Here is a 144,179-nt window from a genome sequence, read left to right as displayed (position 1 = left end):
CCCTGGCATTAAATGTCCCCAGGATTTCTGTGCAAAAAGTGATCCAATTAATTCTCATAATTTTTTTTTTCCCCTGTAACTTGCCAAAAGCGTGTTAAGCAAGGGTCTAATATTCAAAGCATATTCTGTATTGACGTGTATATCCGTCAATACTGCCAGGGAGGTTCATTTGTTAAACAATTTGGCTAATGACGTAGTAGGGGAGTTTTGAAAGAGTAGTACAAATAAAGCGTATCTGAAGTGACATGATGAGATAAACATATGTACATATAGTACTAGCCGTACTAATGCTAGGTACACAATACAATTTTCTGGCAGATTTACCTGCCAGATCGATTTTTTTTCAACATGTCCGATCTGAATTGCGACTGTTTTTCTGATCAATTTCCATGAAAGTGAACAGAAATTGATTGATTGGAAAATCGATCGGAATTCAGATTGGACATGTTTGAAAAAAATCGATCTGGCAGGTAAATCTGCCAGAAAATTGTATCGTGTGCTTAGCCTAAGACGTTATTTTAAATCTTCCTGTTTTCCAGTACAGCAAGTTAAAGTGGACCTGAACTCTTGCACAGGACACACGGAAAACAGAAATGCACCCTGTATGTATTTAAGTTTAGCCTGTGTAACTCCCCCTCATTTGTGTCTAATCACTAGTTGTAATTTGATCTTTCACCTGTGTCACATGACTGCCTATGGCAGATAAGCTCCTTTGAAAGTACAGGCTGTAAATAATATGTCTGCTTCCATGAATCCGGAAGTAGAAACTGCAGATTTTAGGATTTGTATCAGCTGTAACAAAGAAATGTTTTTTATGTAAAGGTTATTATGCTCTTGTGTATCTTTTAGAGCAGAGAGGAGTTCTGAGTTCAGGTTCAAAAAAAAAAAAACTTGAATTGTTATCTATGCAAAAGAGCTTGTCCAACAGCTTGTGGCATTCAGTCTGTAAACTAAAAGCCTGTTATCTGTAAGCGAGACCATAAGATAATAAGGTTTTGCTGCGGGAAAGTTCAAAGGGTCATTACTTCTGCTTCTTTTTCAGTTTAAAAGACAGAGTGTGGATTCTAAACAGTAGTTGTGACAGTCTGATGCAATCTTAAAAATAAAGCTATACAACTGAAAATATAAATTTGAGACTCATTTCTAATGTTTTTGTATCATTCCTACTACACATACAATTATTTCATAAGTGTATTTTCACTTTAAAGCGGAACTATAAACACTGTAAAAAATAAGACTTTCACTTACCTGGGGCTTCTTCCTGCCCCCTCCATTGCGCCCTGGCCATGCGTATCCTAGTATGCGTTCCTGTAGCCAGGAGCGCTCCTGAGTTATCTAACTTTAGATACCTCGGGACAGGACTGCTGCAGCCAGCTATACTTGGGCTGCCTCGCTAAGCCTAATACAGAGCGGTGCAGGGGCACTTGATATTTACCTGATCCAGACGCAGGGTCAGCTCTCCACCACGGAGTGGCGCTGTAACGCTGACATCATTCTCCAGATCCTGTTCAAATAATATAACGTGATTGGGTCTCCATGGAGGATTGGCTTTCTTCTTCCACCACCGGATCCCGATCACATCAGGATGATTTCAGCATCACAATGCTGCACGGTGGTGGAAGAGGAGAACCAACCCTGTGTCTGGATCAGCTAAATATCATGCGCTCCCTGCGACGATCTGCATTAGGCCGAGGAGGCAAAGAAATAAGTGGCATCCCAGTGTGCAATCAAATGAAATAAGCAAAATTACCAAAGTGGTAAAATTCACTGTACTGGGCAGGAATCCACTCTTTACACACCTCTTGGCTCTAAGGGTTGTGGTGCAGATGTGTAAGCCAGACACTTTTGTAAGAAAGGGAAGTCTGCAACACACCTGAAATGCAAAAGATCTTCGTAAAAATTCTCTAACGCCTCTTTCACACAGGTGGCTGAAGGCTGTAAACTTGCCCCCTGATAGCTCCTCCAGTATACCAGCCAGGTGTTTGGTAGAGGCACAGGTGGTGATGAACCATGCTCAGATAAAACATGGGTTTTGCCACCTGGGTAAAGCCACTGTGGCTGTTATTTGGCTCAATGGAATTGCTGCCAAAAACTTTGACATAGCTGGCAGTGTGAAAGAGGCCTAAGAACAGGTACTTAGTGAAGATTCAGGTTTCTCGAAGCTTGTCATTGTCTAGAAGGACACAAAAAAATGTTCATCGGGTTGAACGCTGCTGAGGTGGAGGACGCTGTATAAAAACCAAATAAAAATAAAAAAAAACCTGAGACGAAAATAACATAAGGATTTATAGTTACCTAAGGCTTCCTCTAGCCCCCTGCAGGTCATGAGCTCCCTCAGCGCCCATCCACTAACCTTTGTTCTCCAGATGTCCACCACGTGAAAGTCTCTGACTGAGCCAATCTGGGGCTACTGCGCATGTAGGATCCTGGCTGTGCATTTCCTTGGTTGCCCTCCCATGGCCGGAACATTCTGAACCTGTGCAGTTACAAGCCTTGACTACCTGCGCAGGTGCAGAATGCTCCCATCCACCGGAGAACAACCAAGTATGTGGGAAGGGCCATACGTGTGTAATAATCCCCCTACTACTGGGTCTTGCAGCTGGAGAACAGGGAAATGGAGGGACACTGATGGTGGACTGCAGTGGGCTGGAGGAAACCCCAGGTAAGTGAAACTATATAAAATGAGCCTCTCCATAAGAGTGGTTCATAATAGTGTGCCATTGGTGGGGGAGCTCATCATTACATACCTATGTGGGGGCTGTTCCTCTGGATCCCACCAGCATTTTGAAACCCTAATGCTTCATACACACTTGAGATAAGTCTTTGGAAAAGGCAAGATCACAGACCAATTTTACCCTATTCCATGTAGTATGAGAGCCATACTCTACACAGTCTATTCTATGGAGCTGCACTCCCCATCAGATAAAATCTTTGCAAGATGCTGCACACACAGATGCTGTACACACTCAAAAGATCCATTCCTGCAAAATGCATTCATAGTCTATGAGATCTGCAGATCCTCATACACACTTGGTTTAACAGACAATCATCTGCAGATCAGATCCACCAGGATGGATCTTCAGATCTGCAGATGATTGCCAGATATGCAGATGAAGTCTGTTAAACCAAGTGTGTATGAGGATCTGCAGATCTCATAGACTATGAATGCATTTTGCAGGAATGGATTTTTTGCAGGAACAGATCTTTTGCAGATAATGATCTTTTGAATGTGTACAGGCATCTTTGTGTGCAGCATTTGCAAAGATTTTATCTGATGGGGAGTGCAGCTCCATAGAATAGACTGTGTAGAGTATGGCTCTCATACTACATGGAAGGGGGTAAAATTGGTCTGTGATCTTGCATTTCCCAAAGACTTTTATCTCAAGTGTGTATGAAGCATATGTTTATCAACAGTAACTGGCACTTGCCTTAACCTTGTCCACCCTTCCTAACACCTAACCTTAAAGAGGAACTGTGGCGAAAATCTTAAAATTTAAAACGCATACAAATAAGAAGTACATGTCTCCGAAAGTAAAATGAGCCATAAATGACTTTTCTCCTATGTTGCTGTCACTCACAGTAGGTAGTAGAAATCTGACATTACCGACAGGTTTTGGGCTAGTTCATCTCTCCATAGGGGATTCTCAGCATGGCCTTTATTCTTTTAAAGACATTCCCTGGAAAAGATTTATACAAAGATGCTGGCCAGCCTCCCTGCTCGCTGCACACTATTTTAGCAATTGTACGGAGCAACTGCCATTCACTAAGTGCTTTTAAAAATAAAGAAAACCCTGAGAACCCCCTATGAGATGATGGGCTAGTCCAAAATCTGTCAGTAATTACAGATTTCTACTTCTTATAAGTGACAGGAACATAGGAGAAAAGTAATTTATGGCTCATTTTACTTTAGGAGAAATGTACTTCTTATTTATGTGTTTTAAATGTTATTAAGTTACAGTAGTTATGTTAATTAAAATAGGTAATATAAACTCTTACCCACCCTGTTTTAAAAGAACAGGCAAATGTTTGTGATTTCATGGGTAGCAGCCATCTTTGTCATGGGGCAGCCATCGTTTTGGTCGAAAGGAGGTGACGGAGCGTGAGACACAGTTCCAACTGTCCTGTGGTCTGATCACTCATTCAAAATTAAAAAAAAGAAACTAATTTGCATCAGGGGAAAAATGCCCGGGCAGTTTTCTTCTGTGTAGCTAAAAATGAGGCTTGGGTAAGAAAAACAAAGTTCTGATGCTATGAAACTATTAAAGAAACACCAAGCCTTTTTTAATGCTGTTGAGTAGATTTTTAGTCTGGAGGTTAACTTCCAGTTAATGCCTAAGCCATTTCTGATGCTTACACATAACCCCCTTATTATACATTTATATAGCACCAGCATATGCAGTGGCAATTTTAAAATTACAGTGGCACAAACAGATAATAGATGTATGATACCTGCAAGGGTCATACACATAATATACAATTATGGATACATTAGTAGATGCATAGCAGAAAGGCAAGACAACAGAAATACACGCTGTGCCCTGCCTGTAAGCGATAACTGCCTAAAAGAAACGTGGGAATGGAATGAAACACAAGGAAGTAAGTAATCTATTGTTTACAGGGTAGTAGAGAATGATACAAAGCTTGATCTGCAGCTGGATAATATGCCCCTGGTCAATGTGTATGCTGGATTTAAAAGCAAGAAATTTTGAATCAGGATGATACCATTTATTGACTAATTTAAAATACAAAAGTAAGCTTTCGTCTAATCCGCCTTCTTCAGACTCAATTCCTGTATGCTGGGTGCAGAGATACTGTCCCTAAGTGACTCCTTTATTGCCTGAAGCACGTTCGACCTGCGAAACGCATCCAGCACAGTGGAGTGTTCTCCAAAGTGTTTTTTTATTTCTAAGTTGACCATCTGTTGGGAGGTAAGTCCACCACTACCTCTCATTTTAAGCTATTTTTAGGCTAGTTATACACCAGGACGTTGCGTTTAGAGGACGTTATAGGGCACATAATGTGCCCCTAATGCAACGCCTGGTGCTCTCTGATGTGGATGTCAGAGTGAGCCACGTTGTGCAGCTCACTCTGGCGTCCGTGATGCTGTAATGCGTACTCTTGGACGCATGCGGCATCACGTGGTCCCACCCGGCCAATCGTCGCACAGAGCGGCCGCTCCAGGAAGTAAACGCTGCACGTCACTGAGTGCAGTGAATATTAATTAGCCATGTGCCCGGCCGCTCTCCCCTCCTCCCCAACATGACTGAGCATGTGCAAACAGTCTAACGCGGCTTAGCCGAGTAGAATGCACAGCATGCAGCACTTTGCTGCGTTACAATGTAACGCAACGTGGGCAGTGTGAACAGCCCACTTGTGTTACATTGCTGTGCGTTGGGGGAGCGTTACAGGCTGCACTAACGTGCGCCTGTAACGTCCCTGTGTGCAAGAAGCCTTAGTGTATTTTATTATTTTTTTGATGCCTCTGTTTATCCCATTTCAGTATAGTTTATTGTCCACCTTTGATGGAGGGGTGTTACCCCTTATTTTCAGCTACTATAGTGTGACTTCTTAACCCGAGTGGGGTCAGGTCTATTCTCCCCACCTGCTTTTACAGTCTTTGCCTGTGTGGTAACCCACACTTGTATCATTTCATTGTTCCTGTCTATAATTACCATAGCAAGTTTATACATACTACACCGTAAATTGCTCTCGGTTTTCCCTTTTTGTTTCTCTCAAGCCTTAAGCTAAGTTCACAGTGGGACATTGCGTTGCATTTCCTGTTTAACGGGAACATAATAGAGCAAAAAAAAGGCATTTCGTGGGTCTCAGCCTATTTCCTCAGGCCAAATCAAGTGCCTAAAATCGTTAACAAAAAGAGCGCTAAAACACTCTGAACACTAATGATGAATATATCCATAAATGCAAAAATGTTCTACAAAGTTACATAAATTTGCATGCAATAGCAAAAAATTTGATCGCACGCCCCATCTCTACAATTACCTCCTTTAGAAGGGGGCATTATATAGTACTTGCATGAGTTACTTGCTAGTCACCCCACTCAGTGTAAACCGCATATTAGCTGCCTGGCAGAAGGACCCGTCCATTTCTACTATAAGATGGAGCCACTGCTTTGAACCCATCATGAAAGGAAGTCTCTATTATTCATATCTAGAAACTAATATCAAACTATTACATAGGGTCGATCTAACGCCTGTCAGCTGCTTAACCACTTGAGGACCCACCCTTTACCCCCCCCCCCCCTTAAGGACCAGCGCTGTTTTAGCTGATCTGTGCTGGGTGGGCTCTGCAGCCCCCAGCACAGATCAGGGTGCAGGCAGAGCAACCAGATCGCCCCCCTTTTTTCCCCACTAGGGGGATGATGTGCTGGGGGGGTCTGATCGCTCCTGCCTGCCGGGTGTTGCGGGGGGGGGGCACCTCAAAGCCCCCCTCCGCGGCGAAATCCCCCCTCCCTCTCCTACCTGGCCCCCCTGGTGATCCGGGCTGCACAGGACGCTATCCGTCCTGTGCAGCCAGTGACAGGCTGTCAAGGACTTTGTATGTTCTCCCCGTGTCTGTGTGGGTTTCCTCCGGGTACTCCGGTTTCCTCCCACATCCCAAAAACATACAGATAAGTTAATTGGCTTCCCCCTAAAATTGGCCCTAGACTACGATACATACACTACACAACACATACATAACACTATGGTAGGGATTAGATTGTGAGCCCCTCAGAGGGACAGTTAAGTGACAAAACAATATATATACTATGTGCAGCGCTGCGGAAAATGGCGCTATATAAATACTAAATAATAATAATGATGTCTCGATTCCATGGTGTCACACTTTCTATGTTCTGATCTGATTCTCAAGTTTCCATTTTCTGTAAGATTTAGGGCTTGATTCACAAAGCGGTGATAACCCAGTTAAAGACTTTAGGCGTGATAACCATTTTTATCATGCCTAAACTCAGTTTAGGCATGATAAGTTTAGGCATGATAAGTTTAGGTCTGATAAGTTTAGGCATGCTAAGTTTAGATAAGTTTATTACGCGCGCAAAGTCACGTACGGAAAGCAGCGCCATTAAACTCTATGCAAAGTGCACCAGACTTTGCTAGCGCAAAAATTTTGATCAGCTGTGCACTGCGGTGCTAACCCAGTTGGTGCTTAAACTTATCACGCCTAAAAACTTATCACACCTAAACTTATCATGCCTAAACTTATCACACCTAAACTTATCACACCTAAACTTATCATGCCTAAACAGAGTTTAGGCGTGATAAAGGGCTTTTCACCACGGTGCTAACTGTTAGCACCGCTTTGTGAATCAGGCCCTTAATATGTATCACACAGAATATTTTTATTTCCTACATCATTTATTTATTCGTTTTTTTGTTTTGTTTTATGAGATTCTGCATTTAAAATAAATGTTTCATTTATTTTCCTGACTCTAGTTTTTTCTAGTAAACTTAAAATTTGTTTAGTTTTGTTTTATTACTAAAGTGCAGACACTATCTAACGGTGCTCATACACACTTTTCTATTTTCCCAGACAGATTCAATCATTATGAACGAATGTGCCAGAAATTGATGGTTGCCTGATTGTAATTTTGCTTGTTATCCAGCTGAAAGGATATTGGAAGGATCTTGCTCAAAAGGGGGCTGGGTGGCGCGGCGGTAGATTTGGTACAACCAACACCCCCCTCCAGGTGTCTCTCCCATATAAAATGTGCTCCCCGTGCCCATGCATGTTGGCAATGGAGCGTGCACTCACCTGTAGTATCCTATCCTGGGCTGCTACATATACTGTATATTCTTCAGTCAAGAAACAGATGTGGTAAGAATGTGCAATTTTATCAGATGATTACTGTATGGAGATACCGATACTCTTTGATGTTCAGTTGGATGACCACAATAAGTAAGATCTTGTGACAATCAGTGTGTCTTTAATACAGAAAGGTATAACCATCACTGGATCAGCAGAATACAATTCCTTCTTTATTAAAAATAAATTTAAATCTCCAAAGGAGCATACGTGCAAGGAGTGCAACATAAAGCAATAGCAATTACAACAAGATGAGCACAACTACAGAAACAGTTTGCTGTTTCGGAGAGCCATGTGTCCTCTCTTCACTCTTGAAGGTCGAAAGTTATAAAGGTAAGGATCTGCTGTCCTGATACTGATATCTTGAATACTCTGAGACTGAAGAATATACAGTAAAGGGGACCATACTTCTATTGATTTTGCAGCCTGATTGGCCATTTCATTCAATAATTTTATTTAATTGGATGAAATGTGCTGCAACAAGCATACCCGATCAACCAATTTCAGGCTGAAATCAGTTGAATGCATTGATCAGACATGCTGGAAAGATCTTGGTTTAAAGTGTTTGATCGAATGAGTGGCCAACGAACAGGATGGATCTGAATGCTGTCCCCCCAAGTTTAAAATTCTCTTCAACTCCATTCCTGTGTAGTGAAGAACCTCAACTGTACTGCTGCCATGACTTCCATGCTTGGCACCAGGCGTATGTTACATCTCCACGTGACAGCAGAGAAGTGCTTTGACACCTGGGGGGATATTTGCAGTTGGGTCAGGCAGGCAAGGTACGTGGTATTGCTAGGCCAGATCCTGACCTACCAAATTAGTATTTTAGCTAATTAAAGCAATAGTAAATGCTTGGAAATTGTTTCGAACGAATTATGTACTAGTACTACGAATATATATATATATATATATATATTTGTCAAGGGGTACTTGTGATAATGTTTGCTATGCTAAGGGGTACTTGGTGAGTACAAGGTTTTAAAACGGGTACATATCAAGCACTAGTCTAGATGATGATCACGAATCCTGATGACTCTCATCCCAGATTCAGTGAGGATGACTTACACATATGTGCTGATAATTGGCTGAGATGTTTATTTGTCACACATGTCTCATGAAGAAATATAATTTTATAAAAGATTTGCTAGGTAAAGACAAAGATTGACAGTTCGTCTACAAATCTGTGAGGTTTCTTTAGTGGATTAAATAATGGCAGTTTTCCATTTAGGACATTTTAAAAATTGCTAGATCTCACATTGGGGCATTATTATTATCGTTACAAATCATTTATTCACTTTTTAAGTTCTGTGTGTACAGTACATCTGTCACTGCATGTCAGAAATAGTTGTCTATAGTCTGAATTGCAGGACCATGTGTTTGCTTGTGCCATCATCTAGTTCATCCAGGTGTCCTCCCAACATCTCATTACTATCAATAAGACAAGACAAATAACATTTATATTGTGCTTATTTTCCTGGCAGACTCGAAGCGCCAGATCTGCAGCCACTAAGACATGCTCTATGGGCAGTAGCTGTGTTAGGGAGTCTTGCCCAAGGTCTCCTACTGAGTAGGTGCTGGCTTACTGAACAGAAGAGCCAAGATTCAAACCCAGGTCTCCTGTGTCAGAGGCAGAGCCCTTAACCATTATAATATCTAGCCAAGGCTAGATATCCACTGTCCATCTGCCCTGTCCCTCAAACTCACTGCCTGGGTGTCACCCTTGACTCAGTATTCCCCCCCTCCCCCATCCAAAATGTCTCCAAGTCATGCCACTTCCATCTCTGCAACATCATCCGCCAAACTCCCAGTCATCTACCATCTGGACTTCTACAACGCTCTCCTAGATTTCCTGAGGCCAGACTCTGACCCCTGCAATCAGTTATGAATGCAGCTGCCAGGCTTATTCAAACCTCCCATCACTCCTCTTCAGCTGCCCCACTTTGCAAATCTCTTCACTGGCTCCCAGTCCACCTCAGAATTGAATTTAAATCGCTCTGCCTGGCAAACAAATCCATCTAGCATACCTCCCCTTTGTACATTTCAGATCTCATCCAAAAATATGCTTCAACCCGCTATCTTTGCTCTGCAAACACTCTAAGGATGACCACCGCTCACATCACTGCTCACTCACGAGGCTCCTGGACTTTTCCAGTGCAGCCCCTTCTCTATGGAACTACCTCCCCCATGAGGCTAGCTACCACCTTCAACTCATTCAAGTAGGCCTTATAGACCCATCTGTTCACCATCGCTTACCTGTCATCTTCATTACTCCAATCCTCTCCCTTGGACTTACACCCCCCATGTCTCTCACCCCTTAGATTGTTAGCATATATGGTATGGCCCACTTCCCCATGAGCTCTTCTCCATCCCCATATGGAAACAGCGACTCGTCTTTTATATTTATCCCTACATTGCAATCTGAGTATCATTGTTTGTCACATCACTAATTTGTGTTAAACTATTGTTTAATGCAGTAATGTCCCTGTGTGACATTGTTTAATGTTGTCAGTTAATCTCTCCCATATCTATTGTACATCAATGCATTTATTTATTGTATTTATAAAGTGCCAACATATTGCGCAGCGCTGGACATTAGTTTAAGTTACAGACAATATTTAGGGGTGACATACAGAAATATGACAATACAGGAATACAAGAAAAACCAGATCACGCAGCACAATATGAGTACAAGGTAATGCTTAGTCGGTCACTGGATGGAGCATGGAGATTAGGCAAGTTAGGTTCACTCAAATGCATAGCATGAGTTCACAGTAATGGAGGTGCATGATCAGGTAGGACACAAAAGGAGGAGGACCCTGCCCAAAGGCTTACAATCTAGAGGGAGAGGTAGGGACACGAAAGGTAGGGGACCAGAGTTCAGCTGTGGGTTTACAGCACTTGTGAGGGGTAGTGGGCCAGAGTGAAAAGATGAGTTTTGAGTGCCTTCTTGAAGATGTTGAAGGAGGGGGGCTGCCCTAATGGGTGGAGGTAGGGAGTTCTATAGTGTTGGAGCAGCTCTTGAGAAGTCCTGGAGGAGTACATGGGACTGGGTGATTCACAGAGGGGAGCCGCCATGGTGGAGCGATGGGAGGAGTGGATAATTCTGGTTGCCGCATTCATGATGGACTGCAGTGGGGCTATTCGGGTCATAGGGAGACCAGACAGAAGGGCATTGCAGTAGTCAAGGCGGGAAATTATGAGGGCATGGATGAGGAGTTTGGTTGTGGCAGAGGTCAGAAAAGGACGAATCTTACAAATCTTATGAAGGTGGAAGTTGCAGGACTTTGTGAGGTTTTGGATGTGGGGAGTGAAGAAGAGTGCGGAGTCCAGGGTGACACCCAGACAGCGGGCTTGAGAGGTAGGGCAAATGGTAGTGTGGTTAACAGTGACATGCACATCTGGGAGGTTCATGGATGGCCGGGGTGGGAACATCATAAATTCCGGTTTGTCTTGATTTAGTTTCAGGAACCTAGCGGACATCCAGGAGGAGATGGCTGATAGGCAGGAAGAGACCTTGTCCATGGTAGTGGTGGATATGTCAGGGGTGTGGAGGTAGATCTGGGTGTCATCTGCATACAGATGATAGTTAAAACCCATGGAGGAGATAACCTTGCCAATAGAGGATGTGTATAGGGAGAACAGTAGGGGGTCAAGGACCGAGCCTTGGGGGACTCCCACCAAGAGGTGGTTGGGGGTGGACGAGGACTCATTGAAGGAGGTTGTGAAGGAGCGGTTGGAGAGATAGGATGAAAGCCTGGTTCAGGGCGAGATTGTGAATGCCCATGGACTGGAGGGACTGGAGGAGTAGGGGATGATCAACTGTGTCAAAAGCTGCTGAAAGGTCAAGGAGGAGGAGAATGGAGTACTTACATCCAGCTTTAGCTAAGGCAATGTCATTGACCACTTTGGTGAGAGCAGTTTTGGTTGAGTGGGCAGGCCGAAATTCAGATTGGAGTGGGTCTAGCAGTGAGTTGGCATTGAGGTACTAGGTCAGGCGTTTGTGAACCAGACGCTCAAGGAATTTTGAGGCAAAGGGGAGGAGAGAGATAGGGCGGTAGTTGGAGGGTAGTGAGGGGTAGAGGGAGGGTTTCTTGAGCAGGGGTAGTACAGTGGCTTGCTTGAAGTCCGAGGGGAAGGTGCCTCTGGATAGGGAGAGGTTAAACAGGGTAGTGAGGACTGGGGCTAAATCCGTGACGTGAGGTTGGAGTAAATCAGAAGGGATGGTGTCAAGGGGGGAAGTAGTGGTATGGGAAGTCTGCAGTAGGTGGTTGACTTCCTCAGTGGTAGTCGGAGTGAAGGATGTGAGGGGAGGATAGGGTGGAGGAGGAGCTGGTTGGGAGGGGGTGGGAGGTGAAGATTGGATATTTCCTGACGGATGGAGACAATTGTGTTGGTAAAGTGGGTGGCTAAATCTGTGGCAGAGAGGGAGGAAACAGGGTGGTGTGAGGGGGGGGGGGGGGGGGGGGGGGTTAAGCAGGGAGTTGAAAGTGACAAAAAGATGCCGGGGGTTGGAAGCTTGTGCTCCGATGAGCTTGGTAAAGTATTCCTGCTTCGCATGAGCAAGGGCAGTGTGGAACTGCAGCAGGTTAGTCTTGTACTGTAGGAAATCCTGGTTAAGTGGAGTTTTCTTCCATTTCCGTTCAGTGGTGCATGTTTCCCTCTGGAGGTTGCGAGTATGGTTAGTGCGCCAGGGCTGGGGGTTAGGGGGGCGGCTGCGGCGGAATATTGGTGGAGCAGCTTTCTCTAGGGCTGATGAGAGAGTTTCGCGATACTGAGCTGCACCAAGATTAGGACAGGTTAGGGTGGGGAGAGTGGAGAAGAGGGCATGGAGGGGGTCAGCAAGGATGCTAGGGTTAAGCTTGCGTAGGTCTCGCTGCCATCAACCAGGTGGGTGGGCGGGCGGGTAGTTTGGAGGTGCCTTCCGTGAGAAGATTGAAGGTGATGGTCTGAGGGTGAAAAGGGTGCGATGCCAAGGTCTGCAATGGTGGTGGATTTAGTGAATATAAGGTCGTGTGACCTGCAGTGTGGGTGGGGGTGTTGGTGTGTTGTACTAGGCCAAGTGAGTTGGCTATGGTGAGTAGCCGGGTCGCAATGGGGTTCTGGGGTTCATCGATGGGAATATTGAAATCCCAGAGTATGATGGTGGGGAGGTCAGAGGAGAGGATGTGTGCGAGCCAGGAGGCAAGGTTGTCTAGAAATTGTCGAGTGGAGCTCAACGGAGGGGGGTATAAGACCGCAACAATGGCTGGGAGGGGATTGTAGAGGCAGATAGTGTGGGCCTCAAATGATGTGAATTGTAGGGAGGGAGGTGGAGTTAGGACACGGTAGGTGCAGGATGGGGAGAGTAGAGCCACCTCTCCCCCGGTCCTGTTGTCTGGTCTGGCGGTGTGACTGAGGTGAAGCCCACCGTAGGAGAGGGCAGAGTCAGAGGGGGTGAGCCATGTCTCAGTGAGTGCGAGGATGGTGAGGGAGAGGAAGAGGTCGTGGACCGCTGTACGTTTATTGCGGACTCTTGAATGATTCAGCATGCTGGAGAACATGGCAATTCCTGTTGCCTTTCCCCACAACACTCCAGTCACTTATCCTCCCCCTTCCTTTTCCATAAAGCAAAAAAAAAAAAAGACCATCTGAAAATAATCATAAACAATTATTTTGGGTAACTGCAGTTGCAACTGTGTTTATTCTATAGAGATCTTCAGACCTTGCTTTGAAATAAAGGCTGCCAGCCAAGTTCAAAGTATACCCAGCAATGCGCAGTTCTGAAATGTAGCATTTTTGATAATAAAAGACACCCAGGCTGGCACCATATTTTGAAAGTTTGCGAACATTTTCTTTCTATGGTTTGTAAACCAATTGATGCTTTTGTCCTGGGAATGAACTGATTTGCCGGTGTCATCCTGTGTTGTCACCAAATCCTGATGTTTTCTTTATTATAAGTGAATGGTATTCATAAAGCAAACATTATTGTTCTCTTGATATCTTGTAGCTTTCCATTATCTTGCTCACATCTACGGTCTGTAAATAATGGGAACCGTATCAGGCGCAGGAACTTATTGTGACCAGTGAACACGGCAGACTCGAGGGATTGCAATCTGCAGCAAAGTAATAGAACACAACTCAATATGCATAAAACAAATCCTGCTCACTAGGCTTTAGCTGATAGAATCAACTACCTGTGTAATAACAAAGCTGAAGAAACCTTTTCTCTTGTGACTGGCAACATTCGGCTTTTGATCGTTAATATGTAGCTTTTTTAATTAATAGGTTGGCCATCATTTTCAAAGGTAATGAGAAAAGACGGTGATTGCAATATAAATTATACATTATGGTATGTATGACTGCACATGTACAAAAAGGGCCTCATTTACCGGATAGAAAATATCCAGCAAGTACAATGCAGCTTATGCTTTATAAATCAATAATAATAATGAGTATAACCTACTCTGTATTTCTGGATGTCCTGATTGCAAAGAGTTTTGAACGTCCCATGTATCTACGCTCACTACTATTTGTTTTGTGCTTTGTACAGCGCTACGGAAGAGGTGGACACTATATAAATAAAATATAATTATAATACTTTTGTAATCTCTATGCTGTCATATAACTTTTATTTTCTATTTTTCTACAACTTCTCAGTGATTTCTATGCAACACAATAGCAAAGAATACTGGCTTTCTGCTATTAGGTAGCTTGCTGTTTTTTCCTGGAGTGAGGAGTAAGGGGAGTAAAAAGGTGCCAACTTATGATCCAATTTTACTGAATGATCGACCTGTCCGATCCAATAATTACAAATGAAAGTAAATGATTAGAAAGCATTGATGGGCCCATTAATGGAATTAAGTTTAACCAATCCAATCATTTCAGATACAATCAATCTGAAAAAAGGATCGATAATCAGATTGATGATCCAATCGTTTGTTGTTGATAGGCACCATCAACACTAGCAGGCACCTTTATGGTGTGTACACACTTGAAAGATTAATGAAAGATCTTAGACCAATTTTACCACCTTCCATGTAGTATGAGAGCAATACTCTACACAGTCTATTCTATTGAGCTGAACCCCAAAACACATTATACTACATCTCCTGAGTATGGCAATACCACGTGTGATACTTTTTTGCAGCCTAGGTGCGCTAAGGGGCCCAAAGTCCTATGAGTACCTTTAGGATTTCACAGGTCATTTTGAGGCATTTGATTTCCAGACTACTCACGGTTTAGGGCCCCTAAAATGCCAAGCGACTTTTGAGGGTGTGGGCGGGTAATTGGGTGCCCGCAAGGGGCAGATTAGGGTCTGATCTGATGGGTAGCAGTGACAGGGGGTGATTGATGGGTGATTAGAGGGGAGAATAGATGCAAACAATGCACTGGTGAGGTGATCAGGGGGGGGGGGGGGGTCTGAGGGCAATCTGAGGGTGTGGGCGGGGTAATTGGGTGCCCACAAGGGGCAGATTAGAGTCTGATCTGATGGGTAGCAGTGAGAGGTGGGGTGACGGGGTGATTGCTAGGTGATCAGGGTGTGATTAGAGGGGAGAATAGATGCAAGTAATGCACTGGCGAGGTGGGGGGGGGGGGGTGTCTGAGGGCGATCTGAGGGTGTGGGCGGGTAATTGGGTGCCTGCAAGGGGCAGATTAGGGTTTGATCTGATTGGTAGCAGTGACAGGGGGTGATTCATGGGTGATCAGTGGGGAGAACAGATGTAGATAATGCACTGGGGAGGTAATCGGGGAGGGGGGGGGGTCTGAGGGCGATCTGAGTGTGTGGGCGGGTGTTTGGGTGCCCGCAAGGGGCAGATTAGGGTCTGATCTGATGGGTAGCAGTGACAGGTGGTGACAGGGGGTGACGGGGTGATTGATAGGTGATCAGGGTGTGTTTAGAGGGGAGAATAGATGCAAGCAATGCACTGGCGAGGTGATCAGGGGGGTCTGAGGGCGATCTGAGGGTGTGGGCGGTTAATTGGGTGCCCGCAAGGGGCAGATTAGGGTCTGATCTGATGGGTAGCAGTGACAGGTGGTGACAGGGGGTGATTGACAGGTGATCAGTGGGTGATTAGAGGGGAGAACAGATGTACCCAATGCACTTGGGAGGTGATCTGCGGGCGGGTGATCAGGTGCCTGCAAGGGGCAGGTTAGGGTCTGATCTGATGGGTAGCAGTGACAGGTGGTAACGGGGTGATTGACAGGTGATCAGTGGGTGATTACAGGGGAGAATAGATGTATACAGTACACAGTGGGGAGGGGGGGGGGGGGGTCTGGGGAGGATCTGAGGGGGGGGGGGTCAGGAGCCCCCAGGGGGGCAGTTTAGGACCCACCCTAAAACATAGCATTGACAGATAGTGACAGGGAGTTATTGATGGGTGATTAGGGGGTGATTGGGTACAAACATTGGTCTGAGGGGGTGATCGGGGGGGGGGGGGGGGTCTGAGGGGTGCTGTGGGCGATCAGGGGGCAGGATCAGTGTGTGTGTGTTTTTTTACTAGAAGGGCTGCCTCCTGCCCTGGTGGTCCCTCGATCACTGGGACCACCAGGTCAGGGGGCAGCCTGTATAATACACTTTGTTAGCTTAACAAAGTGTATTATACACTTTGTATACGGCAGATCGGGGGTTAACAAGTGAGAACATTTTTCTTATCTCTTCATTCCTTAAGTTACCTCCTCTGTAGTTAGGTTACCTCCTCTGTAGTTATTTTCACACGCAGTTAATTAACAGCCTGTCTTTAACTTTAGAATTCTGGAGTTATTTTAAGGATTGAAGAGTTAACTTAAAGACAGAAGAGGTAACTTTAGGTTTGCCTGAGGTAAAATGTTTCCTGAATACTACATGCCTCGTCACCATGGTGATAACTATAGAAACGTTATTAAAGACAGTTGATAAGCGTAGTGAATTGAGGCCAAAGACAGGCGGTTAATTAACTGCGTGTGAAAATAACTACAGGGGAGGTGTCACGGACGGTTGCGGGGCCGCAGGCGCGTCCTGCAAACCGCCCGTGAAGAAAAAGCGATCGCACTCGATTCCCTGCATCGATTGCGCTTCAAATCGATACAATCTGGGTTGAGTGTGTAGGGGCAGCTGAAGTCCTTTTCTTAGCAGAGAGAGAGAGCACCATCCTAAAGGCTGGATGGCTCTTTTGATATGCTAATGAGCCTGGGCCCAGAGAGTCCCTGGCTTCAAGCTGTGCTGATGGCCCATCCATCAGGTATAAGGTGACAAGCACCATGGCAGAAGCAATCTAGTTGGGGGGAAGCCAGACCTGCTGGCTCCCTCCCAGTGGGGGAGGTGACACCTAGCTGGCTGCTCCAAACTTCAAAGAGCCTTTGCCTGGGAATAACCTGAGTCTCATAGCATATCCATAACTTCCCAGATCTGTCATATTTCTGGGGTTCCTGAGATGGCAGCTTCGCCAAACGTGGGGGAAGTGTAGCATGAGCCCTGGTGCTGGTTCTGAAGGAATTTCAGACCATCCTGAGGGAAAGACTGCCAGTTAGGCAGTTCGGAAGTGCCCTGCTGATACCACAAGGGTCCCACCCCTCATGTTTGGTATCAGGCTGCTGGGTACATCGAGGCAGACCTGAAAATATTAATAAATCTGCCCTGACCTGTACGGTTCTGTGAGATAGAGCCCATATATGGTTAAGGCATGATTTCTGGCCCCCAGGACAAGGGGAGGACTCATCTCATGTTCTAAGGGGGGGGGGGGTGGGCCCGCCCTCACTCCCTCCTACTGAATCAGGGGCATAAGAATGGCAGAGGAGCCAAACTCAGTGTCCTCCACACTGAAACATCTTGAACTCATCAGATGCCAGCTTGAGGATATGCTGGCATCCACCTGGTCTGAACTCTGAACTCAAATTGAAACCCAGAACTCTGTTTTCCCACAAAAAGGACATCTTTCCAGGAACTAAGTATTTTTCTCCCTTCTTTTATTTTTTATACTGGTTATTACTGTTTTAATAATTGTGATTTTAATAATTGTCTGTATATATTAATTATTTATATTGCGTGAATAAACGACTTTCTCCAAGTCATTCACTGTCCGCTACCCTGCTTATCAGCACACACAGAACTGATCCCGGGTCTCTGAAGATACGCTACTGTTTGTTTATTGTTGGCTAGACAGAATATCGTGTGTTTAACCGTTTTATTCGCAGGATTAATCAGTCAGTTAGTGGGCTCCACGGTCCCATGATAACCGCGGTGGTGGCAGTTTACTCTGAACCAGTGGGTGAAGTTGTAATCACCCGTGTCTCACAGGCTCCCTTCTGAGTTGTCTGCGGCTAATTCTTAACGGTTCCTGCGCATTGACTGCGACCAGAGTTCGCACGATCTGTGCGCTGGCACCGTTTAGAGGGCTAAGTGCGGTCAGCCACTAGGGCTCCTGTGACAGTGTTAGGCAGCGGTTGGGACCTGTGTTGTGCTGAAAGTATCTGCGATAGCGCTAGCGCTATCGAGAAACGAACTAATTCGTTGGTGTAGCTGGAAGGCAATATATTTTTTATATATACAGAGAGACTGTGTAGCCAGTACCCCTCCCCAAAAGTTTTATTTTATTTGGCATGGAAATGTCCGGGAACTACAAGCTCATGGCCGTATCCGACCTGGAAAATCTTTGTCAGCTGCGGGGCATTGACACCCTCCGCAGGAACAAACAGGACATGGTAAATGACTTGTTTCAATGGGATACCCAGCAACCGCGGGAGCTGGATGTGTCTGCTGAGGTAGACGCTGCCCCATCTGACTCAAGGCAAGGGGAACCAGAGGCTGAAGATCCTAGGCGTACAGAGGTTGAGCATCCTGCGGGCCCTGTTGCAACAGTTACGCCAGAGACTGTCAGTATGGACCCCAATCCCAGAGTTTCTGAAAGTACTCGCCTGGAACCGGCCAGTACTGGACTGTCCATTTGTACTGATCCGCTAATGCAGCAGGCATTACAAAAGCTGATGGACACTGACCTGGACAAGTACCTGCAGTACATGTGTGAGGAGCGCCAATCTGCAGAAGCGCGGACAGAGCGCCAAATGCGGGAGGAACGGGAGCGGCAAGCTGCTGCTGCTGCTGCTGCTGAACGCCACGCGGAGAGGGATGCCGCTGAGCGAGAACGGGAGCGCCAACGACAGCATGAGCTAAACATGGCAAAAGTGCAACAGGCCAGCCGGAGTTCACCGCCCAGTCTCCCTGCTGAAGGAGCTGCAGCACCCGTAAGTGCAAAATTTAAATTTGCTAATATTGAGAAAGACACAGACATTGACTTGTTTTTGCGGTCTTTTGAAAAAGCATGCCGTCAGTATCGTTTGTCCCAAGACCAGTGGGCCAGACATCTGACACCTTTGCTGCGCTACAAAGCGCTTGATGCCTTCGCAGAATTGCCTGCGGAGAAGGATAATGATTATGCTGCTATAAAAGACGCTATCATTACTAAGTACCAGCTGACGCCAGAAGCCTATCGGAAGAAGTTCAGGGCCTGGCAGAAAAAGTCTTCTGATTCGTACCGAGATGTGGTCAGCAGCTTGCTTACCACACTCCGCCAGTGGACTCTGGGCCTCACCAAGGGGTCTTATGGCGTCCTGGAGGACTTGATAGTCCTCGAACAATTTCTGAACATTTGCCCTGCTGATGTACGACAGTTTGTGTTAGAACGCAGGCCGGCTTTAGCCACCGTCGCTGCAGACCTTGCTGAGACTTTTGCAACTACCCGGGTGGCTGATACCCGCAGAACTGTCCCATCCAGCTGGAGAGGAGGTCAGCCCAATACTCTGGCAGACTCTCCTGCCCCTGTGAGCCGTCCGCCACAGAGGCCACCCAGCGCAGCTGCTGCACCCAGGCCTGCAGCGCCTGGAGAGGTCACCTGTCACTACTGCCGCCAGCCCGGACACATGAAATTCGACTGTCCGGAGCGGAGACAGACACCACCAGCACCTGGATCATCTGCATCACCTGCACCTCACCCACAGCAGAGGCAACCCGCCAGCGAACCACAGCCTGGATCATCAGATTTTGTCCTGTTTGCCCGCGGAAAGGAAATCCGCGACCGAACCGACCAGCAGCAACTTGTTAGAGTGAACGGCAAAGTTGTCACCGGATTTCAAGACACCGGAGCTGACATCACGTTAGTTCACTCACACCTTGTGCCAAAGGAGAGCATCAGCTCCAGCCGATCCCTTGCCCTTACTGGAGTAGAGGGCACCCTTTTTCACATAGCCCACGCGACAGTGAAGCTGGATTGGGGATTAGGGATCCACGAAAGGGTTGTTGGGGTTATGAAGGATCTCCCAGTCCCTGTGTTGCTGGGGACTGATTTGGGCAAGCTTGTGTCCTACTATGAACCTGCCACGACCGCCTTGTCGCTCACGGAAGGAGACGGACTCTCCACCCACCACCAGGTACTTTATACACTTGGGGGAGCACCAGGGGGAGGTGGGTTGAATGTGCCCAGTTCAAGGGTACCAGGTTCAATAGTGCCTGCTTCAAAGGCACCTGAGTTTGATGTACAGACTGTCTGTTGTGATGATGCTGTAACTGTACCTGAGTTTACTGTACAACCTGTCTGTAATGAAAAAATGTCTATACCTGTCAATGTCATTACTGCATGCAATGATGACTTGAGTAATGTCCGTCTGTGCCATTCTGACAGTGTACCTGTGCTAGCAGTACCGCGCAGCTGCACTGCTCAGAACCCGAGCTCAGAACAGGTGGAGGGGGTTCCGGCCTCCTCCCCCTCCTCTGACCGCAGGGATGAGACCTTTCAGCCGCTGGCCTCGTGTGACATGAGCCAGTTGGCTGAAACTGACAGCGCCGTATTCTCAGCCGCACTACAAAGTGACCCAAGCCTGAAGGTGCTCAGGCAGCAAGCCGCTGAGCCCCTCGCAGACGGGGCCGCTTTCAAGGTGTACTGGGAAGGTGGGAGACTGTACAGTGAGTCTGTACAGCCCCCTACCGGTAGATCACATGGGAATACCAAATGGCTTGTGGTCCCGAGTGCGTTCAGGGGACATGTGCTGAAATCCGCACATGGTAATCCTCTGACAGGGCACTCTGGTGTCCGCAAGACACTTGCAGGTATTCGGAGGCAGTTTTATTGGCCTAGGATGAACAGGGATGTAGCAAACCACTGCAAAGCATGTGCAGTCTGTCAGGAGCCGGGAAGGTCCAGGGATTCCCGCGGGGTTCCCTTAGGTCCACAGCCACTTAGCAGGGAACCCCTGCGTGGGCGGGCTGTTGACCTACCCAAACCACTGCCCGTTGTCAGCAGTCCCGGCAGACAACACATCCGACCGCAGTGGCGCCAACGCCCTGTCCAGAACGGTCCATGTCGGGCCAAACCTGAAGGTAGCAGACCGCGACCTGTCCAGTGGAACCAAGCCGCAGGCGCCAAGGGGTTTTCCCGCCGTGCCGGCAGCTCGAGACCCATCAGCCAGGTTAGCGGCGCCGCCACACATCTTGTGGATATGTGTCTGAGCCGCAGACAAGGGGGAGGGCTGTCACGGACGGTTGCGGGGCCGCAGGCGCGTCCTGCAAACCGCCCGTGAAGAAAAAGCGATCGCACTCGATTCCCTGCATCGATTGCGCTTCAAATCGATACAATCTGGGTTGAGTGTGTAGGGGCAGCTGAAGTCCTTTTCTTAGCAGAGAGAGAGAGCACCATCCTAAAGGCTGGATGGCTCTTTTGATATGCTAATGAGCCTGGGCCCAGAGAGTCCCTGGCTTCAAGCTGTGCTGATGGCCCATCCATCAGGTATAAGGTGACAAGCACCATGGCAGAAGCAATCTAGTTGGGGGGAAGCCAGACCTGCTGGCTCCCTCCCAGTGGGGGAGGTGACACCTAGCTGGCTGCTCCAAACTTCAAAGAGCCTTTGCCTGGGAATAACCTGAGTCTCATAGCATATCCATAACTTCCCAGATCTGTCATATTTCTGGGGTTCCTGAGATGGCAGCTTCGCCAAACGTGGGGGAAGTGTAGCATGAGCCCTGGTGCTGGTTCTGAAGGAATTTCAGACCATCCTGAGGGAAAGACTGCCAGTTAGGCAGTTCGGAAGTGCCCTGCTGATACCACAAGGGTCCCACCCCTCATGTTTGGTATCAGGCTGCTGGGTACATCGAGGCAGACCTGAAAATATTAATAAATCTGCCCTGACCTGTACGGTTCTGTGAGATAGAGCCCATATATGGTTAAGGCATGATTTCTGGCCCCCAGGACAAGGGGAGGACTCATCTCATGTTCTAAGGGGGGGGGGGGTGGGCCCGCCCTCACTCCCTCCTACTGAATCAGGGGCATAAGAATGGCAGAGGAGCCAAACTCAGTGTCCTCCACACTGAAACATCTTGAACTCATCAGATGCCAGCTTGAGGATATGCTGGCATCCACCTGGTCTGAACTCTGAACTCAAATTGAAACCCAGAACTCTGTTTTCCCACAAAAAGGACATCTTTCCAGGAACTAAGTATTTTTCTCCCTTCTTTTATTTTTTATACTGGTTATTACTGTTTTAATAATTGTGATTTTAATAATTGTCTGTATATATTAATTATTTATATTGCGTGAATAAACGACTTTCTCCAAGTCATTCACTGTCCGCTACCCTGCTTATCAGCACACACAGAACTGATCCCGGGTCTCTGAAGATACGCTACTGTTTGTTTATTGTTGGCTAGACAGAATATCGTGTGTTTAACCGTTTTATTCGCAGGATTAATCAGTCAGTTAGTGGGCTCCACGGTCCCATGATAACCGCGGTGGTGGCAGTTTACTCTGAACCAGTGGGTGAAGTTGTAATCACCCGTGTCTCACAGGCTCCCTTCTGAGTTGTCTGCGGCTAATTCTTAACGGTTCCTGCGCATTGACTGCGACCAGAGTTCGCACGATCTGTGCGCTGGCACCGTTTTGAGGGCTAAGTGCGGTCAGCCACTAGGGCTCCTGTGACAGGAGGTAACTTAACTACAGAGGAGGTAAATTAACTACAGAGGAGGTAACTTAAGGAATAAAGAGATAACTCTCTCACTGTGTGATAGCAAGTTTTATCTTGCCTTATTATCTCCAGCATGATCATAGTGAATTGAGGCCATTGGCCTCAATTCACTAAGATCATACTGGAGATAGTATGATCCAGTCATGGCTTTCACCCATCCATGTCTCTGTTATTCCCATGTACTTTGTCAATCAGAATGGCCTTTGTCAATCAGAATGAACTCTAGTCTGTCCATTTTATTAGTAAGGCTCTTAGCATTGGTTACAATGTTTTATTCAATGAATGGAAGACTGTATGGATAGCAATGATTACACAACGTTTGGATATATTAATCATATTTTATTTATCATTTCAAAAGTCACTAAATACCTGCATAAAAATTTACATAATTTTACATATAGCAATATTTTGCAACAGAAATGAAATATTCATTATACACAAAAGTTAATGATCTTGTAAAATAAAACTGATATTATGTGTCGGTTTGCAGATTCTGTAGTCTGCGTTTCTTGGGCAGTCCTGTTTTTATGAATTCTTCTTTTTCCTTTAAATATTCTTGTTTACATTCTTCGTAGAAAACAGGATCTTTATAGCTAAGATAAAAAAACAATAAAAGGTTTCTTATAAATATAACAAATCAATGTATAATCTTACACAGAACTGCTAAACTCATCCACTGCTCTTCTTGCTCCTCAAATGTTGTTCCTCCCTCCTCTAGCTTAAACTATCCCTGACCTCTATTAAAAACTGAATAATTAAAGGGATACTGTAGAGGGGTCGGAGGAAAATGAGTTGAAGTTACCCGGTGCTTCTAATGGTCCCCCTTAGGCATCCTGTGCCTATGCAGCCACTCACCAATGCTCTGGCCCCGCCTCCGGTTCACTTCTGGAATTTCAGACTTTAAAGTCTGAAAACCATTGCGCCTGCGTTGCCGTGTCCTCGCTTCCCCTGATGTCACCAGGAGTGCACGGCGCAGGCACAGACCATATTGGGCCTGCGCAGTACGCTCCTGGTGCCATCAGCTGAAGTGAGGACACGGCAACTCAGGCAAAGTGGTTTTCAGACTTTAAAGTCTGAAATTCCAGAAGTGAACCAGAGGCAGGGCCGGAGCATTGGGGATTGGCTGCGCGGGCACAGGATGTCTGTAGGGGACCATTAGAAGCCCCGGGTAAGTTCAACTCATTTTCCCCTGACCCCCCTACAGTGTCCCTTTAATTTTTTTTAGCTGTGCTGTGACATTAATCACAGCACCTTCCTCTCCCTTTGGGGCCTGTCCCCCATTCTGCTCAGCCAAAATCTTTGACTGGAGCAGAACGTAGATGGGCGGGGAGGAAGTGGCAGTACTTCCTCCTTTCTGCCCGTCCTCAGAAACGCCCCCTGCACTTGCCGCTATTCGTTCCTATCTGCACAGCGTGCTGTGTGCAGTCTTGAGATAATTTAGCTGAGAACGATAGTGTACTAATACAGCTATTAGTACACTACCGTTTCCAGTTAAATTACCACAGGACAGCACAAGGTAGAGGCCTGCGCGGGTCCACTTTTTCATACCCGCACCCGCGACCCACTACCTGCACCCGACTCGCTTTCTGGTGAATTTGATACCCGCAACCCGACCCGCACCACCGCTACCTGCACCCGACCCGCTACCCGCTTTTTTTTTTTTATATTTTCTTCTAAAGTGCACATTTAAAGTAACATTGGGGAGCTGTAAAGTTAATAAAACCTATTTTTACACACAAACCAAAGCTAAAGAAGGTTTACATGCTTGCTTTCATTACCCGCGACCCGCACCCTGCTACCCTACCCTACCCGCACCTGCAACTCGCTACCCGCACCCGCAGCTTAAATCAATCCGGGTACCCGAACCTGACCCGCATTTCGGGTTACCCGTGGGTACCCGACCCACTGCAGGCCTCTAGCACAAGGTGCAGCTCCGCAGCATGCTGTGCAGATAGGAACGAATAGCGGCGAGGGGGGCATTCCTGAGGACAGGCAGAGAGGAGGAAGCAGCTGAGCAGTGCGGGGGGGGGGGGGGACAGGGGGGACGCTAAAGGGGAAGGATTGTGCTGTGTGCCCTGCCAGCCCCCCTGCCCGCTGACAGAGCCGGGATGTCCCAATGGGCACTATGGGCCTGATTCACAAAGCGGTGAAAACTGTTTAGCACGGGTCGCGGACCCGTTCGCGGACTTTTGCGCGCGCAAAGTGCCGTGATTCGCGCGATCGCGGACTTTTGCGCGCGCAATAGTCCGCGATCGTGCGAATTGCGGCACTTTGCGCGCACAAATGTCCGTGAACGGCACTTCACGTGCTAACTGTTTACCACACCTGTGCAAAACAGTTTGCACCGCTTTGTGAATCAGGCCCTATGAGGTTTTGGATGACTGGTGGGAGTGTCTGAGGGCTGGGAGGGATAATAAATACTAAATCAGAAAGCAGGGTAAGGGAGGATATTACATCACGATTGGCTTCAGACAAGTTAGTCAAAGATGGAACCTGCCAGGAACTGTCAGGAGCATAAATCTCTGCAAATACTAGATAAAAATTCTCTGAAATCGAAACGTGGACAGTGAAATGCATATGTGATGTAAGTATAGCCAATATTTAGCTACTGATATATGTGTTTTTTTCTCTGAGACCCTATACCTAACTGCTCCTCTTTAACCCTCCTGGCGGTTCACCAACGTCATCGACGCCGGGACGTCAAAGGGGACTCCGATCCACCCCACAGCGCTGCCTGGCACTGATTGGCCAGGCAGCGCACGGGATCGGGGGGGGGGCGCGGCGCGACAAATAGCGGCGGATTGGCGGTGGCGATCGCATTGCACACGCAGCTAGCAAAGTGCTAGCTGCGTGTAGCAAAAAAAAAATTATGCAAATCGGCCCAGCGGGGGCCTGAGCGGTGCCTTCCGGCAGCATAGCCCGTGCTCAGCACGGGCTTACAGCCAGGGAGGTTAAGAGCTCTGCTTTACTTTGTGAAAGTTTTAGCTGCATTGGAATAATCCATTAGGAGTCTGTGTTATATGTGAAATGTGCCATCAGCATATTTTTGTTCACAGTGAAAGATGTTTAGGCTGCCTTGGTATCAGATTTCACCCACAATTAGCAGAGAATGTTTACTCATTTAGCAGATAGGAAGTACATAACGTTCCTTCTGCTTAGCAGGGCTCACTAGTCTCAGTGCATTTTCCTAAAGTTGGCAATACATCTATTGATTTGGCGGCCGATTAACCGTCCAATTCAAATTGAATGAAAATTGGTGCTGCCAAGAGGCTGAAATTTGTTGCATGTATCGATCGAATATGCTGCAAGATGTCGAGCCGTCATAGTCGATCGGGTGCGTAGCAGTTACAGTGAGCGATATCGGGACATGCAACTAAACCCTCTGCGCTGCCCCCCTAATGTCAAATGTGCCCCCCCCAGCATTATACTTTACCTGTCCTTGTCCACCGCTGGCTCCGGCTGCAATACGCATACATAAGTACATAAGGGCAAAATAAGGTGCCTTAGACGTCCTGTTCAGGGAATCCTGGGGGTCCCAGATTGACGCTACATGTGATTGCCTAAGAAGAAGCAGTTCTTTGTAACTGTGAAATGTGTGGCAGGCAATAGTTTGCATGTACTAACCGTGATGTTGATTTTTTTTTAAATGCCTGATACTGTCGTTTTTATGGATTTCATCAAAGGTTATGTGTATCTATATGTGCATGTCTATGTAAATCCTGTGATGCATGTTGTCGTCTTTGTGCAAGGTTAAAAGGGGAGGCTTTTCACTTTTTGATGCACAACAGTCATTGATATTTGGAAGATCTCTGCAATATATATTTGTAATAATGTATTTACTTAATAATTGCTTCATAGATACCACCCCCTGCAACCTACATTCTGTGCACACCCTTCTATACTACAATTACCGCCTCACTTTTGTCTCACATCTTGTCTTTAAAAAAAAAAAAAAAAAAAAAGGCACCTCAAGTTAACTTCCCACCAATGTGAAAAATAATGCATTTTTCTAAGATGAACTAAAAAACACAAAAAACACACAAAAAAACCACAAAAAAACACAAATTACACATTTTGGTTTTAAAAAGTTAGTTACACTTATTCGCAAATATATGCAGGAGGCAGTAGTGTTATAAACCTCAGAACCTTGTTACCAATGCAGTGAGGTAAAACTTAACCTCTTGAGCCCCAGAGGTTTATAACCCCCTAGTGACCAGGCCATGTTTTACAAATCGGCACTTATCACCTAAATTAGTTTTACCTCCTTTTCTTCTAACAAATAGAGCTTTCTTTTGGTGGGATTTGATTGCTACTATTTTTGTTTATCAAAATATAGCAAAATTTTAGCAAAAAAAAAGTTTTCCCAAATTGGCCCTAGTTTAAGATGCACACACTATACTATATATACATAGACATGTGCCTTAGGGATTAGATTGTGAGCCCCTCTGAGGGACAGTTAAGTGACAAGACTATACTCTCTACAGCGCTGCATAAGATGCCAGCGCTATATACTTTTTTGTTTAATTTTTTTTAAATACAGCCTGCCAGCACTGATCAGTAGCTGGCAGTCTGATCGCTGGGGCCCACTGAGTACAGTGCTGGGAGCTTGCGCTCGTGCGAGCACAAGCTCCTGTCAAATCTCGCTCCTCATGCGATAAAGCCATATGGCGTCGCTGAAACATGAGAGAGCCGCTCTACCACCACCATCTTGCGTTAGGCTGATTTGGAAGCGGTTAACCACTTGACTACCACCAGTACAGCCAACTTACTCAGTACTAGGCCTTTTTTGCTTTTAGCTGTGACGCTTTCTTTAATCAAAGCTCTCAGGACTGATTCACACTGCAAGAGCTTTTTAAGAGCTAGTGATTTTGAAAAGCTCTTGCTAACGCAATGCTATGGGTCATCAGTACAAGCCAACATTAGAGCGAGAAGTGCAGCGGTGAAGAGGTCGGCTGTCCCCGCGGGCGCTGCTGGAAAGGTAAGAGACTGCCTCTAAACATTTATATAGGCAGCGGGGACATCAGGACAGCATGCGGCGACATGGGGAGGCAAAGCCTGCAGCTATACGCGGGCAGCGGGGACAGCATGCGGCGACATGGGGGAGGCAAAGCCTGCCGCTATATGGGGACAGCGGGACATGGGGACAGCATGCGGCGACAGGGGGAGGCAAAGCCTGCCACTATACACGGGCAGCAGGGACATGGGGACAGCATGCGGCGACATGGGGAGGCAAAGCCTGCCGCTATACACGGCAGCGGGGACACAGAAAAGGGAAGCAGAGACACAGGAGAGAGCAGGCAGGGAATCCCCGATGACGGCGGGTCGGCGGTGCGTAACAGCGGGCGTTCATAAGTCGGGGATTCCCTGCCTTTGCCATATAAGACGCAGGGACTTTTTCTCCCCATTTTTTTGGGAGAAAAAGTGCGTCTTATATGGCGGAAAATACGGTAGATTGGCTCAGGAAACACATATACCGTTCACAAATCACAGATGTGTCAGTCTCGGCGGTTGCGAGCAGCAACGAGTGACGTATTAAAACGCCTGTCTGCCTTTAACGGGGGCAAACTGGACGTTTTAATATGCATAGTGGTCCGCAAGTGGGTAAAGCAGCGTTTCTCAAACCTGTCCTCGTTGCTCCCCAATGGCGCATGTTTTGAAGGCAACCTCACCTAAGCACAGGTGGAGTAATTAGTGTCTCAGCTAGGTGGATTCCATGTAGCTGAGACACTAATTACCCCATCTGTGCATAGGTGAGGCTGCTTGCAAAACATGAGGACAGGTTTGAGAAACACTGGGTTAAAGTATAAAGCAACAACATTCTCACCTTTCTGTTGCATGTTTGCTTACCACCTGGACTTTAATCACAGACTGGCCAGTGGTAACATGCAGGTGGATAAGACGGAAAGCAAAATTGTACTAGACCATGAGGGGGGAGCAGGCCGTGTGGAGGGGACTACCTAAGCTGCCGACTCTCCATTTTCCCCACACTTCCACCTTCACAGCTGAAGTTCAGTGTGGGGGAGATGAAGAGCAGGGTGGAGCACTGTGGCAAGAGGCAACAGCTTACACCGAGGCATTTTCACTTTTTGCTTTTTCCACCAGCACATCAGGGCTGTGGAGTCGGAGTCGGAGTCGTGGAGTCAGGCAATTTTGGGTGCCTGGAGTCGGAGTCGGGAAAAAATGCACCGACTCCGACTCCTAATGAATTTGTAACTGTAATTCAAATAGAAAATATGATAAAATGTTCTATTTCTCAGATAATAGTCATTAAAAATAATGTATATATACAGTAATAGTTGTGCTTAGTCCACAAAAATGAAATAAACCAATCAAAATTAGTTACTCGTGCTGCTTCAATAAAGCAGTCCCCGTATTTTTAAGGTCAGATATACATATCTGATTGTGACTGTATATATGATGTGTACACAGGAATCTCTTATATATACTAAATAACATCTATGCTGTAAGAATAAAGCCTGATGTGTAGCCGTGTCACTAATAGAGATGGTCAATGAGATGGAAATAATTCTGCACTGATGCTGATTTATGCAAATGTATGCACTCTCTTTGCTGATGAAATCAAATAATTTGATATGTTGTTAAAATGTGGTTTGGTGACTACAAATTAAAGGGTACCTGAGACGGATGAAAAGTAAAGTTTTATACATACCTGGGGCTTCCTCCAGCCCCCTTCAGGCTAATCAGTCCCTCGCTGTCCTCCTCCACCACCCGGATCTTCTGCTATGAGTCCTGGTAATTCAGCTAGTCAGCGCTGTCCAGCCGCATGCCGCTCCCACAGCCAGGAACATTCTGCACCTGCGCAATAGTGCTGCACAGGTGTAGTATGCTCCTGGCGGCGGAGTGTGTGCATGCGCACTACGCCCGACTGGCTCAAGTACCTGGACTCAAAGCAGAAGATCCAGGTGGTGGAGGAGGACAACGAGGGACTGATTATCCAGAAGGCGGCTGGAGGAAGCCCCAGGTATGTATAAAACTTTAATTTCATCTGTCTCAGGTTTACTTTGTTACACAGTAGTACTATACTCTACATATGCACTCCCCACAGAGCTGCAGGGAATCCACTGAGAATGCTGTGCACATTGAACACAGAGGTGTTGTCTGTCACCCATAAACCTTGTTCAGATTGTGCATGAAGAATGTGTAATAGAGGAAGAATCTCCTCATTCCCCTGCAGAGTACCTGCACATCATTCTTACATGTACCCACACTTACTTTGCCTAGGGCCTGATAGATGTTCTTTGTTCCGGTCTGTACCTTTTACAAGTACTCTTACCAAGGACTAGTTTTAGTCCAAAGGGAATAAATATTGCAGTCTACATATCCTTCTCACTTCAGTTGTCTTGTAAAATTCCTAAGCGTTGGCAGTTAAGAGACGAATTTCATGTTACATACTTTTAATCAACAAAATTGTAATATGCAAATTAGAGGAGTCGGAGTCGGTGGAATCCTAAACTGAGGAGTCGGAGGATTTTTGGACCGACTCCACAGCCCTGCTGCACATCACCATTGGCCAGTCTAAGATTAGTCCAGATGGCAAGCATACATGCATTAAAAAGGTGGGGATGTTTTTGTGAAATCAGCAATGTGTTTGATTGATGTAATTAAGTAGAAACAAGCACTTACTATTTAGTGAGACACTCCTTCAGCGCTGCATTTTCATCTTGACATTTCACCACCATCAGAAAACCATTCTCTTGACAGCATTTTGTGAAAGCTTAAATAAAGAAACCACAAGAACAATTTGGTTCATATGTATGCATTCTCCATTGTTTGTAACACATTACCAATCTGAAGTGGTTAATATGTTGCACTGAGTTGGTTAGAAACCTCAGTGCAAACGGAAAGGTTTCACAACTATATCTGGGCACATTCTGGCAATCTATTACACCTTAAAAACCAAGATCATATCTTTAATTTACATTTACTTTATCCCTTCATTCTGAAAGAAAATGAAAGCACAAACAGCAAGATAAAAACTACCAACAGAAGCTGCATAAAACATTGCATTGGCCAGCTGACGCATTTTATGGTCTGCAGATTATTTACACATGTATAAGAATACATGAATATATAATCTGCAAACACTAAAATGTGTCAGTTGTCCATAGTAAGGTTTCATGCAGCTTCTATCATAGTATACAAAGTGAAGTCTCACTATTGTACAGAAAATAGCAATCTCTCTAGTTCCTATTTTAAGACTGCACCCTTATTTTGTTATTGAACCTTTAGCAAGGTAAGGTAAGGATGCTGAAATAATGATTACAATTAACCCTCCTGGCGGTTCAGTAATTCTGCCAAATAGGCAGAAATACATTTTTTTAAAAAAAAAATGTTTTTGTTTCATGTAAAGCTACCAGAGTGGTAGCTACATGAAACAACACTAGAGGGCGCATGTGTCCCTCTAGTGCGATCGTCGCCGGCATCAATAGCAAACAGGGGAATGCGTATATAACGCTTTCCCCTGTTTGGCTTTTCCTGTCGCCATGGTGACGATCGGAATGACGTCATGGACGTCAGCCGACGTCCTGACGTCAGACGCCTCTGATCCAGCCCATAGCGCTGCCTGGAAGTCATTGGTCCTGGCAGCGCAGGGCTCTGGTTGTGGGGGGGCCCTCTTCCGCCGCTGCGTGCGGACGATCGCCGCAGAGCGGTGGTGATCAAGCTGTTCGCGCGGCTAGCAAAGTGCTAGCTGCGCGTACAGCCCTTTAAATAAGGCGAATCGCCCCACCAGGGGCTGAGATATCCTCTGCGGCAGCTTACCCCGAGCTCAGCACGGGGTTCCCACTAAGAGGGTTAATCCTTGCGGTCTTTAATCAGGAACTAGAGAGATTTGCCATATTCTGTACAATAGTGAAACTCTACTTTGTAAATACAGCTTCCATTACTATGGCTAACTGACACATATTAGTGTCTGCCGATTATGTACACATGTATAAGAATATATGTATACATATTCTGCAGACACTAAAATGCGTCAGTTGGCCATAGTAAGATTTCATGCAGCTTTAGTCACAGGAAACAAAGTGAAGTTTCACTATTGTATAGAACATGGCAATCACCCAGCTCCCAAGTCAGCAAGGATTAATCGTAAATATTATTTCAGCATCCTTACCTCACCTTGCAAAAGGTTCAGTGATAAAGTAAGGGTGCGTACATGCATCCAATTGTGATTGCCCAATTTTACCACTTCAATGCAGTATGAGAGTCAACACATTTTGAATACGTTGAACGAATTGTGTAGGTAAGCTCACACACTACATGGAAGTGGTAAAATTGGCTAATCATTAGCCAATCACAACTGGATATGGGTACACACCATTAGACATTTTTCCGCTTACAAAAAATGTCACTCAAACCGTAAAGTGGAGCTGAAAGTGAAACATTTATCCGTAATATTTTATAGAATACTAGTAGACCCAAGCCTGTTTAAAAACGGGCTCTAGTCTGTTTTTTGAATGTGCGCATGTGCTCGTGCACCCATCTGGCTCTCTGTCCCCGTCCTCCTGTCTCAATGGCTGTCAGGGTCCGTGCTGCGCACATGCGCAGTAGCAAAAAGCACGGAACCAAGGACACAGAGACAAAGGAGGACGCAGGGACACTTGCATATTATTATACAGGATGCAAAGCTTAGACAAATACCCAGTGAGGGTGCTACTTATTATTTCATGATGAAGAAAAGTGGATTTGAATTCTGTGCTGAAAATCAGTTGGTTTATTTTCATTGTGCTGCCACAAACATGGCTATTTTTTGCTTTCCAAGTAAACAGGAAACAGAAAATACTTATTTTGCATACAATGGTTGCACTGTGGTAAACCTTACAATTCCTTGTTTAAAAAATAAAAATAATAAATACAATAAACAAAGAAAATAAACATCAATAAAAAAACAAAAAACACACTATGCAATTAAGTACCTGGTTAACGAACGAGATAAGATTCCCCTTGTGCCACCATTAACCTGCAATGTCCTCTTGTGCTTTTCATGTCTCTCTGTGCCTGCTATGTCCCCCCATGTAGATGCCCATCTCCATTTGCAATGTCCCTGTGTGCCTGCTATGTCACTCTGTGCCTATGTCCTCATGTGCAGATGTCCCCTTGTTCCTGCTATGTCCCCTTGTGTAGATGCTCCTCTGTGCCTGCTATGTCCCCCTGTGTAGATGTCACCCTGTGCCTGCTTTGTCCCCCTGTGCCTGCTACGTTCCCCTATGTAGATGCCCCCCTGTACCAGCTATGTCCCTCTGTGCAGATTTCCCTTTTTACTACCCCAACCCCATTCCATTAGAGTTTGCGCAGCGGAAGCAGCAGCATGTCTCGCCTGCTTAGTGGGCGCCTGCAACGATCAGCGGCATCTTTTCTCCCTTTACTGTTCCCCTAGTGCCGGCTTCTTTTGTGTCGCGTAATGAAGTTATCAAGAGAAGACGGCACTAGGGAAACAGTGAAGGGAGAGAGGAGATTGCTGCAGGTACCCATGGAGCAGGTGAGACGCATGCTGTTACTTCCGCTGTGCATACTCTTCTAAAGGAACAAGGCTGGAGGAGCACAAAAGAGGTAGTCCACAACTTGTGTGACATCATTGTGACAGAACCTCAGGCGTTCAAACCAGAGGGTTGTTTGCTGGGTGTTCGCAAGTCAGGTACTGCTTGCTGGATTGCTAATGCTAGCATATGTATATTTTACATTATATACATCAAAACTATCTTCTGAAGGTTTTTTAGTATTTGAGTACAGACATGTTAAGGGCCCATTCACACTAGAAGCGCTTTTCTGAGCGTTTTGCAATTGATAAGAGTTTAAAATCGCTCCCATCAGGGGTGTACCTAGACTTAATAGGGCCCCCTTGCAAAAATTATAGCATTCGGTCCCCGAATACGGTTCATGTGATCGGGGGCCGGCGAATGGCAGCAGAGAGTTTTCTGCTGTGAAGCAGAGTCTGGAAGCAGGAAAAAATTATACATGCTCCTGCACACGGATTTTGTGAGGGAACAGGGAGGGTTTTTTGCTAAATGGCTGCACTTTTGGTTGGGGAGGAGGGCCCCCAAAGCTTCTGGGTCCCCCTGCGATGGCAGGGGTTGCAGGGGTGACTGCTACGCCCATGGCTCCCATTCACTTTCATTAAAATCAAAAAATCGCATCGATTTTTTTTTGCATACACGATCGTAAAATTCCAGTGATTTTTACCGATTTTAATGAAAGTGAATGGGAGCGATTTTAAAAAAACTCTAATCAATCACAAAAAGCTCAGAAATGCGCTTCTAGTGTGAATGGGCCCTAAAGGAGTTTTTTTTATTTATACTGCTTTCCAAAATTCAGGTCAGTATCAGGTGGAGCAATAGCATGTAAAAACTTGCTTTTTTCCACTTCATCTTATATAAAGAGAAATAATTAACATTCTTGGAGAATATTAATATTTATTATTTTTAAGCTTTACGCCCACTACATACTTCTGATGACATGCGTAAAAAGGAAACAAAATACAAATGTAAGATGCAATTAAATGGAAGGACCAATATATTCTGCATGATGGCACAAGCTGAATTTATAGCTTCTGAAATTGGTTTACACATGACTAGGGCTTCTAATACAATGTTATAGCTTTGTGATCAACAAATTAATCCTTCTTGCAAGCATTTTCTCACTCAGTGACCAAATCTGAGCTTCAAGTCTCGCTATAGCTGGCCTGCAGCCACACACTGTTTGTAAGGTCTTTGTCGCTTATTTAGCACAAGGATTTAATTAGAATCTCCCCTTTCATATCACATAATAAATAACCACGCTTTTATTTGTTTCGATTGATGTGACTCTTTTGTTCTTTCCCCCCAATTCTTATCTTAGACGTCTGCGCTTTATGTGTCATATTTATTATCTTTTTATTTAGATATTTATTGTATGTGCCTGCTTAAATGAAAAAATAGCAAGCTACTCATAGCCCCTTTCTACAGTAAAAGCATACACTTGTAAGATCCATTGGAGTTTAAAACCATACAGATATTAACTGTTTTTATCTGAAATCAGGAGCTCTCTGTAACTTAAAGTGGAACTGTAGTGAAGATAACATAATGAATAAAATTGCTTATTTTTTACATTAATTTATATATATTATATATTTATATAGATTATTTATATTAATTTATAAATTAATTATTAAGTGCTTGCCCATTGTAAAAATTTTCCTCGCCCCTTTACATTCTGAAATTAATCACAGGCGGCAACATCTTTAGTACAGGCAGGTAATTTCTATGAAATGTTCAATTACTGAGAGTTCTATGCACAGAGGGAAATGCTCCTTGCTTGGCAGTTCGAAACAGCCGTTATTTCAAACAACGCAAAGAGGTTCACAGACAAGAAAATGTCAGGGTCATGGCCCTGACATTGCACTGTGTGATGGCCCTGACATTGCACTATGGGAGGGGTTTCACCACCTACAGTATTTGAGAAAAGGTAAAGATTTCTCATTGGAAAGGGGGTATATCAGCTACTAATTGGAATGAACAAAAAAGCTGCTTTAAGGCCTATTTCTACTAGTTCTGCATCAGTTTTTCTGCAGATTTCTGGATGTGGCTATTTAGGGCCTGTTTCCATTACACGCGGATTCTGGATGCAGAAAAACTGACTCCAATAAATGACTATGGGCCTGTTTCCATTAAACAAAATTTTTAGAATTTATGTATTCTATGAATTCGTAGGCCTCAGTTACTTTAACTGAGTTTAGTTAAAAGACTTGATTTGCAGAGTATACCTTTAAGGAGCATTTCTAGAATCACTGCAGAACAGTGTGTTTCTGCCTATACAAGGCTAGAGAGCTTATCTAGCCACCATGGTCAGACAGAGAGGCAGTCTGTTTCTGTAAACATCGAGTGTTTTCATATTTCCTAAAGGTAAACAAAGGTCCTTCTCAGATTAAGGGACATGTCACTGGAACATGGAATTTTCCAGGGCATGCGCAGGAAAGACTGTGATTGTCATGATATCACAGGTTCTTATCAGCCAATAGCAGGCGATGAGTTAGTGATCCGTCCCTGCTCACATGATGTCACATTTAACTCTTTAGAGTTTAGTATAAGAAGAGCTAACAAGGGGGGGGGGGTGTTCTACTTCAGCTTCTGACTTCTGGCTGATGACTTCCACTTTCTACTCTTTTTGTAATTTCTTGTCATCTTATCTAACTGTATGCTGTATATAGGCCTAAGTGCATCGTAGTATAGATGTAACATAAGAGAAAGCCTGGTTCCTATTCAAAAGTAATGGACCAAGAGCCTGTAACGCAAAGAGAACTTACTACAGACCAATTGCTTCGCTGAGGTGTAACGAACATGTAGAGATAAGCATTTGTATATCTGTTTACTGAATAAACTCCTGAAACTTTGACGACGTCTAAGAAGTTCCATCTCCTATGCTGTTGCTGTGATGAGAGTCGAGTTATCACACTTCCTGTGATATGGTGCCGAACGAAGGTGTAGTGTTGTTGCCCATAGCAACCAACGTATACATCAGTATGCATCAGTTTTTCTGCAGATTTCTGGATGTAGCTATTTAGGGCCTGTTAGGGACTCCAATGAATGCCTATTGGCCTGTTTCCATAAAACACATTTTTTCTGATGCAGATTTGTGCATCATGCATTGTATCCCATACAATTAAAATGCTAGTGGAAACAGGCCCATAGGCATTCATTGGCGCCAGTTTTTCTGCATTCAGAATCTAATGCAGAAATCTGGAACATGCCATCCATCATTCTTCTGCATCAGAAAAATTGTGTTTAGTGGAAACAGTCCCATAGGCATTCATTGGAGTCAGTTTCTCTGAATCCAGAATCCGTGTGTAGTAGAAACAGGCCCTTATAAAGGTAAACCGCTAAATGAGACAATTCACACCACTCAATTGGAATCCTTTTTCACTTACAGTATCTAACTATTGCTCCGCATACACCATTAGGCCCCTCACACACTTGACGCATGGACCATGGAAGTCTATGGAGACTTGCACAGTTTACACTTTGCGGCGCGCCAGAAGTACCCAAATCAACACAATCCCAACGCAAAGGCTGCAATGTATTACTGCATGATCTGTGCCTACTGCATGCAATAAAATGTAAATGGGCAACGCAGGCTGTGTGCATGACGGGAGCAAGGTGTGGTGTGCATGCACGGACCAACAGGAATCCCAGTGACTTACTTCCTGCCCAGCAGAGAGTACGTCACTAGCCAGGGGTGGGCCTATGCATGTGGTCCTGTTGCCGCACCGTGGTGCAGAGTCATATAATGCCTTAGATCTGAGGTGTGATGCATTGCAAACATCAAGTGTAAAACCTTTGATTTTTAGTAGGTCACAAACTAACAATATCTACCTGATATTGATCATTTATCTAGATCATCACCATGCCCCACAAGATGTTTGATCAGTTGTCAGCAGAAATTAGACTAATGGTGGCCACTAATGATTCAATCTTTCTCATCCAATCTTACCATTTCTATGTAATATAAGGTAACTGCCTGAAGTATCCATTCAGTATATTAACTCAATTTACCCTTATACTACATAGATTTGGTAAGATTGGATGAAAAAGATTGGATAATTAGTGGCCACCATTAGAATTTTGCTTGGAAGGCTGCCATTGCCAATTTTGTACCATTGCAACGCAATGGGCCATATCCTATTGCTGAACTCGCCAGCGCTAAGCACTGGCAAGTTCCTAATTTAGGCGATGGGGAATTGCCTAATCCTATTCAATTTAAGACCACCCCGGCGGAAAATAACTCACTTGGGCGATATTATTGTCCAGCAAGTTCTTTACACAGTATCCAATTACCCTTTTCATGCCTCCGGAAAGCAATGCTTCCCGGCAGACATGAGCATTAGCTTAGACCTGCAAAGAGCAGGTCTAAACCAGCTAACGCACATCGTCGCCACAGCATCTGAGGGTCTCCTTAAATAAGGAGACCCCCAGAGGTCCCTGTCGGGTCGTTGCACATGTTAGAAGCCCCCCACGTAGCTTTGCCAGTCACCCCTGTAAAGATACATACCGCCGCTAATCACTTCTCGCTGCAAAATCCATTGCATAATTACAGCGCTAGAATTTCTGTGCACATAGGAGCCCGGGCAAAGCATCTTTGAATCTGCAGCTGGGGCTCCCCATTGGTCCGCTGTCTGTACAGCGGACCGGCCATTGCGCGAAAGATATGGGCATTAGGATTTGCCGGTAATCCTCGCGTGATGGCAAGGTGATAAGTAGCTCACATCTGCAAGCTACTTATCACCTGGAATAGGATATGGCCCAATTGTCCTTCACTCACTCACCACAAATTCCCTCATGGTAAACTCCACCCATGCTCCATCAACAACAAAATGAGCTTTCCCGATTGATTGAGTTTTAGTTGATATTTCAATTAAAATAACTCTTATTGTTAACCACCCTGGCGTTTAATTGAATTGTGGCGCTCAGCCGCGGGTGGGTTTTTTTCAATCATGTAGCTAGCCTAGAGCTAGCTACATGATTCCCCCCTCCCTGCGCTATCCCTCCCACCCCTCCGATCGCCGCCGGTGACCATACCCAACAGGAAATCCCGCTCTGAACGGGATTTCCTGTTAGGGCTTCCCTCGTCGCCATGGCGACGATCGGAATGACATGGCGACGATCGGAATGACGTCATCGGCGTCATGACGTCAGAGGGAGTCCCGATCTACCCCTTAGCGCAGCCTGGTGGTGATTGGCCAGGCTGTACAATGGGTCTGGGGGGGCCTTCTATCGCGGCGCGTAGCGGCGGTGAGCGAGTAAAACACGCAGCAAGCAAAGTTTAAAAATAAATGTCAAAAAAGACCCACCAGGGGCTAAGATATTTAGCCTGGCGGTACTGGATGAGCTGAGCTCGTCCATACCGCCAAGGTGGTTAAAGCATATTCTTTCTGAAAGTAGTAAGAGGGCTTTTTGGTCCTTTGTAGCCCCTTACACACTCCTAGGAGTTCTGGTTCACCATGAAATTGCTGGGTAATCTGTAGTTCTTTCTCTAAAGCATCTAGAATTGAGCCAAACAATATTTAATAGTATAGTACTAAGACAATAAAAGCATCATGTATCTAGAAACTATTTTGTTTTAGCTGTTGGGTAAATGAATATTAAATAGCAGCAACTGAATTTTGTGTGGTAAAGCTGCACACTACATTTAGCCATGACTACCTCATTTGTTTTTGATTGGCAGAGGGCCTGGATATAGCACGGAGGATATGAAGGAGGCGTGGTACTGTAGGATACCAGGGACAGGGCTGGGGCAAGGAGGAGACAGGCAGACTACCAGGTGAGTAAAGTCGCCTGACCATCGAATTTGAGGAATACTGTAGGCAAGTTTAAGGTATGGAGTACCTTCAACCCCCACAGTCAACAGAATATGCAAAATCTGAGCCACAAACCTATTACATACTTAGCAAACTGCATATATTTAAACTTGTCCATATGCATTATGATGGAGTAAAACTCCTGTGTGTTATCTACTTGCATATGACATTTAAATATCTGTGGACCAGAGTAGCACATTAATTAAAATCTTATACCAGATTTTCAGTACCTATGAAATAGCTGGAGCATTTCAGAATATGTGTAAATAGGCCACAAAATATATCTGCATTGTTTTTTATGAAAACTTCTTATCAGTAAGGTGTACTTCCAAGTAGGCTGCACCAAAAAACGTTACAAATAAAACACCAAAGTATTTCCTGTAAACAGTAAGTTGCATGTCTTCATGACTTCCCTGATCATTTCTTCTTATATAAAGACACTTAGGATATGTCTTTATTGTTCCTTTGTTGCCACTGCTCCCAGCTCTTGTAGTGTCGCTCCTCTGCCGACTGCGGAGTACCCTTGGCTACCACTTGCCTTATCCCCGCTGGTCACCGGATGCACAAACCACTTCTTATTGGCTCTCTGCTACTATAGTATTCAGGAAGCAGAGGCAAAGCACCTTTGAGCCTCTCACTGGGGTACCCCTTTGGTTTAGCTTATCAGCCCATGAGAATCCTTTCTGAGAAGGATGTTCATTGGACAGTTTATTGGGATTCTTAGGATGATTCTCACTGTTCCACCTAGCAGACCAATAGGCAGCCCCGGCAGGAGCTATGAAGATGCCTTGTCAGGGCTCAAAGTTTTCTATTAGTCAGACGCAGAGGAGAGCGGCAGTGGTCTAGGCGGGTCCAGCAAAATCTGTCACTGAGTGACCTGGAGGATGGTGTCAGGATGTAGCAGCAAGCGTCAGGTATCAGGAAGAACTGTGGCTTTGGCGGTGGGTGACAGAGATAAGGGGAGGAATGCCGTCACAGTGCCTTGGTGCTGAAGGACAGCTCCACAGCACAAACAGTCTCTCAACATAGCCTAGCATGTAGAAGCATTGATCATGCGAATAGCTATTACACTCGGACATCGCTCAGGTGAAGCTGGCAACTGAATTTGCAGGAAAATCCTGAGCAATGTCAGGTGATAAGAAGCGCGCGGTTAAAAGCATGCAGAGAATCGAGAATTTAAATGACTTATAAGTGTGATCCCTGGCTAATTTTTTTTTTAAACCAAATGCCTAGCAAACATCTTGATACAGCACAGAAGAACGCCTGGATTTAGCAGGCAAAGTAAGGTTTAAGCACAAGGCTGAATATACTCTGTGAAAAATCACATACATGGTAAGGAAAACAGGACCTACAATAAAAAGGCATGAAGGGCGTTTCGATTTGCTTTAAAAACACTTGCAAAATAAAATATACTTTATCTCTGCCATATAAATACACCAACTTGCATCCATCAGAATCCAGAAATGTGTATACCACAAATAAGTACACTGAGCAGCGGCACAATAAAATGGAGATTCCTTACAGGGCATCTGTTGTCACAGCTTGCACACTGTGCCAGCAATTACACTGGGCCGTAAGCAAAACTGTCTCTACAGCGAAAAAAGTCACCCAGCCTGCAGCACACAGGCTTAAGAAAACACCCAATAAGGTACTATGGCAAAGACACTAAACCGCATGTTTTGTTTAAAGAGAAATGTCACTTTCTTTATCAAATTGCCATAAAACACACATGAACTAGAAGGAAAAAGTAGATTTTTACTTTCCTATGGCTCTTACAATTCCTAACCCTCCTTCCCCATAGTCTTTGAGGTCCCTCAGTGTCTTCTTCCCAGTCCTATCCGTTGCTGCTGACACCCCAATTAAAGTCTCTGACCCAGGTGGGTCATGAGCTTTGGTGCATGTAATGACCCAGCTGCGTAGCACTTTATTTGCGTTCCCATCTTATCAAACCGCACATGTGTAGAACAGTCCCGAGTGCAGGAGCACAATCGAGGAGGCGCACAGTCAGGAAAGTGCATGAGCCGATGAGTGCAAACCAGCTGGGTTGAGAGACTTTAACTGGGGTGACAGTGGTACAACAAAAGGGCCCTGGAGGACACAAAGGGGCCTGAAAGACTACGGGGGACCTGGAAGAAACCCCAGGTAAGTAGAAATCAACTTTTTTCCCCCTGGTTCCGATGGGCTTTACATACGCATATGTGCTGTCTTAACCATTTATGCCGCGCGGATGTGAGCTTCACGACCACAGCGGAAGCTGCTAGAGCCGCAGGGACGTGTTAGTCACGTCCATGCAGCTTGGGGGGCTTTGCGGGCAAATGCCCACGATCGCGCTGTTACCGGGAGCAGGTGGAGATAGGCTGCAGGGGACAAAAGTCCCCTGTGCCAATCTGTACATTACCGCCAAGAATAAACACGGTTTTTGTTCAAAAACAGTGTTTATTCTTACATAGAGCCGCCACGCTATCTCCCGCCGTGATTTTCCCCGGTGTCCGCCGCCCAATCGTTAAATTTATGAATGGGAACAATGTTCCTATTTATAATCTTCCCGCCGGCACTGTGATCGCAGCCTTACATCACTTCCCTACTTACAATGTAGCAATACATTGTATCCTATGTAGCGTACTTGTACGCTACATAGAATTTTGCTCAGCGGGGACATCTTGTGGCCAAATAGTAAAATACACCTACTGACTTTAGGGGGGGGGGGAGGGAAGAAATAATATCTATGTATCTATGTCAAGAGGGCATATAATAATTAAAGAATGGGCTAAAAATTTGTGATGGATGTAAACCTGCAAAAAATGCAACTTTATTTCCAAATAAAATATTGTCACATATATTATACTAGGGATATAATTTTAACGTTGCAAGAACTGGGACAAATGGCCAAATAAAATGTGTGGATTTTAACTATGGCAGCATGAATTATTTTAAAACTCTAATGGCTGAAAACTTCTTATTATTCCCATTATGATGCATTTAGAATAAAATATTTCTTAGCATACTGTACCACCCAAAGAAAGCCTAATTGGTGACGGAAAAAAACAAGGAATAGATAATTTGATAAGTAGTGATAAAGTTATTGGAGAATAAATGGAAGAAGTGCTAAAATGTGAAGAAAAAAATCATCTATAAGGTGAAAAATACCCGAAAGCTGAAATTTTAAAGAATGATGTTAAAAATGATCATTCCATTGCAGACTGTAACCTGCTAAGAATTTTCAAAACTGACAGTCAGCTTAGATAGCACTTGTTTGCTACCTTGACAACAGTACTCTGTTTGGAATATTGTTGTCATGAGAGTGTCCAGAAACTATCATGTTTCATGAGTAATTAGCTGCCCAGTGCAGAAGACTCATTCCCAATGCTTGGACTAATCCATTGTCAAGAAGCAAATTACCATCTGCTAGGTTTCTGTTAAAGAGAATCTGTACTCTAAAATTCTTACAATAAAAAGCATACCATTCTATTCATTATGTTCTCCTGGGCCCCTCTGTGCTGTTTCTGCAACTCCCTGCTGCAATCCTGGCTTGTAATTGCCAGTTTTAGGCAGTGTTTACAAACAAAAGACATGGCTGCTAACCAGCTTGTGATAGGCTCAGAGAAGCTCAGTCTGTGACTCATACAGAGCCTGCAGGGGGCATGGAGAGGGTGTGTATAGCTTCTCCATATCACAAGCAGGTCAGCACAGTCTTGCCTGAGCCGACAAAGCTGACAAAGAAAAGAAGATTAGATGAAAGAGATATTACAGCGACTGTGCAACTAGGAAAGGCTGCAGTAAGACAGACCACATTAGAACAGGTATAGGAACTTATAGGATAGAAGAAATAAGGCTGAAAATTTTGTTACAGAGTCTCTTTAATGTGCCTATTAACAGTACAATTTTCACTAAATGCGATCTTTTAATGCGATTTGAACAATTGTGACTAGTTGGAAGGCAATTATCGATTGTTCGCATTTATTGAATGATTCTTTCTTCAAATTAGTTCATAAAATCAACCTTTTGGATAGATTATATCCGATTTGGCAATCGACCCAAAAAAATCGATTGCATTCGTAAATGGTGAATTTTCTATACAATGCGATCATTAACCACTTGAGGACCTAGGGCTTTCTACCCCTTAAGGACCGGCCACTTTTTTTCCATTCAGACCACTGCAGCTTTCACGGTTTATTGCTCGCTCATACAACCTACCACCTAAATGAATTTTGGCTCCTTTTCTTCTCACTAATAAAGCTTTCTTTTGGTGCTATTTGATTGCTCCTGCGATTTTTACTTTTTATTATATTCATCAAAAAAGACATGAATTTTGGCAAAAAAATGATTTTTTTAACTTTCTGTGCTGACATTTTTCAAATAAAGTAAAATTTCTGTATACATGCAGCGCGAAAAATGTGGACAAACATGTTTTGGATAAAAAAAAAACCCATTCAGTGTATATTTATTGGTTTGGGTAAGGCTTCTTGCACACCAAGACGTTGCATTAGGTGCCACGTTAAGGTCGCATAACGTGCACCTAACACAACGTATGGTGCTGCAAGAGCCGACGGTAGAGTGAGCCGCGTTAGGCGGCTCGAGTCCTATAATGTCTCCCAGAGTGGCGCTGATTGGCCAGCGGGACCACGTGATGCGGAGCGAGACACTCCGCATCACGTGGTCCCGCCGGCCAATCAGCGCCCGCCAGTGCAGTGCATATTAAGTAGCCATGTGCGCGGCTACTGTAGCTGGCTCTCCCCGCCTCCTCTCCGCCCCCCACTGCGCATGTGCAAACATTCTAACGCGGCTATAGCCGCTCCAACGCCATAGCATGCTGCACTTTGCACAGAACGTGCAGCGTTACATGTAACGCAACGTGGGCTGTGTGAACAGCCCACTTGTGTTACATTGCTGTGCGTTGGAGGAGCGTTACAGGCGCACTAACGTGCGCCTGTAACGTCTTGGTGTGTAAGCAGCCTAAAAGTTATAGCGTTTACAAACTATGGTGCAAAAAGTGAATTTTCCCATTTTCAAGCATCTATGACTTTTCTGACCCCTGTCATGTTTCATGAGGGGCTAGAATTCCAGGATAGTATAAATACCCCCAAATTACCCCATTTTGGAAAGAAGACATCCCAAAGTATTCACTGAGAGGCATAGTGAGTTCATAGAAGATATTATTTTTTGTCACAAGTAAGCGGAAAATGACACTGTGACAAAAAAAAAAAAAGTTTCCATTTCTTCTAACTTGCGACAAAAAAAAAATGAAATCTGCCACGGACTCACCATGCCCCTCTCTGAATACCTTGAAGGGTCTACTTTCCAAAATGGGGTCATTTGTGGGGTGTGTTTACTGTCCTGACATTTTGGGGGGTGCTAAATTGTAAGCACCCCTGTAAAGCCTAAAGGTGCTCATTGGACTTTGGGCCCCTTAGCGCAGTTAGGCTGCAAAAAAGTGCCACACATGTGGTATTGCCGTACTCAGGAGAAGTAGTATAATGTGTTTTGGGGTGTATTTTTACACATACCCATGCTGGGTGGGAGAAATATCTCTGTAAATGACAATTTGTTAATTTTTTTTACACACAATTGTCCATTTACAGAGATCTTTCTCCCACTCAGCATGGGTATGTGTAAAAATACACCCCAAAACACATTATACTACTTCTCCCGAGTACGGCGATACCACATGTGTGGCACTTTTTTGCACCCTAACTGCGCTAAAGGGCCCAGAGTCCAATGAGTACCTTTAGGATTTCACAGGTCATTTTGAGAAATTTTGTTTCAAGACTACTCCTCACGGTTTAGGGCCCCTAAAATGCCAGGGCAGTATAGGAACCCCACAAATGACCCCATTTTAGAAAGAAGACACCCCAAGGTATTCCGTTAGTAGTATAGCGAGTTCATAGAAGATTTTATTTTTTGTCACAAGTTAGCGGAAATTGATTTTAATTGTGTTTTTTCACAAAGTGCCATTTTCCGCTAACTTGTGACAAAAAATAAAATCTTCTATGAACTCACCATACTCCTAACGGAATACCTTGGGGTGTCTTCTTTCTAAAATGGGGTCATTTGTGGGGTTCCTATACTGCCCTGGCATTTTAGGGGCCCTAAACCGTGAGGAGTAGTCTTGAAACGAAATTTCTCAAAATGACCTGTGAAATCCTAAAGGTACTCATTGGACTCTGGGCCCTTTAGCGCAGTTAGGGTGCAAAAAAGTGCCACACATGTGGTATCGCCGTACTCGGGAGAATTAGTACAATGTGTTTTGGGGTGTATTTTTACACATACCCATGCTGGGTGGGAGAAATACCTCTGTAAATGGACAATTGTGTGTAAAAAAATCAAAAGATTGTCATTTACAGAGGTATTTCTCCCACCCAGCATGGGTATGTGTAAAAATACACCCCAAAACACATTGTACTACTTCTCCCGAGTACGGCGATACCACATGTGTGGCACTTTTTTGTACCCTAACTGCGCTAAGGGGCCCAGAGTCCATTGAGTACCTTTAGGATTTCACAGGTCATTTTGAGAAATTTGGTTTTAAGACTACTCCTCACGGTTTAGGGCCCCTAAAATGCCAGGGCAGTATAAGAACCCCACAAATGACCCCATTTTAGAAAGAAGACACCCCAAGGTATTCCGTTAGGAGTATGGTGAGCTCATAGAAGATTTTATTTTTTGTCACAAGTTAGCGGAAAATGACACTTTGTGAAAAAACACAATTAAAATCAATTTCCGCTAACTTGTGACAAAAAATAAAATCTTCTATGAACTCGCTATACTACTAACGGAATACCTTGGGGTGTCTTCTTTCTAAAATGGGGTCATTTGTGGGGTTCCTATACTGCCCTGGCATTTTAGGGGCCCTAAACCGTGAGGAGTAGTCTTGAAACGAAATGTCTCAAAATGACCTGTGAAATCCTAAAGGTACTCATTGGACTTTGGGCCCTTTAGCGCAGTTAGGGTGCAAAAAAGTGCCACACATGTGGTATCGCCGTACTCGGTAAAAAGTAGTACAATGTGTTTTGGGGTGTATTTTTACACATACCCATGCTGGGTGGGAGAAATACCTCTGTAAATGGACAATTGTGTGTAAAAAAATCAAAAGATTGTCATTTACAGAGGTATTTCTCCCACCCAGCATGGGTATGTGTAAAAATACACCCCAAAACACATTGTACTACTTCTCCCGAGTACGGCGATACCACATGTGTGGCACTTTTTTGCACCCTATCTGCGCTAAGGGGCCCAGAGTCCAATGAGTACCTTTAGGCTTTACAGGGAAGCTCAAAATTTAGCACCCCGCCCACTTGCCAGGACAGTTAACAAACCCCACAAATGACCCCATTTTGGAAAGAATACACAACAAGGTATTCCATGAGGGGAATGGTGAGGTCATTGAAAATTTTATTTTTTGTCACAAGTTAACAGAAAATGACACTTTGTTAAAAAAAAAAAAAAATTCTGCTAACTTGTGACAAAAACTAAAATCTTTTATGAACTCACCGTGCACCTCACATAATACTTTAGGGTGTCCTCTTTCCAAAATGGGGTCATTTGTGGAGTCTGTCCTGGCATTTTAGGGTCTCTGCAATCATTACATGTATGGCCAGTATTAGGAGTTTCTGCTATACTCCTTATATTGGGTATACAAGTAATGCACTCTGGGCTGAAAGGAAAAATGAACGGCAAACATACCTTGCTCCACATCAATGGCAGATCTTCCTCCACATCAATGGCAGTGATAACCTCAGGAGAGAGACACCCCGTGCCACCCTGCACTCAGGGTGAGCCACCAACTTATGTGACTGGGCCTCAGAACTTTAGTATACAGCATTATGCCTGTAGGATACAGCAATATGCCTGCCAATAGAGATGACTCTGTGTGGCATTAAAGCATCATCATAGGCCCAAATCACATATAAACCGGGGGTGTCCACACTCAAGGGAAATTCAAACATGCCGTCTTATATCGCCAACCCAGGACAGATCAGCAATATCAAGCATGGAAACCGATCCTTCTTCCGACTTTTATGCTTACCCGTTTGGTTTTCAAGCTTACCTCTCCTCTCCCTGCGACAATGTGCGAAAGACCACTGAGTGTGTGCCTACTCCTGTGTCTGGAGTTCCCTAGGTTCTAATAGTGTACCTGCTCGTGGTACCTCTCAAAACACTCCCCTACGCATAGGCCAGGGTGGTCAGGACATTTGGGACAATAAAAAACGGTGTCAGTACTTCTTCTAGCACTGCTGCAGACACGACAACGTTTTCTTTGGATGCGTTGACCTGGGGTACTCGGAATCTGATAGGCGTAATGCCTTCCATGCAATCGGCTAGTTGCATCGGGGGGGGGGGGGGGGGGGCCCTGACACCTCCTGGATACAGGATGTCCAGAATGATCTGTTCCTGAAATTGAAGGAAAGATCCAGTTCTCCCAGCCTTACTGTAGAGAACAAAGCTGTTGTATACTGCCAATTGAATCAGATAAAAAGACACTTTCTTATACCAGCGTCTTGTTTTCCGGGTAACTAAATAGGGCGCTAACCTCTGGTCATTGAAGTCCACCCCTCCCATGTTGACATTATATTCGTGGACGACAAGGGGCTTTTCAATGACCGCAGTTGCCCGTTTAATTTGGACTGTCGTGTCTGTGTGAATGGTGGACAGAAAGTAAACGTCCCTCTTGTCCCTCCATTTCACCGCGAGCAGGTCTTCAGTACGCAAGGCGGCCCTCTGCCCCCGTTCAAGTCTGGTGGTAACGAGCCGTTGGGGGAAGCCCTGGCGACTAGGCCACGCAGTGCCACAGCATCGGATTCCTTCTAACTTTAAGTGCTGAAAGAGGGCCACACTTGTGTAATAATTGTCCACAAAAAGATGGTACCCCTTCCGGAACAAGGGTGACACCAAGTCCCACACAACCTTTCCACTGCTCCCCAGGTAGTCAGGGCATCCGACCGGCTCCAATTTTGAGTCTTTTCCCTCATAGACCCTAAAACGACATGTATAGCCTGTGGCCCTTTCACAGAGCTTATACAGTTTCACCCCATACCGGGCGCGCTTGCTTGGGATGTACTGTTTGATGCCAAGGTGCCCGGTAAAGCGTAAGAGGGACTCGTCTACGCAGATGTTCTGTTCAGGGATATAAGCATCTGCAAATGTTGATGACAGGTGGTCTATGAGGGGCCGAATTTTGTGGAGCCGGTCATAAGCAGGGTGGCCCTTTTCATGACAGGTTTCGTCGTCGTTGAAGTGCAGGAAGCGCAGGATGGACTCAAATCATGTCCTGGACATGGCAGCAGGGTACAAGGGAACATGATTTACTGGGTTCGTAGACCAATACGACCGCAGTACATTCTGTTTCATTAGTCCCAAGTGAAGGATAAGGGCCAAAAAGATTTTAATGTCGGAAACTTGGACTGGTTTCCACCGGAAAGGCTGGGCATACATGCTCGCCGGGTGCTCGGTGATGAATTGTGTGGCTTTACGGTTGGTCTCAACCACAATTAAGTCCAAGAGAACCTGGGTGATGAACAGCTGCAAAAAGTCTAGGTCCGTTCCTAGATGAGCTGTCGCCACCTGGACTCCAGACTGGGCGGTGAAAGGGGGCACTACGGGTGCAGTGGAATCAGGGGATTGCCAATCTGGTTGTGCCAGCACCTCTGGGAGTCTATGGGTACTACGGGCCCGTCTTCTTCTTGGTGGCTGCGACGGGGGTACTACTGCACTTGCCACCGTACCAGTTTCAACTTCTCACCACTTCGCCAGGGTCTACAGAAGTACTGGTACCAAGTCCAGGAGATGCTGCGCTGCTGGTGCCTGCCTCACCAAGAAAACTATCAACAGCGCTAGCACCACCCTGCTGCCCTTGAGGCGGATCCTGCGCCACCTGCGGTCTAACGACTTGGGGTCTGGTACGCCTGGCTCTAGCCGGGACCAAAGCCTCGTCATCACTTTCGGTCAGGGAACCACTGCTTTCTACAGGTTCAAATTCGGACCCGGAAGATTCGACGGATGATTCTTCCCAAAAGAACTCATCCGACTGGTCCATGTACCTGTATACCTCGTCATCGGAAAGCCCCCTTCTTGCCATTTTGGATTGCTACATTTATGGGGTTTTCCTCCGAGACTACCCAGAAAAAAAGAGCACCTACCTAGCAAAAAGGGAGTATTTGAGAGGTATTGGGGTTGGTGGGAAGTGGGGTCTCAGAGGCAATCAAACAATCACGGGACAATCAAATACAATTACAGCACAATCGACTCCAATCACAGCACAAGCAAATCTGATGCACTCGGAAGGTGGTGGTTGGAAGTGGTGGGGGGGAGGGTGGGGTTGGGTGTGGTGGGGGGAGGGTGGGGTTGGGTGTGGCGGGAAGTGGGGTCTCAGGCAATCAAACAATCATGGGGCAATCGAAGCCGATCACGGGACAATCAAATACAATTACTGCACAATCGAATCCAATCACAGCACAATCAAATCTGATGCACTCGGAAGGTGATGGGGGGAGGGTGGTGTTGGGTGTGGCAGGAAGTGGGGTCTCAGAGGCAATCAAACAATCACGGGACAATCCAAGCCGATCACGGGACAATCAAATACAATTACAGCACAATCAAATACAATCGCTGCACAAGCAAATCTGATGCACTCGGAAGGTGGTGATTGGAGGTGGTGGGGGGGGGGGGGAGGGTGGGGTTGGGTGTGGCGGGAAGTGGGGTCTCAGAGGCAATCAAACAATCACGGGACAATCGAAGCCGATCACGGGACAATCAAATACAATTACAGCACAATCGAATACAATCGCAGCACAAGCAAATCTGATGCACTCGGAAGGTGATGGGGGAGGGTGGGGTTGGGTGTGGCGGGAAGTGGGGTCTCAGGCAATCAAACAATCATGGGGCAATCGAAGCCGATCACGGGACAATCAAATACAATTACAGCACAATCGAATCCAATCACAGCACAATCAAATCTGATGCACTCGGAAGGTGATGGGGGGAGGGTGGTGTTGGGTGTGGCAGGAAGTGGGGTCTCAGAGGCAATCAAACAATCACGGGACAATCCAAGCCGATCACGGGACAATCCAAGCCGATCACGGGACAATCAAATACAATCGCAGCACAAGCAAATCTGATGCACTCGGAAGGTGGTGATTGGAGGTGGGGGGGGGGGGGGTTGGGTGTGGCGGGAAGTGAGGTCTCAGAGGCAATCAAACAATCACGGGACAATCGAAGCCGATCACGGGACAATCAAATACAATTACTGCACAATCGAATACAATCACAGCACAAGCAAATCTGATGCACTCGGAAGGTGATGGGGGAGGGTGGGGTTGGGTGTGGCGGGAAGTGAGGTCTCAGAGGCAATCAAACAATCACGGGACAATCGAAGCCGATCACGGGACAATCAAATACAATTACTGCACAATCGAATACAATCACAGCACAAGCAAATCTGATGCACTCGGAAGGTGATGGGGGAGGGTGGGGTTGGGTGTGGCGGGAAGTGGGGTCTCAGAGGCAATCAAACAATCACGGGACAATCCAAGCAGATCACGGGACAATCAAATACAATCGCAGCACAATCGAATACAATCGCAGCACAATCAAATACAAGCGCAGCACAATCGATACAATCAAAGCACAGTCAAATACCATGCACTTGGACGGTAATTAGGGGGGGGGGCCTGAGGGCGATTTGAGGGGGTGGGGGGTTGATCAGGAGCCCGCACGGGGCAGACTGAGTCCTGATCTGATGAGAGGCAGACACAGGGGGTTACTGATCGCAGATCAGTTAGTGATTGCTGGGGAGGACAGATGTAAACAAAGAGCAGGGGATGTAATCAGGAGGGGGGTATGAGGGCAATCGAGGGCCTGGGCAAGTGATCGGTTACCCCCGCGGGGCAGTTAGGGTCTGCTCCGATGGGTGGGGGTGCTGAGGGGTGATGGACAGGTGATCAGAGGGGGATCAGGGGGTAAGGTAGCTGTATACAGATGTATACAGTATACAGGGGGGTAGTCTGGGATGGGGTCTGGGGGTGATCTAAAGGTAGGGGGGGGGGGATAAGGGGTGACTAGGAGGCAGTTAGGGACCTAAACTAAGGGACAGCGTCGCTAGTTAGTGGCAGGTGGGGGGGGTGGGGGTTTTATAGGGGTGCAAGGGTGCTGGGCAGGGGTCTGCTGGGGTGATCAGGGGGGTAGGAAGGCTGGGGTGGGAGATCAGGGGGGCTAGGCACAAAAAAAAGCAATGTGATGTGAAGACTTACAAGTGCTTCCTCCTCGCTGGTGGTCTCTGGAACAATGAGACCACGAGGCGAGGAGGAAGCACGTATAAGGCACTTTGTTTACCTAACAAAGTGCCTTATACATTCTGATTGGCCCCATGCACGGATTCCTCCGCTCGCCGGCGCTGCTAAGTGGCCGGCGAGCAGAGACAAAATGCCAGGCTTCCGACTCCCGGCGGAGGATCGCGTCACTGATGACGCGATCGCTCCGCCCATGCCCCTACAAGGACCGCCGCCTTTGGGCATGAGCTGGTCCTTGTGGGGTCCACTTCCCGGCCGTCTCTGTGCGTTAGGCGGTCGGGAAGTGGTTAAAATCGCATCGACAGATCGCATTTGGTGAAAAAATTGTATCATTAATGTGCACCTTAAAGTAAACCAGAGACCTCCTAAAGTGAAGATTTGATACTTACCCAGGGCTTCCTCCTGCCCCATAAACACGTCTGAGTCCCACGCCGTCCTCCCACAGTCTGCCGTTCAGCTGCGATCAGCCCCGGTAACTGGCTCAGACGGGACCGGTCTGTGCATGCGTTGAGCTCCCGCGCATGTGCAGTAGACCCGGACTGACGTGACTGAGCCAGTTACCGGGGGCTGGTCGCGGCTGTACGGCAAACCACGTGAGGACAACGTTGGACTCACACATGTTTATAGGGCAGGAGGAAGCCCGGGAAAGTATCAAATCTTTACTTCAGGAGGTCTCTGGTTTACTTTAAGAAACACTGAAATGACTGTGTTTTAGGCTATATTCACACTGGGAAGCTATGTTGAGCAATATAATAGCATTGCTGACACGGTGCAAATATATTTTAATGATACGTTCACTACAGTGCGTTAGCAGTGCGGTGCAATGGAATCCGTTGACATACACGCTGTCTGGCTGTGAAGACAACGTGCATGTTTACCGTAAGCCTCACTGTATGCAACTTTTCCTCTCCATTGTGTGAACCTAGCCTTATAAACACATAAAAATGAAGGAATGAAGCCTAGATAAATCACAGCATGGAGAGTAGAATAGCAAGTGCTCGGTAACCAAGCTTCACCTTCTTTACATAGGGCTTTCAACTAATCAAAAGCACAATGACCCATATGCAATTCACTTCTTCTCCTGAGTTTTCTCCTAGGAGATAATTTTTCCATCTTCTGTTTAAATAATTTTTCAGCACTTTGCAACTGAAAAAGTTCCAAAACGTAGGTGAAAGAGTGCTATCATAATTATTTTGAGTACTTTCTTGTTTGCTGGTGGTTTAAAGGGAAGGTTCACGGTGGTTGAAAAAAAAAAATGCTAATCCACTTACCTGGGGCTTCCTCCAGCCCGTGGCAGGCAGGACGTGCCCTCGGCGCAGCTCCGCAGGCTCCCGGTCTCCTCCGGTGGCGCACCCGACCTGGCCAGGCCGGCTGCCAGGTTGGGCTCTTCTGCGCTCCAAAATGCGCCTCACGCGGGCACGCTAACGTCATCGGACGTCCTCCGGGCTGCACTGCGCAGGTGCAGTAGTTCTGCGCCTGCGCAGTACAGCCCGGAGGACGTCCGATGACGTCAGTGCGCCCGCGTGAGGCGACATGCAGCATTTTGGGTGCATTTGTGCTTCAATATGAAGTATGGCAAATCGCTTATAAATCAATACACAGAGATTTGGGTGTGATTTTAACTATTTCAGCCCACGGGTATTTTTCACCTTATGGACGAAAGGAATTTTCACATTTCAGCGCTCCTCCCTTTTCATTCCCCCATAACTTTATTACTACTTATCACAACAAAACGATCTCTACCTTGTTTTTTCCGTCACCAGTTAGGCTTTCTTTGGGTGGGACATTATGCTAAGAATTGTTTTATTCTAAATCTATTATAATAGGAATATTAAGAAAAACTTTGAGAAAATTCATTATTTTTCAGTTTTCAGACATAGTTTTAAAATAATTCATGCTGCCATAATTAAAATCCACACATTTTATTTGGCCATTTGTCCCGGTTATTGCAACGTTAAAATTGTATCCCTAGTATAATGTATGGTGACAATATTTTATTTGGAAATAAAGTTGCATTTTTTTCAGTTTTACATCTATCACTAATTTTTAGCCCAGTATTTAATAATTATATGCCCTCTTGACATAGATATTCCGTCCCTGCAGCTCTAGCAGCTGCCGCTGCGGACGTGAAGCTCACGTCCACGCGCGGCATAAATGGTTAAATTACTGAAAACTGTAAAAAAAATTATAATAATTTGAAAGGACCAATCAGAATTAAAATCGCTAATTGGAAAACACTGTCACAATCACTGGCAAAAAGCTTACACTTTTTAAAATCGCGAACAAAATCGCCAGAATGCTCGCAAAATCGCTTACAAAACGCTAATTAAAAATGCTACAATAGCGCTTTGCGATTCATAGTGGGTTCCAGGCCTGAAAGTGATGAAAAGATAAGCTTTGGAACACTTACAGTATATTTATCCAGAAAAACATATGACAAAATAAAATTCCATATGGGTTCAGGAGTTCAGTATTTTTGTAAAATGCCCTTTGATGCTGTACTGTTTTGATGAGAACATGGGTGTGCAGGACCAGCACAAAACTACAGCTTTCATGGCAGTATCTTAAGGCCTGTACCCACTACACTATTTTCCTGATGATTTTTCTGCCGACCGTTGATTATTTGAGCGACGAGCAATCGTTTCCAGCCATTATGGCCGATCGGATTTTAAGATCTCCCACAACTTGCATTAAGTACCGCGATTGCTTGAACTCTCGTTCGTGTCCGTCGTGTATACCCTGCCGGCAGGAAGACAGATCGCGTAACACTTGTCATCGTTGGACATCACTGGGATCCATCTTTCTGCCTCATGCAACCACAGGTGTGAGTTTTTTAGGATCCGGCGAATACCGACACTTTTTTCACAAATAGAAATAAAGTATGTTGCTTATCTGCTTATATAGACAAATGTATCCCATCTGCCTTCAATCTTGCCTACGCAAATTCTTAATGTATAATTAGCTTTGTAGGGTCACCAAAGGAAAGAAGAATAGATCTATACAACATTAATAGTGGTAGCACATTTCTCGAGCCTTTAAAGGATATTCTGTAACATTTTGCAGCTTTTGTACTTCCGCATATGAATGTGATGTGGACATGGCCACCCGATTCCCGAAGGTCTGTCTAAGGTTATTCATTCTATACAAATGTGGAATAATTTAAAACATCTTGTATTGCTTGCTGAAAAAAATATATCACATAGAGGAGTATTCACAATCTGGTGTCCTGTCTTATTTAAATATAAGCATTGATTTTTTTATCAGACGTGTCTGCTTGCAGTGAGCAATTAACATAAAAAAGGCAATTATCAGAAAAGATATCGCTAGGAGTAAAAAGTATTTTGAGAAATGAAATTTGGTGATTTTTTTTTGAATTTGTAAAAAAAAAAAATGAACTCACATAATTTTGTTTTAATCATTAGTAAGGTAGAAAAGGGCAAAACTACGGCTTAAAGGGGTTCTGTGGAGTCCCGTAATAAAACAGACACTTACCTGGGGCTTCTATCAGCCCCTGTAGCTGTACTGTCCCGCGCCACCCTCCTCCGATCACTCGTTACCCGCCGCCGGCACTGGGCAATTATTCGGCTAACAAGACAAATAATGCGCGCTCCTGCTCCCGTCTCCGGGAGCTTACTGCGCAGTATGAGGTTTTCTTGTACTGCGCCTGCGCAGTAAGCTCCCGGAGACACGATCGGGAGCACGCGCGGCCACAGCCGCATGACATGCGTAATTAGACTGGGACCAGCGGCGGGGAAGGAGTGATCGGAGGAGGACGGCGCAGGACATTACAGCTACAGGGGGCTGATAGAAGCCCCAGTTAAGTGTCTGGGGCTTCTATCATTACGACTGCACAAAACCCCTTTAAAAATCAAAAAACCAGCACAAGACATTAGAAGTAACAAATGTCTGAATAGATCTCTATTCATCCTCCAGAAGTCAATTATTTAACACGGGCCATTTACAGCTCTTAAGCTCAGTGAGCTGGATCACTAACGGCCCATTCAGAGTGCTCCGATGGTTTAGTATATCTAGTTGGAGTCCAGAGCAGAGGCATTTTCAACAGGCTTCTATGGGCAATACATCCGCTGTTTGGAAAAATCATGCAGGTCGACAGTTTGGGCTGTGTTTACCAGAACGGATCCAATGGATTGTATATACTGATATGTGTTCAATTATTGGGTATAGGAAATGTTTAATATCACACCTAGCTGCCAGTACTCCCTGAAGATCATTACCTGCACAATCACAATATATACTGTATACGTCCCTAACTACTTCACTTGAAGACCAGGGAGGTGTATATATGCATAACTGTGTTTACAAGCCCCCACAAACTATTGCACATTTGTACCCCGTCGCTGCCCGTGCAATAGTTGGTCAATGAGAACGTGTTTCCAAAGCCATTCAAAGTGCCAAATGAATGATTAATCACTGCTCCAGCAAGCAGCGATGATTTTTCATAGTGAAACCTAAAGTAAACTGATCAAACTCCCCTCCTGTGTACTATCCTAGGTACACAGGATAAAGTGTGAGGACATCTAGTGGATAAATACTAACATTACAATTAAAATACTGTATATAAAATTTCCTATACTTTTTAACCTTTTCTACTCCCCCCCCACCCCCACATAGTTACCAAAATAAGACAAAAACAAAGTGACATAAATAGTTACCTGGGGGTATATTACAATTATCTTTGCAAATGAGGGACCTTTTTCACTTGCAAGTGTAATTGCAAGCATGCAAGCTGTTTTTTTTTTCACTTGCCGAAATTGCGGCATGCATCATGCAGGCTGGTGACTGTGTCCGGGCAAAAAAGCGTGCTAGAGGAAAAATAAGCACCGCAATTTACAGGTAAATCACGGTGCAATTGCGATCAGCAAAACTGCTGTGAACCACAAGTGCATTGCAGCTAGTGGAAAAGGGCTTTTAATCTATTGGAACTTTATGCCCCTCCACGCACCCTCCGCTCTGCCAACAAGATGAAGCTGGTTATTCCCAGGATACACCTAACATTTGGTGCTCGGGCCTTTTTCTATGCAGCCCCTACTCTATGGAACTCACTTCCACAATCAGTACGATAGGCTCCTTCTCTGGACAGCTTTAAAAAAAAACCAAAAACTCACCTCTTTTTTTCCCGAGCCTTTGAGACTGCATAATGCAGGGTCAAAGCGCTTTGAGTCCCCAGGGAGAAAAGCGCTATAAAAATATTATCGTAATTGTAATTAGTTATAAAGTGTAAACAAACACAAAACTGAAAAAATACACCTTTATTTCCAAATGAAATCTTGTCACCATACATTGTATTAGGGGCATCATTTAAATGTTGTAATAACCGGGACAAATGGGCAAATAAAATATGTGGGATTTATCTACAGTAGCACTTTTTACATAGAAAGGCTGAATACCGAGAAATAATGATTTTTTAATTTTTCTTCTTAATCCCTTTAACATACATACAAAATAAAAAAATTATTCTTAGCAAAAATCACCACCCAAGGAAAGCCTAGTTTGTCCCATAAAAACATCATTGACCTATTGAGGACCAATGGCGTAGACCCTACGCCGCACTTAAATTAGGATCTATTTACTATCAGTTTTATGATACAGTAAAATGGACAAAAAAAATGTCAGTTTTCCTCTGCAGCGGGGACATAGCCTAAAGGTGGCCACAGACCATAACATTTTTTAAATATTTTTTCAATTTTTCAATTCAAGAATTGCAATCAATTTTTCTGATTGACTGAAACATTTAAAAAATCTGTCCAGTGTACCACACACGTAAGTTCAATTTTTCCCCAATTATGAAAGAAATGATTGAAAACTCAGAAAAATTGCTTGGGTCTGTATATCAAGTAACAGACAATCTACCACACACCATTCAATTTTCATAAAAATTGATTCGAAAAATCTAACACTCCCGATCTTCTTTTATCAAATAAAAATGGGAAATTCGATCAGATTTCTCGAACCAATGAAAAAGGAGCTTTTGATTTTTCAGGACAACTGATCGTATTTATCCAATTGGTGTAAAATTAGATATTTTAATTGTATTGTGTTGCCACCTTTAGTCATGGAAGGTATTACCTTAAGCCACATTTGTTGGTTTGATGTGGGCAGGTCGGCTGATAGGACTTGGGGAGAACACTGACCATTGCAATAATAACTCTAAATATGTCCTCAGTTAAAATGCACTATATTTTCTTTTGAAATGTAATGACAAGTACATAAACTGAACACATTTATAAATATAACATGAACACGTTAGAAATCAGATTTTATAATTTCAGTAAAGCCTTTGAGGAAAATTATAAAAAGTTTTATTTTTTCTTATACTTTATTTTCCTTTGAGCAAAACGGAAACAGCAAGCAGTATGTTTGATATGGTTGTACAGGAGGTGCTTTATTGGAAAAGTACTGAATATACACATTCTTAAGCTGTAGGCTCGTGGAGGTATAATGTGAGATTCCCGCTCCCCACTGGAAAATGACTGCTGATTTGCTTTCAGTAAAGAAATAATTTCTCCTGACGCTTCTGAGGGCTGATTTTAGCAAAAGCCATCGGGAGGTCCCTCTCACTTGTTAAGTCACCAGTCTTGTTTGGTTAAAAGGTGTGACATCCCAGGAAGAGACCCCAAGACACAGCAGCAGCCAGCGTACTTTAGAATGGTGATAAAACATACATGCTTGGAGTACTGAGGCTGAATTATTGTCAGGTGATAAAATAAATCCTACTATAGAGCTACAGCCCGGATGGATAAAACAAGGCTATATGCTCTATCTGTAAAACCTTTACACAGCAATGCAAAATGCCATAGCTCAGCGACACATTTCTAACTTCATTATAAGATTTTCCAGCAAGATTACGATGCAATATTACCTATATTTATATCAACAACACTTCCATCATTTTGTAAAAAGCAAGCTCTCTCTTTACTGCAAACATTGTTTTAATGTACTTTGTAGTAGTGTTGTTCACTACAAGTAGCTACAAGTACACAGTTTAAATTTAGATTACAAGTAGCTATGGGAACAGTACCGAAATTACTACATTTTAGGACTTCCTGTTACTTAAGAAGTGATCATATTCTAACTTTTCCAAGCTAGGCCATCCTAGTAAGTTCAGCCTGCAAGCAAAATACAAACTCTGAAACCAGGCTTTGAGAGTGCCATAAGGAAAATATTATTCCATATGGCCAAAAGCTGCTGAACCAACTGCTCTATTTATCTGACCTGGCCTCACGTTATCTATACCGATTTCTTAATTGTAAATATCAATTAGAACAAGATTTTAGAGCAATCATGATGTGGTAGCTTTGCTTCAGAAGTATTTGGACAGTACTTGGAGCACAAATGTGTATTTATTAACCACTTCACATACATAGGAAAAACAAAAACAGAATGAGGGTTTTAGGGCTGGTAATAACATACAGGTAAATGAACCGTGTTCCGGCCGACTAGTTTCGTCATGAACCTGATGAGTCATACTTCATGACAAAACTATAGTCGGGCGGGGCTACGAATGAGGAAGTTCTAGCGTGGTGTACTGCGAGGAGCGCCGATGGTGTGGGGACCTGAGGTGACGGAATTCAGTTTAGCCCATTCGGGGGCCACCGCATGGGGGAGAGCCCACTAAAACTCTATGCCCAAATGATATCTTGGAATACGTGAGTGCACACATTTAACATTTTTAATAAACATGAAAACAGTTTATGCTATGTAAGCCTATGTGCTTTATTTTGAGGTGTATTCTCTGTGAGAACTCTGCAGCATAAGTGGAAAGTGGACCGTGATAGGCTGGAGATTGCCTGAAAGTATCCCAGTGGCGCTTATGACCCATCTAAACAGGGGGTCATTTGATAAGGGTGAGTGTCCAATAACACGGGTGTGGTGGAGGTGATTGAACTGAAGCTGCCAGCACGTTGTTTAACTGCTCCACTGAGAAGCTGGATAGAAGATATATGAACTTTATATACATTAATATTTGCCTCAGGAAATCGTATTTTTTATGCATGTAGAGTTTATCCTAGAGATGTAGCTCGGTCGTATATGGAATAATTTACAGCTTTAATAGCTCGCTGCAGAGCCATACAACTTAGCACCAAAGTGAATCCCCCCCTTTCTGCCCACCAACAGAGCTTTCTGTTGGTGGGCTCTGATCGCTGATGCAATTTTTTTTATTAATTTATTTGTGGATTTTTCTATTAATAAAAATTGCTTCTCCCTTCCCTCCCTCCCTCCGCCAGCCAAAAACGGCGATCCTCTCTCATAGGCATAAGCCTATGAGAGGGGATCGAGATCAGAACCTCTCCAGGGGGCTCTCTCGCCGTCTAACAGCGGTGATCGCCGCTGGAAGAATGATGACGGAGCGGGGATGCGTGCACATCAGCACGCGCTAGGGCTGAACGGTTTCGCTGTTTTAAAATGAAACCACGATTCATGTGCAGACGATCTACAGATCGTCAGTAGCTGCAGTTTTGTCAGCACCCGCTGTGCCCTCTGTGCTTGGCCGCATGTCTCCGCCTACCGCTGCGCGTCATATAGAAGAGCCACTTCTAGCAGCAGTGCATATTGCCGATTGTTAATGTAATTTTTTTTATCCTTTAGATTTTTTTATCTTCTTTATTTCCTGTCTAATTAGAATTCTGAATCACAGAATTCTTAGCCAGCAGGAAGTTACAGTTTGTTTTTACAAGGAATGATCACTGTGGTTCGTTGCAGCAGTGATCATTCATTCTTAGATACTTTGATTGACTTTGGGAACGCATGTTCCACTTCGCAAATCTGTGCACTGCAACATGATGCCGGGGGCACACGCATGCAAGCACTGCTCGTAAACAGGAAGAGCTGAGTATCTACGTCACTGGAAGCTAAAGTAAAGTTTTCAGGGCTGTATATACTCATCGCGTTGGGAGGGGAAGTGGTCAATTATTGTGTGTGTGTGTGTGTGTGTGTGTGTGTGTGTGTGTATGTGTGTGTGTGTGTACGTTTTATAATTTGTTTAAAATATGTGTTATCTGTCATACTTTCACAAATGGGGCATTGTTATTCCAAGAAAAAAATCTTTATGCTGCTGTCCCTCCTTTAATAATGTGGTACTTTTCACTTTTTATCACATTATTGCCACAAACATGCATCAATTTTATTGGAATTCCACGTGAAATACCAATACAATGTGGTGTACATGTGAGAAGTTGATCGAAAATCATACATCATTCCAAACATTTTTTTACAAATAAATAACTGCAAAGTGGGGTGTGCGTAATTATTCGGCCCCCTGAGTCACTACTTTGTAGAACCACCTTTTGCTTCAATTACAGCTGCCAGTCTTTTAGGGTATGTCTCTACCAGCTTTCCACATCTAGAGACTGAAATCCTTGCCCATTCTTCTTTGCAAAACAGCTCCAAGTTCAGTCAGATTAGATGAACAGTGTTTGTGAACAGCAGTTTTCAGATCTTGCCACAGATTCTCGATTGGATTTAGATCTGGACTTTGACTGGGCCATTCTAACACATAGATATGTTTTGTTTTAAACCATTCCATTGTTGCCCTGGCTTTGTCCTGCTGGAAGGTGAACTTCTGCCCCAGTCTCAAGTCTTTTGCAGTCTCCAAGAGGTTTTCTTCCAAGTTTGCCCTGTATTTGGCTCCATCCATCTTCCCATCAACTCTGACCAGCTTCCCTGTCCCTGCAGAAGAGATGCACCCCCCGAGCATGATGCTGCCACCACCATATTTGACAGTGGGGATGGTGTGTTCAAAGTGATGTGCAGTGTTAGTTTTCTGCCACACATAGCGTTTTGCATTTTGGCCAAAAAGTTCCATTTTGGTCTCATCTGACCAAAGCACCTTCTTCCACATGGTTGCTGTGTCCCCCACATGGCTTGTGGCAAACTGCAGCGCTGTCATTCCCATTGCAGATATATGGCCAACTGATCTATTTCACCTTCAGATATCCTCCGAAGGCTTCGGAAGCACTTGTGTCCAGTGTGGCTCCATACTGCGCATATCTGTGCGCGCACTCGTGCATGTGCTATACCAGTGGTTCCCAACCCATGTGTCGCGGCAGCTTCGGGTATGTGTCGCAGTGTCAGCTCTTGGAGGAAAGCAGCGCAGTGGAGGGAGAGCTGTGGGCAGCGGCGGAGAAGGGGGCCATCTCCCCCCCCCTTCTCTCACCTTAGGGTGTTCTCCCTTCCGAAACTAACTGCGGTCAGGCGTTTGCAGCGGGCGGGACTTACCTTCCGTGTCACTCCAAGTGCCGGAAGTTCTGCTGCCGCAGCCGCTGCTAGTGGCAGATCATCCCGCGCCTGCGACGAGACCAGACGGAGACACGGAAGGTAAGTTCCGCCCCTCTGCCAGCCACCGCACTTCGTTCCGGTGGAGAGAACGAGGGAGGGAGAGCACCCTGAGGTGCCGATCTCCTTCCCTCGCTCTCTCCTCCTGGGGGGGGGGGGGGGGCACCTGGCTACATATACTGGGCACCTGGCTACATATACTGGGCACATATAAACCTGACACATATACTGGGCACATATACACCTGATTACATATACTGGGCACATATACCTCTGGCTACATATACTGGGCACATATACACCTGACTACATATACTGAGCACATATACACCTGACTACATATACTGGGCACATATACCCATGGCTACATATACTGGGCACATATACCCCTGGCTACATATACTGGGCACATATACCCCTGGCTACATATACTGGGCACATATACCCCTGGCTACATATACTGGGCACATATACCCCTGGCTACATATACTGGGCACATATACCCCTGGCTACATATACTGGGCACATATACCCCTGGCTACATATACTGGGCACATATACCCCTGGCTACATATACTGGGCACTTATACCCCTGCCTACATATACTGAGCACATATACCTCTGGCTACATATACTGGGCACATATACCCCTGCCTACATATACTGGGCACATATACCCCTGCCTACATATACTGGGCACATATACCCCTGCCTACATATTTTGGGCACATATACCTCTGGCTACATATACTGGGCACATATACCCCTGCCTACATATACCCCTGCCTACATATACTGGGCACATATACCCCTGCCTACATATACTGGGCACATATACCCCTGGCTACATATACTGGGCACATATACCCCTGGCTACATATACTGGGCACATATACCCCTGCCTACATATACTGGGCACATATACCCCTGGCTACATATACTGGGCACATATACCCCTGGCTACATATACTGGGCACATATACCCCTGGCTACATATACTGGGCACATATACCCTTTGCTACATATACTGGGCACATATACCCTTTGCTACATATACTGGGCACATATACCCCTGCCTACATATTCTGGGCACATATACCTCTGGCTACATATACTGGCCACATATACCCCTGGCTATATATACTGGGCACATATACGCTTTGCTACATATACTGGGCACATATACCTCTGGCTACATATACTGGGCACATATACCCTTTGCTACATATACTGGGCACATATACCCTTTGCTACATATACTGGGCACATATACCCCTGCCTACATATACTGGGCACATATACCCTTTGCTACATATACTGGGCACATATACCTCTGGCTACATATACTGGGCACATATACCCCTGACTACATATACTGTGGACATATACCTCTGGCTACATATACTGGGCACATATACCCCTGGCTACATATACTGGGCACATATACCCCTGGCTACATATACTGGGCACATATACCCCTGGCTACATATACTGGGCACATATACCCTTTGCTACATATACTGGGCACATATACCCCTGCCTACATATTCTGGGCACATATACATCTGGCTACATATACTGGCCACATATACCCCTGGCTACATATACTGGGCACATATACCCTTTGCTACATATACTGGGCACATATACCTTTGGCTACATATACTGGGCACATATACCCTTTGCTACATATACTGGGCACATATACCCTTTGCTACATATACTGGGCACATATACCCTTTGCTACATATACTGGGCACATATACCTCTGGCTACATATACTGGGCACATATACCCCTGACTACATATACTGTGGACATATACCTCTGGCTACATATACTGGGCACATATATCCCTGGCTACATATACTGGGGACAACTGGCTGTTTGTCATTATGTGCATATACTGGTGAAAAGAGGTCTCTTATTATGTGCATTTACTGGTGAAAAGAGGTCTCTTATGTGCATTTACTGGTGAAAAGAGGTCTCTTATTATGTACATTTACTGGTGAAAAGCTGTCTCTTATTATGTGCATTTACTGGTGAAAAGCTGTCTCTTATGTGCATTTACTGGGGAAACGCTGTCTCTCATTACGTGCATTTACTGGTGAAAGGCTGTCTGTCATTACCTGCATTTACTGGTGAAACGCTGTCTCTTATGTGCATTTAGTGGGGAAACGCTGTCTCTTATTACATGCATTTAGTCTACGTGTCACGGAGATCTGAACAGGGCTGTGGAGTCGGAGTCGTGGAGTCAGGCAATTTTGGGTGCCTGGAGTCGGAGTCGGAGTCGGGGAAAAATGCACCGACTCCGACTCCTAATGAATTTGTAACTGTAATTAAAATAGAAAATATGATAAAATGTTCTATTTCTCAGATAATAGTCATTAAAAATAATGTATATATACAGTATATATACAGTAATAGCTGTGCTTAGTCCACAAAAATGAAATAAACCAATCAAAATTAGTTACTTGTGCTGCTTCAATAAAGCAGTCCCCGTATTTTTAAGGTCAGATATACCGGTACATATCTGATTGTGACTGTATATATGATGTGTACACAGAAATCTCTTATATATACTAAATAACATCTATGCTGTAAGAATAAAGCCTGATGTGTAGCTGTGTCACTAATAGAGATGGTCAATGAGATGGAAATAATTCTGCATTGATGCTGATTTATGCAAATGTATGCACTCCCTTTGCTGATGAAATCAAATAATTTGATATGTTGTTAAAATTTGGTTTGGTGACTACAAATTAAAGGGTACCTGAGACAGATGAAAAGTAAAGTTTTATACATACCTGCGGCTTCCTCCAGCCCCCTTCAGGCTAATCAGTCCCTCGCTGTCCTCCACCACCCGGATCTTCTGCTATGAGTCCTGGTAATTCAGCCAGTCAGCGCTGTCCGGCCGCATGCCGCTCCCACAGCCAGGAACATTCTGCACCTGCGCAATAGTGCTGCACAGGTGTAGTATGCTCCTGGCGGCGGAGTGTGTGCATGCGCACTACGCCTGACTGGCTCAAGTACCTGGACTCATAGCAGAAGATCCAGGTAGCGGAGGAGGACAACGAGGGACTGATTATCCTGAAGGCGCCTGGAGGAAGCCCCAGGTATGTATAGAACTTTAATTTCATCTGTCTCAGGTTTACTTTGTTACACAGTAGTACTATACTCTACATATGCACTCCCCACAGAGCTGCAGGGAATCCACTGAGAATGCTGTGCACATTGAACACAGAGGTGTTGTCTGTTTACAATCTCCTCATTCCCCTGCAGAGTACCTGCACATCATTCTTACATGTACCCACACTTACATTGCCTAGGGCCTGATAGATGTTCTTTGTTCCGGTTTGTACCTTTTACAAGTACTCTTACCAAGGACTAGTTTTAGTCTAAAGGGAATAAATATAGTAGTCTACATATCCTTCTCACTTCAGTTGTCTTGTAAAATTCCTAAGCGTTGGCAGTTAAGAGACGAATTTCATGTTACATACTTTTAATCAACAAAATTGTAATATGCAAATTAGAGGAGTCGGAGTCGTGGAGTCGGAGTCGGAGTCGGTGGAATCCTAAACTGAGGAGTCGGAGTCGGTGGATTTTTGGACCGACTCCACAGCCCTGGATCTGAACGTTTGGTTTGATGTGTCACGACTCCAAAAAGGTTGGGAACCACTGTGCTATACAGAGCAGCCAGTCTTTGGAAGCATTCAGGGACATGAGTGCTTTTTAAAGGGAAGGTTCAGGGAAACGTTGAAAAAAATAAAAATCCATATCCACTTACCCGGGGCTTCCTCCAGCCCGTGGCAGGCAGGAGGTGCCCTCGCCGCCGCTCCAGAGGCTTCCGGTCGTCTTCGGTGGCCGACCCGACCTGGCCGGCTTCCAGGTCGGGCTCTTCTGCGCTCCACGGACGGGCTCTTCTGCGTCCCACGCGGGCACGCTGGCGTCATCGGACGTCCTCCGGGCTGTACTGAGCAGGCGCAGTAGTTCTGCGCCTGCGCAGTACAGCCCGGAGGACGTCCGATGACGTCAGCGCGCCCGCGTGGGACGCAGAAGATCCCGTCCGTGGAGCGCAGAAGAGCCCGACCTGGCAGCCGGCCTGGCCAGGTCGGCCACCGAAGACGACCGGAAGCCTCTGGAGCGGCGGCGAGGGCACCTCCTGCCTGCCACGGGCTGGAGGAAGCCCCGGGTAAGTGGATATGGATTTTTATTTTTTTCCACGTTACCCTGAACCTTTCCTTTAAGCTTTCCGAGGGCTCCCAGAGGCAGCAAATTTGAACCGGGGACAGCGCTAGAATGCAGACATTGACAAAGGACAGTGAAGGCCCTACGATATCCAGAGCTTTCACTCTTGATGGGTAAGTACAGTATTTAACTTTTTCTTTTCTAATTTAGTTACACTTTTGCTTTTAACGATGAAAAAGTAGAGCTGTATTTAATTTGTCTATATAAAATTAAGTTGGCTTATTAGTTTCTCTAGATCCAAATAATTATTAGCATGCTGGCTAACAGATCTTAAACAGGCATACCAACAAACACAACACTACTATCACTGTTAACTGCTTCAGCACTCCTTTCATTTGAAGACTAGGGTTGCCAGTGAGCTATGTCACGTTCTGCACTATCGTATCATTCGAAATGTTCTGTGTTACAGGCAATGTATTCAACAGCCGCTGAGATATAGCAACAAGGCTCAAACTTGTTAAAAACATAACTACAGACATCAGCATAACTTTGCCAGCATTGCCCTGGCTGCAGCTCGAAAATCTTTACAATTTTTCTACTTAGAAGCTGGCCCTACTGAGGTGTCATCTCACCATGTATATTATCACAACACTTAAGATATTGTGATCACACTCTTCAAACAAATGAAAGTGTTTGCCATGAATAGGGAGGGCTACTTTTATTTATTTATTTTCTCTATGCTCAACACCTCACAATGATATGATTTGCAGGCGTTAAAACAAAGAGCAGCTGAGGTGGAGGACTGTGCTAAGTGCACTGCAGCACTGAGAAGCATGCATTGTCATTGCTGGCTGCCAGCAGGGTACACCATGTTAAAAAAGGTTAATTTTCTTGCTCTTTGGAAGCTTAAAATGACATACAAAATAAAAAGTGAAAGCTTAACAAACAGCTGCTGAAACTGACTACTAAAAGTAAAAGTAATATTAAACAATGAATTAAAGTACTGCAAGACAAACTGCAAACCAGTTAGCAACAAAAGGCAATAACCCCTGCCAACCAAATATATTAACCACTTCACCACTGAGGGGTTTTACCCCCTGAGCACCAGAGCAATTTTCACCTTTCAGCGCTCCTTCCATTCATTCGTCTATAACTTTATCATTACTTATCGCAATGAAATGAACTATATCTTGTTTTTTCCGCTACCAATTAGGCTTTCTTTAGGTGGGACATTATGCCAAGAATTATTTTTTTCTAAATGTGTTTTAATGGGAAAATAGGAAAAATGTGGGGAAAAAAATAATTATTTTTCAGTTTTCGGCCATTATAGTTTTTAAATAATGCATGCTACTGTAATTAAAACCCATGAAATGTATTTGCCCTTTTGTCCCGGTTATAAAACCATTTAAATTATGTCCCTATCACAATGTTTGGCGCCAATATTTTATTTGGAAATAAAGGTGCATTTTTTTCAGTTTTGCGTCCATCCCTAATTACAAGCCCATAGTTTATAAAGTAACAGTGTTATACCCTCTTGACATAAATATTTAAAAAGTTTAGTCCCTAAGGTAACTATTTATGTATTTTTTTTAATTGTAAATTTTTTAATTTTTTTTTAATTACAAAAAAAAAAATGGGGAGTGTGGGAGGTAATGAGTTAATTTTATGTGTAAAAGTCATTTATTTGTATGTGAAAAATGTGTAGGGTGTAGTTTACTATTTGGCCACAAGATGGCCACAGTAACTTTTTGTTTTAATGCGACCTCCAAGCTTCCTTCCGGAAGCTTGGAGGAAGTATAAGGAGGCTGGACACGTGAGTTTTTTCTCACAATGATCGCGCTGCCCATAGGAGAGCAGCGGATCATTGCGGGGCTTAGATCAACGAACGGGAATGGATTTTCCCGTTCATTGATCTCCGGGCGAGCGGGCGGCGGCGTGTTTACTAGCGGCGGGCAGCGTGTTTACGAGCGGGAGCGCGGACAGCGTCGGGAACGCGGAAAGTACGTATTTCTCCGTCCCTGGTTGTTAAAGGATGGAAAAAGGGGCGGAGAAATACGTACGCGCGGGGGTAAAGTGGTTAAAGAAAATCGAGCACCACAGAGTTTTAGTTTGTTAAAATTAACTTCCCCATAAGGCAAGTTTTTAAATGAGTGTGCCCTTGGGGTGTGGGTGTGTGTGTGGGAGGGGGGGGCTTGTTTGGTTAGGGAAGCATCACTACTTACTTATGGGATGCTTTGCCTCTGGTCCCAGTCTGAAAGGGATGCACCGTCTTTTCTAACTTCCCGACAGTGTTGTATTCTCTGTACTCGCATACACAGACTACATCTCCCGGCATGCATTGGGGTGGGCGCATGCTCAGAACACTGGTGGTAGGTTCCAAACTGTGGTTGCTGTCGACGGTCAGGTGGAATAGATGTTGAATCCCATATGGACCAAGGACCAAAGAAGCAGCATCCTGTAAGTAAGCAATGATGCTTCATTCAATCCCATCCCCCCTCAACAGCACACGCAATTTTTTTTTTTTTAATATTTTTTAAACTGGAACGGATTATTATTATTTTTTTAAATTAATTTTCAGTGTGTGTGACTTCACTTTTCGCCACTAGATGGTGTTAGATGGTGATAGAAACACTCCCTGGATTACCAGAAACACTCCATGGATTTTTTTTTTAGTTTCATTCATGTTATTATGAATGGTCATGGCCCCTGATCAGGGTCATGTCCATTCATTACAGGCACTGTGATTGTTTTGGGGAAGCCTTGCTTCCCTTCCCATACCACTCAGAAATACCACCGAGTCCAAGTGGCGGCCGCATGCACATGCTCGCGCACCTGGGGCTTAAACACTGGACGTGGCGCCTATCTAGAGGAGTGGTTAAGGCAATACTGATGCAGCAGGGCAGCAGTCTGGGTCTCTGGCTGTTGACAACTTAGGATACACTCAAAAACTTAAATTGGAAGATTTTCTGTAGTGGGGTTAATACAGGTATTTCACATAAACCATCTGGACCACAGCAGAGAAGCATTTTGAGGTACACAGAGGCAAATGAGGAATTCAAAGCCCCTAAATAGCCTTGAGTGGTTGAACAGATCTGGTAAAATTTCAAACGGTACTTATTGTCCCCAGAAATATCCTATCAGAGGCCACACAATCTCCTCTACCACAAAACAGTCTCATAACCCCCAACAACTAGTGGGAAGAAAAATGTCAATGAAAGGACACTGAAAGATAAGGATATTTTCCTCAGGATAACCTTAGTACTTTTATTGCGTGTTTGTAGAAGTATGTCAAGGCACTCATAACCTATTAATTAAAGTACAGCTAGCTTTACTTTTTATACAGGCTTGCTATATGCCATTTCCTCTTGATCAACCTGGTCTCCTTAGACTGTAAACTTGAAAGGGCATAGCATGGGTCTCACTCCTATTGTTTTGTTTTTCTTTGTTTTTTAATATACATTACTTTTTTTGCTACAAAATTGCCTCTCTTATATGAATGAAATGAGACTTCGGCTTGAGCTGTAACTTGTGGCCATCATTTCCTGCCTTTGGTCATTGGTCAATGGTAACCATCTGTTCACATTTACATTGGTGTCAGGCTAAGTGGGCAACATTTTTCAAATAACCTAGAACGGCGGTTTCCTGAGAGACAAAACTGTACCGCAACAAAGATTTCTAAATTTAGGCATGGTTCACTCCTGTCATTACATGCATTTTCCTGTATGCAAATTTGCATTATAACTTAAAACCAATGGAATGGTTCACATTTAAACGCAAATTTTGGATGAAGCAGAGAACAAAACCTTACAGCAGTGCAACATAATTTCACACTCCTGCATTTTCTTACTGAAAATCATTAGCTACTTAGGAATAACTTATGTGTTTAAATGCAGATGAATGCACATGGGGCCATATGCAATTTATTTTTTCTCCTGAGTTTTCTCCAAGAAGATATATTTTAATCTTTGATTTAAAATAACTTTTAGCACTTAGCAATGGAAAAAATACCAAAAAGTAGGTGAACAAATACTGTCGTAATTATTTTGAGTATTTTCTTGCTTGCTGGTAGTTTAAAAAGCATTTTATTTACAAGTTGTGAAAATATCACCTAGGAGAAAACTCAGGTGAAAAAATGAATTGCATGTGGGCCATTGGCCATATACAATTTGCTTTTTCTCCTGGGTGTTCTCCTAGGTGATAGTTTTACAACTTGTCATAAAATGCCCTTTAAGTCACTAGCAAGCAAGAAAATACTCAAAACAAATGTAATAGTACATTTTCACCAATTTTTGGGTGCTTTTTCACTTGTAAAAAGCTGAAAATTTAGTTTACAGAGAAGATGAAAATTATATATGAAGATGAAAATTATAAAACTCAGGTTAAAAAATGAATTGCATATGGGCCATAGGGCCATATGCAATTCACTTTTTCTCCTGACTTTTCTCCTAGGTGATATTTTCACACCATGTGATAAAATGCATTTTAAACCCCCAGCAAGCAAAAAAATACTCAAAATAATTTTGGTAGTACTTTTTCAAAAACTTTTGAGTACTTTTTCAAATGTAATATGCTTAAAAGTTATTTTAAAGTGAAGATGAAAACTATCTCCTAGGAGATAACTCAGGAGAAAAAGTTAATTGCATATGGGCCAATATGTGTGTCTGTGGAAAAACGTGTAGTGAAGCCTCCCCTAAAGTTTTACAGCAAGACAATATTCTGCAAGTGCACAAAATCCAGCACGCCTTTACATATATATAGCAGACGTGTATGTGTGTGTGTGTGTATGTGTGTATGTATGTACGTACGTACGTATATATATATATATATATATATATATATATATATATATATATATATATATATATATATATATATATATATATATATGTGTGTGTGTGTGTGTGTGTATATATATATATATATACAGGGGTGTGAAAAACTATTTGCCCCCTTCCTGATTTCTAATGCTTTTGCATGTTTGTCACACTTAAATGTTTCTGCTCATCAAAAACCGTTAACTATTAGTCAAAGATAACATAATTGAACACAAAATGCAGTTTTAAATGATGGTTTTTATTAGTGAGAAAAATAACTCAAAACCTACATGGCCCTGTGTGAAAAGGAAATTGCCCCCTGAACCTAATAACTGGTGGGCCACCCTTAGCAGCAATAACTGCAATAAAGCGTTTGCGATAACTTGCAACAAGTCTTTTACAGCGCTCTGGAGGAATTTTGGCCCACTCATCTTTGCAGAATTGTTGTAATTCAGCTTTATTTGAGGGTTTTCTAGCATGAACTGCCTTTTTAAGGTCATGCCACAACATCTCAATAGGATTCAGGTCAGGACTTTGACTAGGCCACTCCAAAGTCTTCATTTTGTTTTTCTTCAGCCATTCAGAGGTGGATTTGCTGGTGTGTTTTGGGTCATTGTCCTGCTGCAGCACCCAAGATCGCTTCAGCTTGAGTTGACGAACAGATGGCCGGACATTCTCCTTCAGGATTTTTTGGTAGACAGTAGAATTCCTGGTTCCATCTATCACAGCAAGCCTTCCAGGTCCTGAAGCAGCAAAACAACCCCAGACCATCACACTACCACCACCATATTTTACTGTTGGTATGATGTTCTTTTGCTGAAATGCTGTGTTACTTCTACGCCAGATGTAACGGGACACAGACCTTCCAAAAATTTCAACTTTTGTCTCGTCGGTCCACAAAGTATTTTCCCAAAAGTCTTGCCAATCATTGAGATGTTTTTTTAGCAAAATTGAGACGAGCCTTAATGTTCTTTTTGCTTAAAAGTGGTTTGCGCCTTGGATATCTGCCATGCAGACCGTTTTTGCGCAGTCTCTTTCTTATGGTGGAGTCGTGAACAATGACCTTAATTGAGGCAAGTGAGGCCTGCACTTCTTTAGATGTTGTCCTGGGGTCTTTTGTGGCCTCTCGGATGAGTTTTCTCTGCGCTCTTGGGGCAATTTTGGTCGGCCAGCCACTCCTGGGAAGGTTCATCACTGTTCCATGTTTTTGCCATTTGTGGATAATGGCTCTCACTGTGGTTCGCTGGAGTCCCAAAGCTTTAGAAATGGCTTTATAACCTTTACCAGACTGATAGATCTCAATTACAGTACTTTGTTCTCATTTGTTCCTGAATTTCTTTGGATCTTGGCATGACGTCTAGCTTTTGAGGTGCTTTTGGTCTACTTCTCTGTGTCAGATAGCTCCTATTTAAGTGATTTCTTGATTGAAACAGGTGTGGCAGTAATCAGGCCTGGGGGTGACTACAGAAATTGAACTCAGGTGTGATAAACCACAGTTAAGTTATTTTTTAACAAGGGGGCAATCACTTTTTCACACAGGGCCATGTAGATTGAGTTTTTTTTCTCACTAAATAATAAAAACCATCATTTAAAACTGCATTTTGTGTTCAATTATGTTATCTTTGACTAATAGTTAACGGTTTTTGATGAGCAGAAACATTTAAGTGTGACAAACATGCAAAAGAATAAGAAATCAGGAAGGAGGCAAATAGTTTTTCACACCAATGTATATATATGTATATATATATATATATATATATACATACACACATACACACACACACATACATACATGCAATACATTCACATGTGCTCCAAAACAATGCCACCTGAACAATACATTGAATAATACATACACACTGGATGACTGCACGGTATCTGCCCAATAATAATCAGAATTGATTAGCCCATTGGATGGGGCAGAATATGCAATATTGTGTAATTAAACGTCACTAGGCTCCATTTTTTATACAGATGGTTGACCAATACATTGATATCTGTCATTCCTCTGCTGTTTCAAAAGACTTTTCTCCAAGGTGCGTACAAGGCTTTAGTTTGTGAATTACCTTCATCTGTTATAGGTATGACATAAATAGGGCCAAGAAGAATAACTAAACAACAATAACTTATTTCATCCTAAACCTCGAAGCCTCTTTCCTGGCATACGCACACTGCTTTCACATATTCTTTGCAAGAGCTGTGGAATCTAAAACATATTCCAAAAAGCTATTTCATGACAAAGCTAGGATGTCTTTAATTTTGTGCCAGATCAAGGTTGATTAGTTTGTTTTGCTGCAGCATACAATGTGCAAGCACTAAGACAATGTTTAGCGGGCGCATGTAATGAGCCAGGAAGTTGAGAAGATGAGCCTGAGAATAAGATTACATATCGTTGCGCATTGTTCAATACAGGGTGCTTGAGCTACTTGGTATTGTCAAAGCACTGCACAAACCAGTCTGGCCTTGACTGATCATGGTTCAGTTAACATCAGTGAATATCTAAAACCTCAGACTCAATTAATTCTTACCTGATTAGGATCAGTCTGATATTCCAACTAAATCAAGTATCCAGTCAAGTAGAAATCAATATTTCTGATTTTACTTTTAAATCACATTTATAAATAATAAAACCTCTGCCTCTCTGCTTAGATGCTCTGTTTTTTTTTTTTTATTAATTCTAATGTTATGGCATGCATGACAGTTGATTAGAAGGAATTATTATAATTTGAGCAGGAGCATATAGAAGAACGAGATTAATTTAAACATTGGCAGATTGAAACAATATAATTAAAGCTGTATGATGGGTGGAGTGAGGGGGGGGGGGGGGGGTCTTTAAGCTTCTCCTTTGCCAGGGAGATCAGGAAAACAGGACCTGACCGGATGTTACTTTAAAGGGAACCTGAGGTAGAAGGGATATGGAGGCCGACGTATTTATATCCTTGTAAACAATGCCAGTTGCTGGTCAGCCCTGTTAATCTTCTGGCTTAAAGGATACCAGAGGTGACACGTAACATGATGAGATAGAGATGTGTATGTACAGTGCCTAGCACACACATAACTATGCCGTGTTCCTTTTTTTCTTTCTTGGCCTGAAAGAGTTAAATATCAGGTATGTAAGTGGCAGAGACTCAGTCCTGACTCAGACAGGAAGTGACTACAGTGTGACCCTCACTGATAAATTCCAACTATAAAACACTTTCCTAGCAGAAAATAGCTTCTGAGAACAGGAACGAGGTAAAAAGGGTCAATAGTTTGTAGATTTTAGCTCTGGCATACTTCAATGAATGTGTCATAGAGCAAAAACAATAAAACAGTTAAAACTTAAAAGTAGATATAAACATAAACAGAACATACAACTGTGGAATATCTTAAAAAGTCATTTTTAGTAGACGGAAGATGGACACAATCGTTTATTCCACTAATTTATTTTCGCCTCAGGTGTCCTATAAGTACTCTCAAAAAGCCTGGAACAAGCATGTGGCTAATCCAGTAAAACCTGAGTCAGTTGAGTCAGAGTACCTGATCTGCTCCATGCTTATTCAGGGTCTATGGCTAAAAGTATTAGAGGCACAGTATCAGCATAAAAGCCAGGCAACTGGTATTGCTTAGAAGGAAATAAAAATGGCAACCTCCATATCCTTCTCACCTCATATTCTCTTTAAGGGTGCCCAAAACTTCATCTGGGTATTAAACCTTTTTCCTTCTTCCAATTAAAGTAGATCATTTATAGCATATGCTCAAAGTTTTTAAATAGGCTTAGATAAAGCAAAAGTGGTTGCATAAACGATTGGCTTCTATCTTGCAAGAGAATGGTATCTCAGACATGTCACTATCTATGTGGAGTTTGTATTTGTGTGGGTTTCCTCCAGGTGCTCCAGTTTTCTTTCGCAACATATTTTAATAAAAATGTATTAAAACCATAACAATTGGCTTCCCTAGATTTTGGCCTGGAATAAAGTGGTAACAGACTGTAAAGCCTGGTGAGGGACAGTAAAGGCCTACTGTCACAATTGTTCTAGCAACACGGTTACCACACAATGCAACCAGGGATCTACTGAGGATAGACATCCCATTATTTGTTATATAATGCAACCGAAAGTATTCATACATGGAAATATGCTAGGAGTTGACATGTGGTGTGGTTATTGTGTGGTGGACAGCCACTGAATGGACCATCTCTTGCGCAAGTCCTGCCAATTCAGACGAGCATGCATAGATAATGCACCATACTACTACAAGTGTCAAATGCCTTCCGCCACCTGCAAATATTAAGAGTGGCTGACTGGCAATGAATATGCCCTCTTTAATGAGGATTGTCTTGCTCTGCAGAAAATGGGCCAGTTACCATATTTTTCGGACTATAAGATGCACTTTTTCTCCCTCAAAAGTAGGGAGAAAAAGTCCCTGTGTCTTATGGTCCAAAGGTAGCAAAAAAGTAGTGCACGAATAAAAAAAAAAAAACGTTCCTTACTATTTGCCTCCTTGCGTCTCTGTTCATGTGGTTTGCAGCACGTCAATCGCTCTCTCTTCCGCCAGGCTTATGCGGTGCCCCCACTGTAGCCACACATCTGTGCCCGGGATTTAAATTCATTGGCCACTCAGACTGGCTCCATGCCGCCAATTATCTGCCTACGTGCCTGCCCGCAATGCCACCGCCAATCATTCACCTCTCTATGTCGCCGCTACATCCGCCTCCATGCCCGCTCTCTGTGCCACCGAAATAATCCGCCTCTGGCCAGCTCTCCGTGCAGCATCCATGCTTGCTCACCAGGTTTCTACACGGTGTCGGTGTGGCAGAAGAAGACGGGAGATCGTAGCGGTAGTTATGGCTACCGATGCCTCAGTACTTCTTTCCCTCGCGTCACACGTCGTGGAGGCGGATGTAGTGGCGACATAGAGAGGCGGATGATTGACGGCGGTATGGAGGTGAATGATTGGCGGTGGCATTGCGGGCAGGCACGTAGGCAGATGATTGGCGTGGAGAGCGACCATGGAGTAGGAGGGACTTACAACTGACTAATCTGCAATTAGTCCGGGGTCATGCCTCTTCTGCCCCCTCCACCCATCACAATACATGGAGGAGCAGCTGCAGCCCCTGCTGAGATCACCACTGCGCCCCTGCCTCGTCAATATCATCACAGCTCACATCAAAGGACAGGAGTGCATGGATGGACAGCTGAATAGGTGAGATCACAAGTGTTTAGCTATTGTACTGGTGAGGAGGAAGGAGTTAGTTTAATGTAGTGTAGTGTTACAGGTGGGGCAGCAGGGGTTAGTTAGTGTAGTAACTGGTAAGGGAATCGGGGATTAGTGTAATGTAGTGTAGTGTGTTGTAAGGCAGGGCTGTGGAGTCGGAGCAATTTTGGGTGCCTGGAGTCGGAGTCGGGAAAAAATGCACCGACTCAGACTCCTAATGAATTTGTAACTGTAATTAAAATAGAAAATGATAAAATGTTCTATTTCTCAGATAATAGTCATTAAAAATAATGTATATATACAGTATATATACAGTAATAGCTGTGTTCAGCCCACAAAAATGAAATAAACCAATCAAAATGAGTTACTTGTGCTGCTGCAATAAAGCAGTCCCCGTATTTTTAAAGAGAACCCGAGGTGGGAATTACTAATACTATTGGGGCACAGAGGCTGGTTGCGCACACTAAGACCAGCCTCTGTTGCCCCATCGTGTGCCTCCATGTCCCCCCTGCTCGCCGCTATAGACCCTGCAGTGCTGGCGACACGCAGCGCGTCGCCAGCACAATGTTTACCTTAGCGCTGTCTGTCAGCGCCGTTTCCCCGCCTCCTCCGCATCGCCGCTACCCGCCCGCGTCACTTCCCTCCTATCAGCGGGAGGGAAGGGACACAGGCGGGTGCGCCGATGCGGAGGAGGCGGGGGAGCGGCACTGACAGACAGCGCTAAGGTAAACATTGTGCTTGCGACATGCTGCGTGTCGCCAGCACTGCGGGGTCTATAGCGGCAAGCAGGGGGGACATGGAGGCACACGATGGGGCAACAGAGGCTGGTCTTAGTGTGCGCAACCAGCCTCTGTGCCCCAATAGTACTAGTAATTCCCACCTCGGGTTCTCTTTAAAGTCAGATATACACATCTGATTGTGACTGTATATATGATGTGTACACAGGAATCTCTTATATATGTTACGGCCAGAACCCGAAGTTTGGCCACTTCTAGTTCTGGCCGGCCACTTCGGGTTCTGGCCGGCCAATTCGCGAAGTGCCCGCTGCGCTGCGGCCAATGTTAGAAACGGATCGTTTACTCTGATATGAATGTATCTTCTGGCCGCAGCGCAGCGGCCAAACGTATTAATTTGTTGCAATTTTAAGCCGGCGGCAATGTAACGATTCAAGCCGCCGGCTTTTTCATCTGCCTCATCTCTCTCCCTCTCTCTTCTTATGGCCAGCCGGCGGGGGGGGGGGGGGGGGACACGCGAGTCCCCCCGGGAGTCGTTCGTCGCAGCAGGGGCAGCAGAGCGGGGAGGCTGCAGACATTGCTTCTGCCAGCACCCGCTCTGCAAGAACGGCAGGCTTCCCTGCCGCGACGAACGACTCCGGAGGGACACGCGTGTCCCCGCCCGGCTGCCCATAAGAAAGAGAGGGAGAGAGATGAGGCAGATGAAAAAGCCGGCGGCTTGAATCGTTACATTGCCGCCGGCTTAAAAATTGCAACAAATTAATACGTTTGGCCGCTGCGCTGCGGCCAGAAGATACATTCATATCAGAGTAAACGATCCGTTTCTAACATTGGCCGCAGCGCAGCGGGCACTTCGCGAATTGGCCGGCCAGAACCCGAAGTGGCCGGCCAGAACTAGAAGTGGCCAAACTTCGGGTTCTGGCCGTAACATATATACTAAATAACATCTATGCTGTAAGTAGAAAGCCTGATGTGTAGCCGTGTCACTAATCGAGATGGTCAATGAGATGGAAATAATTCTGCGTTGATGCTGATTTATGCAAATGTATGCACTCTCTTTGCTCATGAAATCAAATAAATTGATAAGTTGTTAAAATTTGGTTTGGTGACTATGAATTAAAGGGTACCTGAGGCGAATTAAAAGAAAAGCTTTATACATACCTGGGGCTTCCTCCAGCCCCCTTCAGGCCATTCGGTCCTTCGCTGTTCTCCTCCACCACCTGGAACTTCTGCTATGAGTCCCGGTTAATTAGCCAGTCAGCGCAGTCCGGCTACGTGCCGCTTCCACAGCCAGGAGCTGTGCAGATGTAGTACGCTCCCAGCGGCGGAGTGTGTCCATGCGCACTACACCTGACTGACTCAAGTACCTGGACTCATAGCAGAAGATCCAGGTGGCGGAGGAGGACAGCAAGGGACTGATTAGCCCGAAGGGGGCTGGAGGAAGCCCCAGGTATGTATACAACTTTAATTTCATCTGTCTCAGGTTTACTTTGTTACACAGTAGTACCATACTCTACATATGCTCTCTCCACAGAGCTGCAGGGAATCCACTGAGAATGTTGTGCACATTGAACAGAGAGGTGTTGTCTGTCACCCATAAACCTTGTTCAGATTGTGCATGAAGAATGTGTAATAGAGGAAGAATCCCCTCATTCCCCTGCAGAGTACCTGCACATCACTCTTACATGTACCCACAGTTACATTGCCTAGGGCCTGATAGATGTTCTTTGTTCCGGTCTGTACCTTTTACAAGTACTCTTACCAAGGACTAGTTTTAGTCTAGTCTAAAGGGAATAAATATAGTAGTCTACATATCCTTCTCACTTCAGTTGTCTTGTAAAATTCCTAAGCGTTGGCAGTTAGGAGACGAATTTCACGTTACATACTGTTAAAGAGAACCCGAGGTGTGTTTAACCTTCCTGGCGGTAACCCCGCCATGGCGACGGGGGAAGCCCTCCAGGAAATCCCGTTCTTTGAACGGGATTTCCTGATCGGAGATCGCCGAAGGCGATCGAAGCGGGCGGGGGGATGCCGCTGAGCAGCGGCTATCATGTAGCGAGCCCTGGGCTCGCTACATGATTTTAAAAAAAACAAAACAAAAAAAACTGACGCGCTGCCTCCTGGCGGAATTTTTCATACCGCCAGGAAGGTTAAAGAATGTTATCTGCATACAGAGGCTGGATCTGCCTATACAGCCCAGCCTCTGTTGCTATCCAAAAAACCCCTAAGGTCCCCCTGCACTCTGCAATCCCCCATAAATCACAGCCGTGCTGTGAGGCTGTGTTTACATCTGTAGTGTCAGTCTCGGCTGCTCCCCCACCTCCTGCATAGCTCCGGTCCCTGCCCCCATCCCTTCCCTCCAATCAGCAGGGAGGGAAAAGATGCAGGCGGGGACCGGAGTTCTGCAGGAGGCGGGGAGAGCAGCAGACGGACACTATAGAGATAAACACAGCCAGCTCTGACAAGCTGTTTGTCAGCAGCGTGGCTGTGATTTATGAGGGATTGCAGAGTGCAGGGGGACCTTAGGGGGGTTTGGGATAGCTACAGAGGCTGGGCTGTATAGGCAGATCCAGCCTCTGTATGCAGATAACAGTCTTCAAACCCACCTCGGGTTCTTTTTAATCAACAAAATTGTAATATGCCAATTAGAGGAGTCGGAGTCGAGGAGTCTGTGGAATCCTAAACTGAGGAGTCGGAGTCGGTGGATTTTTGGACCGACTCCACAGCCCTGTTGTAAGGTTACTGGTGGGGCATCAGGCTTTAGTGTAAGGCACTTAGTCTACTGGTGGGGGCAGCAGGAGTTAGTGTAGCTGGACCCTGAAGCTTAGTTATTGTAGCTGGTGGGGACAGCTTAGGGGGAAAAAGGTCTATAAGATGCCCCTGCACCATGGACACACACACAGATTTAGGCATATTATTTTTTCTGGTTTTTGGCATCTAAACCTGGGTGCGTCTTATGGTCCGGAGCGTCTTATAGTCCAAAAAATACGGTATTTAAATGCCAGTAAACATTAAGAAAAAATACTAATGCCTCAATTTAATCAACATAACTCACATACTTTCTTGAAGGTATTGATAACCACAGGAGGATTTGTATTACCTCTGTAGTTAAGACCATCAAGAAATTCCAAAGGCCAACTCCAGTTTTTGGACAGCGTGTGAATGTATAAGAACATCCTTTAGTTGTTGCACTCTATGTCCCAATATATGACATTTTCCCTCAATTATTTCTGGGAATTACATTTCCCATAGTAGATTTAGTACAATATCTTTTTAAATAAATAAGGCCTTACTCAAAAAAGGACCCCTATTAATTTAGGCTGAATTCACACTTCGATGCGTTGCATTGAGCGGCATTGAGTTGTGTCACCTTGCATTGCATCCTATTGACAAAAGCATGCTGCAAGGCAACGCAACTCAACGGAGTGCTTCTAAGTGTGAATCGAGCCTTACTGCTGTTGTGAAGTACTTATTGTGACCTTCATTATCTTTGAGATTTTCTGAAAGACCATAAGATTTGTGGGTTCATGGGTATGGGAGCATAACAATAAAAATTGGTTAAGGTGGGGTAGAAGAAAGATAGGTGGGCACCAGGTGCTTACTGCAGACGATCACTATGGACTGCCTACCGCTAGTGGTTGTGCTCACGTACCACATATATGTAACGTCCAGCAAGAAGAAAAGTCGGAGCACCAACTCATGCAATTTGGGGTTTAATGGCAGTCACATAGGCATACAAGCATTCCAGTGAAAGGTGAGAGGGAGAGAGATACTGGCCTTACAGCCGTTTCACGGCAACTGCCGCTTCTTCAGAGACCAAAAGTATCAAAAGTACAACAGTAATGCAGACATTTATATAGAATAAACATAAGCACTTACCACTCCCCACTGTCTATACGCCGCTAACAATTGCTTGCCGCCATTGACGCGGCCACGAACGCTTCCGGGGCATTCCCCGCCCACTTCCGGGGTCGCTTACCGCATAGGCCAATCGGCGCTCAGGAAGGTCACCCTATCCGGCGCTGCGCTGGAACTGATGCTGCGAGTGCGTCCTTGGTTACACTGTAACCAAGATAGCGTAGACAGTGGGGGCGTGGTTCTGTAGAGGAGAAACAACAATGAAAAAAAGAAGAAAAGAGCAGTTAAAACCAGCCTACTCAGACCAAATATCAATCAATTAAAACTATATTATACAGCAAGGCAATATAAAAACACATCCCACCAGCACGATTGAAACTCATTATTCAGTATTCATCTAGAAAACAATGTAGCTCATTGCGCTCATTTAGTCCAACTGCATAGCACGCATCTGTCAGGGATATAAGTCGTGCTTCCTCTTGTAGCAGCAACTGTTTACGATTACCTCCTCTATGAGGGATTGGTACACTTTTTAAGCCTGTAAATTTCAAACCTCCTGTCTTGCCTTCATGACACTCTCTCATATGGGCTATCAATCTACTGGCACCTATCCCTGTACGAACAGAGTTCACATGTTGCTAAAACCGGGTAGTTAGCTGTTGTTCAGTCTTGCCCACATAAAACCTCATACAGGGACATATAATTGCATAAACAACATAGGTAGATCTACAATGCAGATAATCTTTAATTACTGTTTTAGTTCCTCCTAATTGAACCACCTTTCCAGGTAGAAACTGGTCACAATGATTGCAAGTTCTGCATTTGTAGTTGCCCTTAGGACGATAACTTTGAAGCCAGTTTTCCTTTTTATTTTCCCTTTTATTTTGTCACCATATCCCCTACTATACGTGCCCTTCTAAATGTGATGAGGGGCTTTTTCTAAGCAATATGACTTAAGGAGGGATCTAACTTTAACCTGCTGAGCGGTCTGGACGAGCTCAGCTCGTCCAACACCGCCAGAGGCTGCCGCTCAGGCCCTGCTGGGCCGATTTCCACCAAATAAAAAGCAGCACACGCAGCCGGCACTTTGCCAGCCGCGTGTGCTGCCTGATCGCCGCTGCAGCGCGGCGCTCCGCCGCGTGCAGCGGCGAAAGAGGGTCCCCCCAGCCGCCCGAGCCCAGCGTAGCCGGAACAAACAGTTCCGGCCAGCGCTAAGGGCTGGATCGGAGGCGGCTGACGTCAGGACGTCGGCTGACGTCCATGACGTCACTCCGCTCGTCGCCATGGCGACGAGGGAAGCGAAACACAGAGGGCCGCTCATTGCGGCCTTACGTGTTATTCCTTGCCGCCGGAGGCGATCGGAAGATCGCCTCCGGAGCGCCCTCTAGTGGGCTTTCATGCAGCCAACTTTCAGTTGGCTGCATGAAATAGTTTTTTTTTAATTTAAAAAAACCCCTCCCGCAGCCACCCTGGCGATTTAATCAGAACGCCAGGGTGGTTAAAATAGACTAATGCCTGTGGATGGTGTTTCGTATTCTTTCACCCATTTGTGAATACTCAAACACCATTGCCACCCGATCTTGGTAAGCTTATACACACGAATCCCACAGGATTTGGGGGTTAAAGTAATTAACAACTTTTTACTACAACATGGAGAAGAGCACGAATGGGTAGACTTTATCAGCAGGTGTCTAAAGTTTGTTCTCGAACATAATGCTTTTATGTTTGAGGAGAGGTGGTATAGACAGGCATCCGGTGTCGCGATGGGAACAGCTGTAGCACCAACCTTTGCTAATTTGTTCTTGGCAAGGTGGGAGGAGCTATATATTTATTGCAATACCAATCCCTTTCACGACTCAATTGCCTGTTGGATGAGATTTGTGGATGACTGTTTAACTGTCTGGAAGGGCGACCAGACCCAGTTTGATGAATTTGTGAGGTATATTAACATCAATTCCTTCAATATGCAGTTCACTGGGGTGTGGGGGGGAGATATGGTTAAATTCTCGACCTTCAGCTGTTTACCGAGGGGGAGAGTATCCAGACCAGAGGATACCGTAAAGATTCGGCTACAAACTCTCTCCTTCGGTATAACGGCTACCATCCCAGACACACCCTAGATGGAATTCCATACAGTCAATTCTTACGTTTAAAAAGGAATAATAGCTTGGACTCTGACTTTGAACAACAGAGTTTTGATCTGGGAATGCGGTTCTTAGCAAAACAATACCCTAAAGAATTAGTGGGAAAGGCATATGTGAAAGCTAAATATAAAAAAACGCAGTGAATTGATATGGAAAGCAAGAAAAACCAAAAATGAGGATAGGGGCCAGAACCAAGATCGAGTGGCAATGGTGTTTGAGTATTCACCAATGGCTGAAAGAATACGAAACACCATCCTCAGGCATTGGTCTATTTTAAAGTTAGATCCCTTCTTAAGTCATATTGCTGAGAAAAAGCCCCTCATCACATTTAGAAGGGCACGTACAGTAGGGGATATGGTGACCTCCAGCGAGTTGAGACAAAATAAAAAGGAAAACTGGCTTCAAAGTTATCGTCCTAAGGGCAACTACAAATGCAGAGCTTGCAATCATTGTGACCAGTTTCTACCTGGAAAGGTGGTTCAATTAGGAGGAACTAAAATAGTAATTAAAGATTATCTGCATTGTAGATCTACCTATGTTGTTTATGCAATTATATGTCCCTGTATGAGGTTTTATGTGGGCAAAACTGAACAACAGCTAGCTACCCGATTTCAACAACATGTGAACTCTGTTCGTACAGGGATAGGTGCCAGTAGATTGATAGCCCATATGAGAGAGTGTCATGAAGGCAAGACAGGAGGTTTGAAATTTACAGGCTTAAAAAGTGTGCCAATCCCTCATAGAGGAGGTAATCGTAAACAGTTGCTGCTACGAGAGGAAGCACGACTTATATCCCTGACAGATGCGTGCTATGCAGTTGGACTAAATGAGCGCAATGAGCTACATTGTTTTCTAGATGAATACTGAATAATGAGTTTCAAACGTGCTGGTGGGATGTGTTTTTATATTGCCTTGCTGTATAATATGGTTTTAATTGATTGATATTTGGTCTGAGTAGGCTGGTTTTAACTGCTCTTTTCTTCTTTTTTTCTTTGTTGTTTCTCCTCTACAGAACCACGCCCCCACTGTCTACGCTATCTTGGTTACAGTGTAACCAATGACGCACTCGCAGCATTAGTTCCAGCGCAGCGCCGGATAGGGTGACCTTCCTGAGCGCCGATTGGCCTATGCGGTAAGCGACCCCGGAAGTGGGCGGGGAATGCCCCGGAAGCGTTCGTGGCAGCGTCAATGGCGGCAAGCAATCGTTAGCGGCGTATAGACAGTGGGGAGTGGTAAGTGCTTATGTTTATTCTATATAAATGTCTGCATTACTGTTGTACTTTTTATACTTTTGGTCTCTGAAGAAGCGGCAGTTGCCGTGAAACGGCTGTAAGGCCGGTATCTCTCTCCCTCTCACCTTTCACTGGAATGCTTGTATGCCTATGTGACTGCCATTGAACCACAAATTGCATGAGTTGGTGCTTCCGACTTTTCTTCTTGCTGGACGTTACAAAAATTGGTTAAGGTTCTAACATTTCCCCACTGTGCAAAAATGGGTTCTGTTTTCTTTGGTGTCTCTTTTCCTGTTAAAGAGATCTACTCATTAAATGTCATTACAGAAAGTAAGAAAAACAAATTACAAATAAGTAATTATTTGTATTATTACAAAAATTATTACAAATAAGGATTTCAAGCACATTAAAATAGAAAAAAAAAGAAATGGTAAACACGCTCCATTTTTGCATTTTTTTGCACTAGTGACCAATGAAGAAAGGCCCCTTGGAATTCTACTTTAACCTCCCTGGCGGTCTATTAGAAACCGCCAGGGGGCAGCGCAGCACTATTTTTTTTTTTTTTTTTAAATCATGTAGCGAGCCTAGGGCTCGCTACATGATAGCCGCTGTACAGCGGCATCCCCCCCGGCGATCTTTGATCAGGAAATCCTGTTCAAAGACCGGGATTTCCTGAAGGGCTTCCCCCGTTGCCATGGCGACGGGGTGGATGACGTCACCGACGTCATGGACGTCGTGACGTCTAAGGGAGTCCCGATCCACACCTCAGCGTGCCTGGCACTGATTGGCCAGGCAGCGCACGGGGTCTGGGGGAGGGGGGACGGCGATCAGCGGCAAATCATTCTAACACCATTATATAATGCTGACTGACCGAAGGGTTTTATATGGACAATGGTGAATCATTTCATATCACTAACTGCCTTCATGGGGCTTATGGTCTGATGGCTCCACCCCAGCCTAGAGGGAAGACATGAACCAATTAGAATGTGCCCAGTGGAAAACCAAACCCACACAGGGAAATCATATAAACAGTATGCAAATAGGGCCTGATCCAATTAAATTTTTCTCCTAAGTTTCCTACTAGGTGATAGTTACACATTATAAATGCCCTTTAAAAAGCGGAATGAAACCCAGCATGTCTTCTTTGCTCTAAAAAATTATTTACAATATATTATATACAACCAGCATTTTTTTTTTTTTACTAAAAAAGCATTCAAAGGGTTACACACAGGGCTGGAAGGTTCAGTGCAGAGAAATGTGGACGCATCCGAAGTTGTAGATAATGTTATCTTGTGTTTACTTAAATGTATCAAGTGAGGAATATGACACATTCTCTGACTGTGGAGAAGCTGCTGAACACAGAGAGAGACACTGAAAGCATTTCTGCCTCCAATACATAATGACTAAAACCAGTTATGAATAAAATGCAAAGACAACTCACAAAGCAAAAAACTGTACTTTTGGAAACATATAATTTCTAAATGAATAATAATACATATGCACAAATGCAAATATGATAACCTTATGGCATATAAAAAGTAGGAAAACATGTTTTTATTGAATATTATGTCAGGGTTTTATACCGCTTTAAGCCGCCAGTAGGCAAGTAAATACTCAAAATAAATTTGACAGTACTTTTTCAACTATATTTTGGTACTTCTTCAATTGCAGAATGCAAAAGGTATTTTAAACAGAACATGAAATATTATCTACTAGGAGAAAACTTAGGAGACAAAGTGAACTGAATCAGAACCATAATGTTCTAGCTGGGTTTTGAACCTGTGCATCACAATGGCTAAGTGCTCTTATAGCAAGGTGTTAAACACCTACTCACCATGTTGCGCTCAGTGATTACACTATAATAAACCAAATTCTTCTCAGGGGACAAAGGCTACTGCATTTTGCTTTGCCTTCTAGAACACTGGCAGAATGCCAAATGGTCTCAGATTTGTCTTTGCAAGTAACTGTATTTGCCATTTGGGGCACTGCGTGAAAACTGTAAAAATGTGATTGTGCTATATCACCACTGTTCAATGGTAGCTGCCATCACACCAGTAAAATGTGCTTCTCTCAAACAATATCAGAAAAAGGAAGAAGATATCCCCATAAACAGCACCAGACTAATAGTATTAAAAAAATGTAAATCTTTATTGTTTTCCAAAAAGCCATCAGTTATAAAAACACCTAAAAAGGTCACCACATGTGACCACCGGGGTCTCTCGATCCCAAAGGATAATTAGTGTGATAGTACAATAACACCTGGCATCTGAACAATTAGGGAATAAGACTTGCGTAATCACCTCTTAAAATTAATTATTATGAAAGCCTAGAATATAGGGGTAAACAACCACAAGACAATTTAAGATTGCATATATATTATATATATATATATATATATATATATATATATATATATATATATATATATATCTCCCAATAAAGTATGTGCACAATCACTCAAAAATTAATAAAGTGCATCATGAACATCCATCATAAATAACAATTTGATGAGGGTAATGAGGGTTACCCATAAATAGAAAGTAAAGTGCCAAGTCTGAGAAAAAGAAAGAGAAAAATGCGGGACTTACGCGAAAGGTAAAAAAGAATGGGTAGTCCAATTGGCAGGAGGGAAGGAAAGGCGCCCGAAAAACAGCCTTAGTGCACCACGCGGGCTCGACCCGCTTCAGAGGAGGCTGGAGTCCCAAAGCAATATGCCGCACTATATACCCCGAAGACGCCGAAAAACCGGAAGTGCGCTGCCAGAGAGACCGGATATGACGCGGCCGCGTCATCAGTCAAGCCAGCGTCGGGTAACTATAGTAACCCGGGGCTTGCTGGCTGTCCGTAATAATGAGAGCCGAATGGTAAGAGCTGCGTCCGAAAGGGGAGGCGGAACAAGGATGGACATTTAAAAGAAACAATATATAATATAAATGTAGCACATAAAGAATAAGAATCAAGAAAATAAGTAAATAATTTAATTTTGGAAAAAAGGAAGGAAGTAATGATCATTCCATATAGATATATAAACAAATTATGTCATAGAAATAGAAAAAACTCAACACCATTGCCATCTAGTGGAGAAAGTACAATATGCACAGGCACAGCTAGTGCACATCCAAATACATCAATAAAAAAGCAGGCTGACATATGAATAAGAGAAAGGGTCCGCCCTCTTCTTTGCTACAATTATCAGAGTCCTTCCAGAAGTCTTCTCTCAAACAACTCGGAGAGGATGATTGTCAGCGGATGAACTAGAGAGCCAGTCTAGAAGTGAGTTTGCAAAAAACGCTGCAACATTCTTATTTTGCCAAGTATCAATCATGACAGTTACCTGTGACTGCCACAGTGATTAAAAGTGAAACTATTAAGCAGAACAAAAGACATACGGTATTTGAAATTGCTGCTAATGTTCCCTCTTTTTAATAGCCTGGCCAAGTACTTCGGCAGTAAATTTGTGTAATGTGTTGAGGCCTTGTTACCCCACCCAAGTTTCTAATTTTACGCAAGTCTTTAAAACCTTTCTTCTGCCAAAGCTTTGCAAAACAGAGATATTAAGCCGTGAAAGCACCGTCTCTCTGTCAATAAAGTTGAGATGGTCATATTACCAGAATAACCTCAGCCCACTGTACCTACGATGACAGGATAATTCAGCTTTACTAAGGAAATGAGACACAGAATCTGTCCACTCTAGAGTGGATGTGAGAACCGGATTAAATACAACTGTTTTTCTGATGCAGTTGAACAGCTTAATGCTCACAGCAAGTCTTTTCTATAAATCCTGTTTAAGGCCCTTTTCAGACATTGGGTGCAGTCTGTTTCCCCGTGAAAACCCTGAGAACTTTCAATGCCAACATTTCTGCATTTTTGGCCAGTCAGAAAAGTGCCTACCATGTCCGCTCTGTGGGAGATTATCCAGTGAAGTGTGCCATTTGTGAAAGCCAAGTCTAGCAATGAATGGTCTGTGAAACAAACAATGATGGCCAATAGATTTATTGACTGACACCTACTTAACAGAGAAAAAAAAAAAAAAAGAATTGACTTAGTTTAGTATACAAGTGATAGGTGACAATATAAATTACCAATGCAATGTGACAATGTAAAAAAAAAGGAAGGTGCATTATACCATAATTGATATTTAATATGAGGCATGAAACTCCATATTAACTTAAAAAAATTAAGAATAAAAAATCAACTAATAATAAAATACTTATTTGGCTTAGCTCTCCTGTTATTTTTAGTACTCACTGCCATGTTGAGGAGAAATGTGATATGAAAAAAAGAAAAGAAAAGAATATTTCTGCTGGTTTCCATCTTTACTGTTTCTCTGTGATGCCAAAAGTGACATAACTTTTGCCTTTTTCTTTTTTAACTCGTCTTACTGTTAATTTTCCATCCCTACTGCCACAGCTTACTATCCCCTTCACCATCACCTAGATAACAGGTTTACCTTCTAGTCATAGTGTCCTTATCATATCAGAAACAGGAAACTCTTTTAGTTGCATGGTGAGATAAGCTTGTTACAGCAGCTAAAAAAATGAAAACTTCCCACAATCCCGCTGGCACTGCACACTTCCTTCAATTAGGCAAAGTTACTCAGACCAGACAAAAAAAAAAAAAAAAACGGGGTAAATATAAGAAACCTACTTTAGGAAAAAAAAAGGGGGGTTAAATACATTTTACCCAATTACACCTCATTAAACATTCAGTTCTTTTGTTAAAAAAATCTTCACATATCAATGTCTAATCTTATTTTTAATTTATTTCTGGAAAAAGAAGTAATTTAATTGCAGGTTAATAATAAAAATAACATTGATTTTCTCAGTAAAAAAAAGATGTCAACAAAAATGTGTATTCTAACGGGGGAAAAAAGTTAGGACACCATGCCCCCTAATAGCTAGTTTGCTCCAAAGCTCCCTTTGGCTGAAATAAGTGAAGTGAGACGCTTCTTGAAGCCGTCTACAAGTCTCTGACATTGGTGTAAAGAAAGCCTGTCCCACTCCTCAGTGCAGGATTCTTTCAGCAGTGAGATGGTTAAGGGGTTTCCTGCATGTACATCTTGTTTCAAGTCACCCACAGCATTTCACTGGGATTAAGATCTAGGCTTTGGCTCGGCCATTACAGAACTTTTCCATTCCTTAGTTTTCAGCCAGTCCTTGGTGGATTTACTGGCATGGTGTGGGCCATTGTCATGTTGCAGGGTCCAGTTCTGCTTCAGTTTTAATTTTCCTCAGATGGTCTCACATGTTCCCCAAGCACCCTCTGATACAACATATTATTCAGGGTGGATTCCATGATTGTAGATAAGAAGTTCACCTTGTGTGTGTTTAGAGATATCAGTCTGTCTAATTAGCTGTTATCAGCAAGTAATTCACAAGTGTAGATCTGGGTTGTCAGCTGTCCCAAGGTTCTGTGATAATATGTAAACACTGAAGTCTAAAAGGTGCGTACACACGCACTACAAGCGGCAACGACGGGTCCGTCAGACCCTCCCGCTGGGCGGACGTTCAGCCGACAGTAGTGCGTGTGTACGCGCTGTCAGCGGACTGATAAGGCGGTTTCTGAACGATCCGCGCAGCGGATCCTTCAGAAACAGCCTTATCAGTCCGCCGGCAGCGCGTACACACGTTACTGTCAGCTAAAAGTCCGCCCAGCGGGAGGGTCTGACGGACCCGTCGTTGGCGGCCACAGTGCGTGTGTATGCACCTTAACCCTTTCCCCAACCTTCCTTGCCATTCGTCCAATGTAATCCATTAATGCACATGCATTTATTCATTACAACCAATTCCTCCTCCTCCTCTTCCTTCTCTCAACCTTCCACGCCAATTGTCCGATGTGATCCATTTATGAATATCCATTTATTCATTAGAACCATTCTTTCTCTTTTTCCTCTTCCTTTTCCCACCCTTCCTTGCCATTTATCCAATGTAATCTATTTATTCTATTTATGCCTCCCTTGCCACACCCCACCCCCAATGCCGGTTGTGTGTATATATGTGTATATGTATATATATATATATATATATATATATATATATATATATATAAAATTACCATTGCCGCCATATTGTTTTTATTGACAGTAACCGCACAATACGTATTCACCTGCTTACAGTTGCTAACGGCTATAGTTAGGAGGACGCTGCTGCCCATCACTGCCACGTTTGGGTTGAGTCAGCATCCCCTATACATACCTGGACCAACGCCACCCAACGAAGGAGTCTCCGCCGCCTCCCCTGGGGGACTCTACATCTGGCCACCTCCGTGAGAGCCTGGTCCCTGGTTGGCCTTAAAGGGACATGTGCCTTCTCTGGCTGGTTTCTACAAACATCCACAACTGAACCAGGTGCAACCTGTCCTGGATGGGACATTATACAGATTTACATGTCTTTCATAGAGCACTTTTTTTTTTTTTGTCTTTTATCTACGTAGAAAAATGTGTAAGGACCTTGGCCCTTGAGAACTGCTGCTGGACAGCCTTGATCCAGATTGTTTCCCCACACTACTCTAATTGCCGCCAGTACTTACTTTCAATTATCTGTGGTGCCCTCAAGAGCCACTTATAGTAGCCAGCAAGGTCTGTATTTACTTTATGTTCGTTGTTTTTTCCACTGTAGACAACAGCCTCAACACCACATGTCAAACTCAAGTTCATGGGTGGGCTGCAAAGGCATGTTAACTCAGATATCAGAATGAATTAGGCACTGCAATTTTTATATGGGAGCCAGGAACAGAACAGATAACTACAGTGCCAGCTATTTGACCTCTATTCTCATTCACTGGATAATATTATTTTAGATTTTCATGGTGCCATCACACTCTGTGGAGTTGTACACAGTAAGAAATACACATGGGTGCATACAATTCAAAACATTGGTCCATAATACAGAATTGGTAGCATTAATGTCACAGTGACTAATATGCAGTTCCTGGCCTTAAAGCACAGTAAACATCTTGTTGAACTATTCTGTGTAGCTACCTGGCTTCTCACCCCGTCCCCAAGACAATGGTGGGTGACAATGGCGCTGGGTGGAGCAACCCGGGAGGGTGATTGTTATACTCCTGGGGTTGACCACTGTCAGGTAAAAAAAGGGGGGCACAGAGAGTAATCGACTTCATAGCAAGGTGGTTGAGGATGTGAAGAAGGTGCACAATGTTAATTCGCACATTGGTGTAGTTCAAGCTTTGGGTCACAGCAAGCCGCATCATGTTTGACATTTATGTTGTATTGTTGAAAACAATCTAAAAAATGTTTACCATCTACAAGCGACCTTATCTAGTAACTGCAGGGTACAGTAAGTGAACAAACACCAAATCTTCAGTAAGCAATATTGCTTGTATCTGTGGGGACAGACAAATGGTAGAAGGCATCAAGGTTAATTGGCAGTGTAACAGGGGGTCTAAAGAAGCCTAGTTAGAACTGGGTGATGGCAAAAAGTGAAACCTCTACAATGCAGACACAGACAATGTAAAAAGCAACCTAACCCACTCTAAGGTGGGGAGAAAAAAAAACGAATTTCATTTTTTTATGTGTACATATAAACATTTTAGATAATTTCTAACTACAACATATGTATAAAAATGTTTTTATTTATTATGGGGTTCAGTAACAGAACTTATATCCAAAAACAAACTACTGCTTGTATGCTGGAAAAGCCTCAACATAAATTTGATGGTATACACCGAGCTAGCTTTGCTGGGAAGAAGTGAAGTAGTGCAGTGGACCTGTGTAAGTCAGTCTGCAGTGTAGATTATCTGATTACATAGCTGTCTGTGTAAAAACAAATCTACTAAACTTTCCTTCACTTGACCTACATTGTGCCATGTTCTACATACCTAAAAATAACCTTGGTTTTGCACACTGTCACCTGGCTGGCCAGAGCTGCAGAATATTTTGACTCTGCGCAGCAGCGCCGTATGATGTAAACACCGGGGATTTCTTCCCCGCGTGTTTACAATTAGCCTGCGTGCGGCGATCGGAGGCTCGCAGGCTGTTCACGGAGACACCCTCCGTGAACTGACATGAAAAGGCCGCTCGAACGAGCGTCCGTTTCCATGTAAAACCACTAACGACCTGCCGACGCCTATCGGCGTTAGGCGGTCGTTAAGTGGTTAATTGTAGAACATGATATTCGATTCTAAACAATTTCCAAGCATTTACTATTGCTTTTAGTTAGCTAAAAAACTAATTTGGTGTTGTTTAAATAAGATTTATCATTTTGTAAAACGCTAAATTTGTTGTTATTGGTTAAGTATATCAAGCTCAAGTAACCCCTGGAACCATCAGAAGTACCCCCTGAGGTACGCGTACCACTCGTTGAGAACCTAGGTTCTAAATCACCCACTTCCTGTCTGCCAACTAATTGCAAATCTACAAGCAGTAAGTGGGAATATTTGAAGATTCCCATTTCCTACTAACCAAGTAAAGTTATGCGGCTAATCATGCTTCACAGAATAACATAAAAATATTTTTTTTTATAAAAAATTAAATCTAGATTTGAGGCATACGTTAATAACACACACAGATTATGGGGCTTGCTCTAGGCTTGCCAGTTGGTAGCTCTAAGTGATAAATATAAATAAATCATAAATATTGTTTCATTGGTAAACAACTAAAAAAAAACTTGTTTTAAATGATAATTCCATCAGCAATAAAAATCCAAAACTATGAAACCCCCACAATACACACACTTTAACTGATATTAGCTATTAAACCAAAGAGGCTCTGCTCAGATGGATTAAGATATATGAAAGAGCGTCGGAAAGCTGCTTTGTTATACAGTATACCGCTACTGAAGGCACATACATTATTTTTCTAATGTCATTTTGAAGGCATCAGTATGTTTGGGAAAAAAGAAAAACCTGTCAGCTTGCTGAAATTGATATTCATTAGGGTACTTTTACCTGAATAGGGAACATTTGGGCTTTCTGGTCTTTATCATAGCCCCAGCTGGTTATGGTAGAAGGTTAAGACTTTACCACATTCTGTTCAATTCTGTATCCTAATTAGTCGTATGAATCCATAGCTGTGAGCACCAAGTGTCCCTGCTCAAAAGAAACTAATTAATGCCAGCAAATTAGATCAACTCCAAAGATCCAACAGCCAAACTCTTACTTAAATGCTCCTTGTTAATAGGAAGTGTAGCTGTCAATAACTGCTGTTGGTGGCTTTAATGAGGCCTGCTTCTTTCATTCAAAGTGATTTCGTGTCTCTTTGTCCTTGTAAAAGCTGCTCCTTCCCCTTAAAAACACCCTACATAGTAATGGTGGTGCTAGTGTGCACTCTCTCTCTTAATTCTTCTGATAAGCTGGGTTGAGATGACATTGAAAATAAAATGGAATAAATGTGCACTCCCAAATTATATTTTACATGCTACGGTAAAAGCCTTGCTCTGAACATGCCTGGCCCTTAGGAAGAAAGATACACCTTTTGTGCATATGCTTTATGTTCGTGGATTTGATTTTTTTTCCCACTTTTTTTTTTTTTAAATCAACTAAGAAGCATAAAAGAATAAAAAGCAGGCTTTAATCTTAAATGACTACCATATAGGTCAATTTCCATATAGGTGCTAAGAGTTTACTAATTTATATTCAAAAGCGGCAACGGCAGTTTTAAACTAAAACTCTGAAACAGAAAAGAACAAGCAATTCGGGAATTAATAAAAGGGTGCAATTATTTCCACTAAAATTTATCATTTGGAACCGCTTTGCACTGCAATAAAAGAACAAGTAATAATGTCATTTCATACTCAAATTAACAGTTAATGAAAGTTTCAAGAGTCTTTTAGAGATATAATAAACAGGTTTTCATTTAAGATAAAGTTGAAACTAGCCCACATTTCAAAATCCATACTAAGAGCTGTATCTCTTAAAAAAATAAATAAAAAAAAGACTAGTATGGTATCCTACACAGAAGCTCTTTTTTTTCAACACCACTTCACCGCCCGGGTACAGTACACCTATGCTCCTTTTAACTTAATTTCCCCGCCCGGAGCATAGATATACGCACCCCCGCTGCTACCGCCGATGTCCGTGCTCCCGCTCGCACGCTCCTGCGCTCATGCATGCTGCCACCCGCTTGCCCGGAGATTAATGAACGGGAAAAAAAAAAAAAACTTTCCCGTTCGTTGATCTCAGCCCCCCAGCAATGATCGGCTGCTTCTATGAGAAGCAGCACGATCATTGTGAAAAAAAAAATAAAGTTTCCCAGCCTCCCTGAACTTCCTGTACTTTCCTACGCTTACAGGACGCAATTACAAAACATTACTGTGGCCATCTTGTGGCCAAAAAGTAAAACTACACCCGAAAACATTTTTCCTTACAAATACATTCTTTTACAATATGAATTTACTCATTAACTCCCACACTCCCCAATTGTTACCAATTTGTTTTTTGTGATAAAAAAAAAAAAAAAAAAATTACAAAAAAAAAAAAACCATAGTTACCTTAGGGACTGAAATCTTTAAATATTTATATCAAGAGGGTATAACACTGCTACGTTATAAATTATGGGCTTGTAATTAGGGATGGACGCAAAACTGAAAAAATGCACCTTTATTTGCAAATAAAATATTGGCGCCAAACATTGTGATAGGGACATAATTTAAACGGTGTAATAACCAGGACAAATGAGCAAATAAGTTACATGGATTTTAATTACAGTAGCATACATTATTTAAAAACTATAATGGCCGAAAACTGAAAAATAATGATTTTTTTCCCCAAATGTTTTCCTATTTTCCCATTAAAACACATTTAGAATAAAATAATTCTTGGCATAATGTCCCACTTAAAGAAAGCCTATTTGGTGGCGAAAAAAACAAGCTATAGTTCATTTCATTGTGATAAGTAATGATAAAGTTATAGACGAATGAATGTAAGGAGAGCTGAAAGGAGAAAATTGCCCAGATGCTGAAGGGGTAAAACCCCTCAGTTGTAAAGTGGTTAAAACAAAATGTAAATATGGACCCCAAATTAAAAAATCAGAACAAAGAAGATGGACTGCGCTCACACTTGAAGAAAGATGTTGGACAAGTGATATGAAGTTCAATATGCACAGTGTGGAAGGGAGCTATGATGCTCCACTGTAGCCAGCTCCAGCACTTATGGACGAGTGAAGAAATCTGGTCAAAACAAGAGCGCTTACTGGTGCATTAACTTCATTATTGCGCAAAGGATAAAAGATAAAATACACTTACAAGATGGATACTTGTATTCCGCAAGTCACCCACTCTGGGGTTAGAGCCGGTCCCCCTCGAGCTGGTCCCTTGGAAAGTTACACTGCCGTGGATGCTTACGGCACAGTAAAGAAAAGCGCCTGCCCGCCCTTGCCTGCAAGAAAAAGCCCTCTGACATCAGAGATGCCCGCCGCTGGCCACGGCAGTGCAACTTTCCAAGGGACCAGCTCTAACCCCAGAGTGGGTGACATGCGAATTACAAGTATCCACCTTGTAAGTGTAATTTACCTTTTTTCCGTTGCACAATAAAGAAGTTAATGCACCAGTGAGCACTCTTGTTTTTACCAAATCTCTTCACCCAAATTAAAAATGCCTATACTGATTAATGCACATTGGGACTTAAAACCAATGTATGTAGTCTGTGAAGCATATTTATACTTGGCCCCTTTTACACTTACCACGTTGCGTCACCTCCTCCTACCGCATCTCGCCACAATGGCCATTTAAGTCAATGCAACATGTTACACTTCCTGCAATGTGCAGAAGAGGTCCAGCTGTCGCATTGTTGTTATGCACTGTGCACGGTACCGGAGGCAATACAAGTCAATGATATCGTGAACATTTTGAAATTTGCTCACAGTAACGATGCACATATACAGATTTTCAAGCAGCGTATTCCTGTGCGCATGTGTGCACGTGACTGAGGGGTGAGGCTTTCTGGGGGAGGGTTGCCTCTGATTCCTCTGTTGGCACAGTTTTCGGTATGGTATCCTACACAGAAGCTCTTTTGCAATACCACTTTGCCGCCCGGGTACAGTATATCTACGCTCCTTTTAACTTAATTTCCCCGCCCGGAGCATAGATATACGCACCCCTGCTGCTAAGCTACAAACAGATTAAACTCAGGTCGGGGAAGCCAATAAAGACCGCTTCAGACAAGAGTATTATGAGAATCTAGCATGCATACAGGAGCCCCTCCAACGTTGCCTAAAGGCCCAGCATGGTGAAGCTTCAGCGACAGACAACACCTGAATCATTATTGATCTCCCACTCGACCTATCCGCTGCAAGCCACTCTGCCGTGCACCGCGCATCATAACTCCTCCTTCCTCCATAGTAACAGATGCATTGCTTACCTCCAGGCTAGTGATTGGTCTGTACAGCTTTGCCCCAAAATTGTAACGCAGGGTATTATGCCCTGAACCCGTTAACCATTAATTAAAACGGGAATATTTGAATCAGGATGACACCATTTATTGGCTAACTTTAATATGAAACTTTTTTTTTTACCTTTGAAAAAGAGTTAGCTCACATATTTTCATTAGAAAAATTAGCAAGTTTTGGCCATCTATTTGGCAGCATAAAGAAGAACCCTTGCCATTAGTATATAATACATATAACTAATAATCTTGTTATCAAAAAGGATAGCGTGTGTATATCGCATGATAAAAATATCTGACACTGGTATTAATATACATGGCATGAAAATATATGTTTCTGCCCTCAATGCAATACAAAGATAAGGATATAGCAAGGAAGCAAAACTGTTATTTTGTAGTTTGCATTTGCCTCCCGATTATTCCTCAGGATTATATCACACTCTCTGTGGCTGAGAAAATGAATCACCATTGTAGAGGTGCACCCAGAGGGCATGGTTAAGCCAGAACTGCACTCATACAATAACAAAACAGTTGGTGTATGACTTTTGGCCAATCTAAGCTTCATGCCAGCATTCAAACAAATAAATAACAAAGCACTGAGTCATTATCTACTCTTTTGGGGATAATATTGGGCATGAAAGAAGGTGATTAGTTTGGTGTTTTCCCCAGGAGTTAATTTCCCATTCCTTACCCTTCTAATTCTTCATTTCGTACATTTTGTAAGGTGGCAAGCATCATGGTATCAGAGAAAGAAAGCAACTCAAACATAGCTAGATGACTTTGGGAAGCAATTGTATGTCTATAGTCTACTGCACTTAAGTTACTGTCTCTGCACCAGACTCAGTTGCTGGGGGTCACAAGCATTATCAAAAATATGAACTGTAGTGAAAAAGGTTATGCAAAAGCATAGCTGCCTTCGGAATTCTCTCCCCCTTCCCCCGAGCATTCTGGGAGACCAGGTATATTTTGTACTGTTGTTCAGAACTCTCAGGGTAGAAACACACTAGGCAGAATTGCATATGCGTTTTACATAACACAAAGTGGAAAACGCATATGCGATTCTGTCTAGTGTGTTCCTACCCTCAGTTATTAAACATTCTGCAGAGATCACTTGGCAGGGCTAAAAGATGTCACCACCGGTGATACATTGCAGAATGTAAATCAGGGAAAGGAAAGTTTTTACAATGGGCAAACACTGACTAAATATTCTATAAATTAATATTGTAAAACAATAAGCAATTTTTTTTCATTGCGTTATTTTTACCACAGCTCCTCTTGAAGGTGGAGCAATAGTACAATATTAGGTTGAAGGGGTATATTATATTTCACGTGGACGACATTGGAGTTGAACAACTATTAAGTCTCATAACCGTGCAATAATGAGGAAATACTTTTTCACATCACTGTATACAGCATGATGAGACAGGTGCAGTTTGACCTGCTAAGCAAAGAATAAAGCTACGCGGGAGTATGCTCCAGGTCTATTAAAACACATTTAATAACTGATTTGGTCAGACACTACCTAACCCATATTTTTAGGCTCCAAGGCCACCAAGTATCTTGCACTTCTTTTGTACTTACACAAAGTCCCATAATAGGCTATAACTATTCTCTCAACATCTCCCCATCAAATGTCAATTTAATTTGTCCTCGGGCAGTAGAAATGTAAGGTGTGGAGGTGGAAAAGGGCTCCGTTCTTCACATATGGGTCTTCTTGTCACTTGAAAATGTCCTCCTGCTAACCCAGTGTGACCCTTGAGGGGCACAACGTTCCTCATTGGTGCAATATTGTTGAAGAAGTGCCTGTTACTGAAACCATGCCTGACACCGGCCAGGCTTTAAAGAAGGGAGGCCTGAAGTTATGTTGTCGCCAATCATCTTCACTAAATATCACTGTTTGCCCAAAGGAGAAGCAGCATGAGAAAACCTGGGTGTTGTCAAACAACCTTTATTTTCCACCTACCACAAAGTGCTGTTTCTGGAATGGTGTATCATATAATATATGGCTTTCAGCAGCCATATTTGAGGTGCTAGAATGATCATATAAAGCCAGAAAAGAAAATTGTACCACATTTCACGATTTTTATAGGTTTCTAAAAGAAAAGTCTACATTACTTTTAGACTGAACCCTTAAAAGTGAAGTTGTATGGAATCTGGGTTTTGGAAATTGAGTATAGGATGCACATAAGAACAAAAGTACACATGTAAAAACAGGTGCTGTGAAATTCTGTGGGAGAGTGGACACTCATAACTGTGTATGACCACTGAGGGCATGAGATCACATAGACAAACCATTTTTATCAAAACAGTTGTTGTTCTTCTGAAACTGACACTGGGTTTTTGTTTTTATATAAAAGTTCCTTTATTGAGTTCTCAAAGTCAACCCGAGGTGAACCTTGGGTCAAAAGAAACTTAAAAACTAGAGTCCCTAATGGTGCCCAAATTTGCTGCTTTGCTTTCCCACACCTAGAAATCATAGCTGTGAAGAAACTTCAAGGTAAGATGGCATCTAAGACCTTTTTAAATGCAAATATAGAATTTGCCATAACATCTTATTGTGGTAAGATATTCCTTTTAGCTTTGTACAGAGACAGATAAGCACTCAGTGATGATGCAATTGTAGGACTTCTCACGCATCCAAATATACCGTTGTAGAAGTAAGAATAAATGTTTTGTTGCCTCTGCTCAGTAGCTGTCTAATAAGTGCCCCAGAGTTAGAAAAAGAACTATGAAGTTGATTTATTAAGCTGCGCAGGAGTGCAAGCTCAGCGCACGCTATGCTGCGTTAGCGCAGCTAGCGTGCGCAGGTAACGTATGCTCGTTCTTTCTAACTAACAGCCACTCCACTGAACCCGCCCTGAACCCTGGCGAGTCTGGTGGCGTTAATGAACATGATCTCAGTGCTCTGATTGGCCCAGTAGGCTGTCACTTGCTAGAAGTAGTGAGCTTAAGTTACCAGCACACACTAGCTGCACTACTGTAGCGTAGCGTGAGCTAAGCTCGCGCTCCTGTCATTAAGATGCGCTGTTTTAGCAGTGCAGCTTGATGAATCAACCTCAATAGTTCATGTATTATATCTTCCTCTGCTCTCAGAAGTTGTATTCTGCCAGGAAAACGTTTATGGCTGTATTTAGCTTATCAGTGATGTTTACTATATTCCCAACAAGGTACCAACAAGACAGAAGCGGTCACTTCCATGGCTAAAAATTAACTCTTTCAGGCGCCAAAATAAAACAGCCTGGTTATTAATATGTTTTGTAATGTACATACACATGTTTATCTCATCATGTCACCTGTCACCTTGGGTACACTTTAAAAGGCAATGTTGATACATTCCAATATACAGAAGAAAACAGCTGGCAGGCACTGGCAAAAGTAACGCAATTTACTGTACTGCACTATGAATGTAGAGGAGAGCCCCAGGTGGACAGAACTCCTCCATACATTACACTTTCAGCCGTTTCACAAGCAGCACGCACATCAGAAGAGGTCATTTACTATGAAAGTGACAAACTATCTAGAGATCTTAAAGTGGTTAATTGCCCTTTTACACATATGACAATTCCGACTGACATGCCTTTACAGAAAGGGTCCTACTTCTTTGTGGACCACAGCAGTACATAAAATGATTCTTCACTAACAAATTATTCTAATAGTATTAGACATACTCCAACTAACAAATATGCTGCACAGTATGCTATTTGCTCTTTTAGAATAGAATTCATTTTAATATTCCACTCCAGAATACTATTGCAATACATTTTCTTACAGATACTGAAAGTATATGGCAATATAAGTGGTAGAGGACTTAGATAATGAGGACAAAACACCACAAGGGGCATGTATCTAGAGAGGTTCAACTACTGTAGGCAATAGCAGCACGTTTCTAAAATGGTGCTAGTCTACCTGAGGAGACCCAGCAGTAAATCTCATAGGGACCAGTTCTCCAATCACAGCACCTCTACATGTGGGAGTAGTTTACTACACCATCTGAAAGCTAAAAGTTCCACAGGGTCCTGCCCACCCAATCACATTAGCGGAATTTCCCTATGAGGTTTCCTGCTGGGTCCCCTCAACCAGACTAGCGCCTCTTAAATTAGCAGTACTGTTGTGTAAGCCCTAGGAAGAGATGTCTTCCAATACTAGCTCCTCTGAGCAAGCACCTCCAACAGTGGTGCCTATATGCACACGCCTACTATGCCTAATGGGAAATCCAGTCCAGATTTTAGTTATGGTCCCCTTTATTTGGTTCAGATAGCTGCACTGCAGTAAAGTTGTCTTTTTTTCTGAACAAGTAGAAAAAGTTGATGTTTTACCTTCCACTTGCTCAGCACATCGCACTCTGGCTTTCTCTCGCATCATCTTTGGAATAAGGACATCTGTTTCTACATGCCGCAACAGAGAATCATCTACAACAAAACAAAAAGATTTCTGTTAGGGAGAGGCTTTGAGCATAAACTACTCCTAGGAAGTCGGAGAAGTTTTGGCATTCAGTAAGCAGAAGGTAACTCGAGGAAGCCAAAAATGAGAAAAGTAAAGCTTAAGGATTTTATTACTTTGTCAATGAGTTGGAATCAATTTTCACCTTCTTCACTGACTGAATCTGTTAGGCTTTATTTTGCTTTAAGACTCCTGCACCCAGATAATGCGCTAGCACAGAATAATGATACCATGCACACATCATAAATACCTACAGGCTAAATAACTCTGAAACAAGACTCTCCAATAAGGGACAACGAATCGTGAATATAAATCAGTTATAAGATATGGACTCTGTTAAAGTGTGCCTTTCAGAGCTTTTTAATTTATACCAGGCATTAATTTTACGTTAATTTCCATAAATATTCAGTGAAAAATGGTGATCGGATATTATTCACAGAGAGATTAATTAGTACTGATACATTCATAATGAACCGGGCTTTCCACATTAACTATCCTATGAAAAGAAAAGTAGAATACTAAGTACTGAATCACACTTTGTGTTTTAAATCTAATTCCTTTATAAGATAATTAAATGATCAAACTTTGCTGGTAGAGGTGACTTTATAACACTCTCGACAATGGACCTCTAGAAGCGTATGTAAACTTCTGTGGAGCGAAAAAGCAATTATCCAGGGGCACAAAATGTACATTGCAATGCACTGAGCAAATATTATTGCACTTGCGTACCTCTGTCTGAGAGACAGATGAGACAGCTGCTGTGTGACAAGTGATGAGCGCATGAGAGGAAGAGGTACTGAATGAGCGCACTAGTTATTACACCAGGGTTGTGGTAAAATAATTTGAGACGTGCTGTTTAGTGAGTAGCTACTCATAATGAAAATTAAAATTAGATAGCATTGCCCGCGGCAGAGGAGGGGGGGGGGGTTAACTTACCTATGCCGCTGCCTATAGCCGCTGCGTTCCACTTGCGGTCCACATAACTCCACTATTTCCTCCTTCAACATTTCAACATTTTACTGTTGGTGTGGATGAAAGGAGGTAAGTACAAGATCCTGCACATCGGCGCAGTAAAATTCATCCACTAAAATACTCAGTTTCACTTTTCTAGAAGTTTGTGCACTTTTTTTTTTTTGCTTATCTCCCTACATAGAACTTGTGTCTGTGAACCTGTGTTTGTGGCACTGCATCTTTTGTCCATATATAGCCCTGCCCTGACCTGCTTGCACCCTTACTAGATGGGTATGTCTTCTACACATGCAGGCTTTAAGTGACCTATACTGTTCTAATGCAGGGAAGGAAGCATAGTATAGCAAGTCCAGAAAACATCCCATCTTTATCAATTGTGGAATTTCAGTACATTTCAGGGCTCATAGAAGTAAAAAAAAAAACTGGGCAATATATCTACGCCCCACGGGAGTATTGTTCTTGTTCCAAGGGCGTAGATACTTGTCTGTGTGTTTGAATGAGCGGCGAGTGCGCATGCACGTGCACCCGTGCTCGCCCGCATGACCGGCAGTTACAGGAGAGCTTGGTGAATGGGAACATGTTCACACTAATTCAAGTGTCGGATTTATGAATAATCTCTGCTGTAGCCAACAGCAGAGATTATTCATTGGAAAACTGTAAACCCCCTTTCTGTCCCCACAGTTACTATAATAAAAAAAAAAAAGCCAAAGTGACAGAATTTTAAAGTCAATACATACATTTTTACATTAGGGACTCATTTTTTTTTAAATACGGATGCCATGAGGATATATTATTGTTTTTGTGGGGGTTTTTTGTTTTGTTTTTTGTGTTACAAGGGATTGTAATAATAATAATAATAATAAAAAAATTACAAAATTGAAAGAATACACCTTAAATTCCATATACAATATGGTCGCTATACATTGTACTAGGGACATAATTAAAAAAAATTTAATAACCAGGACAAATGGGCAAGTAAAATGTGTGGGTTTTAATTACAGCAGCATTTATTATTTTAAAACTATAATGGCTGAAAACTGAGAAATAATGATCTTTTTTTTTCTTTTGTCTTATTCCCTTTAAAATTCATATAAAATAAAACAATTCTTAGCAAAAAGTACCACCCAAAGAAAGCCTAATTGGTTGTGAAAAAAATAAGATATATATCATTTTGGTGTGATAAGTAATGATAAAGTTATTGGTGATTGAATGGAAGGAGCGTTGAAATGTAAAAATTGCTCAGGACCATAAGGGAAAAAACCCTTAGTGGTGAAGTGGGTGAAATGAATAAAGCAGAGAGTCTAAGTATCCTCCATTCCATCAACTAGACAATCAACACATAAGTTATAAACACAGATTGGATTTGATTTAGCTCACAAGAATAAAAATTTATATATAAAAATGATTAAGCAATATATAGACTTTATGCAACCATTCTAAAGATTAAAATTCTCAAGGATTATCTAGAACAGAGTTTGACAGCCTTTTAAATAAACTATATTACCTCAGATATATGTAGAATTACTGTATATCCACTCTAAGGATGTATAAATATGTTTAAGGTACATCTCTACAAATAAGTTAGAAAGTTTGTACTTAAGATTAAGGTTACTTACAACAGGTTACTATGTATAAAGTATTCATTTGTCAAGTGTAATAATATGTCTTTGACATATATGTTTAAAAATATTTTTTGAAAATACCAATAAAAAAATATTGAAATGTAAGTATCCTCCATTCTCCACTGCAGCAGAGTTCCTAAGCATGTGCTGTAATTCCTAGGTTCTCAACGTGTGGTACGTGTACCCCAGGGGGTACTTCTGATGGTTCCAGGGGGTACTCAGGCTTGATATACTTAACCAAGAATAACACATTTAGAGTTTTGGAAAATGATAAATCTCATTTAAACAACACCAAATTAGTGTTTTAGCAAATTAAAAGCAATGGTAAATGCTTGGAAATGGTTTAGAACCAGTTATCATGCACTAGGATTAAATATATACTTGTCAAGTGGTACGTGTGAAAATGTTTACAATTCTAGGGGGTACTTGGTGAGTACAGAGTTTTAAAAGGGGTACATACCGATAAAATGTTGAGAAACACTGCTGTAATTAGCAATGTCTGCAGTGTGAATTTGGATTCTGCAGCTAGCTGTAGCAGGGCTGACTTCCATTCCAGGGATGATCTGGCAGCCCATGCTATTTTCTGGCTTGCTTATCTGCAATGCAGGTCTTGCTATTATGGTTGCTGTTGGTTGGACAAAGGGTAATACATAGGAGGCTTGTACTTGCCCCATGGCTTAAGCAAGCTTTGCAATCATGTGAAAAACACCCGTGCTTTTAATGATGATTGGAGACATGGATTGTTGAGCCAGCTGAAGGCCTCCTGGAGAGTCTGTCTGTTTGCGTGTGTTTGATTGATTCTGATGCCCAATCTGGGTGTGGCTCTCAGTCTGGTCCATAAGCATGTCTCAGAATTAGCAATTTTTGTAGTATTCTCCACTCCTGCCCACCCACCGACACTTAGTGTCAGTCAGGTGTTTGCAAATGCAGATGCAGTACAAAAATACCTGAAGTCTCTTCAAATAAATTGTTGTTCTGGAGACCACACCACAGAGGTAAATGGATGCACTGAGGTAAGTGGCTGCTATGGAAGAATGGGCTAACTCCAGGATTCAAACATCAACAAAATAACCCAGAAATGTAATTCCCATTACCCCAACTCCCCTACATACTTGTGAGTTGAAAGTGCAATGAACTGGGTGGGCTATAGGCACTACACAGTCCCAGTCACTTAAGGCAAGCATAGTCCAAAGCTCCTGGATTTTCAGACTCTTGCCAGGTCACTCTAAAATAACTAATCAGTGATAATTCTCACAGCTGCCAGATAGTCCTCAACTCCAAAGGAAATGTTACAGTTAACAGATAGAGCAGAAAATGATGACTTAATTATCACATAACTTTTACAAGTAAGTTTACCCTGGCTTACTTACAAGGTGACCCAGATCCATTAATTTTCTTAAAGTGCGGAGTCAGCACAACCCATCTAATGTAAGGTTGATCACATTCATTCCTATATTGCAACCTATTTATTACTTGCATGCTTTAAAACCTGTGTCTGTGAAAATGAAGATGAAATAAGCGTACTAGCAGAATGTGTTGATTAGAGAAAGCTAGGAGATGATAATGAAATTAAACTTGAAGGCTTTAAAAGGAAAGTAAAATCATATCTTCCCACATAGCAAAGCACTTATAGAGCCTGGTGAACAAACAAGTGTGTTATGTCAGTCTACATTGTGGTCTGCCCCACTGGATGCAAGTAATAGGAATAGGACTTGGCATCCCACAGTGACCAAATTATCAGATTTCCCCTATATACTTATTTCTATGCCATACATATTGTATAAAAATATATGTACTGCGCAATTTTATATTAACATAAACAGTCTGCAAATTAAACCAGATCCCTATAAAAACCTGACCTTATTGCCAGTGACATACAAAGCAAAGGGTGGTGGACGCAGTTTGCCCCAATCGTCGCCATGTGAGGTGGCACATCACACATTTGGGCCAACCCTCCAGATTTGAGCCAACAATGCTAGGATTCTGCCCGCATGGCTGGCTTATCGTCAACCCAGGCAATTCTTATTCTCCTTGAGTCTCAGTGCAAAGCTCAGGAAAACAGATGAAAAGGCTGGTAGATATACTTAATACCTCAATAGGGATCATTATAATGAAGAGGGCACTAATTAAGACACAATGAAAGAAAAATGTTAATGAAGAGGGTACTTATGGGGGGGGGGGGGGCAATATATTGTATTAGGCAATAGAATGAAGAAAACATTAATGGTCAACATCATCAACAATAGTACAATAATAGCCGCATAATAATCTTAAATATTATAAAGACTGGGGCTTCCATGTATCAGATTCGTTTGTCCAGCATATCTCATATAGGCTTTATGAGACTGAGGTCTTGGAATGTTGATCTAAGGTACTGATGCTCACCAGTACAATGTTGATGCTTTTGGGTGGTGGATAAGGGAGAGCATGTGACTTTTTTTGGCTATTAATTTTTTGTTGCTGTTTTATAGCTTTGTAGCACAACACACAGCAAGCTGCAATGCACTGTGTGTTCTGACATCAATTCATTTCTTTTTACAGTAATTTGTATTAGATTAGGGCTCTCTTCCACTGAAAATCTCAATCAGCATCACAGACTCACGCATGCCATTGGCTAAAAATTGAAGCGCATTGGTGGAAAAAGGGTATAGCAATCACAATGTTATTGAGGTGCAGTTGAGAGTGGCAAATTGGGGTGTTCCTAAAATGCAACCAGTGTAAAAGGGCCCTTACTGTACAACTTCCACGGAATCCTATGAATTAGCTAACCTTCACTATCCTATATATCAGGGGTCCCCAAACATTTTGGGTCGAGGACCGGGTCAACATACTTCTGACTGCTGGGGGGCCGGAGTATACTGATGATAGAGGTCTTTGCGGGCCAGACAGTAAAGTATACCCAGGTGACAGCCTGCAGTTCAATTGGACAGCAGTGTCACCTGATGTGGAATTTGATTGGAAGCCAGCGAATTACTGATTTCTGGCTTCATTCTATATGCAGACCACCAATATTTAAAGATGTAGCTGACTGAATCTATAATACATTTTTGTGTGTGGGGGACCAGTAAAAAAGCCTCAGGGGGCCACATTCAGGCTGCGGGCCTTAGTTTGAGGACCACTGCTATATATCAATCAGCTTTGGGGCCTCCATGATCCTGTTTTCAGTGTAATGGTGGTCTTTCCTGGAACCACTGTTAGCAGTTAGTACCACTGCACAACTGGGACACCCCACAAGATCTGCCTTTCTGGACAGGTTCTCTTGAAGTCCACAAGTAATCACAATGTGGCCCTTCCAACAAATCACTTTCAAACAAATCTGTTCTTTTGCTGCCTAATATATACCAACCCTTGACAGATGCCATTGTAACCAGATAGTAAAGGTTATTAACAGTGGCTGAAAGGAGTACTGGTTAAGGGCTCTGCCTTTGTCATGGGAGACCAGGGTTCGAATCCTGGCTAGGGTCAGTACCTATTCAGTAAGGAGTTCAAGGCAAGACTTCCTAACACTGCAGGAGAAACGTCCGACAGGAGAAAAGCGCTATACGACATATGCTTGTCAATGTTAATACAAGTGTCCCTGAGGATATTTGTCTGCCATTGGAATTATTTCCCTAAAACAGATGATCGTCAGGAGATCTTTGAATAGGCCACAACACAACGGAACATCGCCCTGCCAAACAAAAAAGGTGTGAAACCCGCACACACATCCACTCCACTGTCAGGATATCAGTACCAGGTACACAACAGGAATACATTGTAAAAGGCAACTTTTCCTGTGATTCTATTAATCTGGTATATCGGATCATGTGTGCTAAATGCCCCACAGGTATTTATGTGGGAGAAACTGGACAAACTGTGCGCAAACATATGAACTGACACAGGCATGCTATTAACAATTGCAAATCTGATCTCCCAGTCGCTACACACTTTCAACGGACACCGCTTCAATGATCTCCGGGTTACTGCACTGAGGGTGGCTTCAAATCATCCAAAGAAAGATTAATTGCAGAGACAAAATTAAAAAATTGGTTCAAAGATGTGGACAAAGGCTTGAATAAGGACAAAAAATATTCTATTCTTATGAGGTTGATGATATTTAATGCCATCACTCTATTAGCCTAAACAAATATTTCATCCACTCTGCTTGTAGCTAAAATATGTGAACTTGGCATTTACGATGCCTCTGTGACAGTCGGAGGATTGAGTAAACAAGGGGTCTTTTCATTAGTCATAAATCACCTAACACCCTCTTTAGACCCAATTTAAATGCTCTGTTTCATTTAAGATATCTTAACGTGTACCAGAGATGTTAAAGTAGCAAGATTTGATACTTACCCAGGGCTTCCTCCAGCCCCATAAGTATGTCTGAGTCCCTCGCCGTCCTCCTGCGGTCTGTTGTTCAGCCGCGATCAGCCCTGGTAACTGGCTTAATCGAGTCCAGTCTTGGTCTTCTGCGCATGCACAGACCTCCCGCTCATGCGCTAATAAATGTTATCAGTCTGCTTCAAAACTTCGTGGTATTATTTCCCTGTGACTGATATGAACTGCCTGACTTTTGTATCAAGTGAGTGTAACTGGAATCTACCCATTGTAGGCATTACTTGTTTGTCAGTATATACCAATATTGGAATTTGCAAGGTGCACATCAAATAGCTTACTACACACCATCATGTACAATGGTTTGATAACTCTATAAAAGAGCTGAAAAGACAAGGCCAAAAACTTGAAAGACTGTGGCGCAAATCTCAGTCCCCAGAAGACAAACATGCTTTAATCCTCCACTTGAAGAACTACCAAAAGGTAATCACCGAGAAAAAGTCTATCACATGAGATTGCAAATGCAGTTAACAAACCAGCCCAACTGTTCCGGGTTGCAAGGTTTTTCCACTGTGCGGCATGCCAAAAATTTAATATCCAGTCTTCAAAGGACCTCTGTGACCAATTTGCCCATTTCTTCTCAAAGTCTCCACTATACAGTACGCCATCCTACTTACAGCATCTGAGCCTAATATAGCGCCAAATACCATTAGCAGAGACAACATAACACCTTGGTCAAACTTCAAGGAAATTGATGAAGAAGTCACATCAAGCATCCTCCTACACCTCCGCCAAACTACCGGTTACCTGTATCCTGGCCCAACACAGTCATGTTGAAAGTTGTAAACTGTTCCTTACAATAAGGGATATTTCCTGCTTTACTGAAGGAAGCAATCATCAGGCCTTTCCTCAAAAAAAAATTCACTGGACCCAAATGCAATAACAAGCTACAGACATGTCTCTAACCTTCCCTTTCTGGGTAAGGTAAAAAAGCCGTATACCTCCAGCTAGAAGCCAAAATCTTACAAAACAACATTTATGACCCATTCCAGTGTGGCTTCAGGAAACATCACAGCACTGAAACTGTCCTCATCCAAATCTGCAACCACCTGCTCCTGGCAAGAGACAGAAGAGAGTGATCCATCCTGATACTGCTAGACCTTTCTGCAGCCTTTGATACAGTTGACCATGACATCTTGATAAGCAGGCTACAGGAATACTGTGGCATTGATGGCATAGTTCTTCAGTGGTTCCAATCCTTGAGTGGCAGAACCCAAAAAGTGTCTATGAGGCCCTTCCTGTCCACCTCTGTACCACTTAAGTATGGGGTGTCCCAGAGCTCAATCCTTTCTCCCCTGCTTTTCACTATTTACATGTTACCGCTTGGAAAACTACTGTAATCCAAAAACATGGCCTGACATACCACTGCTATGCTGATGACACCCAACTATATCTTTCCTTCAAGCCTGGTGTGACAGACTCAACTCCAACTATAAACGCCTTCTTAGGTGAACTACAGCAATGGATGAGTGACAACTGGCTGAGACTGAATGCAGATAAAACTGAAGTCCTTCTGATCGGAGGGCAGCGCATGACAACAAAATAACTTCACTTGCAGTCTTCACCACTGAGACACAGATCTACACAGCTCTGAGCATTTACGTAGCCTGGGACTTCCAATTGATGTGGTTTTAAATTTCAGAACTCACATCTCTGCTGTGGTGAAATCATCCTATTTTCACCTAAAGAACATCTTAAAAATCAAGCGCCTCGTCGCACAGAAGATCTGCCAACCTTAGTTCATGACTTCATTACATCCCGACTGGACTACTATAATGTGCTCTACACCGGCCTTCCAAAAAAGGACTTGTACCGCCTACAACCGATACAGAATACTGCTGTCAGACATTAACCAATCAACCCAGTCACTGCCACATAACACCAGTCCTGCACTCCCTTCACTGGCTACCTATAAAATGGAGGGTCCTATTCAAGATCGGCCTATTGACATTTAAATCACTACATAATCTGGGCCCTGGATACATAAAAGAAATGTTACAGCTACATAGCGATCCCTGCAATCTCAAATCCACAGATTCTAATAATCTAGTCATACCCAGAGACCACCAGAAAACTTTTGGTCCCAGAGCCTTCTGTCATGCTGCTCCTACATTATGGGAATTCCTTACCTCAGCAGATCAGGACAGCTCCATCTCTGGACATGTTTAAATCCAGACTCAAAACCCACCTGTTCAGATTGGCATTTGCAGAAATATATTTTTTGTTGTGTTATTACTTCCTCCTACCCAGGGAGGGTGACTGAAATTAATATTCAGGAAAATGGGTGAAGCTTACAACAGCCAATCAAAATTCAGCTATTGATTTTCAAGGAATATATTTAAATTGCTGCCATTTTTACACTGTTAATGGCAGAGGCCTCAAACCTGCTACAGTCGGTCATTAGGTGACTGGAGTTCAAATACTGAAAAGGGGATGGAGCCACAAACAGGCAGTTTCTTTAATTTATAAACTGCTTTCATTCTCACATTAAAAGGACCCCAAAGCTCACAGTCTTGGTCATTGACTGCCTGTGTGTCAAGGTTACAAAAAGTGGGCGGAGCCACAACAGCCATTCTAACACTGTTAGTGGCAGGGTTCTCTAACTTGGCACAGTTGGTCACTGGGTGACTGGAATTAATATTCAGGAAAGTGGGTGGAGCTTACAACAGTCATTCAAAATGCAACTATTGATTTTAATGTGGAATATTTAAACTGCTGCCATTCTTATACTGTTAATGACATAGGCCTCAAACCTGGTGCAGTCGGTCCAGTGTTCTCCCCAGGCTATTTTAACCAGGTGCCCCACCCGGCTAACTTTGGTGAGCACCCGGCTGTCATCAGCTTGCCACTGTATCCTTCTGCTATGCTGTAAGTAGAGTTGCGCCGGCCCTGCATTCCCCCATCGCACCTCACCCGGCTACTTTTTCATGCCACCTGGCTGGAAAAAATTTCTGGAGAGAACACTGCGGTCATTGGGTGGCTGGGGTTCAAGTTCAGAAAAGGGGGCAGAGCCAAAAAAGCCAATCAGATTTGTTTCATTTCAATGGAAAAATTGAAATGATTGATGCCAACTTGCCAAGGACTCCAAAGCTCATAAAGTTGTTCAATGAGTGACAAGGTTACAAAAAGTGGGCTTAGCAAACAACCAGTTAGTGCATTATAAAAGTGCTTAAAAACATTTACTAAGCAAAAAAACCCCAAAAAACATGCATGCAAGGTACATGGCAAGCAATAACTTTAAAGGGGTTCTCTTGCCAATATAAAAAAAAAAACTGACACTTACCTGGGGCTTCTATTGGCCTTCTGCAGCTGTCATGACCCGCACCGTCCTCCTACGATCTTCCGTTCCCCGCCGCCAGCACTGGGCTAATTATTCGTCTTAGCTAGACAAATAGAACTGCGGCTGTGCGGCCGTGGCCACACACATGCTCCCTTCCACGCGTCATCAGGAGCCTACTGCGCAGTACGAAGTTTTCTTGTACTGCGCCTGCGCAGTAAGCTCCCAATGACGCGCACAGGAGCGAGGCCACGCAGCCGCAGTTCTATTCGTCTGGTTAGACCAATAATTAGCCAGGTGCCATCGGCGGGGAACGGAAGATTGTAGGAGGATGGCACGGGACATGACAGCTGCAGGGGGCTGATAGAAGCCCCAGGTAAGTGTCAGTTTTTGTTTTTTTATATAGGCAAGAGAACCCCTTTAAAGGAGCTCATAAAGCTGAATCCCAGCCATCTGCAATTGGGCAACGTTCACCTGCTCAACAGCAGGAAATGTTGCTGAACCAATACTTTTACAGTGTGCAAAGATATATTTTTTAAAATGTTGTCTCCCTATCTCCATTATAAGACGCTACTAAAACCTGAGTATTCATGAGCTTTTGGCTCCTTGCCCTGAGCAATATCAACTCACATGGTCCATAATACTAGGGGACAATCTGCAATGTGGGCAGAGTGTGTGCAAAAAATCCCTCACCTTTTACATATGTTCTAAAGCCCTAGTCAGATATGTTCAGAAGGTTCATGCGTGGCAACAGTGGGGGGCAAGGAGGACACAAGAAGCCTCTGGACTATTCAGAGGCTTCCCTCTACCAAAGCAAGTAATTAATTTTTTTTATGGGCCACCTCATGTTCTCTTTAAAGGACAAGGAGCACATCCTTTCCTTATGCTAGGGGAGGGGCTTATGATGGAATCCAGAAGCTCAGGTCAAACAGGACTCATCTATTTACCTCAAATTGTCATCTCTTGTCTAAACACTTTTTCTGCCATTAACTGCTGTAACTGAAGAGCCCATTTTTCACTGCAAATCTCAAACACAAGTGCAAACCCGCTGCAATTCGATCATTTTTTTCCCCACAAACCTAACCCTGCCATTTTCAAGTGGTTTTTGTAGGTTTACATTGTACCTGAGACGGAAACAGTCTCAGGTTTTATAACTTACCTGGGGCTTCCTTAAGCTCCCTTGAGGCCGCTCGGTCCCTCACCGTCTCCCCGGGTCGCGCTCCTTTTTCCCCCGCTGGACGGCCCGGGAGCCTGGCCGAGTTGCCCTTCGTCATTGCATAACTACTGCGCAGAACTCTCCCAGCTATGGGAGCGCGACAGCGGCACGCACGCGCCCAAGCATGTGCAGCAAAGCGGGACTTGACCAGGCTACCGGGCTAACCAGCGGGGGACAGGAGCAACCCAGGGAGCTGGCAAGGGACTGAGCGGCCTCATGGGGGCTTAAGGAAGCCCCAGGCAAGTATGGAATCTGAGACTTCTTTAGTCTCAGGTTCCCTTTAAGTTAGTGTCACACTAGGGTGTTTCACTGCATTGTGTTATAACTTACTTATAACACAACCAAAAGCAACAATTGCAGTGGCATGCAAATTAAAATAGGCAAAGAAGAAACAGACTAATAAGCACCTCCATCGACTAATAATGTATGCGTCAACCTGTGTGGTTGTAGCAACACACTGCACATACTGCGTTGCAACAACAGAATCAGTTGCAGCGCATCGTAACTGATGAGGTGTGCACTCTTCACAGTCTTTGAATCACACAAAGGCCTTTTTAAGACAGACTCTCGTGCACTGGGCGGGCGCTTGTTAGCACTCAATACCGGCATGGACTGGCAGCCTCCACAGAGTTACATCTGAGCATAGCCGCAGCCATGCTCGGATGCAATAAGTCACAGTTCTCTGCCGCTGGGTAACGCCACTGTGTGTCAGCACTTAAGACGTGTGGTGTTACAACTGCTGCCATTCGGCTGCATTTAAATTGCACCCGAATGTCGCTCGTGGGTGACAGCCAGGAGGCTTGATTACAGTATGAAAATCTGTGTCCATTACAATATAACACACCAGTGTGAACATTTTTTTTTTTTTTTTTTTTTAATTTTCATGCTGGCATAGGTGAAACAATGTAAGAAGGGTGTACAGGACAGCTTTTTTTTTATTTGCTTTTGTTTGCTCTCTCACTGACATACACACGGTGCCCATACATTGGCAGATGGCCAGCAGATTCCACCATCAAATAGATCACTCTCTTATCAGGGAGGGATCAATTACCTGACGATGCACTGCACACAGGGCATGGCAGAGGCGGAGGCAAGAGAGGCTCCAGCCTCAGGGCGCAGTGTAGGAGGGGGCGCACTCAGCTCAGCTATCATTCCCCTATTGTGTTGGAAGCAGAGAGAAATAAGAAAAGGGGATGCATGGCAGTGATTGCAAACCAGATAGCTAGAGATTAATATTATTATTATTTAGTATTTATATAGCGCCGACATATTACGCAGCGCTGAACAATGTATATAACTAACTGTCCCTCAAAGGAGCTCACAATCTAATCCCTACCATTGCCATATGTCTATATTATGTAGTGTAAGTACTGTAGTCTAGGGCCAATTTTAGGGGAGCCAATTAACTTATCTGTATGTTTTTGGAATGTGGGAGGAAACCGGAGTACCCGGAGGAAACCCACGCAGACACGGAGATAACATACAAACTATTTGCAGATTTGCCCTGGCTGGGATTCGAACCAGGGACCCAGCGCTGCAAGACGAGAGAGCTAACCACTATGCCACCGTGCTGCCCAAGATTAAGGTGTTTGGGGCCCTGGGGCGCTTCTGGGGTGGGAGGGAAGGAGGGTGCATTTTGGTTTCTCAGCCTTGGGTGCTAGAGGACCTTGTTCCAGCTCTGACTGCACACTCTGCCTGATGGGCCCCCAGATCTGCTTCTATGTGTTCCCCTGAGCATTGCAGTGTTGGTGCAGGGCCTAGGCTCACCTGTCCCCTGGCATGCTCCGCCAGTGTTTTCACTCACCACGGAGCACCTGTACCCTATGACGCAATGGCACGCTTGCTTGTATGTGTGACATGATGACAGGTATGTGACCTCGTACATGTTGTCTAGTCACAGGTTACAGGTGCCCCCCGTGATGATGGAGAGAAGACACAGGACAAAGAAGGAGGCGCGCCAGTGGATAGGTGAGTGTGAGCACCACTACAACAATCTGCACAGCGCAGGGGGGAGGATGCACATTTTAGATCTTTGCCCAGTTTTATCATAATGATCAAATCTGCCGGGAAAACAAGTGAAAATTTAGTAATGCATGGGCATCTTTACAAGCACAGCACCAGAAACACAGCAGGCACAGCATTTGCACTTGGAAAAAAATTAAATTGCATTACTGAAAAGGGGGCACCACAATTGTCATTATCCTGGCGATGTCCTTGCGACTGGCAATGGTAAAAAGCTTCTGTTCTGTAGCAGTCAGTTGGAAGGGTGAGAGAGGAAACAGAATACTCTCACATTTTCTGACCTTGAATTATATAAACTAACCTGGATGCTAAAGATTGACCTTTCATGTCACCGGTCAGTTATACATAGTTATCATTACCGTATATAATACTATAGGGACAGCGCACAGCAGGGCTTACCCGCTTTGCCAGAATCCATGGTAAAGGACACCAGAAACCATGCCACTGAATGTTAGTTCCTAGTAGGCTAAAGGACCCTTGTGACATCACTTACTCACATGACCGCCGCGCACGTGACCGCTGCTACTGCAGGAAGAGAACGCTGGGTCGCTGCACTGCTGCCTGCTGTGCTGTGCTTGCTAAGTGGGAACAGTTCTGCTACATAACGCAGGCAGCTGACGCTGGGGATCGCCTCTGATACAAAGTGCTGACTGGAGGGGAGGGCTGCAGCTTGCGGTGGAGGCTTGAGACGCAGAGAACGCTATCTGTTGCTGATGTCAACACATGAAAGAGAGAGTCAGCCGTTAGCCCACAAGGAAGAGCAAAGGGGGGTGTACTAGAACTAGACCAACAGTTTAAGCGCAGGGGGATCAAGGGGGACTACTAAACCACCAGAGAAAGCTACACAAGGTGGACTACAAGGCCGCTATGAAAGGAGTATCATTGGACCACCAGAGAAAGCTATACAAGGGTACTACCAGAGAAACGTAAACAATTGGGAGCACCGAGGAAAGCTATTGGAGGCAGGGAAGTTACACTAGACCACGTAAATCAACAGACTACCAGGCCAAGCAATGAGAGAGGGGTCACTAGGATACCAGGGAAAGCTATACAAAGGTGGCAACTAAACTGCCAGAAAAAGCTCTCTGGAAGGGGGGCCAGTAGACTGCATGGAAAGCTATAGGGGGCTAGGATCACTAGTTTGCCATGGAAAGCAAAAGAGGGGGGCCACTAGAAAACAAGCTACAGCTGTGCATGAGTGAGAGAAACAACTAGACTACCTGGGAAAGCTATGCAAACCGGGAACTACTAGACTATCAAGTAAAAGGGGGGGGGGGGGGGTCTATACTAGGGGTAAGGGGGGCATTAGACCACAAGGAAGCCCTACTGATGGGGGAGGGAGAGAGAATACTAGCTCAGAAGGGAAAGCCATCGAAGGGGAATGGGGCACCACTAGACCATCAGGCAGAGCTGTACAAGGGGGCAACTAGACTGCCTGGGACACCTGTACAAGGGGGACTACTAGCCCCCCAGGGAAAATATACAAGGGGGTCACTAGACCACCAGTGAAAGCTATTCAAGAGGGCCACTGGACGAGTACATTTGAAATTGGCACCAGTAGACTTGGGCGCAGGATACAGCGCTATATGGCTGATCCTGCTACTGCACAAGTCCGGGCCGTTTTAATTACTATTCCCCCTCCAGGCCGCCATGGATAGTGGGGGAATGAAATAATTCGGCTTCCAGCGATTGCTGGAGGCCGAATTATTGTGTTTTTTAAGCAACTTTGGCTCTGCCTTCTGACGGAGCCGACGTTACTCACTGAGCGCCGCTATAGACTGATTCCCATTACAGTCTATGGCGGCGCTGGCTGCGCCCAAATCTAGCAGCGCTGAAAAGCACTGCTCCGCCACTGGACCATCAGGAAAAGATCTACTAGGAGAACAACTGACTAGACCACCAGGGAAAGTTATAAGTGGGGACCACTAAACCCTCAGAGAAAGCTATTCAAGGGAAGAGGGATCAAGACACTCCCAGGGAAAGCATCACTGGTTGGGTCGCTAGACCACCAGGACAAGCTGTACAAGGGCAACCAGACCATCAGGGAAAGCTGTGCAAGGGAGTGGGGGCACTAGCTCACAAGGGAAAGCTGCACAATGAGGGCCACTGTACCCAGGGAAAGCTGTGTAAGGGATGAGGGGGACCAGTAGCCCATTAGAGGATGCTATGTAAGGGGTGTGACTGCTAAACCCCCGGATAAAGCTATACAATGGAATAGGACCCCAAGGTAATGCTGTATAGGGGGTGCTAGACCACCAGGAAAGCTGTACAAGCGGGGAAGGGGACCACAAATCCACCAGGGAAAGCTATGTCGGGGTTGAACACTAGACCACAAGAGAAAACTACCTCAGTATATCTGTGCTTCCACCAACAGCAGCCACAGTCGATACATATTTCATAAAGAAACTGTCAGGCACAAGATAAATGTTGATTGATTTTTTTTTGGGGGGGGAGGCAGAAGTGAAGTTATAAAGAAGACCAGGCAGGGCACGGCTTCCACCTATCTTACAGCTGTTACCAGAGGTGTTTCCGAAGGCGGCAGGGAGACCAGTGCCATTCAAACATTTGTATCTCCACATTTCCAGCATGTATCAGTTTTCCCCCATCCACCTCCTACCCACTAATCAGTGTGCAATAGGCTGTCACACCGCCACTCACAGCTAGACCAGTTGGGGGCTGTCAGTTATTGGCGTCTTAACTCAGAACCCTCTCCATTTGAGACAAGAAGAGCTCTGGCCCTTGGACTGCACTTCCCTAAACCGTATACAATTGGATCGATCATCCGACCGCCTAATTCCATTAAGCCTGAGGAGATTAGAATTAACCATAAGAGTAGCAGTGTGCAGTGTTCTCCCCAGAATTATTTTCCAGCCGGGTGGCATAAAATAGTAGCCGGGTGGCATGAAAAAGCAGCTGGGTGGGGCGAGATGAAAATGCAGGGCAACTCTACTTACAGCCTAGGAGGAGGTGAGCCGATGACAGCCGGGTGGTCACCAAATCTAGCCGGGTGGAGCACCCGGCTAAAAGAGCCTGGGGAGAACACTGAGTGTGTACTCCAGGCACCAAATGGTGGACACTAGCAAACAGATACATGCAGGAAAACATATACTGTACATACACTCTTATGGCTAATTGTAATCTACTTTGGCTACATGAAATTAGGGGGCTGCATGATCATTTGAACCATATATGGGCTGGGGTAAGATGAAGTTAAAGTGGACCCAAATTAAAAATACAAGATTTCAGAAATAAAATCTATTTTCTAAATTATAATAATAAATAGCAGCCTTTTTTCAGCTGCATGATGACAAATATAAAATATTTTACATTTGTTGGAGGAACCCCTCCCTTCCTTTCAAATTGCCGGGATTTTTCCGGCAAACTGGTGGAGTAGATGGTTTCTGGCAATGGAGGAATTGCTAATGGCTGCCCCCAGTGTAACCCTAGCTATGAAAAGAGAAGGGTGAAAAGCATGCACTGAAATGCTCATAGGCTTGAAGGAGTGTTTATTTTTTTTTGTATGTGTCAGAGTGGTGCAACTAAATATTTTTAATTAAAAAAATGTTTGGTTTGGGTCCACTTTAACCCCCTTGGCGGTATGAAAAATACCGCCAGGGGGCAGCGCAGCAGTTTTTTTTTAAATTTTTTTTTTTTTAAATCATGTAGCGAGCCCAGGGCTCGCTACATGATAGCCGCTGCTCAGAGGCATCCCCCCAGCCCCGCCGATTGCCTCCGGCGATAGGCGAACAGGAAATCCCGTTCAAAGAACGGGATTTCCTGGAGGGCTTCCCCCGTCGCCATGGCGACGGGGCGGGATGACGTCAGCGACGTCGGGACGTCATTGGGAGACCCGATCCACCCCTTGGCGCTGCCTGGCACTGATTGGCCAGGCAGCGCAGGGGTCTGGGGGGGGGGCCGCGCGCCGCACTGGATAGCGGCGATCGGGCGCGCGGCGGCGGCGATCGGGGTGCTGGCGCAGCTAGCAAAGTGCTAGCTGCGTCCAGCAAAAAAAAATTATTTAAATCGGCCCAGCAGGGCCTGAGCAGCACCCTCCGGCGGCTTACCCCGTGTCACAAACGGGGTTACCGCTAAGGAGGTTAATACTAGAGATGGGAAGTCTGGATCTTTTCAAGGATTCGGATGATTCGAATCGGATCATTGAAAAGATCCGGATCTTTGAACCGAAGCTTTGAATCATTTTACTAGGAAAGCAGACTGGAGGGTGAGGGCTGGCTGCTGTGCAGCTGCTAACTTCTGCTGGCTTACTTGCAAGTGTGTGCTGGCTGGCAAATTGGCTGCTTACTTCTGCTGGCTTGCTGCTGATAGCCTGGCTGTCAGGCAGGCTGGATGTCTGGTGCAGCCTCTCTGATGCTGGCTGGGATACAGTAAATCTCGCTCACTAGTACTATTGCATGCTTGCGGGGGCGGAGCTACAAAACGTCACACAGCAAGCAATGCCTATTAACTCTCAAACCCGCCCCCTACCAAGATAAGCACTGCGAGCAGCAAATAGCAAGGCTGCCTGCTATGCAGTGCTAAGGAAGTGCCTTGCTATTGGCTGGAGGCACAGGATCATTTCCTTGGCTGTAATGAGCTGGAAGAATGAAGAGGCTGGCCGACAGGGACACAGGAGAGGGAGGAAAGAATTTGAATAGCTGGTACCGCCCACCATTATGACACTGCAAGCTGAATGAGGCACCCAGCGCAGCTTTTCTTAGAAAACAGAGCACTGTGACAGACATTGGGGGGGGGCTGGAACAGTCGGGGGCCCCAGGGCAAATGCCCCTTTTGCCTTAACGGCCCTGGCAGAAGCTGCAGTACCTGTTTCTTCCAGACCTCCACTATGAACCGAATCGTTCATTGTGATGATCCGGATGATTCGACTTACAAAAAAAATCCGGATCAAAGATCCGAATCGTTCATGATCCGGACAACACTAGTTAATACTCTTACCCCTTATACATAGGTATGGCATTGGCCTAGTCTCCTCCCCTTTGGGGATGGACTGAATACCCTGAATTACGGCCCCTTTGAGCTTTGATGGTACCAATCTCTAGAGGAGTAGCTCTAAATGTAGAAGGAGGCAAAGTTAGATGCCAATAATCAACAGATCCCTGAGATTAAAATTGGTCTAGCTGATGTGAGTGGCGGTATGGCAACCTATTGTACACTGATGGATGGCTAGGAGGTGATTCTGGAAAACCGATGCACATTGAGATACATATAAATGTGGTGTTACAATGAGCAAAAAGCACCAAACTCCCTGTCCCTTCAAGAACACCTCTGTTGATGTAACATATATCTGATGGACATCTTGATTATGTCACTGCAGAAAAGCTCTTGGTAAAGGGAGGATTCTGTTAGAGGCAGGAGTTCTGCTGAGGATATTACTGTGGGATGATCAGAGGTAAGTACGGTATTTCTGTTAAAGAGTAACTGTCAGGCTGCAGAAGCTAATTTAAACCTCTATTCTCCTGTGTTAAACAGTTTAGAAGGAAGCCCAAAAGCCATTAGTGAAGATAAAAATCTCAGTTACCTTTGATGTGTGCTTATCAGCAAGGCTGTTATTCTTAAGAAGACGCAAGCCGCATACCATACTGCAAAGCATTCTGGGGCTCTCCCCTCGGCTGCTAATGAGACGTTACAGCAGCTTGTAATCGCGTAGCACTGATAAATCTCGGGCAGAGTACACTGCAGGAGTCAGCTATTGTTCCTAGCCACATGGCTCATTAATATTCACTGCACACTGTGTTGTTCAAGTACAAGCTTATCTGTGATCAGGAAGCAGGCAGGACATGACGACACATTTGACAGAAAAACATGGAGCCTGCCATGAGCTGTCAGGAGCATCTATCTCTGCATATACTATATACAAATTCTGTGAAATCCAAACGTGGACAGTGAAATGCATATGTAATGTAAGTACAGCCAATCTTTAGCTACTGATATATGTGTTTATTTTCTCTGAGACCTTATACCTAACAGCTCCTCTTTAAATATAGAAAAAATAAAGTAATTTTTTTGTCTGTGTGGTGTATTTTTTTTTTTTTTTTTACTTAACACTTTGTGAAAAGGGATACATAGATACTCCTACACAGATGCAGACAGCTGGGGGACTTCTTGATATTAACCACTTAAGCCCAACTGGAGAACATTCTCATACAGTTGGGATCCCATTAATTGATCGAAGCCCCCCGCAGAAAAAACTGACATCCTCTAATCGGAGGCTGCGGTTTTTCTGAGTTACAAAAAGATCCCCAGTTTTCATTCTTCCTGGAAGCGTACGATCACGCTTTCAGGACTTTTTCACTGTGGCCATCTTGTAGCCAAATAGTAAAACTACACACACATCCATTTTTTAATAAATAAATACATTTTTTTTTACATTTAAAATTAGCTGTTTACCTCCCACACCAAAAATTACCCACATACAATTTTTAATACAAAAAATAGTTACCTAAGGGTCTGAACTTTTTAAATATGCATGTCAAAGGAGTATATTAATATAATTTTTTTAATTATGGGCTTGTAAATAGTGATGGACGCCAATTGAAAAAAATGCACCTTTATTTCCAAATAAAATATTGGCGCCATACATTGTGATAGGGACATAATTTAAATGGTGTAATAAGCGGGACAAATGGGCAAATAAAATACATTGATTTTAAAGAGAACCTTAACTCAAAAAACCCCCCATGAGTTTCACTTACCTGGAGCATTTACCAGCCCCCTGCAGCCATCCTGTGCCCTTGCAGTCACTCATGGCTCCTCCGGTTCCCTGCTGCCAGCTTCTTTCATTTTTGCCGACTGGGAGTCGGCCGGCCGCCATACGTACCTTTTTATGCATTCCCGCTGGTGCAGGAAGCTATCGCGGACATTAACAAGTACATTTTTACGCATTGCACCTGTAACAAGTAAAACAGCCTGCACCTGTAACAAGTAAAACAGCCTGGTTATTAATGTTTTGCACTGTACATACACGTTTATCTCATCATGTCACCTTGGGTACACTTAGAAGGAGGCTCCACCATTTAGTGGACTAATTAAAATCCTCCTTGGGGAGGGAAGATTGCTATTGATCTTTTTCAGTCTAATGGGGTGCTCCGGCAGTATGCTTGTGGGGGAATTAGCATCAGTATTATGGTGTTTGTCCCTGGTGGTGGCTCAAATACCCCAGGGGGCAACCCAATACCATTTGGGTGGTAGGAGGGGAGGTTGCATTCGAGGAGGCTCCATGTTATTTTTGCCCAGGGCCCCTTTGTGGATAGAACTGGCCCTGGAAAGGATGACAGTAAACCGGCTACTATGTGAACCGCTTCTCTGTACAGGAAGCCGTAGGCAACAGAAACAAGCATGAAACCTTTCCTGGCTCCAATACTTCCTCAATGCTCATCTGCTTCCAGGGAACAGACAGTCCCGGATGCTAATAAAGGCAAGGCATCCATGTAGCCCCATAAAATAATACTCAGTTCTTATATTGTATAAATGAAAGCCACTTCATGTTAGAATTAGAGTACTACGTTGCATTGAGCTGTTTGTCTAGGAGCAATGGTGATACACAACCAAGGCAACAGTATTTACTTGCGTACATCAGTCGTTAAAGGATACCCAAAGTGACGTGACATGATGAGATAGACATGGGTATATACAGTGCCTAGCACACAAATAACTATACTGTGTTCCCTTTATTTATTTCTCTGTCTGAAAGAGTTAAATATCAGGTATGTGAGTGGCTGACTCAGTCCTGACTCAGACAGGAAGTGACTACAATGTGACCCTGACTGATAAGATATTCCAACTGTAAAACACTTTCCTAGCAGAAAATGGCACCTGAGAGCAAGAAAGAGATAAAAAGGGGAATTTCTTATCAGTAAGGGTCGCACTGTAGACAGCCACTTACATACCTGATATTTAACTCTTTCAGACAGAGAAAGAAAAAAAGGAACACAGCATAGTTATTTGTGTGCTAGGCACTGTACATACACATGTCTATCTCATCATGTCACTTCGGGTATCCTTTAACCACTTCAGGATTCTGCGTACGCATATGTACGCCCCTGAATCCTGAAGCGGTTTCCATGGAAACGGCCGCTCCATGTCAGTTCACGGAGGGTGTCTCCGTGAACACCCTGCGAGCCTCCGATCGTGGCTCGCAGGGTAAATGTAAACAGGCGGGGAAGATCTTCCCCGCTGTTTACATACATACGGCGCTGCTGCGCAGCAGCGCCGTGACGGAGATCGGCGATCCCCGGCCTCTGATTGGCCGGGGATCGCCGGCATCTGATAGGCTAAAGCCTATCCTATCCGGCGCAGGACGGCTTTCCGTCCTGCGCCGCACACAGGGGACGGGAGAGGGAGGGAAGGCGGCAGAGGGAGGACTAGCGCTGCGGAGGGGGGCTTTGAGGAGCCCCCCCCCCCCGCTAGGCACAGCAGCGCGGCGGCGATCAGACCCCCCCAGCAGGACATCCCCCTAGTGGGGAAAAAAGGGGGGAAGTCTGATCGCCCTGCACGATTTCTGATCTGTGCTGCGGGCTGAAGAGCCCCCGCAGCACAGATCAGCCAAACCACCCGGTATCCGGAAGTGGTTAAAGGGCTGTGTACTTGTCATGTACTATGCGTCTATCTAGTAGGTGTAGAATATGCATGGCATAGAACAGAGTCTGTGTTGTGTAGCTGTTAACCAACAACGTGTTTTTTTCTTTTTAAAGGGAACCCAAAGTGAGTTTCTTTCCTTTCAAATAATGCACAATGCCTTGCACTCTCTGCCTCTAATACTTTAACCACTTCACAACTGAGGGGTTTTACTCCTTGAGCTTCAGGGCAATTTTCACCTTTCAGCGCTCCTTCCATTCATTCGTCTATAACTTTATCATTACTTATCGCAATGAAATGAACTATATCTTGTTTTTTTCACCACCGTTTAGGCTTTCTTTATGTGGGACATTATGCCAAGAATTATTTTATTCTAAATGTGTTTTAATGGGAAAATAGGGAAAAATGTGGGGAAAAAAAATCATTATTTTTTAGTTTTCGGCCATTATAGTTTTTAAATAATGCATGCTACTGTAATTAAAATCCATGAACTGTATTTGCCCATTTGTCCCGGTTATTACACTGTTTAAATTATGTCCCTATCACAATGTTTGGCGCCAATATTTTATTTGGAAATAAAGGTGCATTTTTTTCAGTTTTGCGTCCATCCCTAATTACAAGCCCACAGTTTATAAAGTGACAGTGTTATACCTTCTTCACATACATATTTAAAGAGTTCAGTCCCTAAGGTAACTATTTATGTATTTTTTTTATTGTATTTTTTTTTCTTTTTATTACCCAAAAAAAATAATTGGGGAGTATGGGTGGTAATGAGTTAATTTATAATGTAAAACAAGGTATTTATATATGAAAAATGTTTTTGGATGTAGTTTTACTATTTGGCCACAAGATGGCCACAGTAACTTTTTGTGAATGCGTCGGAAGTACGCTTACAGGAAGCACAATGAGGCTGGGAAACTTTTTTTTTTCACAATGATCGCGCTGCTTCTCATAGAAGCAGCCGATCATTGCTGGGGGCTGAGATCAACGTTTTTTCCCATTCATTGATCTCCGAGCGGGCGGCGGCGTGCACGAGCGAGCGGGAGCGCGGGTACTGATCAGAAAGATCACCAGGACTGCCATGCAACTGGTATTGTTTAAAAGGAAATAAATATGACAGACTCCATAGGTCCCACACTTCAGGTTCCTTTTAACCACTTGCCGACCGCCCACAGCAAAGTGGAGCGCAGAACGACTGCAATACGCCCATCGGCGGCTCGTTCTGCACTATCTGGCTGGGGATAGCTCGCTCGTTTGGGTCTGCCCACCTGCGACGTCAACCCACCGGCCGTTCAAAAGCACCGGTGGGTTGTTAAACCACAGATCGCCGCATAGTAAGCGTATAATACGCTTTGTAATGTATACAAAGCGTAATTATACAGGCTGCATCCTGCCCTGGTGGTCCCAGTGATTGAGGGACCACCAGGGCAGGCTGCAGCCCTCCCTCTCTGCACACACACACACTGATCTGCCCCCCCCCTTCCCTCTGATCGCCCACAGCACTCCTCAGACCCCCCCTGCCTACCCCCTAGATCCATGTTTGCACCCAATTACCCCCCTAATCATCCATCAATCACTCCCTGTCACTATCTGTCAATGCTATTTTTAGGTTAGGTCCTAAACTGCCCCCTGGGGGCTCCTGATCACCCCCCCCCCCCCGCACCCTCAGATCCTCCCCAGACCCCCCCCCCACCCTGTGTACTGTATACATCTATTCTTCCCTGTAACCACCCACTGATCACCTGTCAATCTCCACCTGTCACTAACACCCATCAGATCAGACCCTAACACGCCCCTTGCGGGCACCTGATCACCCGCCCGCACCCTCAGATCGCCCACAGATCGCCTTCAGATCGCCTCCAAAGTGCATTGTTCACATCTGTTCTCCCCCCTAATTACCCACTAATCACCCATCAATCACCCCTTCACCATCTGTCACTGCTACCCATCAGATCAGGCCCTAATCTGCCCCTTGCGGGCACCCAGTCACCCGCCCACACCCTCAGATTGCCCTCAGACCCCCCTTATCAATTTGCCAGTGCATTGCTTGCTTATATTCTCTGCTGTAATCACCTACTGATCACCTATCAATCACCCCGTCACCACCTGTCACTGCTACCCATCAGATCAGACCCTCATCTGCCCCTTGCGGGCACCCAATCACCCGCCCACACCCTCAGAACGCCCTCAGACCCCAGCCCTGATCACCTCGCCAGTGCATTTCTTGCATCTATTGTGCCCTCTAATCACACCCTGATCACCTATCAATCACCCCGTCACCCCCTGTCACCACCTGTCACTGCTACCCATCAGATCAGACCCTAAACTGCCCCCTGCGGGTTTTTTCTGATCACTGCTGGTCTCTACGACTTAATTGTCGCTGAGACCAACCGTTATGCCACACAATATGCAACCGCCAATCCAAGAAGCTACCATGCTCAGCCTTTTCGGTGGAAACCACTCCGTTTCCGAACGTAACATTTTTTGGGGCCTTCTCCTTAACATGGGTCTAGTCAAAAAGAATGTATTGCGGTCTTATTGGTCTACGCACCCAATACATCACATGCCCATGTTCTCTGCTGCCATGTCCAGGTCACGATTTGAGAACATCCTGCGCTTCCTGCACTTCAGTGCCAATACAACCTGTCATCTAAGAGACCACTCTGCTTATGACCGGTTCCACAAAATTCGGCCCCTCATAGACCACCTGTCATCAAAATTTGCAGATGCTTATACCCCTGAACAGGCATTTTGAGGCATTTGGTTTCCAGACTACTCCTCACGGTTTTGGGCCCCTAAAATGCCAGGGCAGTATAGAAACCCCACAAGTGACCCCATTTTAGAAAGAAGACACCACAAGGTATTCCGTTAGGTGTATGGTGAGTTCATAGAAGATTTTATTTTTTGTCACAAGTTAGTGGAAAATGACACTTTGTGAAAAAAAAAACAATAAAAATCAATTTCCGCTAACTTGTGACAAAAAATAAAATCATCTATGAACTCACCATACTCCTAACGGAATACCTTAGGGTGTCTTCTTTCTAAAATGGGGTCACTTGTGGGGTTCCTATACTGCCCTGGCATTTTAGGGGCCCTAAAGCGTGAGGAGTAGTCTAGAAACCAAATGCCTCAAAATGACCTGTGAATAGGACGTTGGGCCCTTTAGCGCACCTAGGCTGCAAAAAAGTGTCACACGTGGTATCGCCGTACTCAGGAGAAATAGTATAATGTGTTTTGGGGTGTTTTGCGCACCTAGGCTGCAAAAAAGTGTCACACGTGTGGTATCGCCGTACTCAGGAGAAGTAGTATAATGTGTTTTGGGGTGTATTTTTACACATACCCATGCTGGGTGGGAGAAATATCTCTGTAAATGACAATTTCTCCCACCCAGCATGGGTATGTGTAAAAATACACCCCAAAACACATTATACTACTTCTCCTGAGTACGGCGATACCACATGTGTGACACTTTTTGCAGCCTAGGTGCGCTAAGGGGCCCAACGTCCTATGAGTACCTTTAGGATTTCACAGGGCATTTTGAGGCATTTGGTTTCTAGACTACTCCTCAGGGTTTAGGGCCCCTAAAATGCCAGGGCAGTATAAGAACCCCACAAGTGACCCCATTTTAAAAAGAAGACACCCCAAGGTATTCCGTTAGGTGTATGGTGAGTTCATAGAATATTTTATTTTTTGTCACAAGTTAGTGGAAAATGACACTTTGTGAAAAAAACAATAAAAATCAATTTCTGCTAACTTGTGACCATACACCTAACGGAATACCTTGGGGTGTCTTCTTTCTAAAATGGGGTCACTCGTGGGGTTCCTATACTGCCCTGGCATTTTAGGGGCCCTAAAGCGTGAGGAGTAGTCTAGAAACCAAATGCCTCAAAATGACCTGTGAAATCCTAAAGGTACTCATAGGACGTTGGGCCACTTAGCCCCATGTGGTATTGCCGTACTCAGGAGAAGTAGTATAATGTGTTTCGGGGTGTAGTTTTACACATACCCATGCTGGGTGGGAGAAATCTCTCTGTAAATGGACAATTGTGTGTGAAAAAAATCATTTACAGAGATATTTCTCCCACCCAGCATGAGTATGTGTAAAAATACACCCCAAAACACATTATACTATTTCTCTAGAGTACGGCGATACCACATGTGTGACCCCTTTTAGCAGCCTAGGTGCACTAAGGGGCCCAAAGTCCTATGACCACCTTTAGGCTTTACAGGGGTGCTTACAATTTAGCACCATCAAAATGCCAGGACAGTAAACACACCCCACACATGACCCCATTTTGGAAAGTAGACACCCCAAAGTATTCAGAAAGGAGCATGGTGAGTCCGTGGCAGATTTCTTTTTTTTTTTTGGTCACAAGTTAGCAGAAATGGAAACTTTTTTTTTTTTTGTCACAAAGTGTCATTTTCCGCTAGCTTGTGACAAAAAAAATAAAATCTATGAACTTACCATGCATCTTAGTAAATACTTTGGGATGTCTTCTTTCCAAAATGGGGTCATTTGGGGGGTATTTATACTATCCTGGAATTTTAGCACATCATGAAACATGACAGGTGCTCAGAAAAGTCAGAGATGCTCCAAAATGGGAAAATTCACTTTTGGCACCATAGTTTGTACACACTATAACTTTTACCCAAACCAATAAATATACACTGAATGTTTTTTTTTTTTTTTATCAAAGACAAGTAGCACAATAAATTTTAACAAAAATGTATACAGAAATGTTACTTTATTTGAAAAATGTCAGCACAGAAAGTTAAAAAAATCATTTTTTTTACAAAATTCATATCTTTTTTGATGAATATAATAAAAACTAAAAATCGCAGCAGCAATCAAATAGCACCAAAAGAAAGCTGTATTAGTGACAAGAAAAGGAGGTAAAGTTCATTTAGATAGTGGGTTGTATGACCGAGCAATAAACCGTTAAAGCTGCAGTGGTCTGAATAGAAAAAAAGCTCTGGTCCTTAACCACTTGAGGACCCACCCTTTACCCCCCCTTAAGGACCAGCGCTGTTGTAGCTGATCTGTGCTGGGTGGGCTCTGCAGCCCCCAGCACAGATCAGCGTGCAGGCAGAGCGACCAGATCGCCCCCCTTTTTTCCCCACTAGGGGGATGATGTGCTGGGGGGGTCTGATCGCTCCTGCCTGCCGGGTGTTGCGGGGGGGGGGGGCACCTCAAAGCCCCCCTCCGCGGCGAAATCCTCCCCCTCCCTCTCCTACCTGCCCCCCCTGGGAGATCCGGGCTGCACAGGACGCTATTCGTCCTGTGCAGTCAGTGACGGGACGTCCCCTGTCACATGGCGGCGATCCCCGGCCGCTGATTGGCCGGGGATCGCCGATCTGCCTTACGGCGCTGCTGCGCAGCAGCGCCGTACAAATGTAAACAAAGCGGATTATTTCCGCTTGTGTTTACATTTAGCCTGCGAGCCGCCATCGGCGGCCCGCAGGCTATTCACGGAGCCCCCCGCCGTGAATTGACAGGAAGCAGCCGCTCGCACGAGCGGCTGCTTCCTGATTAATCAGCCTGCAGCTGGCGACGCAATACTGCGTCGCTGGTCCTGCAGCTGCCACTTTGCCGACGCGCGTTATGAGTGCGCGGTCGGCAAGTGGTTAAAGAGAACCTGTACTGAGTAAAAATATTTCAAATAAACACATGAGGTAACTTCAAATGAACATTACATAGTTACCTTGCCATCAGTTCCTCTCAGAAGCTCACCATTTTCTTCTGACAATAATCCCTTCTAGTTCTGACAATATTTTGTCAGCTCTGAAATATATCAGTTGCTGTCAGTAAAATATCAGTTGCTGTCATTTATAGCTGAGAGGAAAACTGCTGTGCCAAGTAATGTCTTTGTTTCCCTATGGCTCAAGTGGGCGATTTTACAGTTTAACTGTGTGCTGACCAGAAAGCTTTTATGGGTAATTGCCATTTTCAAAATGGAGGACGGAAAATTCCCCTGATCACAGTGAACAAACAGCACGCGGGACAGGAAAAAGAAACTAAGGAGTAGACTACATGGAAGGTAAGTATGACTTTTGTATGCATATTTTGACTTTTAATTTTCAGTTCAGGTTTTCTTTAAGGGGTGAAAAGACTGCGTTCCTCAAGTGGTTAATTCTGTGACAGCTGTGGCATTGCCATGTCCGTGTGCAGGTTCTGCATTAGTCCCAAAGCTGAAACTTGCTAGTCACAGAACCCTGTAACTTATTTGAGCCAGTTAACTTGGCAACACAGGATAGCACACCACCAACCCTCATCTGGGTAACTGAAAACATGCGCCCCTCTACCACCTCACACACTTTTTGTCCACTGTGATCAATGGAGGTTTCCGTCCTCCATTTTGAAAATGTTCATTAAAAACTTCCTCGTCAGCACACTGTTAAACTGTAATCTCGCCCACTTGAGCCATAGAGAAGCATGGACATTACCTTGCTCATCAGTTGTTCTTTTTAGTAATAACTGACAGAAACTGATATATTTTAGTTCTGACAAAATGTTGTCAGAACTGGAAGGAATCGTAAGAAGAAAGTGATGAGATTCTGAGAGGAACCGGCGGTGAGTTAAGTATGTAATATTCATTTGCTGGTACTACATGTGATTATTTTAAATAATTTTACTCAGTTTAGATTCATTTTAAATTTAATCTGTCATAATTCTGCCTATATGGTCATGCTGTCAAGAGCCTGTTGTAATATGTCTCTATCCTGCTGCTTAGTGTTGATAATTTTGCATACTTTGGTAGCATCTGCGAAGATGGCTATATTACTCTGTATTCTGTCTACTAGATCACTAATAAATAAAACCCCTGTATCCTTATCTGTCCCTGTGTCTGTGCCTTTTTTGCCAGCGCACATGCGGGAACGTGGGTGGACGTTGGACAATACAGGAGGGCAGGAGGCAGACATGTGCGTGCGCATCGCGGGCGTGTGTACGCTTCACAGGCATGTGCATGCATGTTGTGGGCGAGCACAACCCAGCCGTGTACGTGCATGCGTGTTGATCATGCGGACGTTGTGGCGGGGCAAGAGTGGTTGTGTTGTGAGGGGTGTAATGGCTGAGCCCTAGCACCCGTTTTTAAACAGGTGGGCTTAGTACTAGTCACTAATAAATAAACTGAAAATAATTGGACCTGTCGCTTTCAGGACCCCCTGACGCCCCCCCCAAAAAAAAAGTTTCCCATTTTGAGTATGTTCTGTTTACCACCACTCTTTGCTTACTGTCCCTTTTCTCCTAGTTCCTGTATCATCAGCTTCTGCAGAAGGCTATTGTGGGGAAAAGTATGAAAAGCCTTTGCAAAGTCCAAGTACACTACATCTATGGCTTTTCCAAAGTCTAAATTTTCATTCACCACTTCATTAAAGCTGAGCGTTTGTGAGACAGGACCTGTCTTTAATAAATCCATGCTTTTGAGCTGAAATAAGATTATTCTGTGCTACCTAATTTTGTGCAGCATATTTTAGGATACCTTTAAACAAATGTACACACACTGATGTTGCTTACAGGTCTATAGTTTATTTTTCCATTCTTGAATTAAGGGAAAACATCATCTGTAAACCAGTCATAGGGAACCCACTTGAAAAAGAATCGCAGAAAATAAGGGCCCAATCCAATTCACATTTTCTCCTAAGTTTTCTCCTAGGTAAATATCACTTTGTGATTAAAACATCTTCTAAGCCACCACTAAGCAAGTAAATAGTAAATGATAGCACTTTTTCACCTACATTTTGCAGTGTGTGTGCAAAAGTTATTTTAAACAGAAGATGAAAAATTAACTCCTAAGAAGACTTAGGAGAAAAAGTGAATTAGATCTGGACCCAAAGTGGCTTGTCGATGACTGAACTCCACTCATTTAATACCCGGGGGTGGATGGCATTTGGGCCAGGTGCCTTGTCTATCTTGATCTTATTTAACCACTTTGCATCCAGACCTTGTTTTCCCCTTATTGACCAGAGCAATTTTGACGTTTTAGCTATGTCCCTTTTTAATCAGCCAGAACTTTATCCCTACTCACGACACCTAAATGATCTAGGTATCGTTTTTTTCAGGACAAACTAGACTTTCATTGGCGGGTATTTTGTCCCTAGACCAAAAAAGTTTTCTATGCATTTTAATGGGAAGAAGAGGGGGAAAATGAAAAAAATGCATTTTTACCTCAGTTTTTATGAATTCCAGCTTAAAAATAAAAAGTGCCACAGAAGATAAAAACATGTCACCAGTATTCTGTCCCCCAGTATAGATAGCAAAATGTGTCCCGAGTATCAGACCCCCCCCCCCACCCCCTATAGCCAGATGTGTCCCCAATATCAGTCACCCCCAGTATAGCCCGATGTGTCCTCTGTTTGGCACCTCCCAGTATAGATAGACAGATGTATCCCCAGGATTACTGCCCCTCATTATAACTAAATGTGTCCCCAGGAATAGTGGTCCCCCATTATAGCCAGATGCGCCCTCAGGATTAGTGGGTGCACCCTGGATTAGGGCCCCCCCACCATTATAGCCAGATCTGCCCCAAGTATAAAATTATGCACATTAAATAAAATTGTATCCCCTCTTACTTTTTCCCTCCCCCCCCCCCCAGCTGCACATTTTACCCCCCACCAGGGGTTCAACAACCCCCATAAGGGCCAGCCAGATGTCCCACCCCTCACCCAGGCAGCCCCCTCGGTGGCCAGATCTGTTAATAAAAAAGGATTAGAAAGCAGCCTGACTCACCTTTTCCTGTTCCAGCGATCAGCCTGCAGCCCAAGCCTCCGATCGCCGCTCTGCACGCAGCCCCCCCCCCCCCCCCCCGCCCATCCCGCACAGGTTTACTGGGAGATATCGGGATAGTAACTATCCGGGTATCTCCCGGTTCCGGATTTGAGCAGCACTACTAATTAATTCCATTTCACCCATAACATAACCAGCAGCTCTTTAAAAAAATATTTGGTGTAGTTCTTTGATGCTCCTGCTGCAGGTGGTGCCCTAGGTAATTGTCTTGTTGCCTTTGTCCAAAAATGGTTCTGCCACCCGGATTTTCCATAGGACACTGTAGGCACATGCCTACAGGCTCCTTATGTAGGAGTAGGCGGCTTCTCCTCCTCAGATCAATGATCCCAGGAGCTTACCGTCTAATCCCTGCCCCATATCACTGACCTCAAACACTTACACCCTAATGCTAGTCTCATGTCACTAAGGATGATATGAGACAGTGATTAGAGTGTTAGATTCTAAGGAAAGTTAGTGACATGAGGCAGGGATTATTGTTCTGAATATTTTTAAGGGGGGGGGTGTGGTGTGTTCAGGGGTGGAGTTTAGGGCGCCAGAATGCCTGTGCCTACAGGCCTCTGAGTTGTAAATCCAGCCCTGCTGCCAACAGTGTCAGACCACACAGAGGGGAAGTTGCAAAACCTTTCAACAATCATTCAATTTCCATTATAAGGATGTTGCACTGTTCAAGACAGAAAGCTAGAGGATGGCTTCAATGTAGTTACTTTATGCTCAGTATATAAAGGGGGGGGATCTCTATTTTTGGAACTCTGGCCATCAGTGGGTGCGGGTGACAATCATCTCATATCTGTGTACTTTCAGTACAGAATTCATTCCAGAGCTCTAGTCAAACATCCATATTGTCATTTGATTAGCTAATCATCTGTTTTGTGAGGTGTGAATGTGTTTTTACACTCTTAAGACAGTGTTAACTATGAAACTATAGATAGCAATAGAGATTAATTATCTGTTGCAGAAATCCCACACCTTTTGGTTATCAAAAGAGAAAGAGAGGTTATGGCTGCCTACAGGTGTGACACTTGATTAAAAGGATTTTTATTTAAATGGCGCCTTTTAAAGATGTAAACTTGACATTGCGCCTTTGATATTTTCTTATTCAATATTTGATTTGCAAATTTGAATTTTTTAACCTGTCGAGAATGTATTGGGGGGAAAAAAATTCAAGTGAGCGTTTATTTTTGTTGAAAACTCATAAACAGCCAGACAATTTATTGTTCACACTGCCCTTATTATCTTTTCCCGAGAAAGAATCCAAAGTTTTGTTGCATAGCAACCAAAAAAATTGGAACCTGACCTACACAACACAACTTAAAATATAAAACTGAAATGTAAAATATAGCACTTTTAAATGGATTAGTGGATACTATACATGCAACCGTGCCTGATCTGTGTAAATAATGACTGTTTTGCTATATGAATCGAGGCAGGCAGTCGGAATGTTTGAATCACACATCTCTCTGAGATTAACAGATAGCAGATTACCTGATTTTCTCTATGCATATTCATGCACCTATCTTGCTCGAAAAGAGTGCATTATTATGTTCAGGTATTCACTGTGATTTTTTTAGAGTAATACTGAAGCTTTGTTGTTAAAGGGTACCCGAGGTGACATATTACCTGATGAGGTAAATGCATATGTGAAGTCCCAATCCTACTTAGAACTAGAGGGTGTTCCTTTTTTTCTCACGGTAAAATTTTAGAATCCAGAATTCTACATGATAGTTTCTCTCCAGTCAGACTGCAGTCAAAGTGTAGGTGAACTCTCCTTGATAACTAGTTAGAGCTGTTAAAACTGTGGGACTGTCACCAGCTGGTCCGTCATTCAAGCAACAGTTTGGGGAACAAGCAATGCACAGAAATTAAAAGGGGGTGGCTGGATGTCTTAAAAAGGAAACAGGCAACACTACCTCAAAAAATGCGATATGTCTCCAAATTGAGAAAATGTGATTAAAGAAAAATTATACTTACAAAGGTAGGCTGCACCAGGAGGCAACCAACCACTTGAAGCAGGTGAAGATGCACAAATCTGACCCCACTCAGATGTGCCAGAAGATACTGGACACGGTCGCTCTCTTAGGAAAGCACACTGGTAATAAGTGTTTCAAAAGAGGGTGAGAAGCACAAAGGGAGGTAAGTGGTATCCAGAGGTGTATAGAACTAAGTTAAAAACAACGAAAATGAAAAAGAGGAGGTGGCTTACCTCAAAATTGACAACTTCAAATAATAATTAAATTTATTATGCACTGGCAACACATTTCGTGGGTTTGAGCTCACTTCCTCAGGCCAGTTGTAATACCAAAACACTCTGTTCAGCCAAACAAAGAGCGCCTTTCTGTCGAGTGCCTCTCTGTTCAGCTAAGCAATAAGAGGTGCTCATTTCTCAGGTAAACAGATTGTTTTAGCACTACAGTTGGTCAGACCCACAAAACGTGTTACCAGTGCATAATACATGTAATTGTTTCAAAAATAATTTGCTAACTGTTGAACATGGATGTATATGCAACATATTTTGGGACTGTGTAACAACTAGTGGCAAAGGAATCAGTACACAGGGAGAGGGGAGAATAGCTTCCACTAAATAACAGCAAATTCTAAATAGCGCTATTAAATAATTAACCAAGAAGAAGAAGCAGAAAAGGAGAAGGCAACACAATGGCCTCAATACACTAAGATCATGCTAGAGATAATAAGGCAAGAGAAAACTTACCTCCACACGTGAGAGAGTTATCTTACCTCTTCATTCCTTAAGTTACCTCTCCTGTAGTTAATTTACCTCCTCTGTAGTTAATTTACCTCCTCTGTAGTTAATTTACCTCCTCTGTAGTTATTTTCACACGCAGTTAATTAACAGCCTGTCTTTAACTCTGGAGTTATTTTAAGGATTGGAGAGTTAATTTAAAGACAGAAGAGTTAACTTTAGGCTTGCCTGAGGTAAAATGTTTCCTGAATACTACATGCCTTATCACCATGGTGACAACTCTAGAAGAGTTATTAAAGACAGGAGATAAGTTTAGTGAATTGAGGCCAATGGCCTCAATTCACGGAGCATTATCAAACGTTTATCAAACACTTTATCAAACGTTTGATAATTTACCTCATGGGTAAAATCTCATTTTGAATTCACTAAGGTGTTATATATTTGTTGAACGTTTTATCGGTAAAACTTTCGATAAATATATAACACCTTAGTGAATTTAAAATGAGATTTTACCCATGAGGTAAATTATCAAACGTTTGATAAAGTGTTTGATAAACGTTTGATAATGCTCCGTGAATTGAGGCCAATGAGTGTAAATGTACCTCAAAATCCACAGATAGTTACTTGAAGAAGACTAAACTGAAAGTTTGGAATGGCCCTCTAAGAGTTGGGACCCACAGGAACTGTTAACCTGTGTGTTGATATTAAAGAGAAACTCCGACCAAGAATTGAACTTTATCCCAATCAGTAGCTGATACCCCCTTTTACATGAGAAATCTATTCTTTTTCACATCAGCGGGCGCTGGATGACTGATATTGTGGTGAAAACCCTCCCACAAGAAACCCTGAGGACCGTGGTACTCCTGGCAGTTTCCTGTCTGTGAACCTTGTTGCATTGTGGGGAATAGCTGTTTACAGCTGTTTCCAAATGCCAAAAAGCATGCAGCAGCTACATCACCTGCCAACAGTAAAAATATCACCATGTAATAAATGTCAGAATGTAAATCAGGGATTTAAAAGATTTTACAATGGGCAACCACTGACTAAATCATTTATACATAATTATTGTAAAAATGAAGCACTTTTTTTAATTACAATATTTTCACCGGAGTCCCTCTTTAAAGCAAACCTGAAGCAAAAAGAACCTCATGATCTAATGAATTGTATGCGTTGTATGGCTAAGGAATAGAACATTAGTAGCAAAGAAAAGAGTCATTTTTATTTTCAGTTGTATAGCCTTTTTTAATAACATTGCATCATTCTGCCACAATTACAATTTTAACAACTTGCCAAGAAAATACTTTTAAGCCACCACCATACAAGAAAATTGTCAGAATAATTTTGATAGTACTTTTCAATGACTTGTTGGTACTTTTTCAATTACAAAGAGCTAAGAAAATATTTTGAATACAAGATGAAAAATTATCTCCTAGGAGAAAACTCAGGAGACAAAGTGAATTGCACATGGGCCACTGGCCAATATGAAATTAACATGTTCTCCTCAGTTTTCTCATAGGAGATAATTATCATCTTCTCTTTAATATAACTTTTCATAATTTTACAATTTAAAAAAGTACCCAAAAGTAGGTAAAAAAGTACTATCAAAATTAGCTTTTCTTGCTTGCTGGTGGCTTAAAGAGAATCTGTATTGTTAAAATCGCACAAAAGTAAACATACCAGTGCGTTAGGGGACATCTCCTATTACCCTCTGACACAATTTCGCCGTTCCTCGCCGCATTAAAAGTGGTTAAAAACAGTTTTAAAAAGTTTGTTTATAAACAAACAAAATGGCCACCAAAACAGGAAGTAGGTTGATGTGCAGTATGTCCACACATACAAAATACTTTCATACACAAGCAGGCTGTATACAGCCTTCCTTTTGAATCTCAAGAGATTATGTGTGTGTTTCTTTCCCCCTGTTCTCATGCACTGAAGTTTCAGGCTGCTTGTTTCTTCCTGCAAACAGCTTTGCCCTTGTCTGTAATTCTTCAGTATGTGAAAGCCCAGCCAGCTCAGAGGACGATTTATCCAGCTTGTAAAAGATAAGAGAGAAGAGAGAAGCTGCTCTAATCCTAAATAACACACAGGCAGTGTGCATACAGGGGCCTGGAAGGGGGAGTTCATAGCAGAACCACAACACTAAAGAACTTGGCAGCCTTCCAGACACAGGCAGACAAGTCTGACAAGAGAGAGACAAGTTGATTTATTACAGAGATGGTGATAGTAGAACGTGCTGCAGTAAGCCAGAACACATTAGAATAGCTTTTTGAACTTGTAGGATGATAAAAAACAGGATGCAATTTTTGTTACGGAGTCTCTTTAAGAGGCATCTATATGTATAATAGGCTATGTGCCTCAACCTTCAAGCAAGAAGAAGAAGTAGCGCCCTGCCCCCAGGGCCGGTCCAAGCAAGAAGAAGGGGCCGGTCCAAGCAAGAAGAAGAAGTAGCGCCCTGCCCCCAGGGGCGGTCCTACACTTGCCGCCGAGCTGGAGGGGGTAGCGGGCAGGAAGAGGGTATTGGGCACAGCGGCGGGGAGGGGGGTCTGACTCCCCTCTCACCTGGGTCCCCCATCTGCGCTCCCCCTCTAGCTTAAGTTCAACAGCAGCCTCCGCTATTAGTAAGAGGCAGTGGACGGGGATGACTCACCTCTTCCGCATTCCAGCGTGCATTCCAAAGTCATCACTTCCTGCAATGCCATCCACTTACAATACAGTGGGCGGCATTGCAGGAAGTGACGACAGTGGAACGCACGCTGGAACGCGGAAGAGGTGAGTCATCCCTGCCAGCTGCCTCTTACTAATAGCGGCGGCAGCTGCTGCTGAGCTTAAAGCGGAACTTCAGCCTAAACAAACATACTGTCATCAAGTTACATTAGTTATGTTAATTAGAATACATAGGTAATATAATCTCTTACCCACCCCGTTTTAAAAGAACAGGCAAATGTTTGTGATTCGTGGGGGCTGCCATCTTTGTCATGGGGGCAGCCATCTTTTTGGTTGAAAGAAGGTGACAAGGAGCAGGAGACACAGTTCCAACTATCCTGTGTCCTGATTACTCCTCCCAGCTGCACACGCTAGGCTTCAAATGTCAAATTCAAAATGTAAAAAAAAAAAAAAAAATTGCACCAAAACAGCAGAACGAGAACAACAAAATCAGAAATCCCATCATGCTTTGCACAGCATCAGGGGGAAAAAGCCCGGGCAGTTTTCCTCTGTGCAGCTAAAAATGAGGCTTGTATAAGAGAAACAAAGTTCTGATGCTGTGAAACTGTTAAAGGAACACAAAGCCTTTTCAGTGCTGCTGAGTCGATTTTTAGTCCGGAGGTTCACTTTAAGCTGGAGGGGGAGCGCAGATGGGGGACTCAGGTAAGGGAGGGGGGTCCGACCCCTCTCCCCGCCGCTGTGCCCAATACCCCATTCCTGCCCGCTACCCTCTTATGCGGTGTATGCTACGCCGCGGGTCCGCTAGTTTTATATACAAGGTGTGAAACTATCACCTAGGAGAAAACTAAGAGTAAAAAGTGAATTGCATATGGGCCACTCTCTTTTAAACTATAAACAAAGCAGAACTAATGACCCTTTTAACTTTCCTGCAGTAAAATCGTATCTCAACTTGTCATCTCTTACTGTTTCTTTGCAGTTCAGAAAACAGGACTGTATTCTACCCAGTGGGTCGAAGAGCCCAGATAAGCTCTTTTGCATGGTTTACAGCTGAAGTTTTGCCTGTACTGGAAAACAATACGGGATTTTTTTTCTTTGCTACTAATGGTCTTTTTCTTAGCTGTACTACACATACAATTCATTATATTATATATTATATCATTATATTATATATTTATTATATCCTAACTTTATTTTAAAGGGGAACTTCAGCCTAAACAAACATACTGTCATTAAGTTACATTAATTATGTTAATTAGAATAGATAGGTAATATAATTTTTTACCCACCCTGTTTTACAAGAACAGGCAAATGTTTGTGATTCATGGGGGCTGCCATCTTTGTCATGGGGGCAGCCATCTTTTTGCTTGAAAGGAGGTGACAAGGAGCAGGAGACACAGTTCCAACTGTCCTGTGTCCTGATCACCCCTCCTAGCTGCACACGCTAGGCTTCAAATGCCAAATTCAAAATGTAAAAAAAAAAGAAATTTGCACCAAAACAGCAGAACGAGAGCAACATCAGAAATTCCATCATGCTTTGCACAGCATCAGGGGAAAAAAGCCCGGGCAGTTTTCTTCTGTGCATCTAAAAATGAGGCTTGGATAAGAGAAACAAAGTTCTGATGCTGTGAAACTGTTAAAGAAACACCAGGCCTTTTCAGTGCTGCTGAGTCGATTTTTAGTCCGGAGGTTCACTTTAACTCCAGGTTTGCTTTAGGCAGGCAAGAAGGCCCATGGACATCATGGAATAAAAGTTTTCTACAATAAGCTGCAAGAAAATCCTTAACAAGCATTGAAAGACTCTGGGTGGCATACCTGTTTACTAGGGATGATCAATGGTATGCAAAGTATTCTGAGTTGATGCCAATTTATGCTAATTTTTATGCAGATATATGCAGTTTCAAAATAGACCAATCAATTTAAACCCAGGTTTAAATTGATTAATCTATTTTCAAGCTGCATATTTTTGCATACAAATTTGCATCTCTTTGATCATCCCCACTGTTTACTACCGTGTTTCCCCAAAAATAAGACACTGTCTTATATTAATTTTTGCTCTAAAAGATTTGCTAGGGCTTATTTTCAAAGGATGTCTTATTTTTGGGCAAACACTGGTAGTTTTCCTATAGAAAATGTACATACTGTATGCCATGTGCAACATACACAGAGCTTGTGGTTTGCAGATATTGGCTCTCAATGACAAGAAATTAATTCTGCTGATCATGTAATTAAGAGTCTATTTCTTGCAGGCTGAGAACTCTGTCAGGCTCCCCAGAGCTATAATAGGATAAGCTGTGTGTGTGTGTCCTGGGAAGAGGTGAAGTGCTGCTGATGTTTATCAAGACAGATTAGGAGGGCTGGCTTCAACAAAAAACACAAATTGCCTGACACATATATAGGACTGAATAGAACTCACATTATACTGCTGCTCTCCTGTATCCAGGCTTTATATTGAGCGTGACTTGCTGGTGTCATGTGGGCTGCTGCCTAGCTAGGGCTTAAATTCGGGGGATGTCTTACATTTCAAGCATTCTTGAAATTCCTGCAAGGTCTTATTCTCAGGGGATGTCTTACTTTAGGGGAAACACAGTATCTGTAATATGTGCTGACATGGATAAAACTAACTACTGACTTACAGTATAAAGGTGACCAAACTTTTACACATTATAGTCCACAGAAGTCGTGTTCAATACTTCACTTGCAAAAAAATTGATAAAATATGTAGTTTGCTGGGGAATGTGGCAATTTTTCACAATCCAATTATATGTAACTGGAGTCTATGTAAATGATACTTTAAATCAGAGAATTAAAAATGTAAGCTCTTCCCCTGTGGTGGTCTCATGTCTTTCCCCAAATAGATCATCAGGGGGGTCTGTATGGCAGATACAGTGTTGAAACCCCTTCCACAGTGTGATGTCAGGACCTATGTCCTGGCGGTTTCCTGTCTGTTAACCTTGTTGCATTGTGGGAAATAACAGCTGGTTCCAACTTCCATGCAACCATTATCTCCCTTTGTGCATATGTAGATCTATTAAAAACAACCTTTTAGCCTCTTGCATTGTTAGGGGGTGTGGTTACAGATAAAGGCAGTTGGTGCTGTCTGTTTTTTTGTCATGCCTGGCAGTATTAAAGTTGTAGGCTGATTGTGGATCAAACATTATGAACAAATTACATAGCAAATATCAATCATTTCTTGATCTCTCTGCTATTTTTTAACTTCTTACTTTCCAATCTATTGATTTATTTTTTTCCCATTTTTACCCAAGGTTTCTCTTTAAAGAAAACCTGAACTGAGAATGAAAAGTCAAAATAAACATACACAAGTCACACTTCCCTTCCATGTAGTCTACTCCTCAGTGTCTTTCTCCTGTCCCGCGTCCTGTTTGTTCACTGTGATCAAGGGAATTTTCCGTCCTCCATTTTGAAAATGGCCATTACCCATAACAGCTTTCTGGTCAGCACACAGTTAAACTGTAACATCGCCTACTTGAGCCATAGGGAAACATAGACATTACCTGGTACATCAGTTTTCCTCTCAGCTATAACTGACAGCAACTGATATTTTACTGACAGCAACTGATATATTTCAGATCTGACAAAATATTGTCAGAACTGGAAGGGATTATTGTCAGAAGAAAATGGTGAGCTTCTGAGAGGAACTGATGGCAAGGTAACTATGTAATGTTCATTTGAAGTTACCTCATGTGTTCATTTTAAATATTTTTACTCAGTACAGGTTCTCTTTAAGTCATATGATGTTGCTACTGCCATCTATAGCTGTATTCTTTTTACTATCTCTGTCACACACCATGCCAAGTGTCTCTGTTTGCCCTTTTACCCTGTTTATTTGTTACTGCATGTGTTTCCTGAAAGTGTCTCCTTTCAAGGATCATCACTGATAGTAATGGCATATAAAAACATTACATCTATGAGCTCTGAACCTTTCTTGATGTTGACTATCCAATGCAGATGTTTATTCACACTCACATTAATTCCATTTTAAACTGTGTAAATGATAAACACATTTTATCTACATGCTTTTCAGTCTTCACGCAATCTTATTTTAATTGTGGTGAAGTTTGTTGGTATTAAAGGGGAGGTCCAAGCAAAATAAAAAAAATGAGTTTCACTTACCTGGGGCTTCTACCAGCCCCATGCAGCCATCCTGTGCCCTCGTAGTCACTGACTGCTGCTCCAGTCCCTCGCTGGCAGCTTGCCGACCTCGGAGGTCGGCGGGCCGCATTGCGTACATTTTTATGCATTCCCGCTAGTGCAGGGACATTAACACATACATTTTTACGCATCACTGGTTCAATGCGTAAAAATGTACACATTAAACCATTAACGCGTAAAAACGTATGTGTTAATGTTCCTGCACTAGCGGGAACGCGTAAAAATGTACTCAATGCGGCCCGCCGACCTCCGAGGTCGGCAAGCTGCCAGCGGGGGACTGGAGCAGCAGTCAGTGACTACGAGGGCACAGGATGGCTGCATGGGGCTGGTAGAAGCCCCAGGTAAGTGAAACTCATTTTTTTATTTTGCTTGGACCTTCCCTTTAAAGAGGAACTCCAGTGAAAATAATGTAATGGAAAAAATTGCTTAATTTTTCAGTGTTTGCCCATAAAATCTTTCTTCTACCTGATTTACATTCTGACATTTATAACATGATCACATCTTTACTGCTGGCAGGTGATTTCTGTGGAAAGAGATGATGCATTTCTGCCAGTTAGAAACAGTTGTTATTTCCCACAATGCAACAAGGCTCCCATAGTGTGATGTCAGCACCCTGGTGCTGACATCACACTGTGGGCGGGGTTTCACCACAATATCAGCCATACAGAGCCCCTTGATGATCCGTTTGAGAAAAGTAAGTTATTTCTCATGGGAAAGGGAGTATCAGCTACTGATTGGGATGAAGTTCAATACTTGGTTACAATTCCTCTTTAAGCCTAGGCCCACGTTGCACATTTTGTCATTTTTTTTAATTTTAGAAATTTTTGTGACTGTGGAGGAAATGCAGATCTGTTTTCTACGAGGTGGGCATACCTAAAGCTGACACGGTTTTAAGATAGTCTTTGGAGATCTTCACTCCACTTTTCACATCATCACATCATCACACATAAACATGCCTGGATAGCAAGAGTATGGCCCTGAGCAAATCACAATAGAACTAAGCAATATATGTTTGCCTTCCTGTCAAGATTGGCATTGCTAAGGTGTAAATCTAGTGTTAATTTCACCAAGATGAAGAGCCAAATGAGAGGGTTTCTAATTAATGAGAAGCTTACCAGTATTCTCAAATAAACAGCGTGGTGGCCATGGGTCAAATAAGCTCAAATACGCTATCACGTTTTAAATTTAGCTTCCATATCATTTGGATAATGAGGCTAGATGTAAATTTCTAATATTCCACAGTTCCTTTTCTCTCCTTTTTTGTTTGGCCACTCTTTGATCTTTGCCCTCCCATTGGGAATTTGTTTTCGCCTACACAGGAACATTTTTAAAGAGGAACTGTAGTGAAAATAACATTATAAATAAAATTGCTTATTTTTTAATATTCATTTATACATTATCTAGTCAGCCTAAATTGCCCATTGTTAAAACTTTTCTCTCCCTGATTTACATTCTGAAATGTATCACTGGTGGTGACATCTTTAGCACTGCCAGGTGATCTGTACAGAGTGTTTGTTACTGAGAGTTCTATGCACAAAGGGAGATATTGCTTGCTTGGCAGTTTGAAAATGCTGTTATTTCCCACATAGTTACAGAGTTACATAGTTATTTGGGTTGAAAAAAGACATACGTCCATCGAGTTCAACCATGCATTGAGGTTCACAGATAGCAAACGGCCAGGACCATGGTCATGACATCACACTGTGGGAGGGGTTTCACCACAATATCAGCCACACGGATGTCCCTGGCGATCTATTCGATAAAAGGTAAAGAGTTCTCGTGGGAAAGGGGATATTAGCTATTATTCAATTATTGGTTAAAGTTCCTCTTGAAGTCTCCTTTCACATTATACCCATTGCGGTGCTGTGCAACGGACAATATAACCACATCAAAACACAAGTCACTTATATTTTAATGAGGGCTTTCACACTGTTACTTTTGCGGTGCAACATTTTCCAATTGGATAACGCACAGCATGCTTTGCGTTACTGGGTCTGTGGGCTATAGTATGCTGCACTGTATAGTTTGCATCGCAGCAGTTGGCTACAATGTAACTTTACATCACCATTGTGTTGCAATTCTTTTTTCAGGATGTTCAGTGCAACATATATAGTGTGAAAGCAGCCTAAGTAATAAATCAATTATTTTCCCATATGATTCATAGCAGAGTCTCTGCTTATATCGTAATTATATTATACATTAATTTAGCTTTTCATGTTCAAACATCTTATATCACCTGCATGGGAAAGAACTGTGCAGAATTGTAATTCACTGGAATTTGAAAATAAGTAAAGGCATTATACCAAAAAGTGTATTTTGAATACTCTGCCTAGCAGACAAGACTGGAATCACTGTTAACTGACTTTGCATACAATTGCAAAACTTTTTTCTACTCATGATTAGAAGGTATAGGCAGTCATGTGATGCTTTTGTCACAACAACAAAGTTATGCCCATCCGTCGCATGCTTGGACACAACCGCTCAGTTTGTGATGTAAGTGTCCAGTAGTCAGGTCTTATATATATGACACAAGCAGCACTAGGGACTCCTGCAGTATTGTGTGGACTCCATTGTGTTCTGTTTTGACTTCACTAGCTGAATGGATAGAAGGGGACACGCCCCCAAAAATAAAATGACTAAATAGCTGAAAAGGGTAGGAAACCTACCTCAAGAAGTGAAACACATTGATGAAAAGGTATTCATTTATTTGAAAACAGCAGGCAATGCGTTTCACAGGTATCAACCGACTTCTTCGGGTCAATAACATTGTCTTGAGGCAGGTGCAGTATAGCTCGGAGGCAACTCCCTCCCATCCATTCAGTTCCACAGCCGTCATGGGGGCTGCTTCAAGTTTGGGCTAGTGTGTGTGGTTTGTTTTTTCCAAAATCCCTCATATTCATAATGACTATCCTTTTCTGGAGAGCATCCTAAACATTTCCACTGGGTGGCTGGCGGACCCACTGGATCCAAAGCCTTGCAAAACCCTGGTTTGTAAGTACCCAATTATTGTCTTTTCTTTACTAGTGACTGGATAGTGTTCTGGTTAAGGGCTCTGCCTTTGACGTGGGAGACCAGAATTTGAATCCGGGTTAAGGTCAGTACCTATTCAGTAAGAAGTCCTTGGGCAAGACTTCCTAATGCT

The 144,179-nt window shown here is 43.7% G+C and overlaps 1 protein-coding gene across 1 annotated transcript; it reads right to left on the bottom strand.

Annotated features, from left to right (window-relative positions):
- Positions 1 to 23,103: 23,103 nt before the first annotated feature.
- CMC1 (C-X9-C motif containing 1) lies at positions 23,104 to 114,611 on the bottom strand. The gene is made up of 4 exons (XM_068234453.1): positions 114,528 to 114,611; positions 100,522 to 100,614; positions 30,430 to 30,520; positions 23,104 to 23,378 (listed from the first exon to the last, which is right to left on the bottom strand). Exons 1-4 carry the CDS (start codon positions 114,544 to 114,546, stop codon positions 23,258 to 23,260), a joined length of 324 nt encoding a protein of 107 aa, XP_068090554.1. The 5' UTR covers positions 114,547 to 114,611; the 3' UTR covers positions 23,104 to 23,257.
- Between the last annotated feature and the right edge of the window lie 29,568 nt (positions 114,612 to 144,179).

Source organism: Hyperolius riggenbachi, chromosome 5, assembly GCF_040937935.1.
Source record: "Hyperolius riggenbachi isolate aHypRig1 chromosome 5, aHypRig1.pri, whole genome shotgun sequence".
NCBI classification, from domain to species: domain Eukaryota; kingdom Metazoa; phylum Chordata; class Amphibia; order Anura; family Hyperoliidae; genus Hyperolius; species Hyperolius riggenbachi.
The sequence above is the reverse complement of the archived record's forward strand: the minus strand, read 5'-3'. Positions and strand labels throughout refer to the sequence as shown.

What these genes read in the sequence shown, in the direction of transcription:
- CMC1 (XM_068234453.1), bottom strand. An exon ending in ATGTGCTGAGCAAGTGGAAG is followed by an intron (nt 30,521 to 100,521) that starts GTAAAACATCAA and finishes TCTTTATTTAAG; the next exon opens with CTTTCACAAAATGCTGTCAA. An exon ending in AAGGAGTGTCTCACTAAATA is followed by an intron (nt 23,379 to 30,429) that starts GTAAGTGCTTGT and finishes TTTTTATCTTAG; the next exon opens with CTATAAAGATCCTGTTTTCT.